Source organism: Podarcis pityusensis (assembly GCF_964106645.2).
Source record: "Podarcis pityusensis genome assembly, chromosome: Z".
Classification (NCBI taxonomy): Eukaryota; Metazoa; Chordata; class Lepidosauria; order Squamata; family Lacertidae; genus Podarcis; species Podarcis pityusensis.
In genome coordinates, this window is record NC_138044.1 from 48,320,501 (window position 1) to 48,435,441 (window position 114,941).

Here is a 114,941-nt window from a genome sequence, read left to right on the forward strand (position 1 = left end):
ATTAGCTAAAGTGGTGCTTCAGGTTAAGAACAGTTTCAGGTTAAGAATAGACCTCTAGAACGAATTAAGTTCTTAAACCAAGGTACCACTGTACTTGGATATTGGAAATTTGTACCGGAGCCACAGTACAGAGCTTGGGCTAATATTGTGCTTAACCAGCCCCTGCTTTTAGTATAATTATTTTAGGTTATAAACAAGGTGCTATAAACTCAGACTTGCAAAGCGATGCAGTTTCCCGGCCATGTTTTATTTGTTGATGCCTTTGGGGAGGAGGAAGATCTTCAGCAAATCTGCTGCTGCTTTCTCCACCTCTTCTTCCCTGCAAAGGGGCACCCAGTTCCCTACCGAGAACCTAAGAAGCCTTGAGAGTGTGTGCCATCACTTGCTGGAGCTCTCTAGTTGTTTGGGGATGCTGAAGGTTCTCACATATCACCAAATGCAGCAAAGGCAGATATTAAGACGGGACCTGGATTGGGCTAGCGAAAAACCCCAGAAATAAATGGGGAGCTCACAACCATGCTCTTGACTGATATTAGGACGGAGAGGGCAGATAAGAAGAAGCAGCTTGTCAACAGGGGGTCCCTACTCAGGACGCCTGGTGAACTTCAGCTTTCGCTGTATTGCTTTCCAGAGTAGGGAGCCTTATCCTGCTGGGAAGAAGGCAAGAGGCTAACTCCAGAGAGAGCTCCCAGCTTAGAGGGTCCCTTGAGCATATATGATGTGGCTGCCCGGAGCCCAGGGGTGCCACCTTGAATAAAATATTGCGGGGGCCTACCTAAGCCCCATCCCACATGACACAGTGCGCACACACCATTTGAATGGGAATGCCCATCAACTTTAGGGGGACCTGGCCCCTTCAAATGTTTTATTGTGGGGTCTGAAGCTGGCTAGAAGTTGGCTTCTGCCAAGAGGCTTATGCCAGCAGCGGGCAAAAGGCCAGGGCATTGGTGAGATGGATGCCAGATCTTTATCTGTCATCAACCCACTCTGCAAAATAAGCTAATCAAGAGCCTCTGGCTGCAAGCTGGGGGTGCATTTTTTTGTGAAAGGCACATTTTGGGAATATGGCTCTCTAAGCGAGGACAAAATTTGGTGCCACACCCAGGTCTTATTTTCACAATAATTCCTTTTGATGCAGTTGCTTTTTAATGGATCTTCTCCATAATAAATGTTGCTGCTGCTGCTGCTGCTGCTGCTGCTGCTGCTGCTGTGCGCACCTCTGCTTGGCACCCTGTGCAGTGGAACGCCCCACACCACTCTAAATCTGGAGCTGAACACGCTCACCCTCTTCCCCGAGCCCCAGGTTATAAACAAGGTGCTGTAAACTCCTGTTTTATTTTAGTCTCTCTTGGCCATGCTCTGCCGCTTGTGCCCCTTGCTCCTTTCTTTGAGTTCAGCTCTCCCAAATCAAAAGAGGGGGGACATATTTCTGCATTGACTGGCAGCCGTTCTGTGGGATTTTCCCAGCTCTGACTGGAGACATCATGGTCTGAAACAGGGACCTTCTCATGGGAGCAGGAAGCTGCTCCCACACTACATTATGGCCCTTCTGCAGACCAAACGGGGGGTGATTGCTGTGGAAAATAAATGTTGTCATCTAATAACCTGGAGCTGTCAGATCAGGGTCCCAGGCACCCTTTGCCCCAGAGGGTGATACCTTAAAGAAGGTTTGGGGAGCCTGGTGCTGAACTGCAACTCCCAACAGCCCCAGGAACACAGCCGACGACCAGAGGTGGGGGGTGCTACAGATCCACAACATCTGGAGGGCCAGAGGTTCCCCACACCTGCTTTAAAGTGTTGCTTTCAGCTTCACAACAGAAGTACTCTCAATATATTTAATTAACAATTTTATTTATTAATAAAGGAATATATACCATTAAATATATCAAAGCAGGTTACAAAATCAGAAAGATAAAAGTCAAAGGATGTAACCATAAACACTAAAGACAATCCAAAAGTAAAAAAGTCAAAGGTGCACCCATTCACCATTGTGGGAGGTGTGCCCGCATAGGCCTGGTGGAATGAAACAGCAGGCGTTTAAAAGCTGGCACAGAAAGCACCCTCTTAATCTCTATTGGCAAGGAGTTCCACAGGTCTGGGCTGATGACTCTAAAGGCTCGGTTTCTCGTTGCTGTCAATGGAGCCTCCACAATTCAGGGAATAGAAATGCATGCCCCAGAAATTTAAGAAATGAGCTCTCAGGTGCATGCTTGGGTGAAAAGTGGGTCCTGCGTCTCAAAAGGCTAAACTTTAAGGGACAGTGGCTACCAGATTCCAAAGAACCAGTTCTGTCCAGGGGGAAGGAGGGAAGGCAGAAACCTCAACAGGATCCTGAGAATACTTCTCTGGACAGCTATGGCAAGGACTGCAATAAAACAGTGATATATGAACAGTGCCGGATTTACATATAAGGCTAAGCAAGCTATAGCTTAGGGCCCCACTCTCTTGCGGGGGGCCCCAAAAAATAAAGGAAAAAAGAACTGGATGTGCATTTCCAAAAGATAAGATAAAAAACAAATAAAATAAAACCTACATACAGCAACAGTGTTTTGTGTTGTGTATGGATCTATTAGCATCTATTCAACAGAAGAAACAGTGATAATTTGTTGTTGAAAAAAGAAAGCTGGACATATAAAGAGCCCCGTTACGTCCAGTAGCTTAGGGTGTCATCAAACCTAAATCCGGCCCTGGATATGAAAGGCAAGAGCAACGAGTGATTTCTTAGCAGCAAGCTAAAGTCAAGTGCTGCTGATCTTCAGAAACCTTTTCACAGACTGTGCTCAGAAGACTAATCTCTATTCTATACAGTGGTACCTCAGGTTACAGACGCTTCAGGTTACAGACTCTGCTAACCCAGAAATAGTACCTCGGGTTAAGAACTTTACTTCAGGATGAGAACAGAAATCGTGCAGCGGTGGTGGGAAGCCCCATTAGCTAAAGTGGTGCTTCAGGTTAAGAACAGTTTCATGTTAAGAACGGACCTCCAGAATGAATTAAGTACGTAACCAGAGGTACCACTGTACTTTTAAAATAATTAAAGGAATATAACTGATAAGAGAAATATATATGAAAGTATATATCCCTCAGTTTTCTTTATTTTTCTTCGGTGGCTCCTCTTCCTCCTCCTCTTCCTCTTCCTCCTCCTCTTCTTCTTCCTCCTCCTCTTCCTCTTCCTGCTCCTCCTCCTCTTCTTCCTCCTTCTCTTCCTTCTCTTCTTCCTCCTCCTCTGCCTCCTCCTGCTCCTCCTCCTCTTCTTCCTCCTTCTCTTCCTCCTCTTCCTTCTCTTCTTCCTCCTCCTCTGCCTCCTCCTTCTCTTCCTCCTCTTCCTCCTCTTCTTCCTCCTCCTCTGCCTCCTCCTTCTCTTCCTCCTCTTCCTCCTCCTCCTCTGCCTCCTCCTTCTCTTCCTCCTCTTCCTTCTCTTCCTCCTCTTCCTCCTCCTCCTCTTCTTCTTCTTCCTCTTCCTCCTCCTCCTCTTCTTCCTCAAGTGAAAGAATAGCTGAGGGAAAAGCCAAAGAACCACCAGTTAAAATTGATATATGGCATGTACAACCATAAACTGTATTTTCACAGACCATCCAAGTGTCCTATTTCCCAGGGATGTCCCTGATTTAGAGAAGCCATCCCAGTTTCCAGTTAGATTCCAGAATGTCCCACTTTTCCTTAGGATGTCCCTCTTTTCATCAGAGAAATGTTGGAGGGTATGTTTCCATTATGCTGTACTTTCATTTTTTATGGCAAAAATTGACAACCAAGGAAGACAGGAAATCCTGGCCACAAGGAAGACAGCAAACCTTGGTGCCCTTCAGAGGCACATGCGCAGTCTGCTACTGGCCTCTGACCTCCTGTGCAGGGTAAACACCACTCCTGCCAAGACTTCTGCCCAGTGAAGGTGACCCGGCAAGGTTAGCATCTCCCAAAAAGCCACCCTGAGCTCTGCTCCAGACCAAGGGTGGGAGACCTGTGGCCCTCCAGGTGCATTGGACTCCAACTCCCATAAGCCCCAGCCAACATGGACAGTGGTCATTACGGATGATGGGACGTAGTTCAACATCATTTGGAGGGCCATATCACTGCCCTCAGAAAAGGCAGCAGCCCCTGAATTAGCAAGTGCAGGATTCTCAAAAATACCTCTTCCTTGCATTTCCTGGCTTTTTCTGCGTATCATTGCAACTTCTCTATACATTGACTTCACCTCCCTCTTAAGTCTTCTGACTTCCATCCTCAGTGCTTCAATTTCCTGGAGAGGATAGAGATTGGTAGATATTTACTTCAGACATTTACAGAAGATGCAGAAGCCCTGGTTAAAGAATTCAGGAATAACAACAACAAACCTAAGCCAACAGTGCTATTGCTGAGAAGGAATTCCACCCCAGGATGCTAAAGGCATTGCAGGCAGAGCCCAGAGAGCTCTTTCCCCAGCCTGCAGGTGCCAGAAGGCCAAGCGCTAGTGTTACAGCAGTGGTACTTCAGAGGAGTATGGGAAAAGGCTGCTCTGGATTATGAGTATATAAATGGCATTGCCTGATGTTTTAAACAGGCCCTTTTTCTGGCAATTTAAATGATTAAAGTTGACTTGATTAACTCCATCCTCCACCTGCCCTTATGGCTTTACCTGAACAGAAGTTCCAGCACGTCTTTGATCAACTGGGTTCTCTTCAGCTGCCATCAAGTTCTCCTTAGTTACAAATGAGGCACATTTCAATTATTATAGAAACCAGTTAACATTTAATGATGAAAATCCCACATTTCTGGCTGAAACCAGGCACACAATAAGAAGAATGAGTATGCACGATTGTATTTCATGCTTGTTCAGGATGTTTGTGAACTAGACAACTGCAGTTTTAAACTGGCCCTTTTTTGAGTGATTTAAATAATTAAAGTTCAATCAACTCCACCCTCCACCCACCCTTCTGACCTTACCTGAGAGAAGTTATGACAGATTCTGTATCACACTGCATTTCTTCAGTCCTTATCAAGCTCTCCTTAGGTGCAAAGCAGGCAATTTCCATTATTTTAGAACCAGTTTTTCATGTGTGCTTTTCATGAACTAGGTGAACTAGACAGCCACTATTTTAAACTGGCCCTTTTCCTGGCAGTTAAATGATTAAAGTTGACTTGATTAACTTCATCCGCCAACTACCCTTCTGGCCTTACCTGAGCAGCAAGTGCAGCTTGTCCTGGATGACAGCGGATCCCTTCACCCTCCATCAAGCTCCCAGATGTGGATCTGTTGTCCTGACCTGAGTACAAAAGAAGTGATTTTACATCTCCATTCCAACATGAAACAAAAGCCTAGAGCCTGGCTTCATGCTCCCCCTCATCTGGAATATGGTCACTTCCAGCACCCTCCCAGGCCAAGGATCTCCTTGTAGAGGACTGCTTGTATGACAGAGGGTGTTTCTGTGGAGTGCCGCCTTCCTCTACTGGAACAAGCCACCTCTCCAGCAGAAAAATGGTAGATTGGAAGTGGCCACCCCCGAATTCTCTAGGCAAGCATGCATGCCACACCTCAGCCAAAAGAGCTGCTATAACTCAGGAAAAGAGCATCTATGCTGTGGCTCTGGATGGCCAGCATTCTGCTTGGGGAAGCCCTACCTCTCAAATTCAACTATCCCACACAAGGCCATGCAGCCAAAGAGCTGCCTCACGAGGCAGTTACAGTTTCCTTTGGCTGGTCAACATAGTTCTTCTTCCAAACGCACACAGCTTCAGTCTAGCACCTATTTCCTATCTTTCTAGGAGAAGTGTTAAGATCCACTACCACTGCTGAGACTGCTTTCCTTGTACACTTATTTTTGTCTGACCGAGATGACCTCTGGTGGGATCCTTCACCTAATGCTTTCTTCTTATTGCCAGCTGCAAAAACCACAAACACCAATTTAGGAAAGGCATCAAGTTGAGTCCTAAGGCTGCAATGTATCTCCATTCAGACCACAGCCTGATGAAAGTGTTGTGGTCAGCACCCCCCACACAATGGAAAGTTGCTGGTTTCCACCTTCATACTAGCATGCAGTGTAACAGCTGTTGAGGAAAATGCCAAAAGCTCTCACAGCCTGCTACACAAACTGTAAGAGTCTACCCAGCCCTCTTCCTCCCCTATCCCAACATATAACCAGCTCTTGAGTTTATAAATGAGTTCCCTCTTTCCCCAACCCATTCCATATGCATCCTGACCCAACTATCAGGATTTGCGATCTGACCAGGTTTAGGCGCCTAACTCTACAGTACTGCTGATACACCAGAGAGGCAATAGCCTGCCACTCACTAACCTAACTGCAGCCTTGCAGGAAAAGAATATAAGACCAGTCAGATATTTTGTGGTCCAGAAGATGCACACCCCAACCTAATTAGCACAAGCACCCATTAGAAATTAGCAGACCAATCCCCTACAGTGTACACCCTCCCCAACTAAAACCAAGTCAGCTCACCGCCAGAAACTGGGATCCTTGTTCCTGTAGCTCCTTTGCCAAATTTCATGGCAGGTTTTCGTCCACGAGAAACCATGGCATGTTTTTTCTATGAGACACATGACCCAAATATCAGAGGAGACATTTTTTAGGTATCTGTCATTCATATACTTTAAAGTGGAAGGATTTCAGCGGCAGATGCTCTTTTTCTGCAGGGGGGTGGGGATTCCCAAAAAAGCACTATTCAGACCTGCATTAATGGCCTATGAGAAATGGGCTCATAGCCGTGTGACAACTGCACATCATGCTGTTGTGTTTAAGGGCTGATGTTGCACTTCCAGGTAGAAGAGCTCTTTGGCATTATTTAGGCTCTGTGTCAATTGACTTTGTGACATGATGCGGGGGGGGGGGGGAGTTATTGTTTTTAGGGTATTTACCTGCGACCTATTGTATGGGAATCTCAAGGCACTTTACAACAATGTCAGAAAATATGCAAACATTGAAATACAGCAAAATATACAGGCCAAAGTAAAAATATCCTTAATAGCCCGTACTGGCTGGCAGCAGCATTCCTCCAAATGCATGATGGATAAACACGCTTCCCACCTGGACCAGAATTGCACCTATGTTGGCAAAGGCCTCCTTTCTAGAAGGGGTAGCAATGGCTGCCGCCACCCACTGCTCTCTTCTCCCAGGCATCTGAACAGCTCACCTTCTCTACCTGTGTGCCACAAGCCTGAATTGCAAGACAGTTCCCACTTTGGTGCAACGGGGAACAAACATGCTGATGACGAGTTCTGAGGCTCCCCTAACAAAGCCATTTTCCTGGGCCCACATGCCACCCTCTGCAGGCTGCCAACCCACAGGGAAACTGCACTATTCTCCCCACAAACCGAATAGGATGGGGACTATAACATAGGACTTCCTAACTTGTGAGTTCTGTTGAGCCACTGCGGCTTCCTCAGTTTAAAGCATGGCAACTCAGGTGAGCCATTAAGCTAGAAGCTGCCTTCTGGAAATGTGGCATGCAGGAGAAGAAGGACGGACCCCGGGATTGGCTGCCTGCCTTCCTTTTGCCTTCCACCTCACGACATCCTTCCCCAGCCTGGTGCCCTCCAGGTGTTCCAGGGCTCCATCTCTCATCAGACCACGATGGCACAGTCAGGGGTCAGGGATGGGGGCAGTTGTCCAAACCAGCTGGAGAGGCTCAAGGTGGGCATTACTGCCTCAAAGCCCTTTCCCTACCTCTCAATCTGGACTTACCTGGCCTTGCCCCTGGCCGCCTTTAGCCACATCAGCTGTGCTCGGAGCTGGGACAGACCCCTCTGGAGACTTAAAGGTAGAGGAAACAGCCTGGGTCCCCTGGAGAGCACTCTCAAAGGAGATGCCCTCAAAGCTGGACACACTTTTCTTACTCCCAGACTTCAGGCTAGAGAATGTCGCTGCACGCTTGCGACCCATTCCCTTGGTAGAAGAAACCTCATCCAGAGATGGATTTTCTCGCCCTGGGGGGGAAGCACTTTGGCCATTGCCACGGCATGTGGAGCTCTCCCTGGGAGCTGGACTTTCATCAATCATAAAGGAAACACTTCGGCTGATGCCACGGCGGCGTGATGAGCCCAGCCTAAGAGCCGGCTTTTCTTGGCCTGGGAGGGAAACACTTCCAGTGAAGCACCTGGAAGGTCGTATGGCATGCCCTCGGACCCGTGGGTATACATGGGCCATAGGCTGGCAGAAAAGTAAGGGCTTGATCACATCTGCGGTGCTCAGCTCAGGGGCCGGCAATGGAGCTCTGCCAGAGGAGGAGGAGGCGCCCCATCCAAACAGTTGTGGATAAGGGTGCTGGGACCTCGGCTCTTCCTGGCCCAAGACAGCACTGCTTTCAACAGCAGTGCTGGAAACTGAAGCTGGGCACTCAGTGGACTCTGGATCAGGCTGGGGAAGAGAAGGCTCATCCAGCGATTCAGCTGGGGTCTCGGCAGGGGACTTGGGAGGGGACTTGGGTGAACTTTTCTTCTCCATTCTGTGGACGTCTTCTGTGGTCTTCTGACCAAAGCACCGGCTGATTTCAAAGGCTATTTTTTATTAAAGCTTGAAAGACAAGGAAAAAACAGTATACAGAAATCAATGTCAGATATCAAGCATTTTTTAAACATAAAATCTATAAGAAAGAAAAGAAGAAGACTTCTGATTCTTCATCTATCAACTTTAAAAACTTATGCAAAACTCTTTCTTCATATTAAAATCCAATTCTTCTTCTTTCCATAAACCAACCTCCCCCCCACCCAGTCTTTGAATCCAGATTATCACAAGTTCATGTTCCTTTTAGTGCAAAAAAGGGTTTCCCTTTTAATTCCCTCATTAATAAATGTCAACAGTGATTTTTCTCTAATTAAGCACATCAACTTTGCTATCTCAGCCAAATCCATTGATTTCAATAACCATTCTTCCATTGTAGGTAGTAAGAAGTCCTTCCATCTTTGTACATGGAATAATCTGGCCACTGTGATCATATACTGCTGGTGCCTTCCTTATTCTTTTTCTAGTTAGAATAATAGAATTGTAGAATTGGAAGGGACCCTGAGGGTCATCAAGACCAACCCTCTGCAATGCAGGAATCCCAACACATGGTCTCCTATCCAATATGAAACCACACCGGACCCTGCTTAGTGCCTGCAGCACTTGGAGGGACTTACAGAACTTTGTCAAACTGTGTTTAGAGGGCAAGTCAGACCCAATGCGAGAAACAGCTCCAATTTTGTGGTGGGTGGCAGGAGAGAAGATTTCCCTAAGACCATTTGGAGCAAGTAATGAAGAACCTACTCAACCTTTCTTTTTTGTCAGGTGGCTTGCTAGTTCCAATAAGTCCTTCAAGTGTGACTACAGCTTTAGTATGTCTGTTATTAAAAACGAAACACCTTTTTCAATTTGAAAACTGTTTAATGATCTTTACCTATCCTGGGAACAGTACACGGCAGTGGTGGGCAGTTCCACAGACCCTCCTCCTCTGCTCAAAATGCATACAGACCCATCAGCCTTCCCTTTCTCCATTTATCATAGCCGTACTTCTCTCTGTGCTCACCAGGATGTTACAATAAGTAAAATCAACTCCTGTCTCCGAATTATACACTAGAACACCTGAAATATTATTGTGCTCTGTGCCTGAAGGCAGAAATGGGCAGCGAAGGCAATACAGTCCCATTTACTCGGCTTTCTAGTCTCTCTTTCCATAGTCTCTCTTTCGCTTCCTGACCTAACGTTTGCCTCTCTTAACATAATTAATTAGTAAGTGAAGTTTTTACTCTTCCATTCAAGCAGTACAGGAAGTAAGAACGTGTAAAAAGGAATTCTACTTCTAGAATTCCCAACTCCTGACATAAAACAGGATAAAGTTTGCCTTTATATACTTTAAATACTACGCGTTAGAAACATAATTTTAAGGGGCAGTCTTTTCTGGCAGTGCCAAATAAAGCCACTGACCCATTTCTAAGTCCTAAAATCCACAATTTCTCTGGATACCTGAAAAACCCAGTGGTGTATGTTGCCTTTCCAAAGTTCAAACCATGTGCAAGGCAGCTTACAAAAAATAAAATATTATATATTTTGTGCAAACACAGCAAAACTAGTCATAAACAATGAACAAAATGTCAAAAGGTACACAACCAAATTGAAAAAAATCCACGTAAATCATAATATTCCATATAAATCATATGATCCAAAATAAAGATGTAAAAAATTAACATCAGCAACAGCAAACATCCCCGCCGCCGCCCCGAAAAAGAACCCAGCCCTCTTTTATAAATTGTAAAAGAGAAAACCACTGGAAATTGTAACCTTCCACTATTAATTGTTCCCTTGTTTTAATTTGACAATCTCCTCGTTTCGACTTTAAGAACTCTCGACAGGTTAACCATTTCTCTTTATCCGTCACCCCTTTTCTGTAAAAAGCGGCTTCTGGTGAAACCCAAAATGGAGTCTTTGCGCATAAACGAACTTTATATCTATTTCCAGATTCTTAACACGCCACGCACGTCTAACAGAGTGGTTCTTAAAGTGCGCAATTACTTTAATTTTATCTACCACAAATATCCAAGCCATCTAACCCTTAAATCCCAACCTTCTAATTCCCAAAGTCTCTTATTTCTCAGTATCCCCCATTCCGTTAACCGCACCAAGCAACTAGCTGTAAAGCACAAGTCTAAAACGCAAGCTTTCCTTCGCATTTCGCAGAACTTTAAATGTAATTCGTGGTTTTTTTCACCTGTCCTACAAACCTAGGTCTTTTTGCCGTTTAAATGGTAAATCAGTAGTCAACCCATACTTTTTGGTAAAAAGTTGTCTGGATCACAGAAAACCTACCGAATAAGAAGAATTGGAGTTTCTGTCGCTTTCTGCAAGCAGCGCCACCCGAATTCTCACCTGGGATGAGTTGCTGCGCGCACGGATCTGAGGCGTCGGAGAAAGACTGGAGCGGGCGGCAAGTGGGAGGGGGAAGTCGTGCGCTTGTGTCCCGCGAGAAAAGCGCTGATCCTCCCAGGAGGCAGCCTGCTTGCAGACAAGGGGGCAGAGCCGGGGGCGGGCAGAGATGCAGCCTGGCCTTGGGGTGCCCGCCTCTGCCCGTGCGCTTTGCCGCGTGGCTCTTGCTAACGGGCTGCTTTTTGTGTGAAAGGGTCCTGGATGCTCGCCATCAAGGTGGCTGCTAATTGCGCTGGTGGCGCTTGGCTCTTTCTCTCTTCCTTGGTTGAGAGGTGGAATACCAGGTGTGCTGGGCTGCCTCTAAGCCCATCAAGGCCACAGGCTGCTAGCATGACTCATCCCGGCTTTCTCATCTGAGGGGAAAGTGTGTGTGTGTGTGTGTGTGTGTGTGTGTGTGTGTGTTTCATCTTAACTGCCATCCTGCTGGCTTTGGCAGCTTCACTGGGCTATACTGGGCCAGTCCCTTACCAACCACTTAGCCTACCTCACAGGGTTGTGGTGAAGATGCAATCAGGGGAAACACCTGAGGCGTTGCTTCTGGATGTGTAGAACCCTGGCATGCTGCAGGCAGTGGAATGCCCATGGATGGGCCAGGAGGGAGAGTAACGGGTGGGGGGCATAATGCAATAGTGGAGACTGAAGGGAGGACAGTGAAAGTGAAGCAACATGGACACAGAAAGAGAGAGAGAGAGAGAGAGAGTTAGAGAGTTGAGCAAAATCCAGAGAGAGTTTTAGGATGGCAGAGAAAGGAAGAGAGACCAGGCAAGGAAGGAGCGAGAGAGCATCACAGGAGCCAGCTCTCACAGGCCCAGGTCCCCTTGGACCCCTTCCACAATAAAATAGTTGAGGGGGACGGGCCCCCAAGTTGATGTGTACTGCCATTCAAATGGTGTGCATGCACCATGTCATGTGATTGATTATGTGGGGTGGGGATATTTTATTCAAGTTGGCACCCTGGAGGGCACAAAAAGAATGAGGAGAACCAAACGGCATTTGGAAAGGGGGAGGGTGGTGGAAGTGACACCTGCAACCTGCTCCAGGGTGGGAATTGCATCCAACGGGAAGAGGGGTTACGGCAGAGGAGGAGGTTGTGAGAGGTGGGAGTTGGGGTAGGGTAGGGATTGCTAGTAGCAGCATAACGTCCTGTGCTGGCCCTGGTGACCCTAATTGAGAATCCCTGGGTTCAACTCTCCAGATTGTGGGATGTCAAATACAGAGCAGTCAAATACCACATTCCTAGAGAGGGATGTTTGTCCAGCCAGTAGATAAACTTCCTGTTTCCTTCTGACCAGAGATGGGTGTGACTAAGCTATTTTATACCTTTTATACAAGACTGTGTCATGTCTATTCCTTTTAGGAGGGAATAAAGGGGAATAAAGAGGGACGCGGGTGGCGCTGTGGGTAAAACCTCAGCGCCTAGGACTTGCTGATCGTCAGGTCGGCAATTCGAATCCCCGCGGCGGGGTGCGCTCCCGCTGCTCGGTCCCAGCGCCTGCCAACCTAGCAGTTCGAAAGCACCCCCGGGTGCAAGTAGATAAATAGGGACTGCTTACTAGCGGGAAGGTAAACGGCGTTTCCGTGTGCTGCGCTGGCTCGCCAGAGCAGCTTCGTCAAGCTGGCCACATGACCCGGAAGTGTCTTTGGACAGCGCTGGCCCCCGGCCTCTTAAGCGAGATGGGCGCGCAACCCCAGAGTCGGACACGACTGGTCCGTACGGGCAGGGGTACCTTTACCTTTACCTTTAAAGGGGAATTAACAGGAAACTTATTTTAGAGGCTTAAGCAAGCCTGGAAAACCTATCCACTGTGTAAGTTTAAAAGGGAGATGTTACTCTGCTAAATTATAGAACTTGTTAACACATGTTGGAAAGGATATAATTAAACAATATATCCTCTCCTGCCTCCCTGAACATTCCCACACAGACAGGGCCCAAACATGACCACCTGCCAAAGGCTATTTCTTACCACAGCCTTGGCGTGCAGGTCCCAGGTTCAGATCCAGATCTCCCGAGCTGAAAGGCTCTTGGGCACAAACTGCAAAGACAGCATCTGTCAGAATAGGTCATACTGAGCCAGTACAGATGGACCTGACTATTGGTTCACTTCCTGTGAACTTTTTAGGTCACATCAGAGGAGAGAGAGAGAGAGAGAGAGAGAGGTTTCTACAGAAGTCTGCACCTCTTATCTCCATGTCCCCACCTCAGTCCCTAGGGCCAGAAGCAAAAGTTCTGCTGTGCAACATAGGCTCACAAGCAGAGCATATACAGGAGCTTTGCTGAGGGAAATGAAACTCTGCAGGGCTGTTCACTAAATGGCTTGCAAAGCAGCCATACTCTATGCTCTTATTGTTGTCAGTCACAGGGCAAGCCATAGAGGAATGGATTCCTTTGGGAGGTTGTGGATTCTCCTTCCTTTGAGTTTTTAAAGCAGAGGTTGTATGGCCACCTGTTAGAGATGCTTGAGTTGAGATTCATACATTGCAGGGGGCTGGACCAGCTGGACTCCAGTGCTACAATTCTGTGATTCTCTGATTCTAACCTGCTACAGCATGTAGCATGTAGCAGTGGCCACACCCCGAAAAATGGCTTCAACTGGCTGGCTAAACCAGGTGAGAGTAGCCAATGGATCTCAAAACCCCAGTGAGTTGGGGACTTTGGCTGTATGCAAAGATAGGCTCCTGTGGATTGAGTGGATGAGACCAATAGTGGGTCCAACAGCCAAGAAGATGATTTCTGCACATGCTGTAAAGGAAAGTGAGGGGCAAATGGGCCTGGTCAACCTGGGAAGGGAGCCCATCTGGGAAAAGGAAAATTCTGACCCTAAACCTCTGCTGCCTTGCATGATACAGTGGTACCTCAGGTTAAGAACTTAATTCGTTCTGGAGGTCCGTTCTTAACCTGAAACTGTTCTTAACCTGAAGCACCACTTTAGCTAATGGGGCCTCCCGCTGCCACCGCTGTGCGATTTCTGTTCTCATCCTGAAGCAAAGCTCTTAACCCAAGGTACTATTTCTGGGTTAGAGGAGTCTGTAACCTGAAGCGTCTGTAACCTGAAGCATCTGTAACCCGAGGTACCACTGTATATTCAAGAGAGGAGAAGACTAAAGAATGAACCCTACACAAATCCAGAATGGAATCTCCAAGAGTGGTTGGATGGCACCTTGTACACCTCCTTCCAGCAACTCCTGCAGCCAAGCTGATGCCAAATGTATTATTGCTCTTTCCATTTGGACCAGATCAGTGAGCTCAAGGGGGGGGGGTCTTATCATCTGGGCAGCCTAGGACCTCTATACACCCAGTGCCAGCTTGTGCAGTGGGGTGGTCATTTCCCTGCTAATTCAACAGTTTAACTTCACCCTTGTAGGCATACTCCATTGTCTCTCAAGTCAGACAGATGCCAACAAAAGCCTGCCCAGAAACGTAATTTTGTCCACCGTCAAGCATTTAACTGCATTACCCTTTTCAACATACATGTACTCTGACTTTCTCTATGTTCTTCAAACCTTGTTTTCCACAACAGCCTCCCCCTTAGCCTTAAAAGGCATTTATGCCTTTAATAATTTCTTGCATAGTCAGAACCTTTGGAGCACCTCTGTTTTCATGAACCTTTGTCCCTCTTCCTGTTCAGACTTTAACTCTTGCAACAACCTTAATTAACATTTCAATTTTGTGTGCCCTTTTCAAGATGACACACTGAGTATCCTGTATCTCAAGCTGGGTAAGCCTACGAAGCCCTTGAACCAGATATTAGCCTGAAAACAGGATGCTTACTACAGAAGTAAATCCCACTATCAGCTTTTTTAATCAGAAGGTGCTGCTAGGCAACCAGCTTGTTAAACCATGAGAAATGTCAGCCCCTCATTAAACACATGGATTGCTTCCTTAATTCTCTGCACTTCAGCCTCTACCTGCCCCAAAGAAGTTACATAATGACAACAACTCAAATAAATAATAATACACTTTTCCCCTCTTTGCTTCTGAGTGATATTAAGGGCTCATCCATACTTCTGCTTGTGATATGGCTAGATAGCACCATCTGAGCAGTTTTCCCTTTCCAAGGGAAAACCTGCTCTGTAGTGATGGATAAGGACAAATGATGGTGGGGAAAGCCCCAGTTGACTGTTTGCTCTGATTGAATGCTAAAGAGCAGCTTTCTGGAAGTGTGGATGAGCCGCTAGTGCCATATTATTTTGAATGACTATTTGAACAAGAGAATCTATTTCCTCCTGCAAATCACCATTAGTTCTCATAGTACTGCTAAAAGCAATAGCAAGCTTCACAGATAAATTAGATATGGCACATTCCAGTTCTACAAGCCCTAAATTTGGAAACAGTTTGGACATGACTTTTTGAAACACAGTGTGTCTGTCTGTTAAGGGGCTTGCAGTTGCTTCTCCCGATTCTCTTCTATGTGCAAAGCTGCCTTAGTTCAAAGGTTCCTCACCTGTGATGTTGCGGGTGATGGTGACGTTGGAAAAATGATCCCCTTTGAGCCGCCCCCCACTGGCAGCCTCTTATAGGCCATGCTGCCACAATGAAAACACAAACCCGGGAACTCAGGTATGATAGCTACATTGCCAGCCCCCGACAAGGATTGACCTCAGGCTGCGAGAAGACTATCTAGGAGCCCCCAAGCTGGCTCTGATATACCCACACAGCATAACAGCATAACCCTGTGTCAGTGGGGATAAACACTATCCCCATAACTTAGGCTTGTCCAGTTCATGACCTCCCATGTTCTGTCAGCCAAAGAGTGGAATCAAACTGCAGGCTGTTGTAAAATTGATCTGAAATATGTTATATGCCCTATTCTACTCCCAGGGTACATAAGTAGCCTCACAATAAGATAAATTCCACTGAACGCTTTAAACATTCTTCAGAAGGCTGTGCCTAGCCATAGAACATAAGTGCAGGCTTTTTGAGGCAAAGTTCCCATAGAAGAAGGATGATTATCCGGGAGTTTTCCAAAACATTTGGAACATGTAACTTCTACATGGTCAAAAAATAGAGGAAAGGTTAGATAGGAAAGCATTGCAGCCCTTGAGGTCCTGGTTGTTTGCAGAAGGATAGCTGCTGTAGGTCTAGAGCTTTTATCTCACTCTCAAGGCACAACAAAATCATGCACAAGAACAGGAATGATGCAGTACAGGAATAACAGACGTCACAAGCAGATAGTTAGACCTTCACCACTTCACAATTAATTTCCGTTGAGTTCATTCTAATTTAATTTATCCAATAACATTTATATACCATTGGATTGTCAAAAGAAACCCCTTTATGCAGTTTGCACCCCCCCAAAAAAAGCCTCACAAAAATGTTCGAGGAAGCAGTGAACAACAGGTACATACTTTGAAACTTTATAGCACTGAGCTCCAGTGCAACTCCTTCCTGACCCAGGAAGCAGACACCAGCCATCAGCCCTGGAATTGCCCCCATCTCCCCTCCGACCTCCTGTGGGCCTGGCCCAGTTCCATGCTGTTAGGACCTCCATGTATAAATTGTTGCTCCAAGACACAGAATGCCACTGGAGACAAGCTGTTGGGGAGAAGCAGCATGTGGGGAGGTTGCTTTCCTGCCTGGCTTGTGGGCCTCCCAGAGGCATCTAGTCAGCCAGTGTGTGGAACAGGAGATTGATGTGTTTATTGCATTATCTCCAATGGCTAGACTTCACTCCAAAGGTGGCTCTCAGCCCAAAGTTGATGGGCATTGCCCTTCAATTGGTGTGTGTGATTGATTATGCAGGGAGGGGCTTACCCCCCCTCATTTTTATTCATGTTAGCAACCCTTGTGGAGGCCAAGCATTATTCTCCCACCGTTCCTCCATGCAGCTCAAGGATCTCCCCCCTCCTCATTTTATGCTCGCAACAACCCTGTGAGGTAGGTTAGGCTGAGAGGCAGGAACTGGCCCAAGCTCACCCAGACAGCTTCATGGTTGTGTGGGGATTTGAACTCTGGCCTTCTAGGTCCCAGCCCAACACTCTACCCACTACACCACACAGCCAGACCTCCCCCCCCAGTCTGGAGTCCAATTCCCAGAAACTTTAGCCAGAGCTGCCCTGTGATGCTGGAGCTGTGGAAATGCATGGCCACCCATTTGGGCTCTCTTTCTGCTTCAGCAAGACAGTCTCCTAGGTTCTCCTTGAGGGCTTTTAAGGCCAGAGAATGCACATCTTGAATAAATGAAAGTCAAATGGACAAATAACAGCACCACGTGTGTTTATGTTGAGCCCCCAAGAGCTACAAGCTGCAGCTCAAGAATGGCCAGAGCGTAGACCAGAAATAGGCATGTGGTCCTTGCCTTCCAGCCTTTGAAGGGTCAGATGATTCCATGGGCATAGTGGGGGGGGGGCAGCTGGGCAGCTCCCCCCCTCAAGTAAATAAACAGCAATACTTAGCTAAAAGCAGAAATAATTAGAATATTTGAAATTGAAATGCTCACCAAGATACTGCAATCTCCCTCCCTAACGAGCATTTCTCTAGAAAAAGTCAGTGCCTGCTTTTGCTACACTTATGCATGTAGCATATAATTTACTACTTTGTTGAAATGTGTGAGCCACTCTCTGCAGAACATCCGAATTTAGGATCCTACAACAGTGGGTCTAACTGACCACCTCTCTTGCTCAGCCAGGCACCACTTGTGCCCTGGAGCAGCCATTCAGTCCCTTGCAAAGAGCAAAGACCGGGCTAAGGTCGAGGATGACAAGGGAACATCTCAATGGGCTATGCTTACTCAGCTGCAATAGAAAAGACGAGGAATTTGAGAAGGAAGCACCGAAAAGCTTTTCAGCAAATCCAAGAAAACTTGTTTGAGCTTAGATTTAAAAAAAAATAAAATGAAAAAGGCATGTTCTTTGAAATTTTTGCAAAATATACTCGTTAACCACATGATGTTACCGTTAACTTCCTAGTTTTCAGATGACTGAAGATTTTGACAGATTTTTTGAGCACTAGAAGTCAAAAGAAAGTAAATTAAAACAACTGTTGTTGAGACATTTCATTCTGAATCTGCTAGACAAAGCCAGAGGATGATGACAGGTGGGTGTTCTGCCCCCCCCCCCCATATATCCTGGCTATGCCCATGGAGGGCTCTGGACTAGTACTATTTTTCATCCAAGCAAGCAGCAGGCATTGTCACAGGTACAGGTTTTCCCCACCTGGATTTAAATACTTATAATGAGTTCCAACATATGCAGACTAGAAAAGATATCTACTTCAAGGGCTTACTGGAAGAAGAAAGTCTTTAGCAGGTGTTGAAAAGACAACATACAAAGTGCCTGGCTATTATTTTAAGGAGAGGGAATTCCAAAGGACAGGGACCCCCCACCAAGGACTAAGTTCCTATATTGTGCGGAAGGGAGCCCCTGATCAGATGGTTTTAGTGGAATCATTATCATTATTCTTGCATTTTTTGAATATGGCTTTAAAAAAGGACTGTGCAAGCTCATGGAGGGAAGACTATCAATGGCTACTAGTCATGGAGACAGGCAATGCTTCTGAACACCTGTTGCTGGAAACTGCAGGAGGAGAGATTGCTCTTCCATCCGGGCGCTGCTTGCTGGCTTTCCACAGGCACCTGGGTGGCCACTATGAAAACAGGAAGCTGGACTAGATAATTTCCCAGACTCCCACCTTTCATGCCTCCTTCAAACTTCTCGGCAAATTTATTGCTAGCAAGCTGATCAAGACCTGGACAAGTCAAAAGGTGGATTTGGATTGCTTTTAAGTTGCATGATATGTAAAGCTAAGTTTAGTAAACAAGGCAAGTTTGCAGCTTACTTCACCATTTGAAGTGCTTCGCTTAGCCAACTCTCTCTCTCTCTCTCGCCCCCACCTGGAACAAGTCCTGCAAAAGAGTTGAAGCAACCACTCTTTGAAGTGTGTTTTAAACTTCTTCTCCTTCTCTTCCTTCGTATTTATTGTATCAGCATACTGCCCCATATTAATGTTCTCTGAGCAGCCTGCACTAAATGAAAATAATTCCAACTAAATCTTGTCAGAAGTCCCTCCCAGCATTAATGAGCAACTTTCAACCCTTTGAATAAGACTTGCCAAAAACCAACAGGCTACTGTTCTCCGTGCTTATGTATCAACACTGGATGCCGATGAAGACATTAAAGAAAAAAATTACTCTTAGCTGGCTACCATCCTATCAGAGATGCCTAAGGAGGATAAAAATTTCCTCCTGGGTGATTTTAATGCAAGAGTTGGGTGAGATTTCTGTGGCCTGGGACTATTGGGAAAGAAGGAATTGGCAACAGCAACCAGAACGGAATCTTACTTTTGACGATATGTGTAGCACACAACCTTGTTATTACCAACACACTCTTTTGACAAAAAAATAAATTTAAAACATCTTGGAGGCACCCTCAGTCAAACCGCTGGCACCTCTTAGACTATGTAATTGTCCGAGCTGAAGATAGCCGTGATGTGCTCAGAGCTATGAAGAGTGCCAATGACTGTTGGACAGATCACCGATTAATATGCTCCATGACGGCTATCAAGATTACAGTGGTACCTCTGGATGCAAACGGGATCCGTTCCGGAGCCCCGTTCGCATCCCAAATGGAACGCAAGACGTGATGGCACGTCTGCATGTGCGCGGGTCACGTTTCGGCACTTCTGCGTGTGCGCGTGACGTCATTTTGACGGTCTGCGCATGCGCATGCGACGAACCCTGGAAGTAACGCACTCCGTTACTTCCGGGTCACCGCGGAGCGCAACCCGAATTTGCCTAACCCGAAGGGTATTCATCCCACGGTTATGACTGTATACTTCAATGCAGGCTTCAAAGAAGGAAACCAAGGCGCAAAATGAACACTCAAGCACTTCAAGTTCCTATTAAGCAGGATTGCTTCCAAATGACTCTTAAGGACCATCTGCTTTTGGAATTCCCTGATAACATCAGGGAACACTGGACCAAGGGAAAAATATCCATTATTGCAGCCTGTGAACAAATTATTGGATACCAAACCAAGAAACACCAGAACTGGTTTGATGAGAATGACAGTGAGATTGAACATGTTATTGACAAGAAAAGGAAGGTCTTTCAGATCTGGCAAAGAGATAGAAACTGTGCCACTAAGAAAAAAAACCTATGCTAAGGCTGAGGTTGAAAGAAGAACCAGAAAAATAAAGAACACTTGGTGGATAAAAATGCTCAAGAAATCCAGCACGTAGCCAACATTCATGATGCACAGAGTTTCTTTAAAACCACAACGACCATCTATGGGCCAATAAATCATGGCATATGTCCCCTACATTCAGCAGACTACCACACTTCTAAAAGATAAATAAACTATTGCACTGCACTGGAAAGAACATTACCAGCATCTCCTTAACCACATCTCCCCTGTACCTGCTGAGGTCCTCTCACAAATTCTGCAAAAACAAGTTAGAGATGAGCTTGGGGTATCTCCAAATCTGGGAGAGCTGTGTACAGCTATTAACCAAATGAAAAACAACAAAGACAGCAGACCTGATGGGATACCTGCTGAAGTCTTCAAAGTGGGCGGAATTAAATTTACACAACAACTTCACAAGCTAACTGAAGAAATATGGGAAAGAGAGGAGATCCCAACAGACTTTAGGGATGTCAAATTATCAATTTCTTTTTTAAAAAAGGGTGACAGAACGGATTGTGGAAACTATTGAGGCATCTCTATTAGCTGCGGACAGCAAAATTATTGTAAGGATCTTAGCAAACCATCTCTTAACAATATCCAAGGTGACCTTTCCTGAATCCCAAAATGTTTTTAGACCTTCTAAGGGGACAGTGGACATGATTTTCACCACTCGATAGCTTCAAGAAAAATGCAGACAGCAAAACCAACCGCTGTCTATGGCGTTTATTGACCTGACAGGCCTTCAACACTGTAAATCGTAATGCCCTGTGGACTGTCCTTCTGAAAATTGGCTGCCCAGATAAATTTGTGAATATTATTCAGCTCCTCCATGATAATAAGACAGCAACAATTGCAGATAACAATGGCTCTCAAAGTGAACCATTCACATTGGGATCAGGTGTCGAACAGGGTTGTGTTATTGCCCCAACTCTATTCATTATTTTCATTGCCATGATCCTACACTTTGTCGAAGGGAAATTCCCTACCGAAGTTGAAATCATATCCAACAGATGGAAATCTCTTTAATCTGAGTAGGCTGAAAGCAAAGAGGAAGGTGACTGCAACTTCTGTCATAAAGCTTCAATATGCTGATGAAAATGTAATGTGTGCACACTCAGAGGATAACATCCAAACCATTCTCAATATCTCCGCAGAAGCTTACGAAAAGCTTGGACTATCATTCAACATACAAAAAAACAAAGTGCTGCATCAACAAACACGAAACAACCCCTGTGCAGTGCCTCAAATCCAACTCAGTCGTGTAATGTTGAAAAATGTCAATCACTTTTCCTACCTGGGCAGTTACATCTTTCCAGAAGGGCCAACATTGATGCTGAAATCCAGCATTGCCTGAGCTCTGAGAGCAGCTTTATCCCAATTGAAATGCAGAGTGTTTGAGGACCAGGACATTTGCATGGAAACAAAAATGTTTGTTTACAAAGTTATTGTACTACCAACCTTACTGTATGCTTGTGAAACATGGACCACTTATAAATGCCATCTCCAGCTCCTTGAAAGATTCATCAATGGTGTCTCTGAAAAAAATTACACATCACTTGGGAAGACAGATGAACTAATGCCAGTGTACTAGAAAAAGCAAAGATCACCAGTGTCGAAGCAATGATTCTTCAACATCAACTTTGTTGGACTGGTCACGTTGTGTGGATGCCTGATTATTGTCTTCCAGCAACTACTCTATTCCAAAGCAACTACTCTATTCCAAACTTAACAATGGAAAGTATAATGCTGGTGGTCAACAAAAGAGGTTTAAATACTCTCTCAAGGCTCATCCCCCCCCCAAGTAGTATAAACACCGACAACTGGGAAACACTGGCCTGCAAGCACTCCAATTGGAGAACAGCCTTTACCAAAGGTGTCATGGGCTTTGAAGATGCTCAAACTCAGGATGAAAGGGAGAAACATGGTAAGAGGAAGGCACGCTTGGCAAACCCTCAACATGATCAACTCCTACCCAGAAATCTATGTCCCCACTGTGGAATGTGGATCCAGAATTGGCCTCCACAGTCACTTACGGACTCACTGTTAAAACCGTGTTTATGGTAAAACCGTGTTTATGGAAGACAATTTTACTCGTCTACCAGAGATCGCCAAAGATGATGATGATGATGATGAAGAAGAAGAAGAAGAAGAAGAAGAAGATATTCCAGAATGTCCAGGTTCCCAAATCCCCTGGTTGGCTAGTAATAATAATAATAATAATAATAATAATAATAATAATAGCTCAACAACTTTTCTGTCTGGATTTTCACTACTCTAGCACTCTCCTGCCCCAGCCCTGCTCCCATAGTGGAGGGTACATTCTTTCCAAATCTGAGCAACTTTATCTGGAAAAAAAATTTGCAAAATCATTGCAAGAGTTATTGGGATGCTTGGCCTGAATGGCGAAGTGGTTCTGTTAGATCATGAACCACCTGAAAGAGTCTCCTGCTGCTGATTTTTTGTTGTTGTTTTTTTGTAGATGCAATGAAGAAGATCTTGATAAGGTATTCAAAACCACAACTTCATCATATGACCCCATAAAGCCAATCGGATACCTCATTGCAGTTTTCCCCACCCTGACTGCCTAGGTTAAGTTCCCACCAGAAATTTTGTGATGCTTCAATGTACCTAATGCCATCTGGCTACTGTAAGCCAACTCAAAGCAGCAAGACCCTAAAAACACAACATCTGCCTTACGTATTTTGAAAGTGATTAGCAGCCTGGTCTGATGTTAACTCAGAAGCAGTAGCGTAGTGGCAAATTCAGACGTGCAGAGTCATTTCATAATAGTCACAGCCAAGGCAATTTCTAAGATTACAAACCTGCTAAGATTCTAAAATAATCTCATGGTTATAGCATAATTATAACTATGGATGCATCGCAAGCATCAGTGCAGCTCTCCCTGTGTTGCCTTTCAGCAACAACCATTTCCTGGGCACATGAGTACAAGGGCAAAGGATGTGGAGGGCTCCACTGTCTCCTCCTGGAGTGACTTCACTTGTGCCTTCCTTGAAGTTCCCTTGTGTGTAACATGCACTGAAGCACCTTGTGTTTCGTCCTTTGAGATGGAAATCTTCAAACACCTTCAGTACGCAGATGCTTGAAAAGACTTTGACTACCCTAACTGAGTATTGTTGTGAGTATGTAAAGCTAGTTAGATTCTACAGCGTTTTTATTTTCTTGTTTGTAAGATTCAAAAGAAGTGCCTGTTGATTTTCAACATGTTTTGTGTTGTTCTTTTAAAATAAACTTTTAAAGACGAGCCTGTTTGGTATTGTGCCTTTTCCGAGGGAATAGCTAAATCCTAGCCTTCCGCTTAGTTACGCTCTACCGGGAGAATTTCTGTCTGCAAGCCTGTGGATTCAGCTTGTAGAGGGGGGGAATTGCCAGGTAAATGAGACACACCCTTCTCCCTGGGTTGTGACTCTGGGTTCCCCTGGAACAAAGGGAGTGGTGGCAGCCCTACCGGTGTTATTTCGGTCTGTGTTTGTGAAAAGTAAACCCTCGCCAACCTGCGCAAGAAACCTGGTCTGGCCGGAGAGCAAAGACAGGTGATGGAGGGGCAGTTGGGGGCGAGCGGCTTTACTACATGCCTGAATGCCGGCTTTGGCACATGAATGCTCAGCTTTGGCACATTCAGAAATACTCCTCCTGCGGATGAGCTCTCATAGGCACCATGATATGCAAAGGTCTTGTTCCTTTAAGACCACATAGAACCTTAATTCTCAATAATGATGGAATTCAAGGTGGAGAATACTTTTATTTTTATGCATCTTTATTATTTGTAAAGGGAACCTTTGTGTGAGTTAACACTTTATTATCCCTTTGGAGCTGCGCTGTATCTCTGTATTTTTATCCTTCCTGGTTGTGATGCTTATGGTTTATATTTTTATTATTTGTTTTCCTCCTTTTGGTTAACGCTTGCAGGTTTTGTTTTTCATGTTTGCCTTTGATTAAATCAATGCAGTTTTAAAATATAACTAAATAAGAACTAAATAACTAAATAGCTAGCTAGTTAGCACATTTAGATCACAAGGCTTCCCTGCAAAGAATCATAGATCTATAATGTTGGAAAGGACCCAAGGGTCATCTAGTCCAACCCCCTGCAATGCAGGAATCTCAGCTAAAGCATCCATGACAGGTGGCCATCCAACCTCTGCTTAAAACCTCCAAGGAAGGAGAGTCCACTACCTCTCATGGGAATATGTTCCACTGCCAAACGGCTCTTATTGTCAGAAAGTTTTTTCATATGCTTAGTCGGAATCTCCTTTCTTGTAACTTGAAGCCCTTGGTTAGAGTCCTACTCTCCAGAGCAGGAGAAAACAAGCATGTTTCCTCCTCCATATAACAGCCCTTAAGGTATTTGAAGATGGCTATCGTATCTCCTTTCAGTCCCCCCTAAAAATACCCAGCTTCTTCAAGTGTTCCTCAAAAGGCTTAGTTTCCAGACCCCTCCTCTGCACACATTCCGGCTTGTCAATATCCTTCTTAAATTGTGTTCTGACCAAGGCAGAAAAGAGTGGTACTATTACTTCCCTTGATTATGTTGATGCAGCCTAGAATAGCATTAGCTTTTTTGCTGCTGCATCACACTGTTGACTTATGTTAAGCTTGTGGTCCCCCAAGACCCCTAGATCCTTTTCATATGTACTACAGTGGTACCTCAGGTTAAGAACCTAATTTGTTCCAGAGGTCCGTTCTTAACCTGAAACAGTTCTTAACCTGAGGCATGCTTTTGCTAATGGGGCCTCCTGCTGCCGCTGCACCGCTGGCACGCAATTTCCATTCTTATCCTGGGGCAAAGTCTTAACCTGGAGCAATCACTTCCTAGTTAGTAGAGTTTGTAACCCGAAACGTCTGTAACCCGAAGCGTCTGTAACCCAAGGTATCACTGTAATGGTTCACCATCTTGTATTTGTGCATCTGGTTCTGCTTGTCTAAGTGCAGAATCTGACATTTGTCCCTATTGAAATTGATTTTGTTAGTATGGGCTCAGTTCTCAAGTGTGTTAAGGTTATATTGAATTCTGATTCTGTCTTCTGAGGCATTAGCTACCCCTCCCAGTTTGGTGTCATCTGCAAATTTGATGAGCACCCCCTCAATTCCTTCATCCAAGTCATTTATAAAGATGTTGAACAATAACAGACCCAGGACAGAACCCTGCAGCAGAAGTGTAATTTATCCCTCACAGAGTTACCAGTTGTCTTTTCAGATCCCAGGAGACCTTGGGAATTGCACTTTATACATTGATCATTTGCTCAGCTAGTGTCAGTGTCTTGTTATGACTCTTGAGCAAAGGAGATAAGTATCTATACAACCAGAAGTCATCTGAAGGCAGCCTTGTATAGGGAAGTTTTTTTAATGTTTAATGTTTGATTATGTTTTTATATGTGTTGGAAGCCACCCAGTGTGGAGTATAAATAATAAAATGATTAATATTATTTTTATGGACTAGGACGTCCCTATATTTACTGGAGAAATGTTGGAGGGCATGGATTGTTCATTGCATGGCATTACAAGTAACCCTTTCTACAATGGTCCTGCTGTTCTTCACTCTACTTAGCACTTTCACATTTTTGCAACCTGTATGAATCTACTGTTTAGTTTGCATTGTGAGGTGGGGGAGGGCAGCATAATTCTACTTGTCATAAGGATGGGAAATATTCTTGCCCTCAAGTCCACGTATGCAGCCTGCATGTCTCCATCAAACCAATCCTTGACAGGGAAAAGGAGCATAATGTGACACAGACTTGCAAAGTAATGCAGTTTCCCTTCCCTTCCTTATTTGTTGATGCCTTTGGGGAGGAGGAAGATCTTCAGCAAATCTGCTGCTGCTTTCTCCACCTCTTCTTCCCTGCAAAGGGGCACCCAGTTCCCTACCGAGAACCTAAGAAGCCTTGAGAGTGTGTGCCATCACTTGCTGGAGCTCTCTAGTTGTTTGGGGATGCTGAAGGTTCTCACATATCACCAAATGCAGCAAAGGCAGATATTAAGACGGGACCTGGATTGGGCTAGCGAAAAACCCCAGAAATAAATGGGGAGCTCACAACCATGCTCTTGACTGATATTAGGACGGAGAGGGCAGATAAGAAGAAGAAGCTCGTCAACAGGGGGTCCCTACTCAGGACGCCTGGTGAACCTCAGCTTTCGCTGTATTGCTTTCCAGAGTAGGGAGCCTTATCCTGCTGGGAAGAAAGCAAGAGGCTAACTCCAGAGAGAGCTCCCAGCTTAGAGGGTCCCTTGAGCATATATGATGTGGCTGCCCGGAGCCCAGGGGTGCCACCTTGAATAAAATATTGCGGGGGCCTACCTAAGCCCCATCCCACATGACACAGTGCGCACACACCATTTGAATGGGAATGCCCATCAACTTTAGGGGGACCTGGCCCCTTCAAATGTTTTATTGTGGGGTCTGAAGCTGGCTAGAAGTTGGCTTCTGCCAAGAGGCTTATGCCAGCAGCGGGCAAAAGGCCAGGGCATTGGTGAGATGGATGCCAGATCTTTATCTGTCATCAACCCACTCTGCAAAATAAGCTAATCAAGAGCCTCTGGCTGCAAGCTGGGGGTGCATTTTTTTGTGAAAGGCACATTTTGGGAATATGGCTCTCTAAGCGAGGACAAAATTTGGTGCCACACCCAGGTCTTATTTTCACAATAATTCCTTTTGATGCAGTTGCTTTTTAATGGATCTTCTCCATAATAAATGTTGCTGCTGCTGCTGCTGCTGCTGCTGCTGCTGCTGCTGCTGCTGTGCGCACCTCTGCTTGGCACCCTGTGCAGTGGAACGCCCCACACCACTCTAAATCTGGAGCTGAACACGCTCACCCTCTTCCCCGAGCCCCAGGTTATAAACAAGGTGCTGTAAACTCCTGTTTTATTTTAGTCTCTCTTGGCCATGCTCTGCCGCTTGTGCCCCTTGCTCCTTTCTTTGAGTTCAGCTCTCCCAAATCAAAAGAGGGGGGACATATTTCTGCATTGACTGGCAGCCGTTCTGTGGGATTTTCCCAGCTCTGACTGGAGACATCATGGTCTGAAACAGGGACCTTCTCATGGGAGCAGGAAGCTGCTCCCACACTACATTATGGCCCTTCTGCAGACCAAACGGGGGGTGATTGCTGTGGAAAATAAATGTTGTCATCTAATAACCTGGAGCTGTCAGATCAGGGTCCCAGGCACCCTTTGCCCCAGAGGGTGATACCTTAAAGAAGGTTTGGGGAGCCTGGTGCTGAACTGCAACTCCCAACAGCCCCAGGAACACAGCCGACGACCAGAGGTGGGGGGTGCTACAGATCCACAACATCTGGAGGGCCAGAGGTTCCCCACACCTGCTTTAAAGTGTTGCTTTCAGCTTCACAACAGAAGTACTCTCAATATATTTAATTAACAATTTTATTTATTAATAAAGGAATATATACCATTAAATATATCAAAGCAGGTTACAAAATCAGAAAGATAAAAGTCAAAGGATGTAACCATAAACACTAAAGACAATCCAAAAGTAAAAAAGTCAAAGGTGCACCCATTCACCATTGTGGGAGGTGTGCCCGCATAGGCCTGGTGGAATGAAACAGCAGGCGTTTAAAAGCTGGCACAGAAAGCACCCTCTTAATCTCTATTGGCAAGGAGTTCCACAGGTCTGGGCTGATGACTCTAAAGGCTCGGTTTCTCGTTGCTGTCAATGGAGCCTCCACAATTCAGGGAATAGAAATGCATGCCCCAGAAATTTAAGAAATGAGCTCTCAGGTGCATGCTTGGGTGAAAAGTGGGTCCTGCGTCTCAAAAGGCTAAACTTTAAGGGACAGTGGCTACCAGATTCCAAAGAACCAGTTCTGTCCAGGGGGAAGGAGGGAAGGCAGAAACCTCAACAGGATCCTGAGAATACTTCTCTGGACAGCTATGGCAAGGACTGCAATAAAACAGTGATATATGAACAGTGCCGGATTTACATATAAGGCTAAGCAAGCTATAGCTTAGGGCCCCACTCTCTTGCGGGGGGCCCCAAAAAATAAAGGAAAAAAGAACTGGATGTGCATTTCCAAAAGATAAGATAAAAAACAAATAAAATAAAACCTACATACAGCAACAGTGTTTTGTGTTGTGTATGGATCTATTAGCATCTATTCAACAGAAAAAACAACGATAATTTACATATCAACTAAACAAGCTATAGCTTAGGGCCCCAATATCTTGGGGGCCTCAAAAAAAATTTAAAGGAAAAAAGCACTGGATGTACATTTCCAAAATATAAGATAAAAAACAAATAAAATAAAGCCTACATACAGCAACAGTGTTTTGTGTTGTGTATGGATCTATTAGCATCTATTCAACACAAAAAAACAGTGATAATTTGTTGTTGACAAAAGACAGCTGGACATATAAAGGGCCCCATTACCTCCAGTAGCTTAGGGTCTCATCAAACCTAAATCTGGCCCTGGATATGAAAGGCAAGAGCAACGAGTGATTTCTTAGCAGCAAGCTAAAGCCAAGTGCTGCTGATCTTCAGAAACCTTTTCACAGACTGTGCTCAGAAGAATAATCTCTATTACAAATACACACCATGTATTTTTAAAAATGATTATAGGAATATAACTGATAATAGAAATAGATATGAAAAAATATATCCTCCAGTTTTCTTTATTTTTCCTTCTACTCCTTCTGCTCCTCCTCCTGCTCCTCCTCCTGTTCCTCACCTGAGGGAAAAGCCAAAGAACCACGGGTTAAAATTGGTGCCTGGTCTGTGCAACCATATGCTGTATTTTCATTAAGCTGTTTTTTATTCTTTTTGGCAAGAAAATGGGCACACAAGGAAGACAGCAAACCTTTGTGCCCTTCAGAGGCACATGCGCAGTCTGCTACTGGCCTCTGGCCTCCTGGGGGGAGGGATGCCACCCCTTCCACGCAGCGAAGGCGACCCTGGCATGGCTACCAGCTGCCCACAAAGGCGCACTGAACTGGGCTCCAGACTGTGGTGGGACTCCCCTAAGCCCCAGCCAACATGGCCAGCGCTCATCATGGATGATGGAACTTGAAACCCAATATCATTGGGAGGACCATGTCCCTGGAATTTGTGAAGACAGGATTCTCAAAAATACCTCTTGCTTGCTCCTCCTGTAATCTTGCGCCATGCTCCAAGATGTCAGCTTCAAACACCTGAATGGCTCTGTTAAGTGACTGATTATTGCTATATGTATTTTGCGCATCCCAGCTAAGTCTCTCGACCCCCATCTTCTGAGCCAGATTTTCCTGGAGAGGACAGAGATGGGTAGACATTTACTCCAGGTGTTTACAGAAGACTCAGAGACACTGGTTAAAGAATTTGTGAGTGACAGAAACAAACTAAGAACTAACAAACTAATGAAATTGAGATTTATGTGGGATGTAGTAGTTTTGTTTCTTATGTGGCAAAGTTTTAAAATATGCTCTCGGAGTATGCCTCTTCCCCTTTTCTTTCTTGCACTGAACGTGGTTCTGTGAGGCTGCATGGGGAAGGTGATTGCAGCAAACTAAATAGTCCAGGGTGGCGACATTCTGTGGTGCGGTTCTCGTAACTTGGATCTGTGTTTGTATTTATGAACTCTGAAAATGCGATTTATGCAGGGTGTAATAGTTTGTTTTCTTACGTGGAAAAGTTTTAAAATACACTGATGATGTTGACTGGCACTTGGACCTTTGGTTAAGTTTGATAATTAATTTGCTTGAAAACACAATGAATTTAAAGGAGGAATAGAGTGACTGGCCTGGCAGGGGAGAGTGGCAGGTAAGGTGGCAGCGATGGCGGCCGCATAGGTGCAGCAGCAGCAGCAGCAGCCAGGAATCCAAGTCCTGACAGGATATGGGGCAGGACGTAGCACAGCTGGGCGAAAGGCGACAGGCCGCACAGGAATACCTGGGGTGGGAGAGGAGGCGACATTGTATTAGGGTTGTGATTTTCTGAAGAAAAGGAGAAACAGAACAAGTATTCACATTGCTTTCTCAGTATAGGAACCTTTTGCAGTTTTTAATCTATTCAGGATGTCTACAACATGCATCCCAGAAGCAGAAGAGGAAATCAGTATATAGCTCAGAGTGGGTGGCAGAATATCCATGGGTGACAAACACAAACCCAACTGCACATTTGACATCAAGCTGCTTCTTCTTCTTCTTCTTCTTCTTCTTCTTCTTCTTCTTCTTCTTCTTCTTTTCTTCTTTTTTGTCTCAGCCTGTGTACCAGGCGGGCATGGTAAACAACCACCCTGGACACAGAAATAACTTGCACCTCCATGGACAGCTGTGAGTCTAAAATGACTCCCAGGCTGCGCACCTGGTCTTTCAGGGGCACCGTTACCCCCTTCAGGACCAGGGAGTCCTCCACACCAGCCCGCCCCATCCTCCAAAATCAGTACTTCTGTTTTGTCAGAATTTAACTTCAATCTGTTAGCCGCCATCCATCCTCCAACCGCCTCCAGGCACTCACACAGGACCTTCACCGCCTTCACTGGTTCCAATTTGAAAGAGAGGTAGAGCTGGGTATCATCCGCATACTGATGAACACCCAGCCCAAACCCCCTGATGATCCCTTCCAGTGGCTTTATATAGATGTTAAAAAGCATGGGGGAGAGGAGGGAACCCTGAGGCACCCCATAAGTGGGAGCCCAGGGGTCCGAACACTCATCCCCCACCACCACTTTCTGATCACAGCAGGAGGAAGGAGAAGACCTACTGCATAATGGTGCCCCCAGCTCACAATCCCCCTAAGCAGTCCAGAAGGTACCATGGTCAATGATATCAAAAGCCGCTGAGAGATCCAGCAGATCTAGGAAACAGCTTTCACTTCTGTCCCTAGCGCACCAAAGACCAGCACAACCAAGGCAATTTCTGTCCCATGATGGGACCTGAATCCTGATTGGAAGGGATCCAAATGGTCCTCCAGGCATGCCTGGAGTTGTTTTGGGAATGCTTGTAGTTATTGCTGTGAAATCCTATGCAGGTTGCCTCTAAGCAAATAGTATTACAAGAGCCAGCTCAGCTATGCATGTTGTATGCAATGTGTTTAACTTGCCCTGCTGTGCCAAATCCTAACCCCTTTATGCCTCCCCTGTCTTGTGGCAAAATCCCAAGCCCATTCCCTGCTATATTTGAAGGCAGACCACTGCTGAATGCAGCCAGGGAGTGACAGAACGTAGTCGTGGAAGGTGAAGGAGGGGGGTGGAGTGACTATTGGCTCAATACAGAGGGACTTACTGACTGGCCCTTTCCACAGAAACAAAGATGTTAATTTGCTTAATTCTTGTTTGAAGTTACAGAGAGTTTCCAATTGATTGGGGTGAACACCATGCAGCTGATATTTCATGCTGATTTGTGTCAAAACAATTAGCAGTACAAAGCCCAGCAAAGCACGTAATATGTAATATTTTTCTTACACTTCTAAACCATAATGCTTTTCTTGATGTATTTTCATTGAATAAAGCACCGCGTACCACATGTGTCTTTGTAATGGATTGCTCTGAAGTCATTTCAGCACCAGGTAAAAAAATACCCCCATCTTCTCTGCCCCCCTCCCTGCCCCACCTGTCTTGCATTTTACCCAACCAAAGGTGACAATCCAAGCCACCACCAAACACCCAACTATGGATCTCTTGGTCTGAGTTGAATACAAAACCAGATGCTTTCTTCTTATTGCCAGCTGCAAAAACCACAAACACCAATTTAGGAAAGGCATCAAGTTGAGTCCTAAGGCTGCAATGTATCTCCATTCAGACCACAGCCTGATGAAAGTGTCATGGTCAACACCCCACACACAGTGAAAAGTTCCTCATTTTCACCTTCATACTAGCATGCAGTGTAACAGCTGTTGAGGAAAATGCCAAAAGCTCTCACAGCCTGCTACACAAATCGTAAAAGTCTACCCAGCTCTCTTCCTCCCCTATCCCAACATATAACCAGCTCTTGAGTTTATAAATGAGTTCCCTCTTTCCCCAACCCATTCCATATGCATCCTGACCCAACTATCAGGATTTAGCATCTGGCCAACCTAACTGCAGCCTTGCAGGAGAAGAATACAATGCTAGTCAAATATTTGTAGTTCAGAGGATGCACACCTAAACAGCATAAACACCAATTAGAAATGAGCATAAGCAGACCAGTCACACACAGTGCACATTCTCCCATCCCAAACCAAGTCAGCTCACCGCCAAAATCTGGAGTCCATGTTCTTGTAGCTCTTTCGGCAAATCTCATTACAGGTTGGAAAGCACTCTGCCTGTTTCCCTGAGGAGCCTGTTGTCGGCCAGGAGGCACGTTCTATGAGACACATGACCCAAAGTATTTTATTCACACACTTTAAAGTGGAAGGATTTCAGGGGGAGATGCATGTGGGATGGGGGTTCCTTGTGGCTTGAAGACCAAAGGATCACTATTCAGACCTGCATTATTCATAGAAGCATAGAATTGTAGAGTTGGAAGGGAACACCAGGGTCATGTAGTTGAACCCCCAACAATGCAGGAATCCTTTTGCCCAACGTGGGCATCAAACCCACAACTCTGAGGGTCTCATGCTCTACTGACTGAGCTATCCAATGACTCCTTCAAGTAAGGGGGGGAAATGGGCTGTTGTGTTAACGGCTAATGTTGCACGTCCAGGTAGAAGAGCTCATTGGCATTATTTTAGGCTCTATGTCAATTGACTTTGTGACATGATAGGGGGGAAGTAATTTAATTTTTTAAGAGTATTTACCTGCCACCAATTATGTGGGAATCTCAAGACACTTTAAAACCATGTCAGAAAATATGCAATCATTGAAATACAGCAAAATAAACAGACCTACAGGGAAAAGATCCTTAGCATCTTATATAATATTATATAATAGCCCACACTGGCTGGCAGCAGCACCCCCCCAAATCCATGATGGGAAAACATGTTTCCCACCCAGAATTGCACTCATGTTTCTAGAAGGAGTAGTAGAGGCTGCCCCCACCCACTACTCTCTTCTCCCAGGCATCGTAAGACATGAACAGCTCACTTTCTCTACCTGTGTGCCACAAGCCTAAATTGCAAGACAGTTCCCACTTTGGTACAACGGGGAACAAACATTCAGGGGACGAGTTCTGAGGGTCCCCAACAAAGTCATTTCCCTAGGCCCACATGCCACCCTGCTGCTGGCTGCCCACCCACAGGAAAAAGGCACTATTCTCCCCACAAACCGAACATAGCAATAGCACAATAGCGTGTGGGTTCTGCCAACTTTTCCCTACCTGTTCATCCGGACGTCGCTGGGCAGGAGCCTGCCTTGGAGCCTGCCTTGGAGCCTGCGCTGGAGCCTGCCTTGGAGCCTGCGCTGGAGCCTGCCTTGGAGCCTGCGCTGGAGCCTGCCTTGGAGGCTGCCTTGGAGGCTGCGCTGGAGCCTGCCTTGGAGCCTGCGCTGGAGCCTGCCTTGGAGGCTGCGCTGGAGCCTGCGCTGGAGCCTGCCTTGGAGGCTGCGCTGGAGCCTGCCTTGGAGGCTGCCTTGGAGGCTGCGCTGGAGCCTGCGCTGGAGCCTGCCTTGGAGCCTGCCTTGGAGCCTGCGCTGGAGCCTGCCTTGGAGGCTGCGCTGGAGCCTGCGCTGGAGCCTGCCTTGGAGGCTGCGCTGGAGCCTGCCTTGGAGGCTGCCTTGGAGCCTGCGCTGGAGCCTGCCTTGGAGGCTGCGCTGGAGCCTGCGCTGGAGCCCTGGTCGACGGGTCGTGGGGCCCGCGCGATTCAAACACAGGCTCTGGACGGCGGCAGGGCACCAAGCTTTCCTGGCACAAGAGAAAAGAGGTGAGAATAGGAGATCGGATCCTGCAGTTCTCCCAAGCAATCTGGGCAGGAGAAGGTTCTTCGGGCTTCTCGGGCGGATTTTTCTTTTCCATTCCGAGGATGCTCCTGCAAGTCCTCTCTGTAGCAGCCTCCGCTTCGGGACACGCGCGCTCTCCTGGATTAGTCCGAGCCGCCAGCAGAGATTCCAACCTGGGATGTGCTGCTCTCCCCAATTAACTGAATTGTCGGGGAAAGGCTGGAACTCGCGTGCTGCGGTCGGCCAATAAGAGAAGGAAGTGGGCAGTTCTGCCCCCCTCCCCTCAAGGCGTTGAATGTGCTTGGGTCAGTTGCCCTCCTCCAATGCCAAGTATGAAAACAAAGTGCGATGGGATGCCTGAGAGCAAGTCAAGGCCACTAGCATGTCTCAATGCCCTTTCTCATCCAAAACAGAAGTTTCTCTCCCCCATACACACTCTCTGTGTGTTGTGTTGGGTGATGGCATCCAGCGACATCCAGCGGCCTTGTCAGAATTCCTCTAAAGTTACCTTTTGACTACAAGCTCCTAAGACCCAGTGACAAGACTTAATGCATGGTTTATGATACACCAGTATTTCCAAACTTCACTCGTTCAGTCTTATTATTTCAGGCAATAAAACTGCTTTCTTCACTGTCAACTCTGAAATGGTTGGCAAAGGTAAAGAGCCAGAGTCCTGCAGCTCCGCTGTGTTCGACACTTCTTTAATGCTGTCCCGCTCGCATTCTCAGCTTCACAGGGCTACCTTGGGCCAGACCTTTATCAAGATGGGCCTCCTTCACAGAGGGTGGTTGTGAAGATACACTCAGGAAAACACCCGAGCGTTTGTTTCGCGATTTGGAGAATCCTGGCATGCTGCAGGCAGTGGGATGCCCACTGACATGGGGAGGGAGACCAGGCTGGAAGGAGCGAAGAGGGGGCATGAAGTACGGGGTCTGGAAAAGGAGGTGGGGAGCGATCCCCCTCCCGCCGCTCCAGGATGGGAAGTGCGTCCCAGGGGAAGCGGGATTCAGGTGGAGGAGGACGTCAGGTTGGGTGGGGGTTGCCAGGAGCAGCACGATGTCCCTCCAACCCCCGGCTTCCACTCTCCAGGCAGGCGCCCAACGTGGCCAGCTGGCACTCCAGCCATGGGGTGCAGATCCCGGGTTCAGCCCCAGATCTCTGGAGCGGACAGGCTCTTGGGCGTGAATATGAAAGGCAGCATCTGTCAGAATAGGGCATACTGAGCCAGTACAGATGAACGTGACCATTGGTTCGCTTCCTATGCCAACTGCCTTTTAGGACACATCAGAGGTGACAGAGAGAGGCAGGAGAGAGACTGGCCTCTGCAGTATGGGCTGTGAAACATAAAGCAGTCAAATACAACATTCCTAGAGTTGACATGTTTAGACACGAAGAGGGATGTTTGTCCAGCCAGTAGATGAACTTCCTGTTTCCTCCTAGGCTGGAACAAACTTCCTCTACATGTGACCAGAGGTGGGCGTGACTTTAGCTGTGCAGGTAACAAAAGCACAGGAGTGGCCACCACATCTCTCTCTTCTTCATTTTGCTTTCATCAAAGCATCAAAGGAACTATCTCCTTATGGGGTAGATTCCAAGTGTATATGTTTTGTAACAAGTCTGCCTTCAGGGATCCTTTTGTGAACTGAATGAAACTATGAGTAAACTATTTTATACTTTTATACAAGACTGTGTTGTGTTTATCTTTTTAGGAGGGAATAAAAGGGGAATTACCAGGAAACTTATTTTAGAGGCTTAAACAATCCTGGCAAAAGTGTTATCCGCTGTGTAAGTTTAAAAAGGGGACTGTTACTCTGCTAAATTGTAGAACTTGTTAACACAAGTCGGGAAGGATATAATTAAACAATATATCCTCTCCTGCCTCCCTGAACATTCCCACATACAGAAGCCCTTACCTCCCTGTCCCCACCCCAACTCTTAGGACCAGAAGCAAGAGACAGCTTTACTGAGCATGTGCTCCTTCCCAGGGAGATGAAACTCTGCTCAACTGTTCACTGAATAGCTCCTGAAGCAGCCATACTCCAGGCTCTTATTGACACAGCCCTGCAGGATCAGACCAAGGCCCATCTAGTCCAGCTCTCAGCAGCCCAGCAGATGTCCATGAGAAGCCCCAAGCAGACTCCAAATGCAGCCCCACTCTTCCTACTTGGGATGCCCGCAACTGGTATGCAGAGGTAGACTGCCTCTGCGGCTGGAGGTGCAACATGGTCTAACCCTCCATGAATTTGACTAATCCTCTCTTAAAGCCATCCCCGTCAGTGCCTCTGGAAGGAGGAAATTTCAGTGTCACTAGGCACTGTGTGTTTGGCCTGAATCTTCCAGCATTCAGCTTTCTTAAAGAGATCCAGGTTCTGATATTACGAGGGAGAAAGTATTGCTATTCACCTTTTCCACATCATGCATATTTCTATTATGTCCCCACTTTCCCCCCTCTCGCAAAGCCCCAAAGCCTCATATGTTCTACCCCTTCCTAAAAGGGGAATCATCAAAACCACCCATGTCTTGGAGTAGATGACCCTTGGGGTCCCTTCCAACTCTACAATTCTGTGAATCTATTATTCTAAGCTGCTACAGCAGGGAGGGGAAGTCATGACTCCTCAGATGGTTGGTACATCTACATCTGGAGGGGGTCACAGTAAAGGCCCTTTCCAAAGCCCCAACTTCCCCATCCTTTTTTTGAAACACCTGGTTGCTTTTCTTGTGCAGGCATATTTTGTCTGTGATATTCTAACAGTGTTCCTTATAATTTAGTAAAACAAAGATCTAGGCATTTTGTTTTGGCCAATATAGCCAGCATTTGCAATCTTGGCACTGGACATTCTGCTCCCTGAAGCATAAACTGACACCCCCCAGCACTAAACTCCCCCCTCCATTGTTAGAGCAACAATAAGGGTCACACACTTCAACACCCATGCATTCATATATACCAGGAGTGGAAAACTCCAGATGCTGCTGAACTACAACTCTTACCAACCCCAGAAAGCATGGCCAATGGCCAGGGATGAAGGGAGTTGTAGTTCAATCTAGCCCCACCAGCCCCGCACCAGCTCACTCAGCTCTGCAGCACCCAGAGACCAGCAGCTTCCTCCACAGAGTAGCGCCAGCTTCCCTTTGCAGAGATGGGGGGGGGACCTCCCTTGGCACCAGCGAGCAAGGGGACGTGGGGCAGGGCAGAACTCCCGACAGGCTGCAACAAAGGGGCAATAGCTCGGCAAACGATCCGAGTGCCAGCCACAGCTCCCTTGAGCACTGAGCACAGAGGATTGGTAGGAAGTGGGCATCTTACTAAAGACTGTGTGGAGGGTGCCCTTGCAACCAACCATTGCCCAAATCTGCTTCTCACATGAATGTTGATAGATTTTGGGGTTGTTATATTTATTATTACTTCTTTTTTCAAAATTTTAAGCGCCTAAGAATTTTGTGCCCAGGAAAATTGCCCCGTGACCCTACCCACACAACGCCACTGTATTTTCCCCAAACCACAACCAGGACAGATTTCTGTGTGCTAAGGGGCTTGCAGTTGCTTCTCCCGATTCTCTTCTATGTGCAAAGCTGCCTTAGTTCAAAGGTTCCTCACCTGTGATGTTGCGGGTGATGGTGACGTTGGAAAAATGATCCCCTTTGAGCCGCCCCCCACTGGCAGCCTCTTATAGGCCATGCTGCCACAGTGAAAACACAACCCCGGGAACTCAGGTATGATAGCTACACTGCCAGCCCCCGACAAGGATTGACCTCAGGCTGCGAGAAGACTATCTAGGAGCCCCCAAGCTGGCTCTGATATACCCACACAGCATAACAGCATAACCCTGTGTCAGTGGGGATAAACACTATCCCCATAACTTAGGCTTGTCCAGTTCATGACCTCCCATGTTCTGTCAGCCAAAGAGTGGAATCAAACTGCAGGCTGTTGTAAAATTGATCTGAAATATGTTATATGCCCTATTCTACTCCCAGGGTACATAAGTAGCCTCACAATAAGATAAATTCCACTGAACGCTTTAAACATTCTTCAGAAGCTTTTGTCGTAGAACACAAGTGCGGGCCTTTTGAGGGAAAGTTTCCATAAAAGGAGGAGAGCTTTCTAAAACATATGGGGCATGTAACCTCTACATGGTCAAAAAACAGAGGAAAGGTTAGATAGGAAAGAGTTGCAGCCCTTGAAGTCAGTCCTGAATATTTTCAGGAGAATGGCTGCTGTAGGTCGAGAGGCTTTTATCTCAGTCTCAAGACACAACAAAATCAGGAAGAAGCACAAAAATAATCCAGTACAGGAATAACATAAGTCACAAGCAGATAGACAGACCTTCACCACTTCAGATTCAACTTCAGTTGAGTTCATTTTAATTTAATATAACTTAATTCATCCTATATCATTTATACCCCACTTGATTGTCAAAAAAAACTTAAAGCAAGTTTACAAAAACTCCTCATGGAAATGTTTAATGATCCAGTGAAATACAGGGACACATTTCAAAATATTGCCATGACAATTAAACTCAGCAGTAAGCAAAAGGCTTTCCACACCCTGCAGCCTTCCACATGTCTTCCAAAGGCCCCTAAACCAGAATGCTTTATGGAGGGGTGGGGAAGAGTACAGTGAAGGCAGCTGCCTGGGTCCCTAGGCAGGGAGTTCCAAAGTGTTAGTGCTGTTGCACTAAAATATAGATTTCTTGCAAGTGTGAAATGAGTCTTACGTGGCAGCTAGAACAGTCCCAGTTGTGCAGGTTGAGTAGGCACACAGGTTGTAAGGCAATCCCTCAAGTCTAGAAGATGCCAAGCCACTATACAAGGGGCTTGAAATACCTGCAGCGCCACAGTTGCATCTGCTCCACAGGTGTCTCTAAAGTAAGGTTACCAGATTTTTTTCAATGAATCCGGGGACACTTTTCAACTTCCTACTAAATAGATGGATTTTGTCAGGGGACTGATTTGTAAATCTGGGAACTGTCCCCGGGAAATGGGGACTCTCTAAAGCCCCCTCACCTGTGCTATCTATATATCACAAATGACTAAGCATCAACAAAGCCTGCACACTCTCTCCATCCCTAGAAGTCATATTTCACCATCTCTTTTCTTAAAAAATGGGTCTATTATTTTTTTTTTATATAAATATTTTATTGAAATTTTTAAGTTACAATATAATAATCAAACAAAATTATAACAAAACATAACATACTTTCTTATCTTCTTGTGACCTCCTCACATCTCCCGCCCCTACCTTCCATGTTAAAAAAAATTTAATCCAGCAAATTATCACCTTACTTCCATCCTCACTGTCTAATTATCAATTAAATTTATCCAACTGTTTGTCCAAAATAAAAATTGTTTTTTCTTACATTTTCTTATCTTCCTACTTCTCTTCATCTATTTTGATGGTGCCAAATTGTTTATGATCAAGCATCCTGCTTAGCATTCATACAATTTACAATGTTTTTGCAAGTAAATCTTAAATTTTTTCCAATCTTCTTCTACCGTCTCCTCTCCCAGATCTCGGATTCTGCCGGTCATTTCAGCCAATTGCATATAGTCCATCAGTTGCATCTGCCATTCTTCCAGTGTGGGTAGATCTTGAGTTTTCCAGTGCTTTGCGAGAAGTATCCTTGCTGCTGTTGTGGCATACATAAAGAATATTCGATCCTTCTTTACCACCCCTTGGCCCACCATACCCAGAAGAAAGGCCTCTGGTTTCTTAGAGAAGGTATACTTAAATACCTTTTTCAGTTCATTATATATCATTTCCCAGAAAGCCTTCACTTTAGGGCAGGTCCACCAGAGGTGAAAGAATGTTCCTTCCTTTTCTTTACATTTCCAACACTTATTATCAGACAAGTGGTATATTTTTGCAAGTTTGACTGGTGTCATATACCATCTATATATCATTTTCATTACATTTTCTTTCAAAGCATTACAAGCAGTGAAGTTTAACCCAGTAGTCCACAACCTTTCCCAGTCCTCAAACATGATATTATACCCAATGTCCTGTGCCCACTTTATCATGGCTGATTTTACCGTTTCATCTTGTGTGTTCCATTTTAACAGCAAGTTATACATTCTTGAAAGTACCTTAGTCTTAGGCTCTAACAATTCCGTTTCCAACTTCGATTTCTCCACCTGGAACCCTAACTTTTTGTCAAGTTTAAAAACTTCCTTAATCTGAGCGTAATGTAACCAATCTCGCACTTTATCTCTCTTCTTTTCTTAAAAAATGGGTCTAAATCTCAGTCTTCCTCTACTCTGGTCAAGGGTCTGAACATTTTGGACCACGTCTTTACAATGACTTGGGTGGAGGAATGGAAGGGGGTGCTCAACAAATTTGCAGTGACACCAACCTGCGGCTAATGCTGCAGAAGAAAGCATTCCATGTGGCCTTAACAGATTGGAGAACTAACAAAATGAATTTACAAAGCTTCTACACTTAGCCAGGAATAATAATGCACAAATATAGGATAGGGACACCTGGTTTGACAGCAGCACATGTGAAAAAAAATCTAGGGGTCTTAATCTTGGGCCTCAAGATTAACCTGAGTCCTGGAGGAGAGGATTGCTGAGGCTCTAGAGCAGGGGTGGCCAACTCCCAAGAGACTGCGAGCTACTCACAGAGTTAAAAACTGGCAGTTTTTTTTAGGAAGGAGGAAAGCCCCATTTTTAGGGGTTCAGGGCAATGTTGTTAAGCTTTTTTTTAGGGGAGCCAAAGTTGTTGAGCTTCTTTGGGGGGAGCCAGTGATCTACCACAGACGTCCAATGATCTACCAGTAGATCACGATCTGCCTGTTGGACATGCCTGCTCTAGATATTATAACTAGGCTCTGCCTCCATTGTTGGAGGCAGTGGTGCCTCTGCATCCCAGTTGCTGGAAACCACAGGAGGAGATAGTGGTCTTGTGTGCGAATCCTGCTTGTGGGTTGGCCACTGTGAGAACAGGATGCTGGACTGAATGCTGACTGAATGGGCTACTGGCCTGATCCAGAAGACTCTTTGGATGTTCACTGCTGAGGATCTCATGAGAGATCTTCCACAGGAACTGGGATGAAGGAGGTTGCAAGACATTGGCCAGGGCAAATGTTTAGACATAGACTGGTGTAGACAGTGCTGGCCTGGATGGGCACCTCATCTGACCTGGTAATAAAGGATCTTCTGATGTTCCTCTGGGTGGAGATGGTTGCCACCTATGGATTCCCCACTTCTGGCACCACTTGTGTTTATGTTGAGCACCCAAGAGCTACAAGCTGCAGCTCAAAAATGACCAGAGCGTGGCGCAGGAAGAAGTCCAAGGACCTGTTGCTGGAAGCCGCAGGAGTGGAGGTGCTCTTTTGCCCCAGACTTGGTTGTGAGCTTCTTTAGGCTAGGCTTAGGAAGTGCATGCAGGAACTGAGCAGGCAGAATAAAAAGTATTTTATTTATTGTGAAAGCAGTCAGAGGAAGGTGTGTGGTCCTTGCCTTCCAGCCTTTCAAGAGTCAGAGGAGTCTGCATCACTATTTTTCATCCAGGCACACTTCAAGGACACATTCCATCTAGGGAAAAACACGCAAGAAAGTTATGTAGTCTCCAGAGAGTAAGGAGGGGCTGAGAGAGGTTTGGGGGGGCTGCATTGGGGTTTCTCCACACTTGGGCATGCGGAGAAGCAGAGGGTATTGTAGGGGACTGCTCTGGTCATTGTCATAATGTGTTTGTCTACAGTTGTGCATGGCCGTTGTTGCCTGAACAAGTCCCTGATTGGTGGGCTGTGGCAATATTACCAAGATTGCTTCATCTCTAAGATGGAGAAGGCAGGCTGAAGAAGGTTCTGCAGAAACAGTAATACCAGTACTAATTTCATACCTGCCATTCCTTCCAAAGGAGCCAGGGGCAGCAATCACACAGGCAATAAAAGAATAAAAACACAGAAGAAAAAACTTGAGGCCCTCCAGATGTTACTGGACTCTAACTCCCATCAGCCCCTGCCAGCAAAGCCAATGGTCAGGGATAATGGGAGTTGTAGTTCAGCAACATCCGGAGGAGGTACAGGTTTTCCCCACCTGGATTTAAATACTTATAATCAGTTCCAACATATGCAGGCTAGAATAGATATCTACTTCAAGGGCTTACTGGAAGAAAGGGGTCTTCAGCAGGTGTTGAAAAGACGACAGACACAGTGCCTGTCTATTATTTTAAGGAGAGGGAATTCCAAAAGTCAGGGACCCCCCACTAAAGACTAAGCTCCTATATTGTGTGGAAGGGAGCCCGTGATCAGATGGTTTTAATTGAATCATTATTAACAGCATCACTATTGCATTATGTGAATATGGCTTTAAAAAAGGACTGCATAAACTCATGGAGGCTAAGACTACCAATGGCTACTAGCCAGGGTGGTTATGTATGCTCTGCTTCCATGACCAGAAGCAGCAGTGCTTCCAAACAGCAGATGATGGAAACCAGAGGAAAGGAGAGAGCTCTTGCACATGGGCGCGGCTTGCTGGCTTCTCACAGGCATCTGGGGGGCCACCGTGAGAGCAGGAAGCTGGACTGGATGGGCTACTGGCAGGTTCTTCCCATGCTCTTTTGGGCCAATTGCAGCCCAAAATGTGGCATATACCGTATTTTTTGCCCCATAGGACGCACCTTTTCCCCTGCAAAAATGAAGGGGAAACGTGTGTGCGTCCTATGGGGCGAATGCAGGCTTTCGCTGAAGCCTGGAGAGCGAGAGGCATCGGTGCGCACCGACCCCTCTCGCTCTCCAGGCTTCAGGAAGCTATCCACAAGCCTTGCAAGCCCGGCGGGAGTTCCCGCGGGCTCACAAGGCTTGCGGGCAGCAGCCTGCAGCCCGAAGCATGGGGAGCCCTCTGGAGGGCGCCCCTGCTTCGGGCGGGTGTCCGCAAGCCTTGCGAGCCCGGCGGGAGGTCCCGCCGGGCACGCGAGGCTTGGGGCGGCAGCCTGCAGCCCGAAAGCACAGGGAGCCGCCCCCCCCAAAAAACGAGGTGCGTCCTATGGGACAAAAAATACGGTAAATCAGACAAGCAATAAATAAATGACCCTGTTTAATGCAGGGAATCAAGAGCTATGGAATCTCCAATAGTTGGCTGGAAGGTGGCAAGGATTCCAGTATTAACAGGGCGCCCATTTCTTCCTGCATTGCAGGGGGTTGGACTTGATGAGCCTCAGAGTCCCTTCCAACTCTACTGTTCTGATTCTGAGAGTTCCCACACTGTGCAGAAATAGTTTACTAAGCTCCTAAATTGTCTTTGTCCCAGGCATTGCATTGTTTTGGGTTTTCAAAGAAACTAGGAATGTATAAAACCGCTTCTTATCTTCTTCGTCTTCTTTTTCTTTTACACAGGAAACAGCAAAACACTGGCACTGAATAATTTCCCAGACTCCCAGCTGCCATGCCTCCTTCAAACTACTGATAGCAAACTGATCAAGACCTGAACAAGTCAAAAGGTCTTTTTGTATTGCTTTTAAGTTGCATGATTTGGAAAGCTAAGTTTAGTAAACAAGGCCAAGTTTTCAGCCAACCTCACCATATGAAGGACTCCACTTAGCCATCTCTCCCCCCCACCACCTGGAACAGGTCACTTCTCCTGCAAAAGAGTTGAAGCAACCACTCTTTGAAGTGCATTTTGAACTTTTCCTCCCTATCTTTCTGAGTATTTATTGCATCAGCAGACTGTGCTGGCAGTCAGAGGAAGGTTTGGTCCCTCTCTCCCAACACTAGAGCTGGGAAGCTGAACGTGGGAAGATCCAGCCCTTCTTCACACAGCACAGAGTTCAACTCTGGGACTCCCCCCCCCCCCAGGAAACAGTGACGGCCACCAACTTGGATGGCTTCCAAAGAGGATTCAGTAGACAGCCATTGCAGAGAGGGCTTTCAATGGCTCCTGGCCACAATGGCTATGCTCTGCCTCCCCAGTTGGAGGCCTTCTGAATACCAGTTGCTGGAAACCACAGGGGAGGAGGGGTCTCTTGTGCTGGAATACTGCCTGGGGTCTTCTGCCCTCTGGGTGCCTGATCAGCCACTGAGAGGACAAGAGGCTGAACGCATGGGCCACTGGCATGACCCAGCTGCATGGCTCTTCCTGTGTTCTTTAAAAAAAACACACGTATTTGTAATTTTACATTACATAGGTTCACATTCAAATTAATATTACCATACAATAGTCATCAACTTCCCTCCCCCCCCCCCCATTCCATGGTTCATTTTAGTTTTCCGTTACGACTGCATATGCTAATTAAATAATAATAATTTCCCCCATTATATCTTCACTTAATTTAAACTGCTGGATTTATTCTAACCCTGCTAACATTTTCATCAGTTTCCAATGATTCTACAAACGTTTTCCAATCTTCCTTAAAGGCTCTTCCCTTGTTCTGAGGCACAGGGCTGCCCTGCCACAGCAGGAAGTTGATGCCACTGTTGCCTGCAACCCTTTGCATGTCTTGCTGGCAAATCAAGCTGAGTAAGAGCGAGGCTTCCTTCTGTGGGCATAGCAGCCGCCATCTGCCCCACAACAGGACTCTGAGCCATCTGAGCATCTCCAAACCTTCTCCCAATGCAGGTTCCAACCCTAGCCCTGGTTTCTCACAGGCACTTAGTTGGCCGCAGTGAGAACAGGATGCTGGACTCAATGGGCCACCAAACACCAACCTCCATTTCTTCTTTTCTTTACATATAAATTCCAGCTTTCAAATTTGCTATACGTACATTTCTCTTTAAACTTTGGCTTCCCGCCTTTCCCTCCCTGCTGCTCTTAATCCCGTCCCTTTTACATACTGCATTCTGATAAACGTTTCAGCTAAGTTCTATTCAAATATTCTATTTCAAATATTATCATTTTAAATCCTGCATACAGTTTCAACTGATTATGATATCATTGCCAAAAAGATCATTGCCAGAAACAAAAACCTTTGATAATTTCAAGCAGCTTGTTTGGAACAAATGTGAGCTATATTCTCTGCATGTTCTTTTAACAGAGATGTAGTTTATTTTAATCTTTTTCTACTGGCCTAATGTCTATCACTTAAAATTATGGTTGCATTTTTATGTAGAAAAGCAGTTACTAGTAAATTATCAGTGAATGTCTTGAGCATAACTACTCTGACCTTGGTGGATTTAAAGTGACTTTCTTACACTTTCATCGGTTGCATTTTTGTTCTAAAAATATGTAAAGCATATAGCAGAAAGTGGTGAAATAATGTGGTCAGTTCTGTCAAGCACTCAACATTTAATGCAAAACTAGCTGCAACTTTCAAAATAATCCAGATTTACTCTGAAAACCACCTTCAGTTTCTGTTAGGGAAAAAAGTGGGATGATGATGATAATGATAATAATGATAAGTGGACAGGCTGCTTGGACGAGTGAAACCAGCCACCTGTCTTCTGTATCCTTGTCCATCCTGGCTGATAAAAGCAAGCTGGGAAGGGCTGGGCGATGGGCTTCGTGGGATGGTGAATGCTTCCCTCTGTGAGGGAGCCTTCCCAGGCCCACTGAAAGAGGCGGTCATTAAACCGCTTCTTAAAAAAACATCTTTAGACCCGGCCAATATGGCCAACTATCACCCAGTCTCAAATCTTCCATTCTTGAACAAGGTGATTGAGCGAGTGGTTGCTGAACAAGTCCAGGCACGCCTGGAAGCAGCGGACCATTTGGATCCCTTCCAATCGGGATTCAGGCCTCACCACGGGACTGAAACTGCCTTGGTCTTGCTGGTCAATGATCTCTGGCGGGCTAGGGACAAAGGTGAGAGCTGTTTCCTAGTTCTGCTGGATCTCTCAGAGGCTTTTGACACCTTAACATCCTTGTGGACCGACTTGAGGGGCTGGGAGCTGGGGGCACTGTTATACGGTGGTTCCGTTCCTTTCTCCTGGGCCGTGTCTAGAAAGTGGTGGTGGTGGGGGGATGAGGCACCTCACCTGTGGGTGAGGTTCCGTCCTCTCCCCCATACTTTTTAACATCTACATGCAGCCGCTGGGAGAGATCATCAAGGGGTTTGGGCTGGGTGTTCATCAGTATGCGGATGATATCCAGCTCTATCTCTCATTCAAATCAGAACCAGTGAAGGCGGTGAAGGTCCTGTGTGACTGTCTGAAGGCGGTTGGAGGATGGATGGCTGCTAACGGATTAAGGTTGAATCCTGACAAGACAGAAGTACTGTTGGGGGACAGGGGGCAGGCTGGTGTGGACTCCCTGGTCCTGAATGGGGTAACTGTGCCCCTGAAGGACCAGGTGCGCAGCCTGGGAGTCATTTTGGACTCACAGCTGTCCATGGAGGCGCAGATCAAATCTGTGTCCAGGGCAGCTGTTTATCAGCTCCATCTGCTACACAGGCTGAGACCCTACCTGCCCGCAGACTGTCTTGCCAGAGTGGTGCATGCTCTAGTTATCTCCCGCTTGGACTACTGCAATGTGCTCTACATGGGGCTACCTTTGAAGGTGACTCGGAAACTGCAATTAATCCAGAATGCGGCAGCTAGATTGGTAACTGGGAGTGGCTGCCGAGACTATATAACATCGGTCCTGAAAGATATTCATTGGCTCCCAGTACATTTCCAAGCACAATTCAAAGTGTTGTTGCTGACCTTTAAAGCCCTAAACGGCCTCAATCCTGTATCATCGCTGTCAACTTTTCCCTTTTCTTGTGCGGAATGCTATTTGGAATAAGGGAATTTCCCTTAAAAAAAGAAAAATGTTGACAGCTATGTCCTGTATACCTGAAGGAGCGTCTCCACCCCCATCACCCAGCCCGGACACTGAGGTCCAGTGCTGAGGGCCTTCTGGCGGTTCCCTCGCTGTGAGAAGTGAGGTTACAGGGAAGCAGGCAAAGGGCCTTCTCAGTAGTGGCACCTGCCCTGTGGAATGCCCTCCCACCAGATGTCAAGGCAATAAACAACTATTTTACTTTTAAAAGACAACTGAAGGCGGCCCTGTTTAGGGAAGTTTTTAATGTCTGACACTATATTGTTTTTAATATTCAGTTGGAAGCCACCTAGAGTGGCTGGGGAAACCCAGCCAGATGGGCGGGGTATAATTTTTTTTTTTATTTTTTTTTTATTATTATTATTATTATTATTATTATTATTATTATTATTATTATTTTATTATTAATGTATTCCAGAAAGGGCTTGCATTCTTCCACAAATAGTCTGCCATGTTGATTTCTTATTTTTGCAGTTAGGTTTCACCAGTTCCGCATAGTCCATTAGCTTTAAAATCCATTCTTCTTTCGTCTGCGTTTTCTCTTATTTCCAGTTCTGAGTGTACAAAATTCTAGCTGCTGTTGTTGCAAAGGTAAGTTAATCATTTTTGGGGACCCTATTATCCCTAAAAGAAAGGCCTCAGGGCTCTGGGTAATTACCACTTGGCACCACCCTCAATTTTCATCCACCCCCTACCATTTTTGCCAAGATACAGCATCCCTATCTTTGTCACCTGCACTGTCCTGATCTTAAAGCCCAGTGGCAATCTGGACTCAGGGGCTGTAGTCTCCAGCCAAGGATCCAGACCAGGTTCGGAGCCCTCAGAAGAAGCTCCTGTATCACCTGATCCCGTAGGTCAGAGGCAGGACCCTGGCAAGTAGCTTCCCCTGAGCCTGTGGAACCACCAGTCCAGGCAGGAGAAGGAGTGCCTACAACAGGCTAGAGGGCTGCTAGCTCTTTAAGGTTCCAAGTTATCCCCAAGGAGGCAGAGCCTGGGAGAGGAGAGAGCGCAGGCGGAAGATGGCGCTGCCTCTCCTTCACCTTCACTGCTTATATGCTCCAAAAGTCAAAAGTCTTTTGTGTCTCCCTTAAGTCTTGGAATACATCAGCTGGGTCACAAAGAGGAGGTACCATAGAAATTTCCGGAGCTTGTTTGCTAAATCAAAGGAAATAAGAGAATTCACACAGCAGATGCTTGGAACGTGGAAGGAAGTGTACTCCTTTTTTCACATCAAAGAACCCGCAGAAGAGAGAAATTCTCATCAGAGAATATCCCAATACCTGTAGCTCGTGAGTTGGGGTTCTGCCTTATGCTTCTGAGTACAGTACTTTCAAGGTACATTCCCCCCCTCCTCAAGTTCTGGGCACTGTGGTTTGTTAAGGGCTGCTGGGAATCCTAGTGAACTACAATTCCCAGAATTCTCGGGGGCAAGGAATGTACTTTGAATGTGCTTTGCAGTTATAGTGTGAACAAAGCCTCGTGGAACAATTTTAACAAAGTACAGTTTCTCATTTAAATGTCAAATAAATGTTCTCACTCACCGCAGTTAACAGCCATTCTTGGTTTATATGTCAGTGTATTCCTATTGCAGATTCCAACAGCGGCTTTTGTGACACGGAGCGCTGGACAGCATAGAAGTGACAGGTATCATGGTAGAAGGAAGTATAATCATTTCATTTATTAGTTGCCTGTCACCCGAAGCTCTGCATGGGACTTACAGCAAATATAGAAAAGCAATGTGGTTGTGGGTGTGTTCCAAATGCTTCTGTGTCTACTTTCATCCAGTTCAATGTAAATTGGTCCTAGAAGCTGTCAGCACGTGAAAGAGGCCACACGCCAGGAACAGCTTCGACTGGCTGGCTAAACCAGGGGAGGGTAGCCAATGGGTCTCAAACCCTCGGTGAGTTAGGGACTTCACCTGCATGCAAAGACAGGCTCCGGAGGATGGAGCAGATGGGACCAATAGTGGGTCCAACGGTTAAGGAGGCGGTTCCTGCATGTGCTGGAGTGGGAATTGAGGGGCAGGTGGGGTTTGTCCACCTGGGAAGGGAGCCCATCTGGGAAAAGGAAAACTCTGATCCTAAACCTCCTCTGTCTTGTAGGATATCTTCAGAAGAAGGAAAGGCCAAGGAGTAAACCCTACACAATGCGGAGTGGAGTCCATAAGGCAGTTGGCTGTCACCTTGTTGCCTCCTTCCTACAACTCCTGCAGCCACGCTGGTGCCTAATGCATTGCTCTGCTTTCCTCTGGACCCCATCAGCGAGGCGGAGAGGGGGGTCCTGTCGTCTGGACAGCCCAAGACCACCAGACACACTGCCCAGGCTTATGCCCTGGGGACGTCACTTCACTGCTGCTAGCCCAGCGGTTTGGCTTCAGCCCCCAAGGGACACGCCATGGTCTCTTGAGACAGAGGGATGACCACAAAGCCATTTCTCCTTTTTAAATTCACATTTTAGCTGGTTGGCTTAAAGCATCACAATATTTTTCACTTTTTTGACTGCCCTTTTGGGAAAATCCAGTACATCGCAAACCATGCATTTCCAAAATTAATTTCCTAACGAGTTACATGTGTGCAGAGAAACAAATCCCCACAATGAACCAAGGTTTCCTGGCTTAGATCCTGTGGACTTCACAGCAAACCCAACCTTAAGGATTTGTATGCCTACTTCCCCTCTTGCCCATGTGCCCAGTGGAAAAATGGGGACTCTTTGGCACAAGAAGTGGCAGAGCACCAAAGAGACATATTGGGGTCTGGGCAGGCTCTCCACCAGTGGCAAGGAATGGCTTGTGCATCACCATGGAAAGTCCAAGCCTTATAGTGATTGATGCATCTACGGGGGTGGCTGGGGTTGAGGGACACCAGTGGGCAGCTTCTGACAAGGCAGCAAAGATAGCAGCATGAGCATGAACAACAGCAGATCCCCTGGCTACAAGGGAGTAAACACACACAAGTTCAGCAAGGCAGGGGGAGCGATGTCATGGGAGTAGGAGGGCTGTTTGCTCCCTGAACTTCACTCTTATCGGAGCTATGAAAGATCCAATCTACAATTTAATCAGAACAGTTCATGTCCATATCATTGCCTTTCACTAGAGCAGGTCTCACACTTGGGTCTCCAGCTCTTTCTGAACTACAACTCTCATCACCCCCAGCTAGCAGCAGTAAGGGATGATGGGAATTGTAGTCCAAAAACAGCTAGAAACCCAATTGTATTCCTAACAAGGCACTTTTAACATTTCTGGCTGCTCTTCTGTGCAAATATATCTAAAAAAACTGCATTTAAAACAGAATTCATTTTTAGTATTGCCTGATGGATTTTCTTTTGGGGTCTGGGGTACAGCAGCTCTCCACCCAGGAATGCCCAGGAAGGGCTAGTGCCTTGTCATGGGAAGCGCAGGCATTTTAATGAATGACAGACATATGGGGGACCAGAGGATAGTTTCTAACAAGGCAGCGATGAAAGGGGCATGAGCAACAGGCATCCATTGGAGAAGATGTGCTAAGTTTGCTGGACTATTTACCTGCACTATCAGTTATTTGATCAGCAGAGTTCAGGTCCGCAATATCACCTTTCACCAGTGTATGCAACAGGAAAATTGTCTCGCTAACACCACCATGGCAAACTGCAGCAGTGTAGGCGCTCCCTCAGCCACCTCACCCGATGCCTCACTCTGAAGAAGGATCCCTTGGCCCATGGTGCCTGGCAAGGCTGGAAGACCAACAGCAGGTGGTGCCAGAGCCATGGACAGACTGAGTGTCTCATTCTAGTTTTGTCCCCATCATTCTCCCTGCTCAGTTCTACAAGGGCAGAATTGGGACTAAGTAGGAGAAGGCAGCTGACATCCAGAGTTGTTGCTTGTCCCAGCTTCAGGCAGGAAAGCAAGCAGGCAGGGGTTGGCACTGGACAGAGAGAGTATGCAGAGCAGGGCTTCATACACTTCCACTGCCCTTGGTCCTTCCTCAGGGAGGAGAGGGTGGCAGGGAGTCTCACTCAGTCGGTGAGCTGACGGGGACAGCAGTAGGGTGGGCAGTCAATAAGGCAAGTGGTACTGTACCCCAATACACCTTTCATGTATTATCTTGAGAAGAGTTGGGGGATGTGGGTCCTGTGGTACATACTTCCACTTATGGTGGGAGCGTCCACTAGTAAAAGTTCCTGGTCTCGAGCTTTTGAATGTCTATAAAATTATTAAAGAACCTGTTCTAAATAAAGGTAAAGGGACCCCTGACCATTAGGTCCAGTCGTGACCGACTCTGGGGTTGCGGCGCTCATCTCTCTCGAGGGAGCCGGTGTACAGCTTCCAGGTTATGTGGCCAGTATGACTAAGCCGCTTCTGGCGAACCAGAGCGGTGCACGGAAACGCCGTTTACTTTCCCGCCGGAGCAGTACCTACTTGCACTTTGACGTGCTTTCGAACTGCTAGGTTGGCAGGAGCAGGGACCGAGCAACGGGAGCTCACCCCGTCGCGGGGATTCGAACCGCCGACCTTCTAATCAGCAAGTCCTAGGCTCTGTGGTTTAACCCACAGCGCCACCCGCGTCCCTCAAAAAAAACCTGTTCAGTTCACCTCCAGACTGGTACTGCTTCTCCCTGCCCCCCCCCAAAAAAAACCAATTGGAGACACTTTTATTTATTGGGTATTTGCTGCCACTCTTGACAAACACAAGGGCTGTACAATATGCTTATAACATCCACCCATTTTGATATATTGTTATAGCTTGTATTTTACTTCTAATGACAATTAGAGGATAGATGGCAGCTAACAGATTGAGGTTGAATCCTGACAAGACAGAAATACTGTTTTGGGGGGACAGGAGGCGGGTGGGTGTGGAGGACTCCCTGGTTGTGAATGGGGTAACTGTGCCCCTGAAGAACCAGGAGTCCTGGGAGTCATTTTGGACTCACAGCTGCCCATGGAGGTGTAGGTCAATTCTACGTCCAGGGCAGCTGTTTACCAGCTTCATCTGGTATGCAGAATGAGACCCTACCTGCCCGCAGACTGTCTTGCATGAGTTGTGCATGCTCTGGTTATCTCCCACTTGGACTACTGCCATGTGCTTTACGTGGGGCTACCTTTGAAGGTGACTCACAAACTATCACTGGTCCAGAATGCGTCAGCTAGACTGGTGACAAGGAGCAACCACCAGGACAATATAACATTGGTACCAGAAGAACTGCATTGTTAGTACTATACAGTAGTACCTTGGGATGTGAACAGGATCCATTCTGGAGCCCCGTTCGCATCCTGAACACAACGTAAGATGCAATGGTGCGTCTGCGCATGCGTGTGTCACGTTTTGGCTCTTTCGCGCATGCACATGACATCATTTCGAGCGTTTGCGCATGTGTGAGTGGCAAAACCCGGAAGTAACGCGCTCCGTTACTTCTGGATTCCCGCGGAGCGCAACTTGAACACGCTCAACCCGAAGCACTTTCAACCCAAGGCATAACTGTATAGGGAAGCTTGTAATGTTTGATGTCTCGCTGTGCTTTTATAATTTGTTGGAAGCTGCCCAGAGTGGCTGGGGCAACCCAGTCAGCTGGGTTGGGTACAAATAATAAAATTATTTGGGTGAACTTGAAAGCTTTCACCCTATTTTGTGCCATTTTTGTTGGCCTATGGCAGGTAAAGGAGGAACCTCTTAAATTATGTCATGTGAGCGTTGCACCCTTGAACGTCCCTTGCGTTCCCAGGCATCCCTATCTGATGGAACATCTTAAACAGTAAATAATAAGAACCGACAAGTTCCATTTTTCATCAAATCACTGGTGCCATCTGCAGGGGGGCCTGGGCACCCACAAAATTTTCACTGTGGGTGCCCGGCCTCCTCCCGCTGCCACACCTCCAGCTCTCCGGCCCTGCAGTGGCAACTGGATTGGGCCTCTGTCTTCACCACGGGGCCTTTGTTGGGGCCTGCTGCAGCTGCGGATGTGCACCCCAACTTCACCGCCCCACCCCTGCCATAACCCAATCATCAAGCATCATCTGAGGCCTAAGTCAGCGCGTCTAGGTCAAATCAGGCTACAACTTTATCGACTACAGCTGTAAGAGGTTTGGCATAGGCATTGGGTAGACCACACTTCTTCCAGCCCACCTGCTGCAAGTACTTAATATGGGGTCACCAGGAGGGAGTTCTTGACCTACATCAGGAAGTAGCTGCCCCTCTGGATTGCACTTAGGAAATGCTGTGGACCTAGCCCATGCCTGGGCATCCAGACAGAAGCATCACTGCTGGATCCTTTTAATGGGATACCTCATTTTCTGGAGGGGCAAGCAGAGGCTACAACTTCCGCTTGGTCCAAGACTACGCCTACCCAATGCCTAAACTGCCAAAGTAGTGACAATGCCTACAAGGATGGAGAAAACCAGATGGCAGCAGCCAATTAGCCAAATGGGAAAATTCCAACCTGCTGCCAAATATGGTGATGGCCAATATCCCTGGCAAGGCCATTCAGTGCAACACACAACAGAAAAATAGGGAGGGTGATCCAGCAAAGGAGTGGCTGCCAAGGCCAGCCAAAGGCCCCATATAAATCCCCTAGGAGGGGACTTGAGAAAAGCCAACAGGCCTTGTTGGGTCCACCCCCCAGGAGTGGACCACCCCAAGCCTGATCTCGATTGGCCAATTGTGTGAGCAGGATGAATCCAGTTCCCAGGTAGCAAGCTGAGTCCAGGGATGTCCTTTCCTGCCTGGGAAGTGTCCCAGGAAGCAGGGCCTCTGCTGCCAGAATCATGACAGCCCGCAACAGCCCCCACCTAAGAAGGTGAGTGGACTTGGAGAAATATCTCCAGAGGTGGATTTTGGGGAGCCAATCAGTTTGGTTGCACTGTGCACAGAGCTGCAGGGTCTCCACAACTATTATTTGGAATTGAGCGCAGGAATCAGGATGCGAAGTTTGGCACTGCACAGGGTGTCACTGAAATTTGAGACCCCATGATCTGCCACTGCTCGCTCACACACATACATACCGAGTGCAGAAATCTCCTGAGGTTCTGTCACTTAAGAGCACACTGATGGGGAACTTCACGTTTGAAGGCTTCCTTGTGTCAAAATCTCCTGTGTGCAAAAAATATAAATAGCATCTCAGGCAAATAGGAAGCTATGCTAGATAAATCTGTCTATGAATATTGAGCTTCCTCCATGTGGTATCCTTTGATCAGCCAAGGTGCAGCTTATTCATCACCAGCCCTGGCAGTGCCCTAACCTTTAATCCAATCCACATTCTTTAGAGTTTCTGGGCTTACAACATGGTTCACAAAAACTTTCCAATAATGCAAATCTTTGTGCACATTGCACAAGTTGTTTGAGAATGGGAGTTTCACTGCTTGGAATTCTGCCTGCTTCCTAGAATGCCCTCATAGGAAACATGAGGCTTATTCCCTATTCCAACATTGTCCTCACCTCTGTGCATAGATTCTAACTTTATGACTGACCTGAGAATTATCGTACAGTGGTATCTCAGGTTACAGACACTTCAGATTACAGACTCTGCTAACCAAGAAATAGTACCTCGGGTTAAGAACTTTGCTTCAGGATGAGAACAGAAATCTCACAGCAGTGGCACGGTGGCAGCAGGAGGCCCCATTAGCTAAAGTGGTGCTTCAGGTTAAGAACAGTTTCAGGTTAAGAACAGACCTCCAGAACGAATTAAGTTCTTAACCCGAGGTACCACTGTATTGTTCTTCTAAGGGAAGAACATCTGTGGGATAATATTGCCCCTTTTAACTTTTTTTAGCCACGCTGGGTGGTACCTAAACTCAAGAAACATGGGAAATAAATCTTTGTATGAATAATAGACCATACAATTCTATAGCAAGCTGTTCCCACAGCGGTCAACCAGATGCCTCTGGGAAGTCCACAAGCAGGACTTCCCCTGTTTTTAGTACTGTACCTAGCAACTGGCATTCAGAGGCAGACCTCCCTGAACACAGAGGCTTTATGCAGCACCTTGGCTAATAGCTAATAACCTATCTTCCTCCACAATTGTGTCCAGTCCCCTTCTAAATGTGGGAATGTTCTGGGGTGCAGGAGAGGATATATTGTGAGATTATATCCTAATCCAACTTGTGCTAACAAGTTCCCAAAATGTTTATAGACATTCCCCTTTAAGTTCGCAACAGTAACGCTTGCACAGGTTCACTAGAACCTCTATAATAATTACTCTGGTAATTTCCCCTTTTGTTCCCTCTTAAAATACAAGACACAACACAGTCTTTATAAAAGTATAAAAGAGTTTACTCACGTTCTGTTCACAATATGATCCCAGAAGGCAGACAGCTTAAAAAGGTTACATACATTCAGAATCTATCTTGTAGCAAGATAGACCTTATTTCCTCTCTTGGCTGGGAGCCAAGAGAGCATCCTTAGATGTTTCCTCATCGAAGGAAAATGGCAGAAAGAGAGAGATGGCTGCCTGCTCTGTGCTTTTGTCATTACCTGCACAGGTGAGGCCACACCCACCTATGGTTACATGCGGAGGAAGTCCGTCCCCAGGAAGTTTACCTGCTTGCTAGACAGACATCCCTCCCCATGTTCTAACATGTACACTCTAGGAATGTTATCATTGACTGCTCCTGTGTTTACATCCCACATACCCCTTCTCAGGCAATACAACATACACAAAACATAAACAACTTTATTCAACCACCCAGAGTCCCAGCTTGACACGTAGATTCTGGAAACTCTCTCTTGGTAGGGGTTTCGTCAGGGTGTCAGCAGTCATCTCTTGGGTGCTGCAGTAGGATAGCTCCACAAGTCCATCCTGGATCATCTGGCGTATGTAGTGGTATTTAACCCCAATGTGTTTTGTTCTGGCCAGGAACTTCTCACTCTGGGTCAGCTTCAGGCAACTTTGATTGTCCTCCAGCAAGCTGACAGGCCCTTTTCTCACCAACCCAAAGTCCTTTATGAGTTGATCAAGCCAGGCGATCTCTCTGCAGGCTTCTGTTGCTGCAACGTATTCTGATTCTGTGGAAGATAATGCTACACAGCTCTGTTTATAACTGCCCCATGCAACAGGTCCATCACCAAACATAAAAACATTCCCACACTAAAGACATCTAAACCAGTGGCCACCACTGACTCCTGGGGCAGCAAATTCCAAGCATTAATTATGTGTCATGTGCAGAAGTACTTCACTGTGCCTGCCTTGAATCTACTCTCAGTCAGTTTCATTGTGTGACCTTGAGGTCTACTGCCATGAGAGAGGGAGAAGTTTTACAACTGTCACAGAAAACACAGGCAACTGCTAAAAATACCAGCATTCATCAACCAACCAGTTGTATGACATTGTGAATATGAAAAGCTCCTTCTTTTAATCTCTTGATTATTTTTTTCAAATGAACGTCCATCATGACATGACACTTCCCAGCTAAACTAACTACTCTCTCTGTTTTAATTCTATATCTATCTATCTATCTATCTATATCTATATCTATATCTATATATATATACACACATATATACATTTTTATTAATTTTTTAATATATCAATTCCAACATTCATACAACATAACTTCTCATCTTATAAAATGTTCTAGACTTCCATCAATACCTCTGATGATTTCCCATTCTCTATCACTTATTCTGCATTTCTTAATTTCTATATTACATTTAATTATCTTTAACTAATAATTCTCCTCATAGTCTTTCTTGCAATATTTCAAATAGTTCACCTAACAAAACTTCTTGCAATCCTACTAGCGTAATCTGTTCATCACAATTGCTTTTCAGATACTTCGTAAATTTATTCCAGTCTTCTGAGAATCTCTGGTCCTGCAGGTTTTGAATCCTTCCTGTTATTTTATCAAACTCTGCATAGTCCATCAATTTCATCCTCCATTCTTCTTTCATCGGTAATTCTCTCTCTGTTTTAATTCTGGCCATTTATGGGTTCCAGTGTTTTAACACTGAGAGGTGTATGCCCACGGTTCAGAGCTTTTGGCCTGAAAGACGAACAGCCCATCTACCTCTCACTGTTCATCTGCTTAGTATCCATTGCGGAACAAAAAGTCTTCCACGTGCCAGGCAAACAGTGATGCTTTGCTGGAGGCCTGAACTGTTCTCAGCCTGCAGATGACTGCTAAGAGGATCATAGAATCCATTGATTTGGAAACATGGCATCACAGGAGTGCTTGAAAGTTTTCGTGCATGTTTTAGTACTCTGGTCCCTTTCCTATATACTTTCTTTTTTCAAAATAAAAATAACCCAGAGGTCTTTGATTCAAAATTCCCACCCACTGTTTTGTGGTGCTTCAGTGCACCTAATGCCATCTGGCTACTGTAAGCCAACTCAAAGCAGCAAGACCCTAAAAACACAACATCTGCCTTACGTATTTTGAAAGTGATTAGCAGCCTGGTCTGATGTTAACTCAGAAGCAGTAGCGTAGTGGCAAATTCAGACGTGCAGAGTCATTTCATAATAGTCACAGCCAAGGCAATTTCTAAGATTACAAACCTGCTAAGATTCTAAAATAATCTCATGGTTATAGCATAATTATAACTATGGATGCATCGCAAGCATCAGTGCAGCTCTCCCTGTGTTGCCTTTCAGCAACAACCATTTCCTGGGCACATGAGTACAAGGGCAAAGGATGTGGAGGGCTCCACTGTCTCCTCCTGGAGTGACTTCACTTGTGCCTTCCTTGAAGTTCCCTTGTGTGTAACATGCACTGAAGCACCTTGTGTTTTCCATGGTCCTGAATGCTCAGCTTTGGCACATTCAGAAATACTCCTCCTGCGGATGAGCTCTCATAGGCACCATGATATGCAAAGGTCTTGTTCCTTTAAGACCACATAGAACCTTAATTCTCAATAATGATGGAATTCAAGGTGGAGAATACTTTTATTTTTATGCATCTTTATGATTTGTAAAGGGAACCTTTGTATGAGTTAACACTTTATTATCCCTTTGGAGCTGCACTGCATCTCTGTACTTTTATCCTTCCAGGTTGTGATACTTATGGTTTACATCTTATACTCTATACAAATCTATAGAGTTTCTTTTTTTAATGACCATATGATTTAAATCACATGGTTTCCCTGCCAAGAAGCTTGGGAAGCATAGTTTACCTCCACAGAGCTACAATTCCCAGGATCCTTTACAAGCTACAGCTCCCAGGATTCTTTGGGAGAAAATAGTGGGCTAAATAAGCTTTAAACATAGGTGTCCTGCACAGTCAGTGCCAGGTTATAGAAAGCCCTTGGACAAGACATCCTCTCTCTGACTGAGCCCCCTCCTCTCTGCAACAAGTCAGAATCCTAGTGGCAGTACCTAGGGAAATGCTGGTTTCTTGAGGCTGTGCTTGAGCCCAAAGAATCCCTTACTCTAAACATGATTAAGGTTGATTCATAGTCGGTGGCCACCAACAGAAAGAATGACATCACATTTACACTAATTTGGGGTTTCTCATTTACATGTTTGCCCAAAGTGAGCCTCCATAGGGCACAGAAGATAAGCATCAGTGGTTTGGTCCAGGCCTCAGTGATTCATTTGTTTTCAAGCTGTCACTTGAAGTACACAAAATACAGTTTCTGAAAGGAAAACAATAATAAGAGCATTGAGAATTCTGGAGGTGATCCAGCTCCATTTGTGAGATGGAACAGTTTCATTAGATTAGGCTTCTCTGGGAAGCTCAAATCATTTTAGGAAGCATACTGATCTACTCTTAAAGGTTTCGAAGAACAGATGGATCCATCTTCAGCTGTGTCAGACCATTGGTCCATAATGGAGCAACAGTAGTTCCCTGGTAGAAGACCTGGCAAATGATCTGAGGTTCAATCCCCAGTATCTCCAGGTAGGGCTGAGAGAGACCCCTGCCTGGAATCCTGGAGAGCCACTGCTGCTGGTCAGTGTAGACAATACGGATCTAGATTCACCAATCATCTGACTTGGTATAGGGCAGCTTCCCGTGTTTCTGGGTGCAGTTGGCTCAGGGTTTCTATCTAGCAGAAGCTCTCCACAGTTCCAGACAAGGGACATTCCCAGCCTTGCCTGGAGATGCTAAGGATTGTACTTCTTCATGGAATTGAAGAACAACATGGAATTGGCTGCCCCAAGGGACAGTGATGGCCACCAGCTTCAAAGGCTTTCACAGAGGACCAGGCTATCTCAACAGCTGCTAGCCAGTATAGCCATGTTCTCCCTCCAGGGTCAGAGGCCATCTGCCTTTGAATATCAGTTGCTGGGACTCCCAAGTGGGGAGACTTGCTGTTGCCCTCAAGTCCTGTGGGTGCCCTTCCCATTAGGGCATCTGGTTGGCCACTGGAAGAACAAGATGCTGGACTAGATGGGCCCCCTTTGGCTGAGGGCCTCAGGAGGCATGTTAACCACCTGGGACCTAAATTATGGAGAGTCCTCAAGAACACTTTCAGCAATCCTGTGTTTGTAAGATTTTCTAGTTCCCAGTGGATAGCTCCACTATCCACTCTTAAGGTACAATCACTGGGCTTAAGACCATTGATCCAATGTGGCTTAATTCTGTGGTAGGATTTAGGTTTGCCTTCTTTAGGTGGGTTAAAGTGCTGTTACCCTGGTGCAAAAATGCACTTTCAAAAAGAAGCCGGCTGCTGCATTTAGGCAAGTAACAGAGAATTGAATGGGCAAATGTTTGACCAATGAAACACCCTACCAGCAAACGCTCAGTTAAACATCATCTAGAGGAGTCCAGGATAAACCGCGGATCCTTTTTTTATCTACTGTATTTATATCCCGGTTTTCTCTCCAAGGAACTCAAGGTGGTTCTACTGCTCCTCCTTTAATCCCCACAACATCCCTGTGTGGTAGGTTAGGCTTGTAAGCTTCATGGCTGAGTGGAGATTTCAACCCTGGTTTTCCAGGTCCCAGTCCAACACTCTAACCACTACACTTTCTCTTTTTTAATGTGGCTCCAAACCCCCCTCCCCCCACGAACCACTTGAAAAGTGCTGCTGGTCTTAGCAGACCACCTAGTAATTTTTCTGCCTGTTTTATCATTTGGAATGTGCTGTGTTAGGCACTGTATTTTTTTAACTGAGTTTTTATTTCTAATATTGTATTTTGCTGTATCACAGTCTGAATTCTATGGTATTCTTTTTGCTGCCTCAAAGTTTTGACTTGTGAGGCCTGAAATGTTTGTTCTGTTTGGACTGCTTGTGCCCATCAAGGGAAACGAGGAAGTCAGGTGTGGTAATCTTAGAACTTGGCACTGCTGTGCTGTACATTTCCTGCAGGTAAGATTACATGGATTTGGTGTGTGGGTGTGTTTGTGCAGAGGAATTAAGATGACCAATTTGTCTTCATGACAAGTCCACGTTACACTGCAGAAGGTAAATTCACTTTGTCACTCAAACAAGTGCCAAAGAATGTTAGTCCTGTACATTTTGCCTCTACAGCTGGTGGCAGATATGAAAGGGTGGAGTGAGTTCTGAATGGCTTCATTTGATGCATTCCTGAACTAAGTGCTCTTTGTGCAATGCAGGACATGAAGAATTTGGGGCATCCCCATTTTGAGTGGGGCTTGTGCAATAGAGGGTAGGAATAGCATACCTTGAAAGAGAGTGAAGTGGACTTGTGTTGGACTGGTGATTATGACAAGCACTATAACTTTCTACAGGGAAACACCTTTCCCCCAAGCACACTCAGAACCTTTGGAAAGCCATGAATCTGACCGCAAAATTTCAAAATGCTGTTATGTTGCTGAATAAAATGGAAAGTTTGGAGGAAACATGGAAAGCTCAGAAACCCAGCAACCAAAATAAGTTTGCTGTGGAAAGTCTGTACTGAGAATAATGTTGATCTTAGCAAGTCAAGCACTAGAGGAAGAAGGAACAGCAATTCCCTCAGTGTCATTAAATAACAATCTTACTTCCTCATGAAAGGGGCATAAGGACAACAGGTTAGGAAGGGACACCCAATCATTACTCAGAGGCATCCCTCTAATTTCATTGTTTGCTCATTTTGAAGTAGCTAATGAGGTAAACCTGGTGTCATAAAGGTAGATGCAGCTGAAGCTTTTCAAAGAAGCCAGCCAGTGGGAGCCATGAGTGCCATTTAGCCAGAACCTGAGTCAGGTGGCAGCGAGAGGATCCTAGTGGTGTGGGCATTTCCTGTTCCATTTCCTTGGGAGATGGGACATCTTCTGGGGGTTTTCCACATGAAGCCCCGCCTGCCAAAGACAACCCTCGAACATGATCCAAGGTCATAGAAGCCCATGCTTAGAACTGGCCAGCAATCCTTTAGTCAAGCCACTTACTGGGTGGGGATTTAGAATGTTGAATGGCACCCGCTGTGCATCAGCTGGGTGCTTAAGCAGGCATTGCTCTCAACTCTCAGCACCCAGGGGTCACCCAGTGCATGGTGGGCCTCCCTCTCTCCCTCTTAGCCTCCAGCAGTCCAGAACTTGGCAGCATGAAGGCTCTGCCCCCCAAAATGTGGGACCAGGGCTTGCTGTGGTTGTGGACCCTCAGCCAGAAAGGACAGAATAATGCTTCAGGAACCGGGACTGGCGAGCCAGGTCCAGAGGCTCAGGCCTGGAACAAAGTAGGTGCTTGATTTACATCCCTATATATGGTTACTGGGTTGGCATGCTTCAGACAGGAGCAAAAAACTGGTGCGTAATTCAGAGGGTAGGGCTGAGGTGAGAGGAAAGTTTTTTCACCTGGGGCCCACATGATGTTCCACCTGGCAACACTGTCTGCTTCATGCTCAAGTGAGCAGGGACCTTAGATGTTCATGCCCAGATACTAAACCACAAAATGAAGAGCCGTCATCATGTTCTTGAATGACTCTCCTCTGCCTTTTTCCTGCAGAGCATCAAAGTCAACACAGAGTAATTCTTTTTCTGGCTAGCACCTTTAGAATTTGGTGAGTACTGCTGTGTGGTTTGTCCCACATCAGTTCCTAGACTTCCACTTGGAACAGCACAGCTCCCAAGAGTGATAAGGATCTTTGGGGCAGGCTCCTTTTCTGGAAGACAAAATTTGACTTCTTTCTTTCTTTACTAAATTTCTGTCCCATCCTTCCTCCCCAAGGAGCTGGGGACAGCAAACTACAAAGTAAGAAAACAAGGCAATTAAAAGCAAAACAAAACAAATAAAAAAAATCAAATGCACCACAGGACATTTTAAAAATTACAGTATCTAAGAAGAATGACAAACAGTTGCACACCCTCACACTTAATAATTTCAAGTTTCTTCGAGCCATCAAATGATTGGGTGGAGAGAAATGTTCTTAAATTCCTTATGAATGTTAACAGAAGGGAGGAAAAGAAGAGAAACATCCCTTACCAGGGTGGGCATTTCACCAATGGGGGGCCACCACTGAGAAGGACCTGCTGTGGTCAACAGGCAGCAGGCAGCACTGAACCCACCACCACTGGGGTTTCACCTTCTGATCCTAGGACCCAAGATGGGAGGTATTAGGAGAGGCACTCCTTTAGCCACTTGGGTACCTAAAATTTATATTATCAGAGAGAGAGCTAGACTTGAATCCTTCTCTCTAGGCATCATTGCAAGATACACAGCAGGTATATGGAGCCTGATTTCAATATAAGAGATGCCCCTCTCTACCCTTGCCTTTGACAGAAAAGGTGTCTTGTTTTGTGAAACCCTCTTTCATCTATAACTGTTCTGTTCCACTTGGAATGGTCTTTACTTGTTGTATCATTATAATAGTTCTACCTGTTTTCCTAACTGTGCAATATGTTGGTATAATCCACATTGGGACATTATGATGAAGGGTGGGCAAGAAATAATGTATCTATATTTATAAATTTATTTTTAAATTTTGGACATTGTAGATTTGTCCTGGTCTGGTGCACATGCAATGTATATATTTGTTTCTTGGGGAGGAGGAGTAGACAGAGCTTTATATTTTATATAAGTTTATTTAAGTGTTTTATATAAGATTCCCCTGCGATCTTCAGACTGTATATAATTTTTATAGTGATTTTATTTATTATTATATTATTATTTTTTATTACTTTTATCAGTTGCTTTTTTGCAATCAAATGTCTCAAAATAACTTGACAGAAATCAAACACAGCACAGCTGAAAACAGTTTAAAGCCATGCTAAGTTTAAAACATTGATGGTAGGTAAAATGTTCATCTAGCAACCTACTAATACAGACCATGTCCTGCCCACCAACTGAAACACAAGCAACACCACAGGAGGTAACCCTTACTTAACTGAAAGCCTTGGCCAGCAGAATCATGTAAAAGCTGTACAAAGATGGCACCCGGCAATTCTCCCTGGGAAGAGCACTCCACAGGTAGGGGGCCACGCCTCAAGAGGCCTGGTCTCGTATTGGGGCACTTCCACAGAGACATTGTTGGATAAATTTAAAAAGTGGTTCCTAGACTGGAGGTATCCCTCCTAGAAACCTAAAAGAAAAGGATGCAAGCTCCAAGTGAGAAGATAGGCCTTTATTAAAATACAGTGGTACCTCGAGATGCGAACAGGATCCGTTCCGGAGCCCCGTTCGCATCCTGAAGCGAAAGCAATTCGTGTCCGTGCGTCTGTGCGTGCACAGGTTGCATTTTGCCGCTTCTGTGCATGATGTCATTTTGACCGTCTGCACATGTGCGCACGGCGAAACCTGGAAATAACGTGCTCCGTTACTTCCAGGTCGCTGCGGAGCGCAACCCGAAAATACTTAACTTGAAGCACATTTATCCTGAGGTATGACTGTACAAATGCAAACAGGGCCAGCCCCAAAAGTAAGGAGGAGGCTGCAAAGAACCACATCCAAAGCCATGGGTTTTTCTTGTTTTTACACTTCCAGATTGCACACATCATTTCTATTCAATACTAAAGGATCACAGCAATCTTAGCTGTTGCAACCCAGTGTCACCATCCTGGACCAGTCAAAGTCATTTGACTCTTCAGATCAGCCCTCACCATAATATCATGTGATTACATCTAACCATTCTTCAGCGTCTTTCTCTGTTAAGACTTTAACTAATTTTCCTGTTGGTTAAAAGTCTTCCAATGTCACCTTTCATCCGTCTGCAAAACAATTCAAGATTAATCACAAGATTAATTCTTTTTTTGTGCACCTTAGATTCTAACAGCTTATTCTTTTCAGTGTTCTGTAACGGACATTAGCTACTTACAGTACCTAAAATCAGCTAGTTCTGTACTGTAAGAGGCAGGTACAGGCTCTTTCAGTTTAGCTAGGCCATAGACTCAAAAGAAAACATAATAACTAAAATACAGTTTTATGAAAATATTATTTTTTCCAACAACATCCCAAACTCACTCTTGGTGGAGAGGGGTCTGTTAATGTCTCATCATCTTTGTCATCAGATAATGCATCTTTTTGTACGCCCTTACCCTTATTCACCATTTCTTTATCATCTGGGGCAGCAAGTCTGTACATTCTCTTGCACACCTACCCTAAACTAATCTCCATTTCCTCGTTGTTCCTTTCCCTTATCAATGATTCAAAGATCAGATTCTGTAGTTTAATAGCATCTATTGACATATCCATGGAGTCTGCAGGACACAGAGTTGCAAACCACACTTTGCCAACCTAGCGCCCTCCAGGGGTTGATGTGCATGGTGGTCCATAACCTCTGGAGGGCACCAAGTTGCTGGAGGCTGCCATACATGGCACACTTTTTCCCTAGTCCAGGCTCCACCAACCAGATGTTTTTGACAACTCACATCAGCCCCAAGCAAAATATCTGGGGGTGCCATGCCAGGTTGTTGAAAGCTATGCAGATCTGCCCATCCTCGTCTCTTTTAGGGAAAGGCCATCCTATTTACTCTGGCTTTTATAGTATTCAGAATCCCTTGAATAGTATAGCTGCAGGCCACCATAATCTCTTGAGTGGTGCAAGATTCCAGGGGTTCCAGGTGCTTACCCAGGGTTCATATTTCCTTCAAAAATGAGGCTCAGTGGCAACTGTGGTGTCTTCAGGGCTGGATTTAGGTTTGATGAGGCCCAAAGTTACTGGAGGTAATGGAGCCCTTTATATGTCCAGCTGTCCTTTGTCAACAACAACTTGTTCCTGGTTTTTGTGTTGAATATATGCTATATGGTAATTGATGGACCTAATAGGTATCTCAAGCCATTTGCACATAACAAAATATGTAGGTTTTATTTATTTTTTTCTTATATTTTGGAAATGTACATCCAGGTTTTTTTCCTTTATTTTTTTGGGGGGGCCCCCAAGAGCGTGGGGCCCTAAGCTATAGTTTGCTTAGCTTACACGTGAATTTGGCACTGGGTGTCTTCATGATATATGGGTTATTTGAACATATATACCACTGGAGCCTATGATGGAGGGGCTCACAACATTAACACCCCAGAAGGACTTGTTTCTCCCCTAGCCACAGAAATCAGGCATGGCTCTGCCTCCCAGCTGCCCAGGCTGCAGCCTGCTTGCTTCCAGCTTCTAGCTTGTACACACAACCCCCAACTCTGGTCTTTGTCTTTCTAACTACCAGCAAGTTGAGACCACAATGTCCATATAAAACATACCCTAATAATAATAAAAGCAACACTCAGGCTCTCTACTTAATAAACAAAACCTCAACCTCTCCCTAGTCCAAAAATCATTCACATCAGACCAGCATTTCTTCCCCTTTAATCCCCTACCCCACCCAGAACTCTGGACAGCTGTTGGTGTCATTGGTGGATGGGTACAGTGTCCTCCAGGGATGGCTCCTTGCTCCTGACACAATGGAGTGTCTGCAGTGCCATACAGAATCCTAGGGTGGGACTGTGGCTAGCTGGAAAGCAAAATGGCAGCATAGCTCTTTGTCTCCAATCTATGCAGACTGGATCCCAGCAGTGTTGCGTCTTTTTTGACACCTGGGATACATGCATGTGTGTGCGTGTGTGCTGGGCAGTGCCACAGAAGCCACTGCGCCAGGCCAGCCATCACCACCAACACTGCTGAGCACACGTCCACCAGGTGCAGAGGGTTCATGGAGCCCGTGCACCAGCTCAGCCCTGGCCACCTGAGCCAAGCAGGGCTGTGCCCCTGCTCACACATGTGGAGCCCGGTGGACCAATGCAGCTCTTGGTGGGCAAATCCCCCCTGATGCTGGCCAGGCAGCCATTCAGTGAGGGGACTGGGGACGCAGCACCAGGCAGGGTGGGATGGGACACTGTGCAGGGGCGCCTGGCTCACACCCCCATTCTACGCCCGTGATGGATCCTATTGACATCTAATTGACAGCCTCAGCAAGGTTAGATCTTCAGGAAGAAGGTAGAGGGAGCTCTGCCTGAGTCTTCAGAGGAGGCCTCAGATGCTGACATGGCCAAAGGCAATATGAAGGACCAAGAAGGCAGGGAAGTTCTGCTACAATGGAGGAGGACAGAGACTCAGATGTGTACAATAATAAAAAAGGCAGGCACTGGCCTTGGACGGGAGAGCAGCCCCAGCTCTGCTTGAGCAGAAATTTGATATGCTATCTCACTAAATGTCAGATATTATTAAAGCAGCAAATAATGCACACAATCTTGATCTAACCAATCTGTCGGTAAACAGCCTTGAAACTGTTGTTTAGCTTGTTTTCTGCTCTGCTCCTGTAACCCTGGGAGTGATGGGGGGGGGGCAGCCTGAAACGCACCCGGAAGCCTAGGCAACGTTGCTTCTCAAGGGTGCTGCTGATGAAATCTGCTTCCCCTGTTCCTCCTTCCAAGGAGATTTCAGGTTCAGGGTTTGAAACCTGAGTTAGCCCATCCTTGATAAAAGTCATGAAGGAAGGGCAGCCCACCTAGGGACCCTATCTGAATCATTTGGAGCTCATTCTGGAGGAAACACAATGTATGCATTTCACACTTCAATAGAAATGTACATGTAACCTTGTGACATCCTTCCTGAATCAAAAACAAACAAACAACAGAAAAAACCAGACAGCTTCCAAAATGAATCATATCCCCTTCCTGGGCTCAGAAGACAAGGCCTGAGAGTTTGTCCCCTTCTGAAGAAGTAAATTATGAGCTGACTCCAAACTGAAAATTCCATGCAAAATTTGATGAAATCTGTGCAACAGTGATGAAATAGATGCCTCCTCTTGCTCTTGTGCAACCATCTTGCACTCATTGTCAACTGATCTGACAGGTTTCATTGGCCATGGCAGGCACCATTCATCTTCTAGGTTGGTCTGTTTTGGAAATGCACCATTCATTTATTTTTATTTTTCCCCTGAAGCAACACTGATCTGTCTGCTTGGTCTACTTCCATGCTCCCTTGACTGTTGAAACCCAGTGCCAAATTCTCCATACTAATGTGATACCTGCTTGGGAGACCAGCCAGTGCCCAGCTGAAGACTTTTCAGCATTTTAGTTCCTGACTCCTCTTTCTGCATGCCATCCCTTTTTATGTTAAGGGCAGCATAGGAGCCAACTCCTAGGTGCTGGGGGATCTTTGCCCCCCCCTAAAATATTTGAGGAGGCCCCCAGGTTGATGGGCATTGCCATTCAAATGGTGTGCATGCGCTGTGTCATGTGATTGATTATGCAGGGTGGGGCTTACCTCCCCCCCCCCCAATATATTATTCAAGTTGGCACTCCTGAAAGGCAGAGCAAATTGAAACCTGAACCCCATAGAGCTGACGTGGTACCGTTCCACAAGATGTGGGGGTGAGGATTTCATTGCCCTGCTCTGGAACTCTGTCAAGTGAAAATGCCTTGACGCTGATGCTGGACTACAACTCCCATCTTCCTTGATGGCTGCTCATGCTGGCTGAGGCTGATGGAGTTTGTAGTCCAACAACATTTGGAACACACCATGTTGGCTACCCATACAGTCTGATGAAGAGTGCTGGTGAACTCCAAAGCTTGCTCCCTATTAATTTTGAATGCAAATGTTGTATTGGCAAGCTGAGATATTTCTATACATACTTTGCATATCTGCGTTCACTGGGTTTGGCGGGGGGAGGGTGGGGAGCGAGAAACCAGCATGTTTTCGCAAACACTTGATGACTATTGCAAAGGAGTCCATAATTTTCTTAGATGGGGGAACTCTTCTTCAACATGTATTGCATAAAAACAAATAAGGAAGGTGGCCAAAGGAGCACAAAAGGAAGCAGTCACATTGGCAAATAATCTGGCAGGATAAAGCATCTATTGACTTATAGCCTCAGTTTCTACCACATGCAGGTTGCTGTTGCTGAACAGGTTTGCGTGCTGTGTATTGCAATTCTAGTTAGGCAAGTTTAGATTGATACTTTTTAAAAAATAAAAATAAAAATGGTTGCATCACCAGAAAAACAACTCTGTTAACCACGCAAGTCAGAGGATGCACTGAGGACCATAAGAAGGAAATTGGAAGCATTTCATGAAAAAGTGCACTTCTCCAGTTAAGCCACCATCTAAGGATGGCTGCCTGTGATGCTGGAGAGCTGCTGCCATTCAGTGTTGGTGATACTGGCCTGGATGTGCCAAGGATCTGACTCAAAAGGGTAAGATGACTTCATTTGCTCATGTTGAACGCCTTGAGATTTCACACATCCACCCACATAGGTAAATGGAGCAAATTCCAGCTGGATATGGAAGTCTTTTATGTTCTATAGAAAAGCCTTTTCAGTGGCAGCCCCATACCTGGTGAGACACTAGCTTCTGTCTTCCCACAATAAAATTCATATCTCAGCACCTTTCCCAGCCTGGTGCCCCCCAGATGTTTTGGACTACAACTCAGGTTAGCCAAGGCCAAGCTACTTTACGGAACATCTTGCCTCATGAAATATACCTTGCTCCTGCATCAATACCCAAAGACCGTTGGATTCTGGCAGACTTTTTACGTTTTAGCCTTTTTTCAAACACCAACCTTGTCACCTTGCACAATTATTTTATATTGCTTCAAATGTCATTGCAATGTTAAAAGCCATAAGCCACCCGGTGTGCTAGTTTTTTGCACCAGAAGAGCAGGAAACAAAGGTTTCAAAAAAGAAACAGATTGTGCTGATGTGCCACCGCAATATTTTACCAGAATTTATGAGCAAGTCAAAGAAAGCATATGTGCGCCGATTTAACCTCCTTTGAAAATGACATACATTTTGAGTATTTCCTCGTGAATTGTGACATTTATTGTTTCTTTGAAAGCAAAGATTTGGAGCCGCTCGCCAGGAGAAGGTAGGCTGGCTCCCCACCTTCAGTGAAACCTAGAAGACCTCATCAGCATGTATAAGGCTCAAGAAATGTTTAGGAAGCCCCATTCTGCGGCCAAAGGCCTTAGAAGTATTTTTTGGCACATTCCCAACCCCAACCCCCCAATTAGATGGGAATGTGTTGGAAACTAGATGGTTGGACTGAGACACCCTAGAGAAACTTCCCCCATCAACTACTGAACGGCTGTTTATGTAACAGCACAGGAACAAGAGGAAGGTTCAACATTCCCAGGAATGTGAGTCAATCAAAAACTGAAACTGCCTGGGGAAATTAAAAGAATGATTCATGGAAGAATCCTTGCACTGCCCAGATCCAGGAATTTTGGAAGAAGGAGGTGGACGACAGTGGCCTTGAGTATCTCACAAGTAACAGCAAGTCCTGTTGCCTCTCATCTGAAGAGCAGAGCAGTTGCGGTTTTCCTCCCCATCTCGGCACTGGGCTGAGCAAAGAGATTTCAAGCACTCTGCCCATCCCAGCGCTGTGATGGGGAGGAAATTGTCCCCTCAGCCCCTTGTCCTTTGCTGAGGATTTGACAGGAGAGGGGTTGCCAGCTGCTCACTGTGGTGCTCTGATGTGTGCATGTGAGGTGGGAGTTGGCAGTGGCCACAGCCATCACTGACACACTAGTCCCAGATGGGAGGCAGGGGGGCCCTTTGGCTGCGGGAAAAAGGGTTGGTCACTGCTGCCATCTCTAATCCCAGTGAACCCAGACACGTTCTGGACCGTAATGCAAAGCGGTCTGTGCATCCTCCTCTGCTGCGCCATCTCCATTGTGGGTTTCTATCACAGCGTCAGAAACCCAAGGCAGGGGCAGCCTGTTCCTCTGTATCATTGCCAAGTCCAACAATGCTCAACTCGGCTGATGTCAAGGATGATAAGGATGGGGAGAAATCAGTCTCACTTGCATTCCAAGGCGAATCTGCCTGATTTGCACATGATCCAAAACACAGCTTTCCATCCAGATTCTCCAAATTCTGCAGTGCACTTCTCTAGCCAAGTAATGTGTATAAAAACATATTCACTTGGGTAAAGTGTGCCTAAAATGTCCTATTGGTTAAAATAACGTGGAAAGGTGCTAAAGACACATCTGTAGGCCCCTTCGTGGTCTATTTCAGGACTCGCCTTATTTCTGTGGCTGTAAGTTGTTTTAAACTGTCCTTAGCCATTGTGTTGTAATGGTTGTAACTGCCACAAGAACATAAGAATAGTCTGCTGGGTCAAGCAAGTGGCCCAACATCCTGTTCCATACCCTCCAACACTTCTCCAATGAAAATAGGGATGTCCCATTCCACAATCAAATCAGAAACTGGGACGGCTTCTCTAAATCAGGGACATCCCTGGAAAATAGGGACACTTGGAGAGTCTGCTGTTCTCACAGTGGCCAACCAGATGCCCCAGTGGAAAACCCAGAGGCAGGATTCGAGAACAGGAGCACTTTCCCCTCCCTAGGAGGGCAACCAGAAGCACTTTTGCCTCTGACTGTGGCGGTAGAGCATAGCCCTCCTGGCGAGTAGCCATGGGTAGCCTTCTTCTCCTTGAGTTTGCCCAATCCTCTTTTAAAGCCACCCTAGTTGATTGCCTTCTGGTGGAGCAAGTTCCACACTTAGACTATTTGCTGCTTGGAAAAAATACTGTCTTTTATCTTTCCTAAATCTTCCAGGATACAGCTTCATTCGATGTCCACGAGTTCCAGTGTTATGAGAGACGGAGAAAAACTTTTCTCTACCCATTTTCTCCATGCATTTGACTGCATGCCAAGCATAATTTCACAAACTTCAGTCATGCTGCTCCTTACTCACCTTTTCTCTAAACTAAGAAGTCTCAAATGCTACAACATTTCTTCAGAGGGGAGTCACCCCCACCCCCTTGATTATTTTTCAGTTGCCCTTATCTGAACCTTTTCCAACTCCAGAATACAGTGGTGCCCCGCAAGACGAATGCCTCGCAAGACGGAAAACCCGCAAGACGAAAGGGTTTTCTGTTTTGGAGGCGCTTCGCAAGACGAATTTCCCTATGGGCTTGCATCGCAAGACGAAAGCCCATAGGGAAATGCTGGCGGTCGGGAGCAAAGGCTTTCGCCCACAGCCGGCCTTCAGAAGAGGACCTCTTCTGAAGGCCGGCGGGGGGCAAAAGTCTTTGCTCCCCCCCCTGCCTTCCCCCCCCGCCTGCCCCGGGCGATCTTAAAATGCTGGCGGGCGGGAGCGAAGCGTTCGCTCCCGACCCCCAGCATTTTAAAATCTCCCCGGGACAGCAGAGACTTCTCTGCTGTCCCGGGGAGATTTTTAAATGCTGGGGGTCGGCAGCGAACGCTTCGCTCCCGACCCCCAGCATTTTAAAACGCTGTTCCGAAGCGGGGCGGGGGGGCCAGAACACCTTCTGAAGGCGGGCGGGGGCGAAAGTCTTTGTCCCCCCTGCCTGCCTTCCCAGGGGCTTTTAAATCGCCCCGGACAGCGGAGAAGTCCTCCGCTGTCCGGGGCGATTTTAAAATGCCGCCCGCCAGCATTTTAAGATCGCCCGGACAGCGGAGAAGTCCTCCGCTGTCCTGGGGTTTTTTAAAATGCTGGGGGTGGGAAGAAAAGCCCTTGTCCCCCCCCCCCCAGCCTTCAGAAGAGGTCCGGGGACAGACTGTCCCCGGACCTGGTCTGAAGGCGGTTTCCCTAGGAACGCATTGATTGATTTTCAATGCATTCCTATGGGAAACCGTGCATCGCAAGACGAAAAACTCGCAAGACGAAGAGACTTGCGGAACGAATTAATTTCGTCTTGCGAGGCACCACTGTAGCCTTTTTGAGGTGAGTCGGCCAGAACTGTCCATATGACTCCAAATGTGGTTGCACCATAGAGTTCTATAATGGCATTCATGATATCTGCCGTTTTATTTTCAATTCTTTTCCTAATGATCCCTAGCATGGAATTTGCCTTTTCTACAGCCACTGCATACTGGCTCAACATCTTCATCAAGCTATCTCATATGAAGGCCTGTCATTTCCAGTTCAGATCCCATTAGCACATATGTGTTCACACTTCACACTTGTTTCCACTGAATTGCATTTGCTATTTTACTGCCCATTCCACCCGTTTGGAGAAGTCGTTTTGGAGCTCTTTGCAATCTCTTTTTGTTTTAACGACCCTGAACAATTTAGTGTCATCGGCAAATTTGGCCACCGTACTGTTTGTTCCTAACTCTAGATCATTTATGAACAAGTTAAAAAGCACAGGCTCCCATACCAATCCTTATGGGACTCCACTTTCTACTTCTTCCAGTCAGAGAACTGCCCCTGATACCTTGTGGTAAAGGGAGGGCTAATAATAATAATAAGCACTGCTCTGCAAAGATGTCCATATTAGGCAAGATTGTATGCAAACATTTGTATATTGGGAGAAATTCACACTAAAATTAGATGAATTTCCACGAGGACTTCAAAAAATCCACAAACTAAATTTAAGGTTGGAAAAATGAGTACAGGCAGCTTCCAATTTTCACAGGGGTTACGTTCCAAGGTACTGTGCATTTAAGCGAAATCACATATATTTGAAATACCACTGGAAAAGTCCACCCTCACTCTGCCCCTTTCTGTGAAGTTTACAGCAGGTCACTTCCAGGTTACGCACTATGCACATGTGCGCAGTTGCACACATACTGAATGTGTGTGAATGGGGTGTGTGTGCCTGTAACTGATATAGCACAATTTTAGCATTTTTGCCAACCCAATGGTGCACATTGCACCATTAGCGTTAGAGTTAGAACAGGGATGGTTAGCTCTCTCTGTGTTGTTGGATCACAACTCCCATCAGCCCAGCCAGCAGGACCAATGTCCAGAGCGGCTGGGAGTTGTAGCCCAGCAACATTTGGAGAGCTACAAATCCCCCATTCCTGAAGGGTTTAAAAAACAAAACAACAACAACAACAAAAAAACCCCTGCTTGATCTTGTTGTGCTGCATCACGGTCCTGGTAGTTGCTCAACCACCAAGTCCTTCCCACCCACACATATTCATAGATTTCATTAAATCTGAGAAGCCAAATACCGTATTTTTTGCACCATAACACTCACTTTTTTCCTCCTAGAAAGTAAGGGGAAATGTCTGTGCGTGTTATGGAGGGAATGCCTACGGGTGGCATGCCTACGGATTTTCCTCCTCTAAAAACTACGTGCGTGTTATGGTCGGGTGCATGTTATAGAGCGAAAAATACGGTAAATTACACAGAAATATGCAATATGAGTACAGTGGTACCTTGGGTTAATAACTTAATTTGTTCTGGAGGTCCGTTCTTAACCTGAAACTGTTCTTAACCTGAGGTACCACTTTAGCTAATGGGGCCTCCTGCTGCCGCCGCCACGCGATTTCTGTTCTCATCCTGAAGCAGAGTTCTTAACCTGAGGTACTATTTCTGGGTTAGCGGAGTCTGTAACCTGAAGCGCCTGTAACCTTAAGCGTCTGTAACCCGAGGTACCACTGTAATAAAAAAAAATCCCAGGTTGACAAAATTGATGGTGATACAGAACTGGGGTTATCTTTGGTCAGAGTCCGAATACACATGTGCCTTTGTTCTGCTTAAGGTAACTCCTGAAACTATGTCTGGACGACAATTGGAATGCCAGGCACACCCATTTGGCCTGGAAGCAACTTGGAGCTCTCTGTGTTGAACTAACCTTGCTTTGACAGTCACTTAGCTCTGCAATTCCATCACCTGGGCAGCACCTCTTGACACATACTGTTTGACCTGGGTGTTCTCCTTCTGCCAACCTGCTTGTGTAAGGGCTGCCTCTCACATATGTCAGACGGGGTGCCCAGCCTGGTCTTGTAAGACGGTCACTCATCTCCACCACAATGGCATCTAAGTCCCTGGCATGCACTCATTGCTTCTGCCAGCACTTTTCAGGGAAGACTTCCTGTTAAGGGACACCTCGCTTCCATGAGTGGCATGTGGGCAGACTTGCCCTACAAGTTGATTTACTCTGTGGATCTTGCATTTTCCACCTGTAAGTTGAGGGATGAGAACCTGTCTGAAAGTGTTTGGGTGAAAACAGAAACAAGTTGGCTGGCATACCTGTCTCTTGTCCTAGGCAAGAGGGCAGAAGGTTCCAGTCCAGTGAAGAAAAGAAAGTGCTATTTTGAAACCCCTGATACAAAGGTCTCCTAAGCATAAGAACACAAAGATGGCCTGCTGGATTAGGCCAACGGGCGCCAATCTAGTCCACCTTTCAGTTCCCACAGTGGCCAACCAGGGAAGCCTGGAGACAGGAACAGAGAACCAGACCACTCTCCCCACTTGTGGTTTCCAGAAACTGGTAGCCAGAGGCTGACTGTGGAAGTGCAGCCCGGCCATCACTGCTAGAAGCTACTGGCAGCCCCCAATAGCCTTCTCCTCCATGAATTTGTCCAGCCCCCTTTTAAAACCATCCAAGTTGGTGGCCATAACTAACTCTTCCTGTGGGTGTGAGTTCCACAGTTTAACTAATATATTGGGGAAAGTGTTACAGAGTGAGGAAAGATAACTTACAGATCAATAAACAGCAGCTGCCACTTATTCTTAGAAGAATCAATTGTGAATTTTCCTTTTCTCATTCATGTTTGGTTATTAGAAAGGTGGGGACTCCCCCCTCCTAAATGTCACAACTCCATGGCACAGACACAACAAGCTTTCCCCTTCGCTTTCAGCATCACTTGCAGCTTGGAACTGGCCTCCCCCAGTTAATCGACTAAACATTTTGTTACTTAATTGGCTGGTTAATCTGCCAGTCACATGGATTTAAGGCTGTAATCCCAACACAACTATTCCTGGGGATAACATCCGCTGAGCACCTTGGGGCTTGCTTCTGAATAAACACGTATTTATTTGTTATCTCTTTGCTTACATTTATATCCCACCTTTTTCTCCAAGGAGCTAAAGCAACTGGCCCAAGGTCACATCCAGTGAGTGGGGATTTGAATCCTGGTCTCCCAGGTCTCAACCCAGTACTCTAACCGCCAGAGTTTCCAAAAACAACTGAGGACATTTGCTGCTGTTGTTCTAACAGTCTTTCCCAGCTGGATAAATGGGTCTTCACTGTGAGTTGTATACTTTGTATGGTTTTCTTTATGTTTTAAATCTGCTGTTTTTTATATTTCTAACTAGGTTGTTTTTTGCAGGTTCTAGTGTACATTGCCTGAGACAACTGTGTAGAAAGTGAATAATAATAGCAGCTTGATTCCTCCTCACCCCCATAACTCCAAATCCTGCTTGAACTGACTTTCGGACTCCTTCTTGTAAGGCCAAGCCCACCCCTCTCCACCCAGAGAAAATGCCAGAAGTCTGTTTCACAGCAGTCACCATAGCCTTGCAGTTGCCAGCCTAGTTACACACACTGGTTATATTTTTTTAAAGAAGGAAATAATGTACGGTAAATATCTCCCGGACACCCAGGTTTCACCCACCCCCTATGCAGTGTTGACACTTTGCTTTCTGGGCACCTTGTGCTTGCACCTTTAAAAAGAAAGAAACAAAACACCACAGTAGCATGACATCATTAACATTGCAAAATATACTTTCATCCTGCTAAGCAGGGATGAACGTGACTGCACAGTGCGGTTGGCATCAGGGTGTGTTGCCAAGTAAATACAGATTATCTCAGAGGAGCCTTCCATAATCATTAAGGCAAGATGCCAATAGAGTGTTTGTTGTTTTTTTAAGAAAATAATCATAACAAAAACCTTCCACCAAGCCTGGGGTTGTTATAAGCCTAAGGGCTGTTTGTTATACACCTGAGGAGTAGAGTTTCAATATCATTGTTCTGTGGCAGCTCCTTAGCAGTAGAAATTCCTCCCCATGCCTCTGTGGAGGAAGTCAAACTGCTGTGTTAGCAGCACTGAGGTGACCCCTCAGGGGCACAAGCTTGGGCAGTGTGTCTGGAGGTCCTGGGCTGCCCAGACGGCAAGACCCCTCCCTCTCGGCCTCACTGATATGGTCCAAAGGAAAGCAGAGCAAGACGTTTGGCACCAGCTTGGCTGCAGGAGTTGCCGGAAGGTGACGTACAAGGCGCCACCCAACCCTTCTTAGGGTCTCCAAATTTCTGTAGGTTTACTCCTTAGCCTTTTCTTCTCCTGAAGATATCTTGCAAGGCAGTAGAGGTTTAAGATCAGGGTTTCCCTTCTCCTAGATGGGCTCCCTTCCCAGGCAGATGAGCCCCATCTGCTGTGTGTGGGAGGGGGGTGGCGAACCAAGACATCTGGGACCTGAGGCAAAGTACAAAATGGTGGGCCCCCTCCAGGGAAGAAGGGGGGTGAGTGAAGGTCTACATTGGGAATAAGGGCAGTGGAATCAAATCAGGCTTACCTGACAGTTGAAGTGAGAATCAAAGGCTCTTGTGGGGTGGCGGCCTGCTTTAAATCACACCTAGTAGGTGCAGACCCCTGGAAACCCCAGAGGGAAGCTCCCATCATTTCCTCCCTAGGGTGGGAGGAAACCAGTAGTGTCTCCTATTTGTCAAGAGGTCACTGTAGAGAAGTGGGGGTGGGGGGACTTCCAAACAGGATGCTGAGTCACCACAGCCATCACTTCCACATTATGGAAGTGGCAGCAGCAGTGGGTGATGCATTTCTTGGAAGCCAGATTTGCTGCCCCTGTGGATCCTGCCACCCAAGGCAATTGCCTCATCTTGCCAGTGTGGTGTAGTTGTAAGGAGCGGTAGACTCGTAATCTGGTGAACTGGGTTCGCTTCCCCGCTCCTCCACCTGCAGCTGCTGGGTGACCTTGGGCTACTCTAAAGTCTCTCAGCCCCACTCACCTCACAGAGTATTTGTTGTGGGGGAGGAAGGGAAAGGAGAATGTTAGCCACTTGGAGACTCCTTAAGGGGAGTGAAAGGCGGGATATCAAGTCCAAACTCCTCCTCCTCCTCCTCCTCCTCCTCCTCCTCCTCCTCCTCCTCCTCCTCTTCATAGGAGGGCCAGCCCTATTATCTTGTTTGAAAATAGTTTTAACTGGTTCATCCTGAGACCCTACATTGAGGGGCCAATAATAAATTGAAATAAAGTACTACCTCAGGTTAAGAACTTAATTCATTCTGGAGGTCCATTCTTAACCTGAAACTGTTCTTAACCTGAGGAACCACTTTAGCTAATGGGGCCTCCTGCTGCCGCCGCGCTGCTGCTGCACGATTTCTGTTCTCATCCTGAAGCAAAGTTCTTAACCCGAGGTACTATTTCTGGGTTAGCGGAGTCTGTAACCTGAAGCGTATGTAACCTGAAGCATATGTAACCCAAGGTACCACTGTAATAATGATAGCTTGGAGCAAATTGGTTTCTTTTTAGGGCTAGTCTTCAGAAAACACTTTTGTTATTATTGGCAAATGATAGCCTTGTGCACTTCTGGGCAGGAGGGCATGAATCTCAAACACCTGTGGGAAGCTGAGTGGGTGACTCAAGAAGCAGGTCTTTTATTGTTATTACAACCCTATCTCCCAAGTGATGCCTGCCTTGGCTACTTTGCTGTGTAGCTTTTGGTGCCTAGTTAAAACTCAGCCTTAATTGCATCCTCCCCCCGGACATTTGCTGCTTTCTGTGCTGCTTATGATGTCGTTGTTGTTGTTTGTTTGACAGTGAAAAACCATTGCTACGTTTAATTTTGGATAGATGAATGAGCAGCTAGGAGTTATGATGGAACCTCTGTTTTCAGAAGCAGTCTACATCTGCTTACCAAATGGTGTGGACATATGACAGTGAGGGCTCATTGTCCTCTTAAGTCCCTCTTGTGGGCATCCCATTGGAACAAAGGAAATTGCATGTGCTGAGTCAACCAATGATCCATCGCACTCAGTACTTGTCTACATTGACTGGAAGCAGCTTTCAGGCAGGGGACATTCCCAGCCCAACCTAGATGCCAGGGGTCACACCTGGGGCCTTAACATGCAAGACAGATGCTCTGCTACTGATCTATGGTCTCTTCCAGATGCATCAACTTGCAAGAAACTGGATTCTGACCTAGTTTGGGCTTTGGTCTGGCCCAGCAGGGTTCCCTTATGTAAATATAAATATATTTTGTTATACAGTTGGATACCAATTTAATCTGTTTCTTAAAATTTATTCTGGCAGATTTATGCTGCAAAGGTTATTAGTTTTAGCCCTTGATGGTCACGAGGCTTGCTACTTTAATTTCCATTATTTCTCATTTTACAATAAATGGACTTGAAAACTGTATTGTAGCAGCCCTTGCAAGCCTAGTGCCCTTCATATATTTTGGACTACAGCTCCCATGAGCCCCAACCAAGGCTGCATCATTCCAAAAATGTGGTGGAGATCACCTAAAAAGGGGGGGGGGTTATATACATATACGGCTAATACAGCATCTAGATTAGCCCCAAACCAGGTGTGGCATGCAGCCTTGAGTGCCCCCCCAAAAGCATTCAAAGCCCGAAATTGTCAGGAATCAAGGTGCTTTCTGCAGAAGGTTTTCCTTTTCTTGTGCTTTTGAAAGGAGGGAATTTAGTAAGAAAATTTGAAGAGTCCTGCGGGATCAGACCTAAGGTTGTAACAACCACAACAGAATAACGATCCCCTCCTTCAAGCCCTCTTTAAACCACTTTTGTGTATCTACAAATTCCACTAGCTAATTGTGCCCCCTTTCGCTTTGCTCTCTGCCTCTTGCAGGCTGGTTTCATTGGGTGGCCCCTGAGTTCTAGTGGCATAAGAGGCAGGTGGTGAAAAATGATCCCTGCCTGCTTTCTCTGCACCACGCATGGTTTTTATAACCCACCCACCCTTCTCCAAAGCTCCAAATGCCTTTGCTTTTCCCTTGGGGAGATATTCAAGCCAATAACAGGGAGTAGCAAATGGAATACATTGGTTCCTTCTGAATAGCCAAAGGAATGCCAGGCCCCAACTGCTACATGCTTCCCACCATCAGGGTGGTGATTGGCCCAGTGTCCTTGGTGATTCTTAGGGACCGTCTTCAAATGGCCAGAACAAAAAGAATCTCAACCCTTTCTAATGTATTTCCATGGCCCTTCCAAATGGCCATGGAAATACATTAGAAAGGGTTGAGATTTTGGATCGCCAGATGAGCATAGATAAATGTTCCTGAATGGTGAGTGGAATGCATTGAATGAGGGTGTGTTGAGTGGCCTCTAGCAGCCATTCAGGGGACAGATGGTGGGGTAATTAATATCATTAGCATTTATTCATTAATCTTCTATGCAATTGTCTCAAGGCAATGTACAATAAAAACTATTACAAACACAGCAAATCCCCAACCGAATACATGTAGAACAGAACTAAAACCATACAAAATACTAAAAGCCATTTATCCATCTGAGAAAGCCCATTGGAACAAACAAAAAAAAAAGTATTCCAATTGTACCTGGGAAGTGCAGGTAGCAGGTACCTGTTAAATCTCAACAGGAATGCTGTTCCACACTCAACATCCTGTTCTGAGTTTGTTTTGAAGGAAGGACCCTTTCTCCTGGTCACTCAGCAGAGCAAGCATTTTGCAGACATTTATTCTATGTTCTGCAGTGCACTGCGCAGTAGGCCATCCTATCCCAGGCACTCTCATCGTCCCCTTTGGAAACAGGCATGCCCATCTGGCTTTGCGGCATATAGAAACCTTGTAGGACATGGGCGCAGAATCCCAAACCGTGCCAATGTATTCAAAACTGGCCATTTGAAGGGGGGAAACTGCTTGGCCATTTGGGGATATTCCCTAGAGAAAACTAATAAGCAACACTTCACCCTGGTTAATGCATTCATAAATGGAAGAGATTCCAAAGGCCATTGAGAAGGAAACAACCTTTTCAATGGCCCTGGTGTTTTTTGCTATTTTCTGCCCCCTCTCCCAGCCCCACATTATCATTTTTCGAGGTATACTGGCCAGAGTTAGGCACAGATGTAGCTGAACCAGAAAGCATAAAAACACAAGAAGGGCCTGACAGTTGGATCTGGCCAGTAACCCATCAAGTCTAGCATCCCCTTCTCATAGTGGCCAACCAGATACTCCAATGGGAAGCCTGGAAGCAAGATATGAGCACATCAGCACCCGTACACCTGCAATTTCCAGCTAGTGAGAGGAGGTTCTGTCTGCTTTGGTTCTCTCTGTTTTCTCATTTTTCTAATCTTAAATTCAGTTTTCCATGTTGCTGTAGCAATTTGTGATTTTTCCTTTTTTCCTTCAAAAAAACCCTCATGAAAATTCTTCAGCATTTTAGTGCAAATTTCTCCTAAGAAACACATCTTTGTATGCAGTTTTGACTCATTCACACATGCATGCAGGCAATTTCTCTTTAATATATTACATTTTTTTGTATGCTATTTTCACTAATATATTTGTTTTTATGCGCAACTTCCCCAAATATTTCGATTCTTGTAGTCATTTGGTAGGTAGGAAAACCACAGTGCAAAATTTGGAGAGCTGCAAATTCTGAAGGATGTCTTAAAATCTGAACTGGATTGAATTTATCCTCACCTCACATCTTTGACCTCAGCTACTGATATTTGGAGGCGTGCTTCCTTCTACAGTGGAAGAACATAGGTATCAGGGGCACCAACTATAGGGAGCCCTGGGGGCCTCACAAAGCATCTTGCAAGACCTTGGAGATGCTATCAAAGGCCTTGCGAGACCTTGGAACCTGACTTTCGGTGGCATTGGAAGTCAGGTTCTGAGGTCACGGGGTGTGTGACATCATGACATCACATCACGATGTCACATCATGATGTCATGTCACATATGCTGGGCACCTATAAGCCGAGACCCAAGTTTGCGTCCCTGATAGCTATTGAGGCAATCAAAAGATTTCTTCTTGACTTCTAAATGGGGACATTTGTGTACAGTGTGTTGAAACTGTCAGTACTGCAATGTCTATCTATGGTGCTGCCACATTTGGAATAGAGTACATATTTCTGGTCACCACAGTCTGAAAAAGATACTGTAAGTGCAGGAAAGAAGTATTTTGGTCTGATCTGTATAGGGAATCTCTTAATGTATGATGTTTTAATATCTGTTAGAAGCCTCCCAGAGTGGCTGGGGCAACCAAGTGAGATGAGTGGGATATAAATAATAAAATGATGACTGTGATGATGATGATGAACACCAACTTGCTTAACGTTTGCTGATCTAGCAATGCTCTTATTAAGTCCTTAAATCTGGAGACATAGGCCATTTCCAGATCTCAACAATACTAATAATATCCGGACCTATCCTTTGTGACATTTTGGTGGCCTAATAAAGATAGTGCCCCAAAATGGATTCTAGATTCTAACTTTTTATGCGACTTTAGAATTTATTTATTTTTAAATAAGCAATTCGGATGCAAAATTCTAAACTGGAAAAAGGATTTTATACCATTGGGCAGGGGGGTGGTTCCCAAACGAGGTTACATACAAAACAAGACAGTCCCTTCACAGGCTAATAATCTAAGCAAACACAACACAACACAAGGGAAAGTGGACCAGGAGGTAAGAGGAATAAAGCAATCTCAGGCACCTAAAATTAGCCTGTACCTGCTTGACATAACTACTGCCTTGTTCCTCTTCACTCCTGTTTCCCACCTGTTCCAAGACACCTGTGTTGTTCCTAAGAGTGGCAATGGATCAAGGTAATTTTCTTCTTTTGAATTCCCACAGATGGGGAGTCGGTCACTGTACGTTAGGAACACAGGAAGCTGTCCATCAGTAGTATCGTACACTGACTGGCAGCAGCTCTCCAGGGTTTCAGGCAGGGATCTCTCCCAGCCCTACGGGGAGATGCCATTGGAGACTGAACCTGGCATATTCTTCTGCATGCAAAGCAGGTGCTCTGCTGCTGACCTATGACCCCTCCCTTTTTCCTTCTTATTTCTCAGCAGCCCTTTGTGCACCCTGAAACCTCACCACACGCAGGTGCACCTCATTCTAATGTCTGCTATCTCCTCCCACATTCCATCGTAAGTCTCTTCCCTGTTGCAAACTCACAGCTTCATCTCCGCCCCTCACTCCCGCCCACAAAAGATCCCGGTTGCTTTGTTTACCCACTTTTCCTGGTAACTCAAAAGCTTGCACACTCTTTTGTGCCATTCTGGTTGCTCTAATGGTCTTCAGTTTTTGGTTTCTACCTTCTTATGAGTCAACCTACCTTCCTTGGTTTTATTGCTCCAGCTGCTGTTGTGATGGTGACTTTGGTTTTTCCAGATACATTGCAAGACACCTTGGAGAGTTGTTAGTTCAGAGTGAATGAAATTCTGCATTGCACAGCAACTCTGTGGGTGCAGGAAAAGTGATGGGGCAATTCTGGATTTTCCTCTTTGAAGTCACCCTTTCTCTCAGCTGACTGTGAAGCAAAGTTCTGGATCTGCAAAGAATGAAAGAAGAAGCATGAAGAAATGTTGAACTGGCAGCTATCCTTCACTTGCCTTACCCTTTCTACTTAAACCCCTCCCCCCCCACCGGATTTATGTGTTCTTCAAACCATGGCAAAACCTATCACATTCCCAATATTTATTTTATTTTATTTATCCCGTTTCTATATTGCCTTTCCTCCAAGGAGCTCAAGGTGGAATGCATGGTTCTCCCTCTCCGCATTTTATCCTCACAACAACCCTGTGAGGAAGACTAGGATGAGAGGCACCTTTGAACCCTGGTCTCCCAGGTCCTACTCTTAACAACCTTCATTTCATTTCACTTATAATTTGCATACCGCTTTTCTGTATTGCTACACAACAAGGCAGTTTACAGACAGAAGAAACAAGGAAATATACAACAAATATCACACATCTTACAACCATCTAATCCAATACAAGTCATACCAAAAATATGACTTAAAATAAACAACATATCAAATAATGTAGTATTCAATAATCCATTAGAATGTAGTGGCTGGGACAACCCAGTCAGAGAGGTGGGGTACAAATAATTATGATTATTATTATAGTACACAACAAAATCAACACTCAAGTATCAACAAATAACAATTAAATGGAAATTTGCTCTCAACAATTACAATAAACCATTACTTAAATTATAATCAATAAAAATAGCAGCAGAATTGCAATACATAAAATACCGAAATACATAAAAAGCCATGCAAAAAGAAGCAATAAAATTAAAAGAATCCCTGCCGCCAAACTCCTCCCCTTCCAACTGTTTCTGGTCTTCTTAAAGCCCTTCCGTAGGAGAGGCTCTGTTCAGCTGGATTTGGCTGTGGGTGGGGGAGCTAAAACTCTTTTGTCCTCCTGTCCACTACTTGCTCCCTAGACTGCAAACATCTTATCCAAGCAATGCAATCTCATTTTTTTCCTAGCTTAGCTTTGCTTGTCCCTCAGATGCAAATGCTGTCCTGCTTTGCACTGTTCAAGAGTGCAAAGCTATACTGTGGGAGTCGACTCGAAAAGCAAGGAAACACAGACCTTGTGTGCTTCCCTTCAGGAGTGCCAACTTGAATAAAATATTATGGGGGCGCAGGTGGGCTCCGCCCCACATAATCGATCACATGACACAGCACACACAAGACCATTTGAATGGCAATGCCCATCAACTTTGCAGGGGCTTGGCCCCCTCAAATATTTTATCTTGGGGGCCAAAGCCCCCAGGGCCCCTAGGAGTTGGCGCCTATGGTTCCCTTTAAAAAAAAAGATGGAGCTGAAAAGCGTACTTTGCAAAATGTATGAATGTTATTGCTCCAAATAAAATGAAATGTGTGGATAGAGGTTGAGAGGGGAGAAAGTGAGAGAGACTGTGATTCTGAAAAGTTAGCAGAGACATTTCTCTCCCTCCCCCTCCCCCTCCCCCCCCCCATTCTCATACACACACAGCAGTCCGTGATAAAGAGCCAGGCAAAAATGAATGGAATGGTGGATAATTGAACTGAAAGGGAGGAGTAGATGGAGGAATAGATGCCAAAACAGTCCTAAAGAGGCAGTTGATGATGGATTGAAAAGAAAGCTCAGTGGACAGATGGTTCTTTAGCATCTTGCTGCCTACTTTTCCTTCCTGGAATCAGGCACACATTTTATCTTTCTGGCCTTCTAAATGGAGAAGCTCTACGCCCCCTGCTCTTGCCTTCGGCAGGGCTCTGACTCAGTGGCAGAGCACCCACTTTGCAGGTGGAGCCCAGGTTCCATCTGATGGCCTCTGCAGGTTGGGATGAGAATGTCGCCCGCCTGAAACCATGGAGAGCCACTACCAGTCAGTGCAGGCAATACTGAGCTGGTTGTACCCAAAACGATCTCATTCTGTACCAGGCAGTTTTCTATGTTCTTATCAAATCCACCCTTAATACAAAACTATGAGGACTAGTACCTTGTTTTGTTCTTAGAAGAAGAGCTGTAGCTCCATGGCAGAGCATCTGCCTTGAATGCAGAAGGTCTCAGGTTCAACCCCCAAAGGCATATCCAGGCAGAGAGAGAGAGAGAGAGAGAGAGAAAGCCTCTGCCAGTAAGGATACTGGGGTCGATGGACCAACCATCAGATCCAGATGAGTGCACAATCTGTGTACACAAACCGACTGAGCTGCACACGCCTATGGTTCTTAATGTGCGCTATTCAGCAAGGGTACCATCTATGTACATTAGTGCGCACACTTATCTTATACAGGAGTAGATTATTAGCTGATTGTATGGTGTTACAAGGCAGCACACTGGGGGGGGGGGAATCAAATTTTGGCAGCCTTCACCCCCACCCCCGCGCAACAGGGCAGTGTCCAACCTACGGGTTCTGTGTCAAAGTACTTTTTCGACCCACTTGGTTTGAAAAGTTGGGCTGTTCTGGGTTAGAGTCTCTGGGACTAGGACACGCGAAAGACCAGGTTTGAAGCCTGCTCAGCAGTGAAGCTCCAGATGGGTGACCCTGGGGGCCAGTCCCTGCCTCTCAGTCTAACCTACCTCACTGGGTTGTTGCTGGGCTTAAGTGAGAAAGGGGAGAAGCATGCAGGCCACCTTGATCTCCTTGGGGACCAATATGTGGGACATAAATGTAAGAAGTAAATAAATAACCGAGGCAGCTTGGACTCCTGTTCAACGTCCCGTGTGGACCAGGCTAGTGTAAGGAAGCTCCCGCCGCCGTTGTGAAAAATCCATGTTAAAATTTTGAAGCGGGTAAGGGAAGCCTTGCTAGAGAGGGGGCAAGCGGGAAGGGCGGCTGGTCCGCAGATGAGCAAAGGGGGGAAGGGGGGGAAGGAAAGAAGTATGGGACGCCTGAGCGGCAGAGAGGATGGGAAGTGAACTTAGACGTGAATCCATTGAAGAAAAGGGAAGCGACAGAGGAACGTTTGAACGGCTACCTGTCCTCCTGAGACCGGGGTAGGCTCCGATTTGGGGCGGGGGGACAAATTGCCTGAATGGAGAAGTGGAGGCGGGTGACGGGTACGCTGCTCCGCGGCCTCCTCCCCACGTGCTGTGCCCAAACGGGACGGGACATGACCGGGTGGGGGAGGGGAGGGGCCTGCCCTTCTCCCGGTTCCACCTGTAAGGTCCCTCCCGGAGAGGTGGAGGAGGAGAGCAGCTAGGGCGGGCCCGGCCCGCCTCGCCCCATAAAAGCTACCTGGACGGGAGGGCAGGAGGTAGCAGTCTGCGAAAGACTCCGGGCTTCGAGCACAGACAGCAATGGGGTGGCTCAGCTTGCCGTCTTTCCTGCGGTGCGGTAACAAGGAGGTGAGTCCGCACAGTGATGGGCAAGATGCAGCCGAACAGGCGTCACCGGCGTCCGGCCGGACGCGCAAGGAGGGACGGGAGGAGGCTGCTCGGAATAACCAGGATGCCCCGCAAACAAACTGTGGTGCCTCGACTGAAAAGTCCGCCTCCCCACTAAATAACATGGGGCAGCAAGCCGGGGTGGGTGGAAGCTCCTAGGGGCTCCTCCATCATATGTGGTAGAGGTTTAGATTGTAAGCTCCTTGCGGCAGGTAACTTCTGCCCATTCTCCTCCTCCTCTTTGCCTGTAGCCTTTTTCAGAGCGCAAGAGGGAAGTTTTGTGTGCCCCGTTGCCCATGCATCTTTGCACCCCCTGTGCATCAAAGCCCCCTCAGTTCAATGGGTCGCTCATTCAAGTTGCAAGGAGGGGTCCGCTTCCTGTAGTATGAAGGATTCTACATTTAGAGCGAGTTAGTGATGGGTAGTTTCATTGGAGCCAACTCCGAGGGGCCAAGGTACCTTTGATTCCGTCCCCCCCCCATAAAATATTTGAGAGGACTGCCTCCCCCATTGATGGGCATTGCCATTCAAATGGTGTGTGTGCCCCGTGTAATGTGATCGATTATGCAGGGCGGGGCTCCCGCTCCATATTTTATTCAAGTTGGCACCCCTGGTTAGTTTAACTATGGTAGTTTTTTTATCTGCTCCTGATTTGCTTTTGGATATATAGATACTTTGGGATATATAGACACAGATATATGACGAACAATAGCTTGCAAATCAGAAATGCTCAATTCTTACAGCAAAGGGTTTGGGCTTGTGCCTTCATCACTTGCTCTGCTTTTTGCTACAATAATTTAAAAGTCCTGCTTGGTAAGTCACTGGCATAAATAGATGGTTTTAGTCAGTGCCTTAGCTGGGGGGCGGGGCTAGCCAGGTTTTTTGCCTTGTGACTCCTCCAGAGGGGCGCCATTGAGGCGCCCTGCCTGTGTGGGGTTTTTTTTGGGGGGGGGGGTTGCACGTGGGCTTGGGGTGCCAAACTGGGTCTTTGACCCCGGTGAAATAAAGCCTGGTTTCGCCCCTGGTTTTAGTGATTAACTGCGTCTTATCAAGATCCAGAACAAGGGAACAAGTGTCTGAACTGCTGTAGTTCGAGGCTCTCATTACAGTCTTATCGCTAAGTATATCTATACAGATACAGACGAACGAACGAATAGCATTCTACCCCAGGGTGAGACCAGGGGTAGGGGAAACGGAGTCAGAAGCGAAAGGGGGAGCAAAGGCTTGCATGACTGAAGATTAGCAATTACAGCAGGGTTCTGGCAGCCCAAAGGCTTCCACAAGGTTGAACAGAAGAGCTCACCTTTGTTGCTCCCCCCTTGGGAACCTCTGATGGAGCAGAAATGGCCAAGAGGTAAAAGTGTTAACGTGTGCATAGTGAGGGATTTTGATGGGCGGTGACTGCTCAGTTAGTTAAGTATTTCTGCTGTTTTACTTGATCTGGGGGGCAACTACCCCCCTGCCCCCCCCCGGCCATGCCCATGAGGATTGATCCTGGGTGTGTGTGTGTGTTTAAAAAAGTATCAGAACTAAAGTGGCAGGTGCATGTGAGGGAAGCATTGGTATTTTTATGCCGCGAACTGCCATGAGACCTAAAGGTGGCTGGCAAATTTATTTTGACTTTGCCATATAATTAAAGCATACTTGAAACACACAACTCTCCCCCCCTCCCCCCAAAAAAGGATTCTGGGAAGTGTAGTTAAGGGTGGTGGGGATTGTTGCTCTGCTGCGGGCAAATTACAGCTCCTAAGATGCCTTGGGGCATAGGTGCCTGGGCCCTGGGTGCCTGAGCACTGCCTACAAAATTCCCATGAATGGGCTGGGCACCCACAAATTTCATCGCCAGGACCAGGCAAGCTGCGTGGCACCCACCACAGCCCCGGGCACCCGCAGTCGCAGGGCCAAGATGGCACTCCTGCCTTGGAGGGATCCATGCTCTGCGTGTAGAACTAAAGATTCTCTGCCTTTTTCTCAGCTGATTTTAAAGCAACAGCAGTCATTTCAGTTGCAGCCCAGGACATGCTCTGACCTGGATATCCACAGAAAAATTGAGTTATGTGAAATGCTTTTCTGCTTCACTGTTGTTGCTGCTGATGATTCTGCCCTGGTGGTGGAGAAATACAGGAAGGACCTGGCTGCTAGATCAGGTCTAAGGCCCCCTGGCCCAGCTCCCCTTTCTGCCTCTGGGAAGCAAAAGCAGCACATGAGTGCAAGAGCAACTCCCCCCCCCCCACCTGCAGCCCCCTGGCATTCAGGCTCATCTCTTCCATCTCTGGCCTTTGACTGGTAAACCATGGGGGGGGGGCGTTATTAACCTTGTCCTTGGCTCAGGTGCCTTTCCTGAGTCTCCTGCCTTTAATTGCTGCATTGTTATAAGTGGCTTTCTTTTATTGTGTATTTCAATCATGGGTGTTTATAGTTTAATGTTGGTGTAACTTGGCTTCTTTATTTTGTAAACTGCCAAGAACATAGGCACATAAGGAGAGCCTGCTGCTGGATCAGGCCAATGGCCCTTCTAGTCCAGCATCCTGTTCTCACAGTGGCCGACCAGATGCCCCCAAGGGTAGCCCCCAAGAAGGATATGAGCACAACAACAAACCCTCCAATGAAAATAGGGGTGTCCTATTTAATAACAACAATAATAATAATTTTGCTATTTGCTGCCCACTCTGGGCAGCTTCCAACATATTTAAAAGATAACCAAACATTAAACATTAAAAAAACTTTCCTATACAGGGCTGCCTTTAGAGGTCTTCTAAAGGTTGTACAGTGGTACCTCGGGTTAAGTACTTAATTCGTTCCGGAGGTCCGTTCTTAACCTGAAACTGTTCTTAACCTGAAGCACCACTTTAGCTAATGGGGTCTCCTGCTGCCGCTGCACGATTTCTGTTCTCATCCTGAAGCAAAGTTCCTAACCCAAGGTAGTATTTCTGGGTTAGAAGAGTCTGTAACCTGAAGCGTCTGTAACCTGAAGCGTATGTAACCCGAGGTACCACTGTATACTTATTTCCTCAGCTCAGGGGGTCACATAACTCCATACTTTCCAGCATTTCTCTGGTGAAAACAGGGATGTCTTAAGACATTCTGGGATCAAATAAGAAATTGGGATGGCTTCTGTCAATCTGGGACCATCCCTGGAAAAGAGGGGCACTTGGAGGGTCTGCAAGAGCACTCTCTCCCCTGAGAGTCCTAGAAACTGGTGTTCAGAAGCATTATGCCTCTTGTAATGGAAGCAGAACATGGCAGCCGCCATGGCTGGTGAGCATTATAACTGTTGTTATATAACAAAATGGGTCTACTTGGGCCTTGTCGTGTATGTAAATTAATGTAAACTAATTAATATAAATTAATAAATATTAAGTATTGGGCTGCATCCAACTAAGTTTTACTCAGAGTAGACTTATTGAAATGGATGGACCTAAGATGGGCATGTTCGTAAATTTCAGTGGGTCTACTCTGAGTATATAATAATATAATAAATTAATATAATAATTGGCATGCATTCTTTTGTATCATATCTCTCTCTCTCTCTCTCTCTCTCTCTCTCTCTCTCTCGCCAATGTTCATTCATGGACAGAATGGTGGGATGCAAAGGTTTTGATATAAATGCGTGAATGACTTTCTCTCTTCCTTCTTAAAGGATTTCACTTTGTCTACTGAGAAAATTACTGAAAAAGATGAAGAGAGTGAACGAGGAAACTGGTCGCGCAAATCAGACTACCTCCTCTCTATGGTTGGCTATGCTGTTGGCTTGGGGAATGTCTGGCGCTTTCCATACCTCACCTATAAGGATGGAGGAGGTAGGCTTTCTGTTTGTGCTTCCTGTGTCAGTGGCAAGGCCATCCTAGAAGGAGAAAATGGAGAAGCACCTTAGTGGAGGATTTGTTGAAGTTGCCTGTCTTATAATGCATGCTGGCAAAGAGCTGCTTACCTACTCACCTAGAGTGTGTTGAAAGTGCCTTTAGGCGACCAGCCAAGGAAATTTCCATGAAAGGCATTTCTTCCCACTCCTCATCCAGCCCTTGAGACACAAACAGCATGAATGCTGCAGGCTAGAAATAACTTACATTGTGCCAAGTGTGGTTGGCATAAAAGGTGCAGTGCTTCGAGCAATGCCCGCCAGTCCCAGTCAGCAAGGGTGTTGGGAGTGGGAGCCCCAAACACCAGATTTCTAGAAGCCCGGTTTAGATTTACACAGAAGTTGGGGGTAATACTTTAACAACAGAATTCATCCAAATGCCAAATGCCTGTTTAAGGGTGCTTTTTTCCGGGGTGGGGGTAGAGCGATTATGATTCTCTGTGCCCACACCATCAGCAGGCTGCTAATCTGCCTATTTCCCAGTGTGTTTGTGGTGCGTAACATTTTGTTGCCTTTGTATATGCACACGTCTTGGAAGGTTGGTTGGTCCAACGCTCACATTCTTTCCTTTTGTTGTCTTCTTGGCAGGGGCCTTCTTGATACCTTATACCGTCATGCTGGCTCTGGCAGGGCTGCCTTTGTTCTTCCTGGAATGCTCGCTTGGGCAGTTTGCCAGCTTGGGACCCATTTCTGTTTGGAGGATTCTACCCCTTTTACAAGGTTGGCATTGTTACCCTTCCCACATTGGTTTCCACTGGGCTGCCATGAAACATCCACACACTCACACGCATACACAACACTTCCTGGGAAGGTTTCTGTTTGCAGCTCTCTAATGCAAAATCGAGGGCGGTTTGTGCTCATTATTTTATTTTGGAATGTATTTTAATCTACCACCCTCTCATAATATATCAGGGTGGTGCAGAGCAATATACAAACTTTTTTTTAAGCAGCACAGAACAGACAATTTGTGTGAGTTTTAAGCAACTGCATAGGCCTGCCAGCTTGATAACACCTCCATGAGATGCCTGAGAAGTGAGGGTGCTTGCTGGATCACTGCTGGAAGAGTGCCCCACAGAATGGGGCTGGTGACACTAAACGCCTGACTTACGGATGAAGCCATTTGGGCCATTGCAACGTGAGGGGCAACAAACAGCACTCCTCCGGGTGATCTCAGGGATTGGACCACAGGCAGTCCTTAAGGTGCCCTAGACCCAAGTTGTTCAGGGATTTATATATCAACACAACAGCCTTGAACATATGAATATAAGAAGAGCCATGCTGGATCAGGCCAAAGGCCCATCTAACCCAACAAACATCCTGTTCTCACAGTGGCCAGCCAGGTGCCCCAATGTGGGTGCAGCAGCATTCTCCCCAATGGTGATTCTCAGCAACTGGTATTCAGAGGCACACAGCCTCAAACAGTGGAGGGAGACCCATAGACACTGTATGTTAAAAATGCACAGTCTGTCTCAAATTGAATTGTACATTCCTGGTAAGTTCCCTTGAATCCCTCTTAAAAGAATAAAGAAGTCAATAAAAGAAGTTTACTTACATCAGTTCAGGGTTGAATCCCTGAAGGCAGACTTAGTTACAAATATGTACATGTGGATCTACCCCATATGGGGGAGTAATCCCAGTGTTCTGCTATCTGAGAGCTAGCAGAGCAGTCCTAACTAGAATCTGGTCAAATGAAGAAAGAAGTGAAAAAGAGAGAGGTGTGCTGCGTGACTCATCCTTTTGATACCTGGACAGGTTACATCATGCCCACCTTCTATCACATGCAAAAAGAAGGATGCTCTAGCCAGGAGGAACGGGAAGTTTTGACTGGCTGAACCAAACACTCCCTCACACATCTTCTCTAGCTTTTCAAGGAATGTTGTACTTGACTGCCTCTCATGGATTACATCCCACAATATTTACCCCCAAAAGAATTTGATCTAGAACTTGAGTCAATCAGTTTCCATCCACTCCGTCTTTTGCATCTTCCTTGTCTTGCTTGTGGCTTATTGGGAAAGCAGCAGAGGAAGCAAAAATGCATGCTTGGTGGTCAAAACTGTGCTACAATAATAGCATACCACCCCTTGGATGAAAAATGTTAAGAGGTAGGAGGCGTGATCCCTGGGGACCATTCATAAACTCAACAACACATCTGATTTGTATCCTCCTTGACTGCTTTTGCCTGGTTGGAAATGTGCCCTTAAACTCTTATCATGCCTCTTGCATAGGTGTAGAAGCCAGGGTACTGTACAGAGGTAAAATTAACATTTGTTGCTCTGTCCACTTTTGCATCTAGTATGTGGCCCCTGGAAAGGGATGCTTCCCTTAGGCTCAGTGTTGCCCATCTCTGCTCTAGAAAGTGCTTTGACCCATGTGGAATGCCGTTTTCAACTAGAAAGTTTGGAGGACGGTTTGGGCAGGAGGGATGAGATAGGGACGGCTCCCCACAAGCCTTATTCTCCAATCCAGTGAGTCTGTTAAATAATTTTGAGGGAATGAACATCATGGCCATTAGAAATGCTCTTCCTGCTCTTATCACGATGTCTCCTCTCTATCCCTTTAGGAGTCGGAGTCACAATGGTGATCATTTCAACGTTTGTGACCATCTATTACAATGTCATCATTGGCTACAGCCTCTACTACTTGTTTGCCTCCTTCCAAAGTGTCCTCCCTTGGGCAGATTGCAATCCTGAGTGGGCCAATGCAAATTGCAGCAAGACGAGGCTAGGTAAGACTTCCATAGCAGCAGACTGTTCTTTCAAGCTCATTCAATAATCCTTGATCGTGTTGCAACTTATTTACAGTAAACTGATGCCGTGGTCTCTTGCTGTTGCTGAATGATGGCTTATTTGGCGTCTGGATTAGTGCATCATTTTTCTTTACCCCTCCCAAATGGTGCCTCAGTATATAAGTGCAATGTTGCAACAGTCCATCACACATCAGTGTGTGACCAAGAAACAGGGATGGACTCTGCAAATGAAGCGTGTGGACATGCATAGGTGGCACTATACAGTTAGAAGCGAGTTTGGTTATCTGTGGCCAAGTCACCATGGGCAGAAAGCAAGCTGGGACCCTACTGCTAACGGTGTCCTCTAAGTCTGTAGTGGTTGGCAGGGTGGGAAAGTGGCTCTTACCTGGTTTCCTGCCCACTGTGTCACTGCGGAAAGGGATGAGGCTGGCACAGTTCAAACACACTGGCAGAACCAATCTGGCACTCCAACCAATGCATTTGTACTATGCTGACCTCACCACTCCTTCTTTTGGGTAAGCTGCAGCAAAACTGGAGACGGGAGGTCCGCTAAGCACCGGTGCCCCCCCCCCGACTGTTACTACACTAACTGCAACCTTCCCCCCTCCCCCCACCTGCATCTACTTGTCTGGGGAAATACAGAGTTTGCCTCCACGCTCAACAACTTCTGTTCATTTGAACCTCCATGTTACCAGTATGGAATGTGGACTGATAAAACACTGCAAAAGAGCAATCTTGATGTGGTCATATGTATGATTGCAATGCAAGGAAGCTCTGTAGTACAATGGTAGAGTAGCCCAGGATCTCCAGGCTGGGCCAGGATAGACTTCCTGTACAAAGCCCTGGATAGTCAGTGTAGACAATACTGAGTTAGATGGGCCTATGGTCTGACTCAGTCTAAGGAGGCTTCCTATGTTCAGTTCATTTTTCGGGGTGATCTACTGATAGGTATAGGCATCCATAAGGTAAAGGTAAAGGTACCCCTGCCCGTACGGGCCAGTCGTGTCCGACTCTAGGGTTGTGCGCCCATCTCACTTAAGAGGCCGGGGGCCAGCGCTGTCCGGAGACACTTCCGGGTCACATGGCCAGCGTGACGAAGCTGCTCTGGCAAACCAGCACCAGCGCAGCACTCGGAAACGCCGTTTACCTTCCCGCTATAAAGTGGTACCTATTTATCTACTTGCACTTAAGAGTGCTTTCGAACTGCTAGGTGGGCAGGAGCTGGGACCGAAAGACGGGAGCTCACCCCGCCGCGGGGATTCGAACCGCCGACCATGCGATCGGCAAGCCCTAGGCACTGAGGTTTTACCCACAGCGCCACCCGTGTCCCATACATAGTGGCATCCATACATAGTGGTAAAACACCACACCAAGACTCTTAATACACCTGGATGTGCAGTCACATTGAGATGGCCTGTTTTCTACAGTGTTTTAACCTATGTGTGCAAGTGCTGATACAAACTGACAAAGCACCACATAAAAAGAGCCAATGCAATTGGGGTGTTAATTGGTGGCTATCAGGTCCCCCATCATTTTCTGTAGTCCAGTCTTCCCTGGCCTGGTTCCTCCAGGTGTTCCTGGCCTCCAGCTCTCAGTATTAGCAGCCAGCATGGCCAGTGGTCAGGGATGACGGGGATTAATAATACAGCAGAGTATAGGTTCCTACACAGCTCAGCACCAAATTACCTGGAAGACCTGCTTTATCTCTTATACATTCACTGTGCTCTGCAGAAGAGTTTCTCCTGCAAGTTCCAAAGATCTCAGAAAGCCTGCTTTGCAGTAACCTGGAGCAAGGCTTTTAGTGTGTTGCCCCTGTCTGTGGAATAGCATTCTTGTTGATATACAACAGACGACCATCACCTGCACCTTGTAGAAACCATTGGAGACAGTTTTGCTCCAACAGGCTTTCCCAGTTAGATAAAATGGCTCTTTACCATAAGTGTTCACTGGTTACGGTTTTAGTTTTGCTCTAAAGGTATTTGCTGTTTTTCTGTTTCTAACTGTTTTTGTCATATGTATAAATCACTCTGAGAGAGGTTTGGGAAGTGATTAATAAATGTGACAATGACAACAACCACAACAACATCCATCAACATCAAGGTCCCCATCCTTGCTTGTTCCGTACAGACACACACCCTTTGTGTCATTGCAATGGGCATTCTGCTCATAAGAAATGGTCAGAGGTCAAAATCACACTGGGGGTTAAAAATGTTTTTGCTGCTGTTGCTTCACATACCCCTTCCTTCTGCAGAACTGCTGAGCAACACTTTTTTGTCTTTCAGTGTTAAACTGCAACATTACATTAGAGGATGAGACTACTATCAACGCGAATTACTCTTGGGTTGAGAAAAACAACCACACCTGCATCAATGGCACCAAGGTGTTTGCGAACACCCAGGCTCCCAGCGAACAATACTGGAAGTGAGTCCTGGGCCTGTTGCTCTTCCAGTTGAAATGTGGTCTGCAGGTGTCATTGGGTGCCCTCAGTGGGTGGAGGGGCTGTGGCTCAACAGCTACACACAGAAGGAACTCAGGTTTGATCCTTGGCATCCCCAGGTGGAAAAATGCCTAGTCAGTGTAGACCAGCATTCGCCCAACCTTGTACTGTCTGGATGTTTTAGACCACGACTCTCGTCGATGGCCAGGGATGATGGGCAGCAAGTGGAGAAAGAAGGTACAGACAGCATTGAGCTAAATAGGCCAGTGGTCTCACTTAGCCAAACTCTAGTACACACCAGATTTTTAAAGCACATTCAGAGCACACCACCCCAAAAAGAATCCTGGGTTCTGTAGTTTGTTATCGGTGCTGGGAACCTTAGTTTGGTGAGGGGTAATCTACCATTCCCAGGTTTCTTTGTGGGGAAGAATGTGCTTTAAAGGTCTGGTTTGCATACAGTCGTAGGCAACTACCTATGACCTTTAAAACAATGGCATTGTGAGGTAAGACTCTGCTGACCCCCATTTTACAGATGGGGAACTGAGAAACTTGCCCAAGGCCACAAACATGAGCAACAGGGTTCTTCCATATCCAAGCTGACCTTTGTCCATCCACCTCTATCAACAACCTTTTTGCAGCACCCCCCCCCAAAAAAAAACCCCAATTACTACCTATCCTGAAGCAGTTTAACAACACAGGAGGGCAGATCCTGAAATGTTAGGCAGTTTTGTCTCCCACCCAAAACTCATTGATCATTAAGCATCTACCTAGGTGACCCCTTTGTTCAGGTGTATACAACCTGAAAGGGGCAGGCAATGGAGAGTGGCAATGACACCTGAACACAACTAATTTGCAGGTGTGTCACCTGCCCTGCTTCTTTTGTGCACTAATCATTATGGGTTGCGGCACATTTGCCCAATGAGTAATATGAGTAATAAAAGCTACGTTGTTAGTGAAACAACATGGTACAGCCTCCAGAAGAGAGACATGGATCCTGGTTTGCTTTGAGAAATGTGACATTGCCAATATTGCTTGGGAAACCTTGCAAGCTGGTGGTGGGACTTCACAAGATCAGTTCTCCAAGCTCAAAACCCAGAGGCAAAAGAATCAGTGCCCAGGGCCAGGATGAAACCTTGGCAAGCTAGATCTGGTTCAGACACGCAGACGTAGTGTATGACCAAGTCAAGATTAAGCTTTGTTTGTTGTCAGAGGAAATCTTGGTGAATCAAAACCAAATAGCTTCTAAACCCCTTTGTCTGGCCTGTAACATATTCTTAGGCCATTCTCCCATCCCTGGGTGAAATAAAAGTTCCTAAGCCAAACTGGGGTCTGCAGGATGTAGGAGCCCCTTTTGGAGGTTACACAGATGCCTTCTTTAGAACACCTCATTTTGCACAGCTGGCTACAGCACTCCGTTCTAAGTGATGTCTTTGCTGATGCTTCCCTTGTCTCCCCCCAGCAACAAGGTCCTTCAGCGTTCAAGTGGCTTAGACGAGACCGGGGAGGTTGTGTGGTACCTCGCTCTCTGCCTTCTCCTTTCCTGGCTGATTGTGGCAGTGGCCTTGTTTAAAGGAATCAAGTCTTCGGGAAAGGTAGGCTTAACCCAGACACGTTGGGCTACCAGCTGCAGTGCCAGCCTCCTTTGCGTGAGAAAAGGACATAATCAGTCCACCAGATCTGCTCTCCCTCTCTTTGATCAAGCCTGTGCTCCAATGGGATGCAAACACATTGAAAGGAAAACACTCAGATGAACTCCCTGCTCAAACCCTGGAGAGCAACTGCTTCTCAAGTGCATACTGTACTGAAGTTGATGGACAAAGCAGTTTCCCAGGTCCAGCCCTTTATTTAGAGTGAGGCACTGTTTTCAAGGGGAGGGTCATAGGTCCATGGTAGAGGGTCTGCCTTGCATGCAGAAGGTTCCAGGTTCAATCCCCAATGTCAGGTAGGGCTGAGAGCTGTGACCATCAAAGAACCATAGAGATGTTGAATTGTAGAGTTGGAAGGGACCCTAAGGGCCATCTAGTCGAAACCCCTGCAATGCAGGAATATGCAGCTGTCCCATACGGGGATCGGACCTGCAGTCTTGGCATCATCGACATCGTGCTCTAACCATCTGAGCTATCTAGATGTAGACTTTACTGAGTTAGGCAGACGAGTTGTCTGACTTGGTTTACAGCAGCTTCCTATGCAGCAGTGGTCAGGCCCACTCTAGAAAATCCAGAATAACTTTGGATAGTTCAAGCACCTTTGGGCACCAAAGCAAGAGTACCAGCAGCCACTGCCTAGACTTGTGTTCACAGATACATGAGCTTATGAGAGCCTGCATTTCTTTCCAGTCAGCCGCAATGGCATAATTGTCCCCTTGTTTCAATGTGGGATGTTCAGGCTTGTTTCATACCTATCTACAGAATAAAAATCTCCCTTGAGAAGAGGTTGTGCAACATAGCTCAGAACTCCCTTGAGTTGGAAGAGAGTTCGCATTCACACCATGCATTTAAAGCTCTTTAAACCTCCCTGGCTTCTTTCCTCAAAGAATCCTGGGAGCTGTAGTTTAAGGGTGCAGCGGCAATTTTCAGAGTGGTTTAACAGTCAATCCCTCTTCACAGGGAACTCTGGGAACTGTAGCTCTGTGGGGGCAATAAGGGGGTCTTCCAACAGTTCTCAGCACCCTTAACAGACTACAACTCCCAGAATTCTTTAGGGGAAACCACGACTGTTTAAGGCAGTATCATGTTTTAAATTCAGGGTGGCGAGAGAGAGAAATTTAGAGGGTTATCCATCTGCATAGGGTTTCTGGCAAGTGGTGGTGGTGAAGCAATGAGAGGGCTTCTGTTTGTGAGAGCAGAACCAGCCTGGCTGGCTCAGTGATGACATCCTGAGAGTGCAATGATTATTCTAAGCACTGCTAAGCTCAGGGGCCGACTCCCTTTCCTTCTCCAGTCACTGAGAAGCATCGGCAGGGTGATTCCACTAAAATTAGCAGTTAAGAACGTGGCAGAGGAGTCTAGTTTGGCACGGCATTTGGGTTCTCCTAAGCAATTCTGCAGGGCCAGCATAGAAGGACAAGTTTGGCAGGAAGCTGTGGGTTGCTCTTATCTATGTTGCTCATCTGGAGGTGATCCCAAGGACAAGAGCTGAGGCTCCTGTGGGGTATCACCAATGGGAGTGTCCTCACTCGTGCACACAGTCACTCACACACTCATGCATTCCAGAGAACCTGCACGACTGCTCACAATTGCAGCAGAGGAGTGGGAGGCTGTTCCCCAGAAGGAAGTTTTGCAGTACCGGCAGGATTGAGGGAGGGGCCATCACAAATGCAGATCAGCTGCTTTGCATGTAGATAGAAGGAACAGCTTTTACAATTATAATTATTTTCAAGAAATATTTTATATAGGCAATCATTGCACATATTATTTAACAACTGTATGTATGTAATGCACAGTGCTTTATTTCTAGGGAAAATGGTGCCAGTATGCACCATGCCCCCCCATCTCTCCCACCCTGCTGCTTTTTGCCTGTTTGCACACACACCCCGCCACCATGCTGGCCCCCACTTGCCCACCCATGCGCCCACTCCCTCCCCCCTCACACCTTTGCCTGCTACATCCTAGAAGTGCTTTGGCGCAATCCTTTTACAATCAGCAAAGTGCCTTCCAGGAACTTGCCTGACAATCACAAAAGGATTGTGCCAAAGCGCCTCTGCCCTGGCACCACCTTTTTACAATAATCAGGCACCGACCTGAAAGGCTTTGGCGAAGATAAAAGGGTCACATGAATTTGTAGCATGGGGGCGGGGGGAGAGGTGGCAATACAGCCTACTGGTGCATACCACCTTTAAAAAAAATGCACTGGTTTTATATTAAATAGCTCTGGGACACCATTTATTTATTTATTTATTTATTTATTTACTTACTTACTTACTTTATTTATTTAATAGATTCATAGTATTGTAGAGTTGGAAGGAACCCCAAGGGTCATCTAGTCCAACCCCCTGCAGTGCAGGCATCTCAGCTCAAGCATCCATGACAGGTGGCCATCCAACCTGTCTTTAAAAACCCCCAAGGAAGGAGAGTCCACCACCTCTCAGGGGAGTGTGTTCCACTGCCAAACAGCTCTTACTGTCAGAAAGTTTTTCCATATGTTTAGTCAGAGTCTCTTTTCTTGTGACTTGAAGCCATTGGTTCGAGTCCTTCCCTCCAGAACAGGAGAAAACAGGCATATTTCTTCCTCCATATGACAGCCCTTAAGGTATTTGAAGATGGCTATCATATCTCCTCTCAGTCTTCTCTTTTCCAACATATTATAATATCCAACATAATGATATTATCATTATCATTATTGTATCATTGGGTGATTGATGGGTGGGCATCTCTGCCCATCTGTCAGAATGACCTGTGGGTGCTGAGGGACACAAGGCATCCATCTCATTGGCTGCAAGTGGCTCCCTGCTCCAGATCTAGTGAAATCCTCCATTTAAGACTCACTCCCACCCTGACTCCACCTTCTACATCCTCCTCCCAAATCCAAAATTTTGATCATTCCTTCATTTCTTTTCTCATCACCACAGATTGTTTACTTCACAGCAATCTTCCCCTACGTTGTCCTTGTGATATTGCTGGTCCGAGGTGCCACTCTAGACGGTGCTCTGGAGGGCATTGAGTTCTACATTGGAAAGCAGTCTAATTTCACCAAGCTCACAGAGGCAGAGGTGAGTGTGTCCTGGCAGGTGGTGGAGTTGGGCTGAGCACGGCTTCTGCCAGATATCAGCACAGCACACCACAGAACAGCACAGAAGGGCCACAGAAGGGTCAGTGTTAGAGCACTGTCTGGGAATGTCCCCTGCCTGAAAACTTGGAACGCTGCTGCCCGTCAGTGTAAAGTGACAATACTGAGCTAGATATGCCCAGGGATCTGACTCTAGGGCTGGATCTACACTGATCAGGAGAACGCTATAAAAATGCTATAAAAATATTGCTCTCAGGGCAATTTCCCACTGGTGACAGATTGCTGCTCTACAGTCCCCTCACACTTTTATAACACATTTTTAACAGTATAACTCACCCGTGTAGATTAGTCCTAGGTAAGGCAGCTTCTTATGTACCATTAAATCAGCTCTTTATCTTCAACGATGAAAAGCCTTACCTTTTAAGAGAAAGGTCATTGGTGCATGGTAGAACAACTGCTTTGCGTTTGGAAGGCCCCAGGTTCAATCCCCAACGGACTTTCCAGGGCTGGGGTGTCCTCTCCTTGAAACCTTGGGGAGTCATGACCTCTTAACATCTCCATAACTGGGCTATGGACCAATGGTCTGACATTATATAAAGGAGCTTCCTATGATGTTCCTAAGAGGGATTAAGTCCCTGTTATCCTCTTTCCACACTACTGATAACAGGCAAAGTGGGAATTCCTACATACCTCCCCTCTGCACCCCCCCCCCCCAAATGTATGAGTTCCAGTGTGGCATTAAAAATGCATCATTTCCCAGTCTGAACATGGCAGGCATCGTTGCAAAAACTTCCTGTTGTCTAACATTGCTGGATGAAGAGAGCAGGGACGTTATATTTTAAAAAAATAAATATGAGCAGAATCAGGCCACACACCTAAACTTCCCCTTGTTCCTCAGAGATGTTTCCTCCACTGTCAGAAGAGGATGTTGGACTAGATGGGCCCCCTTGGGCCTGACCCAGCAAGCTCTTGTGTTCTTATGTTGGCTACCCCAGCCTATACCTGTGTACAGCAGCCTTTGCAACACACATGCCTATTACATTGCAGGGATTGTGATGCAATAATATCTATATTGTCCACCCCCACCTCCATCTGTCTTTCTCAAGGTCTGGAAAGATGCTGCCACGCAGATTTTTTTCTCTCTGTCTGTTGCGTGGGGAGGGTTGGTCGCCCTCTCCTCATACAACAAATTCAACAACAACTGCTATTCGGACGCCATTTTTGTCTGCGTGATAAACTGCCTCACAAGCGTCTTTGCTGGTTTTGCGATTTTCTCCATCTTGGGACACATGGCACACGAGGCAGGCAAGAAAGTCTCAGAAGTCGTCGATTCAGGTAGACTGGAGAAATACTGTTTAGATCCATCTATGGCTGTCTACTTTTAAGGGACATTTAAAGCATGCGACACTTCCCCCCGCCCGCCCCCCGAATCCTGGAAACTGCAGTTTGTTAAGGGTGCCGGGAATTGCAGCTCTGTAAGGGGTAAACTACAGTTCTCAAGATTCTCTGTGCTTTAAATGTATGATGTGTTCATAGTTCATGCCTGGCTGAAGACGCACCAAATGTATTTGTCCTGCAGTGGCTGCTTGACAAGGAGGACTATAAGTACCGTATTTTTCGTTCTATAGGACGCACATTTCCCCCTCCAAAAACTAAGGGGAAATGTGTGTGCGTCCTATAGAGCGAATGCAGGCTGCGCCGCTAAGCCCAAAGCCAGAACAGGAAGACGGAGCACTGCGGAGCGCTCCGTCTCGCTGTTCTGGCTTGGGAACAGCCTTGCTAGCTTCTGCAGGACAGCGGGGTGAAGGCACCCCGCTGCCCTGCAGAGGTTTGCGCGCAGCCCTCCCCAAGCTAGAGCAGACGGCTGCGCGCAAACCTCTGCAGGGCAGTGGGGTGCCTTCACCCCGCTGTCCTGCAGAAGCTAGCAAGGCTGTTCCCAAGCCAGAACAGTGAGACGGAGGGCTCCGTCTCGCTGCTCTAGCTTGGGGACGGCTGCGCGCAAACCTCTGCAGGGCAGCGGGCCGCTGCGCTCCAAAGGCTTCAGGGATCTTTGAGGCTGGCGGTGGGGGAAAGCAGCGCTTCCCCCCACCGTCAGCCCCACAAGCTCTGGAGAATGTACCTTGAACGCACCTTGTTTTGGAGGGGGAGAACAAGAAAAAAAATCTTTTTCCCTGTTCTCCCCCTCCTATGATCCGGTGCGTCCTATGGTCCGGTGCGTCCAATGGAGCGAAAAATACGGTAATCTTGAGAAATACGGATTATGGGATTCTCTGCATGTTTGCTCAGAGTAGACGTGAGGGTGGGAGGCTCAAGACAGCTGTAGCTCAGAATCTTCTTTTTAAATCCAAATTACAGCAATAATTTTATTTGCTCAACCAAAGTGCTGGTCTAATTGCTGTTGGCTGCCAATTAATTAGCAGTTAACAGCCAAGTTACAGGTGCTGGCTTAAGTGTATAAAGCCCTATGTGGCTTGTGACCAGGAAACCTGAAAGATTATCTCACCCCAATCAATTACTATGCTCTGCACATGAAGGCCTCCTTATCTGGAGATTTCTTCCACACAAGAAAGAAATCAGGTATTTTGTGTTGTGGTACCTATCCTATGTAACTCCCTCCCATTAAATATTAGACAGACACTTCCTCTGATGTTTTTTCCAGTGCCAAGTGAACACCTTCCTCTTTTAAATGGAGATCTTTCCCAGTCTGTGTTTGTACTGGAATTATTAAGTTAGTGGTTTGCTGCCCTCCGTTATTTGGGGAAGGGATGAATCGGGCCTAATTTTAAGAAGCAAATGATTTAATGATAAATAAAATATCACAATGATAGTGTGCCAGCTTTTCATCACGCTAGATACTAAGCAGTAAAGGTTGGGTGGAGGAAAGGCTGGCTGGTGTTGAAGCCATGACCCTGTGTGTATCTGCCTGCAGTCCTGACCTGGAATGTGGGGAGAGAAAACGGACATTCAAATGTGGCGCTCTTGGGTGTTATAGAGCAGCAGTGGGCTATGGTAAGCATCCCCTACTTGTGTGTAGGGGTGGGGGGGAAATTCTATGCAGTTTGCATTTAAAGTTGGATCTATCAAATTTGCACTTTTGAGAAGTATATGAGAAGCAGAGCACAGCCAGCCAGCCATCAAAATTTGCACTTCTCCAAATTTGGCAATGCAGCACTCCTACCAACCAATGTTTACAAAAATGCTTATTTCAGAGAAAAGCATGCCTAAAAAATGAAAGCATTCGTGGAAATGACATACAAAAATGCATTCCATTAGGTATTTGTTTGTTTGTTTCCTGCCCTCCCCGGAACTTGGAAGTGACTTGCAGAAATGTTTGCAGTCAAAATAACATACAAAAAATGTGTTGATTAGGAACACACACACCAAAAAAATGATGAAACACTGGCGTATTTTCATGCCTCTGTACACTAAGAAAGTACACCAATTGCTTCAAGAATGTAGAGAATCTAAGACCGAAAAAGCAAACAAGCTGGGAGAAGCAAAATAAAAAAGATCCTTCCATTAATTCTCCTGAGCTTTCTTAGAACTGTGACAAATTGGATCCTAGCCTTACCATGAGGCAGAGAGAGAGCTGAGGGTACAGAAGGATGGGGAGCGAGCACAGGTTTGTGTGCCCTGCCCCATACCCTATATGGTCGCCCAGTGGTTTTCAACCTGTGTGTCGTGGCCCCCGGGGTGCCTTGAATGATGGTCAGGGTGCCACGGGCAACCCTGGCCTCTGTCCCTCTTTCGTTCCCTCCCTCCTCGGATGCCCTCTCTCAAGCCTGCCAAAGGCTTGCCCAGCTGTTTGCTGCAGCAGCCCTGGCTATAAGCTCCGCAGGCAAATGGTGCCTCTGGGACTGGCCAGGGGGTGCTGGTTGCCAGGAGCTGAGGGGCCTCAGAGTAAGCAAGCAAGTGGGTGAGGGAGCCCAGACAGCGAGTCCACCAGCCCTTGCTGTTGGGAAATGGACAGACGAGAGGGAGGCTGGGCAGGCAGCCAGCCATTACACTGGCCTTTCTTCTACTTGCTGTGTGCAAGGCCTGCCTGGGAGGTGAGTGCCCTGTGCTAAAGGGGAGCCCTTCCGCCATGCAAGCCTGGCAGCATCTGCTGCTGCCACTGCTGCCTCCCAAGGTGAGTAAAGTGCTGGCGTCACATTCACCTTTGGCCAGTGTCCATCAGGCTGCTAAGGCTGGGGGCATCCTCTTCCCAGCCCCCCCCCCGGGGGGGTGAGGAGGCACCTCTCTTTGTGGGGGGGGGGTGGAAGCAGCTGCCCAGAGGACTCCCAAGGGGAGGGGAGGGGAGGCTGAGGGAACACTCCACAAGGGAGGGTGTTTGAAAAAGTGTGAGAGGCTGCCAGCTCTGCAGGCAAGGGGGGGGGGGGACACAACTGATCTCCTGAGCCCCACAGGGGTGCCACAGAAAGAATGTAGTTGGTCAAGGGAGCAGTGGACCCAAAAAGGTTGAAAACAGCAGGTGCTACAGAGGATGCTGCCCCCTGACATGTGGGGAGACGCCACCTTCTCCTTCACCTACTTTTGCTGTAACAGGCTGTGGGCGTCCGGGGGTTGTGCTGCTCTTGGGATATGTGTTGGTAGGGAAGTTGGAGCATTTCATTGAAACCGGAAACAGAAAAAATCCCATCAATTCATATATTCCAAGGCCAGAAACAGAAATCCCACAAGCAAATATGAGCGGCATTCGCTATCATTGTGAGGGGTTTTTAGTCCACAAGCATTGAATAAATATGCTGTTTTCCTCCATTGAAATCAAATGCATGATTATGTAATTAATTGCATTAGTTTTGGCCATGGCAAATAGCAAGATGAACAAGGTAGATTTTAGCAGATGCCGAATTGCAGCAGAATGAATGGAATGAGAGCTGATTTTGATGAAACTAGGCTGGAGATTGCAGCCTCCCTGCTGCTCTTCCTTGATCCACAGCATCAGAGGCCTCCATTGAGACACTGCAAGAAACCACTTCCTGTTGCCTTCTCATCCCACAATTGTTTCTCTTCTGTTACAGGCTTTGATCTGGCGTTTGTTGCCTATCCGGAGGCCCTTTCGAAGCTCCCCGTCGCCCCCCTCTGGTCCTTCTTGTTCTTCTTCATGCTCCTGCTCCTGGGGCTCGATTCCCAGTTTGCTACTGTAGGTGAGTCATGCTACAAAACAAGCTGTTCCTATCTCAGCCACTCTTCCCTGTGACCTTCATGCTAATCTCCAGCCTTGATTCGCGCAGCTGGTTTCCTGATGCAAAGATGAAAGCTAAGCTGGCTGGGGGCCTCTGCCAAGGACTGGCTCCTTTTTTGTTTAAGTTTATAATTTTATTCTAGCAAGATTCCAGCCCCAGGTCTCAGACAAACTCTGCACAAGCCTGTTCATAGGTGTTCATTTATGTAGTGCTTTTAAACTTAGTATGATGGGGAAATAGCAATAAAATCAATAGACTTTATAAACAAATAGACATGATAAGATTAGCAAGCAATATATACAACAAAATTCCATGTCTGGGTAGCCTGGCCTGAACAGAAAAGTCGTATGCTTAGGACTGCACTCTTTAGTTAATAATTTATTAACATTTCAAACCTCCTCAAATGAACCCTTGATTAATCAGTCAGTAGAGATTATATTAAATTTTATTTCATCAGGTTGCCACTCTGAACTGTCTTCCTAGGATTACAGTTCCTTAAACTCTGCAAACCCTTCTGCGGAAATGAATTATTTGCAATGCATGTTAGATTGGTGAACTTCCGCACATTTAAAGCACACGGCTTCCCCCAAAGAACCCTGGGAATTGTAGTTCTAGGGATTCAGTTCCTCATACCCTTGAGAAACAACAGTTTCCATTATTCTTGGGACAACAGCTTCCATTATTCTTTGGTGGGGAAGTTGCACACTTTAAATGTATAGTGTGTATAGTGCAGCTTGAAATGATAAAATAAATCAATAGTACTAATGCTCACCATGGCCACTTTATCCTGCAGAGACCCTTACAACCACCATCCAAGATGTTTACCCCAAACTTATGAAGAAAATGAGGATCCCAGTGACCTTGGGCCTGTGCACCGTGCTATTCCTGCTTGGGCTTGTCTGTGTTACGCAGGTAGGAAGGAGCAAAGCCTCCATGGGCCCACCTTCTCCCTTGAGGCACGGGACCCCAGGAGGATAGAATTTGTGAATCTCTCATCTCAGGGACAAAGGGGGGTGGGAATCACTATAGCCTTTTCCAGATGACTGTCCTATTGAGCATGCATCCTGGGTTATGTGCACGAAGCTTACACACTGGTCAGACTGTGGCTCCATCTCCACTATGCATTTAAAGAACTGTGGCAGTGCTTTAAACAGTGATGGTGCTGAGAGTTGTTAAGAGAACCCCTATACCCTCCTCAAAACTATAACTCCCCGAGTGGTTTAGCACACTCGTTCCCTCTACCCAGGGAGCTTTGGGAGATGTCGCTCTGTGAGGAGAATAAGGATCTCCTTAACAACACTCAGCACCCATGGCAAACTACGCTTCCAAGGATTCTTTAGAGAAAGTCATGATTGTTTGAAGTGGTGTGATACTGCTTTGAATCATGGCCCAGTTGATGCCCTATTCGCATCATTATGGAGTGATCATCCTGGTTGGCTGTGCATGTTCCTGCTAATGATTTGTGCATCCTGCACTTCTCAGTGCATTTCCTGTCACTTCCCTAGCTGCAAAAAGTCTTTTTTAAAGGGAGAATAAGGATAAGAGGATTTGTTGTGCAAGGGCAAGAGAGTGCCCTTTTAACCACGTGAGCCTATATTTCTGAGATGTGATTCAGTCCCTCCTGGAAGTAGTGACACTTAGAGGAAGGAATGGGGGAGAAATTAATTTGAAGTTTGGGTTTAAAGATAAACCTACTGGATTTCCAAAACAGTATACAAACTGAAACACACCCATGCTCCCAAATTCATCTTCCTCCAAAATTTGCAATGCAGTTCTCCAGCCAAGTACTGTGTACAAAAATTGCATCCAATTTAAATGCATATGCTGTTGAAAATAACACAAAAATGCATTACAGTGGAAGAAACGGCTTTGCAAAAATGTGCATATAGGCAAAACTGCATACAATAAATGTGTATATTAGGAAAAAATCACACTAAAATGCTGATAAATTTTCATGAAGATTTAAATGAGAAATTGCTGCATTTTGTTAATGCTGCAAAAATGTGAACTGAACTTAGGAACTTGAGAAACAGAGGAAACAAAAATTGACAGACTTGTCCATCCCTAATCTAGAGACACGTGAGAGAGATCTGTGTGGAATGGAACTAACTTTTCTGCTGCCTTTCATCCTGTTTCTGCAGGCAGGGATCTACTGGGTCAACCTGGTGGACCATTTCTGTGCTGGCTGGGGGATCCTTTTTGCAGCTGTCCTGGAGCTGGTGGGGATCTGCTGGATTTATGGTAAATGATGAATGCCGTGTCACCCAGCCCCTAATAAAACACTAACCTCACCAAACACCCCCCAGTTCCAAAGCAGCAACAGCAACTTCATGATTAGGAAGGCTTCATCAACCTTAGTGGTGGAGCTTCTTGTTCTGGCACCGGGGGGGGGGGGCAGAGAGCAGGTGGGGGCAGACTGGCGTGTGTCCTGGGGGTGGTGCGCTGCCTGCAGGGGCGTGATGTGCATCCTGGGGGCATGGCGCACCGCCTGTAGGGGCGTGGCACCCAGCACGGGGGGGGCAGCTGCAATGGCACCCCACCGGGATCGTGGTGCTGGGGACAGTGCGCTCCCCCCGCCCCCCTCTTCCTCCGCCAGTGATCAACATTTAACATCTAACTTAAATTTTGATAATTCAGTCTCCCAAATGCATTGCTTTATATACTACCTCGACTTGGTCAAATGGCTAGACCCAGTGACACCCATAATTGTAACATTGAATTAGCAGCTTTCTTTGTTTGTTTGTTGCTTTTATATCCCTTTTTTCCTTCTAAGGAGCTCAAGGTGGTGTACATGGTTCCGTCATGAAATTCTACTCAATATTGATCCAGAGCAGAACTCCAAAGTATAGTTAGCAGAATAAAAACTTCAACATATTGCAGGATTCCCCCCAAAATAAACCAGAGGCAATTATATTTCATCCAGAAGAGTTTTACTGCTACTGAAGGCAAATGAGCATAACGGTTACAAATCCAATATATTCAGGATTGTCACTGTCCATAAGAAATCCAGTTGCAGCAGACTTAATTTAAACTTACAATAACTTATAATAAGACTAAACCTTAATACTAAGCACACTATGTACAAAACACCACACCAGAAGGAAAAGAGATAAAAAGAGACAGTTAAACCCAGGCTCCTTCTGGCCGATTATCATAGTCAGCACAACCTTGACAGAAAGAGATAAGAGAACCGGTTTAAGCCAGCTGTACTCAGCACTCTGAAGGCATAACCCAAACATCAGGAACCTTCAGCTTGTTTATTTCACACAGAAAGAACCCCTTGTCATCTAATCCCTACAACAACTCTATGAGGTAGACTAGGCTGAGAGGCAGCAACTGGCCCCCAAGGTCACCCAGGGGTTTCATGAGACCCTGGTATCCCAGGTGCAAATCCAGCACTCTAACCACTATGCCTGTGAGAAGGGGCTCTGTGGCCAAGCACTTGCTTTGCATGCAGAAGGTCCCAGGTTTAATTCTTGGCATCATCATCCTCGTCATTACATTTGCATCCCATCTTCCCTCCACAGAACTGAAGGTGCATACATGCTCCTTCCCTTCCCCATTTTATCCTCACAACGACCCTGTGAGGTAGGCAGGGAAGGAGTGGGGAGGAATCGCAGGACTCTAGCATGGAGTCACAGGATCTGATCCAAGCCGGTCACATCTTGGATTAGATTCTGGAGTCCACTCAATCACTTTACCAGTCAGAGAACTCCAGTCCTGTGCCTTCTCTGTCTGTTAACATCTCTCCCCATCTTAAAACACTTTAGCAGCAGTTTTTCAGCCACTCCAAGGCAGAAACCTCAGTGCCACACACCTGCAATTGAGGACAGTCTGCAGACCATCCCATCACTCTCAAGGGGAGTAAAAGAAAGCTGACTCTTCACAAACACAGAACTAACCCAGCGGTTTGTGTCCCCTTTGCACAGGTGGAAACCGATTTATCGAAGACACTGAGATGATGATTGGGAAGAAAAGCTGGTTGTTCTGGCTGTGGTGGAGAGCCTGCTGGTTTTTCATCACACCTTTACTCCTCCTCGTAAGTAGCCAACTTTTAGCAAGAGATTTCAGTAGCTCTGAGGCTGGGGGGAGGTAGAGCTGGGCTTACAGGGAACCTCGTGGGTCATTTTTTTTCCAGCCAAGCTTCCCCATATTTTCCCAAATCCAAGTCCCTCATCTCCACAGCTGGCATCATACATGGTGTCAGGTATTGGGCAGGTGGCAACATGGCTGGATCAGCACCTCGCATGGTTGATTCCTGCAGAAAGCAGGATTAAACTCACATGCACATCTCGGAATGCTTTGGATGTGTGAGGTGTCCGCCCCGCCCCCTGCAGGAAACTGCCTTGCACACCCAAATCCTGCAGAATCTGGCTCACCAGCAGAAGCACAGGGAGGAGCTTAATACTACTTGCTCCCACTCCTTGTAATGCCATGACGTATAATATTAGAGGCCTTTGTGGTCTTTTTGCAGGCTGCCCAGAAATATCCTGGCTGACTGGATAAGCTCCTGGGCTAGAGGGAGCAAAATATTTCCCTCACCCCAGCCTCTCTTGGGGGGGCCATGCGTTATCTTGGAATGGTTCTTAGGTGCACAGAAGATAACAAGCCACATTGATTTTAGGCTTGGCTGCACCACTGAAGACAATGACATTGACTCTCCTTGGCACTCTGCAAACATTAAGCATGAATAGGTGAAGGATGGGGCCATGCTCAGCCATGTTCAAATGCAGTGTGAAAACAGGCCAAGGTGAACTTCTCTCCCTGGTGCAGTTGCCAGACATCTAGGTCTGCTCTGAAGTCTCCAGGTTTGCCTGGTGCCTCTTCAGGTGTCAGGTGGAGAGTTTGAATCTCCAGGTGAGCAAGAGTGCCTTTAATAAAAATATATATAGTAAGAAGACAGTGCAAGCTTCAGTCTGGCAGGAATTGGCAGCAAATGATAGCACAAACACTCGGGGGGGGGGTGCCCTCCTCTGCTCCCCTCTTCCAATTAGCGTCCATCTCCAGGCCCACCTCATGACATTACCAGGGGCCACCATCTCTACAGCTGTGGTTCAGTCTCAGATCCTGGCTTTCCCTTTTGGCCAGATTTTGAAATTAGGAAACCAAGTCTTGAAAGCTGGGCCTAAAACATGTCTGTTCAGATCTTGTTCAATGCTGCACATGCAGCTTAGTCTTGGCTGGTCTAAGTTTGACTCTCCTGTTTCTCTAACTTTTTTTCAAACAGGCAATTTTGATTTGGTCTTTGGTCACATTTGAGCGCCCAACATTTGGCTCTGTGGAATACCCAGTTTGGGGAGCTGCTGTTGGTTGGTGCATGATCATGTTCTGCCTGATTTGGATTCCCATCATTGCCATATACAAGATATCAAAAGCAAAAGGGAGCTTGTGGCAGGTGAGTGCTTTGAGGTATCATGAACTCTGCTCTGATGGGATAGTCGCCCTTCTCTGGGTCCCTTCAGATGTCCTTTAATTGTGCATTCGTGATGATTTGTGATCACAATGCTATTGAAGTGGTTAGACGCAATCCTGATACTGTTTGTGCCTGTAAAGATTTTGGGGCAGCTTCATTTCCCATCAGTGCATACCCTGTAACTTCCGGTTGAAATTCCTTAAGTTTTCATACCACAAATGTTCTGGCAGGCGGGTGCCCTGCTTTTGTTCTGCTGTAGCCCCTCCAGACATCAATAGCATTGGAGAAACTTCACAGACCAAACTAAAGCAGATAAAACCAGCTATTACTGCACTTTTGTTATGTTAAGAAAATGTTGCAGAATACACCCACAGTAAAACATCAGCCTGGAGGCGCCCAGAGGCACTGAGTTCAGCCAGAGCTGAAACAATAGCAAATAATAATGCATATGAAATTCCCATGAATGCTAGGACAATTTTGCTAAGCAATCTAAAGCATTGGTTTATAAGCTTTCTACTTTCCGCAAAGACTTGCTGGCCAAGAAACCTTGCATAGGCAACAGCTCCAGGTGGCCCAAGGCTCTTTGCCCCCCCCAATCTTTTTCTTTTTCTTTTTTGAGGGAGCTGGCCCCTCCCCCAATTGTTGAAGCCTAACATGAAGCCAGACGTGGAGCGACATCAGATTTTGTGTCAGCTCCTCAATGTTCTTGGGAATATGGTGCCTCTGAACCCTTGCATGGCGGCTGCTCAGATTCCTGTCCCTTGGGGTCCTGAGTTTTCGTGTCACATACTGACACAGGCCATGTACCTTCCAGTCATTCTTCATAACGTTAAGGACTAGAAACTTATGGACACTTCTCATAAGGGCATGGAGCAGGAGTGGTGAGGGATGTGGTCTGAGAAGAAGGGGCATGGTCTGGGGAGAATCCCAGGGGCTAGATCGAAAGGCCTGGGGAGAGGAGCCACATTCATTCCCCCACAAACCTGAGGTTCCATACTACTGACCTAATCTGTTTGGAAGAGCTATCTAAACCAGAGGCTTTCACCTACACACCTTGCAGCAGAGAATTGCGCCAGGCCTCTTGTGTCTGCTACTAGGATGACACCTCTAGACTGAGCCTTCATTCCCCCTTTCTGGTTCTCCCCCTTCTAGCGCATTACTTTCTGCTGCAAGCCCCAGCCCAACTGGGGTCCCGCCCTAGAGCGCAATCGTGGAGAAAGATACCGCAACATGGTTGACACAGAGAAGGAGAAAGACATTGAAATCCCGACTGTGGATGCCTACGTACACAAGCCAGAGTGAAGTGGCCCGTTGGGAGGCAATTGGCACTCATGTGCAGCAGAGAGAGTGGGTTTTTTGGGTTTGTGTGAACGGGGTTTTTTTTTTAATATAATGGAAGCCATATTATTTATTCTGAGAACTGTATATTGTGATAGATCAATGGACAGCAAGTCAATGGAGCGTGGAGGCAGGTTCTTCGTCGCTAACATGTACTGCCCTATTGACCTGCCCAGTTGCTAGATATAGTGAGGAAGACAGCATGTCTCCTGACCCCTTAGCTGGTGCTAAAACTGGTCCATGCTATGCATGGGGAGAGCTGGAAGAAGTTCCAGAGTTTAGTCCCTTTTCCCAGGGGAGGCTGTAACATAGATCTTGCTAGGAGTGGGCTCCATTCCCTAACCCATCATGATCCATTCCTGTAATGACCCTGCAGAAATCCTCCCCGGAGTCTTAATCCTCCACTGAAAACGTAAGGGCAGCAGTCTTGCCCATCCTAACAGGCTTTGTGATAGGAATACACTTCCATAATGCTCGAAGGTGATTCAGTATCACACAAGTGCCTTACCTAGAAGAAAGCATTGTTGAAGTCAGTGGGATGTAATCCCAAATAGATTAGTTTTTTGACAATTAGCTATTGTTTCTGTATTCCTGTTCCTGGAACTATGTGTATGATACATCAGATCTATATCTGTATTTCTGCATCCAGGCATTCCAAATTTGGCACCACAGAAACCTGAGTGATGTGCGCTTTTTATTTTATTTTGCACAATTTATTGTTTTTATCCTCTTGCAAAATAATGATGATGATGATCAGTTTTTCTTGATGGATAAGCCAGGTGCTCTCCACCCCTCATGCAGTTGCTAAAGATCCAGCCAACTCTTTGGCTTTGGGGGATTTCAGCTGGTGTTTCTGCCACACCTTTAAGCATATTGTTACAGTCCCAGCAATATAGGCTAGCAGCTTGGTGTTTGGAGTTTGTTTTTCAAATGCAACACTTCAGAAGCTGGGTCCTGTGCCTAGTGCCATATTCTGTGCTTTGTGGCCTTAGTTAGTCTCAGAAAGCCCAGAGTGGCTGGCTGGCCAGCCCACGGACCTGACTTTCACGATGCTTCTGTTCTGCCTGATCTTGTATTGAGCTGGTAATGGCTGCAATCTTCTCAAGAGGCTCTTCCTTTCATCCATCTTTATCCCCATTCTCTCCTGAATCTCTAATTTGTGAGTGTCTCTGGAGAGGGTCATTTTTCTTAAGGATGTTGCACAAGTGAGTCAGCAGTTGTTTTCTAGTTTTCTTCAAAAATGCCATTCTTTAAACCCTCAGGCAACCTGAGTTACAAAGGAACTTTCCCTGAAGCTCCTGCTATAAGTTTTATGGCATCGAATTTGTTTACTTCCAAAAGAGAAAAGTGGCTTTAAATATATATATATTATTTCAGAATGTTGTTGTTGTTAGAAGATAACTCAACTGGTAGAGCCTGAGGCTCTTAATCTCATGGGTCCAAACCTTTGGTTGGGCAAAAGATTCCTGCATTGCAGGGGGTTGGACTAGATGATCCTTGTTGTCCCTTCCAACTCTACAGTTCTGTGGTTCTATAATGGGATACAGCAAGATGTCCATAGCCTTGTCCCACTGAACACCTGGGAGTGGGAATGTCCAGCTCTCCAGATGTTGCTAGACAGCAATTCCCATCATCCCCAGCCACTGCCCATGCCAGAGAGCTACAGGTTCCCCATAATATCTAGAGGACACCAATTATTCAGCCCTGGCCTATGCTCTGAAAGATAACAGCCTCTTTGGGCCCAGGGTGGGGGAGCAAGAACACTCTTCCTTTGCCCTAAGTCATCTCAGTTGAAGAATGGAAGTGGAGTTGTTTCATCCTTCTAATGCAGAGTTTCCCAAACTTGGCTCTCCAGCAGTTTTTGCATTACAACTCCTACCATCCTTAGCTAGCATGGGATGGTGGGAATTTTAGTCCAAAAGCAGCTGGAGACCCAAGTTCGGGAAACACTGTTCTAATGGAAAGGTAGGCAACACAATGCACTCCAGATGTTGATAGACTCTTAATTCCCACCAGCCGCAAACAGCTTAGCCAGTGATGGAACTTGTAGTTCAACAACGTCAGGACAGGCAGCATTGGCTACTCTGGTTCTGATGGCAGCCACAAGGAGGGATCCCAGAAACAGGTCACATTCACAACATAAATTTAAAGCAGGTGCTGAGAATTGTTAGAAAACCTCTATTCAACTCACAGAGCAATAATTTCTAGAGTTCCCTGTGAAGAGGGATGGTTAAGCCTCTCTAGGAAGTGCAGCTCTGCGAGAGGAACAGGGGTCTCCTAATAACTCTGTGCCATTAAAAAACTACAGCTCCCAGAATTCTTTTTTCTTTTTTGGGTGGGGGGGGGAGAGCCATAACCGTTTGAAGTGGTGTCATGGTGCTTTCAACTCATAGTGTGGATGTGGCCACCATTTGTCCCCAGATGTTTGATTCTGGGTGGGTGGGTGGTAGAAAAATGTCATTGCAATGTGGCAGGATGTTCCAGCTGCCGTACCAAGCGGTCGCATGACCACTAGACCCACCTTCATTCCACGTTTCCTGTCAATTGTAGGCCAATGTCCTGGAAGTCTACTTTCACTGAAAAGAGTCCTTTAGCTGCCTTCACAGTCCATGACATAAAATAGGGCCAGGGGACTTTCTTTGGCAGGGACACTGAGAAGCTCTGGGTTTCCCCCAGGTGTGTTTTTGTACTGCAAAAAAACATATTGTCTGTTTTGGGGAATGAACATGTTGCCGTCTCAAAACCAATAAAATTTCTGTTTGTTTGTTTTTGACCTGCTTGACCCCTTTCTCCTTCACAGAGCTACAATTCTCAGAGTGGTTTAACAATCAGAATTGTACCTCTGGTAAACCCTACTACTCAAAAGTAAGCACTGTTAATGCAAAGAAACTACCTCCCAGGTAAATCCGCCCAGAAAGGAGAGAAAGTTGCAACTGGAAATGAATAGCAGTGACAACGACAACAAAAGAAAGGAGGAAAGGAAGGTTGAGGTTTAGAGGGTTGGGAGACAGGGGAAAGTGGGCTAACCACAAAACCAAGATTTGGCAAATACATGCTGGCAGGCAAGTTGCCATGTAATCAGATCTGTGTTATTGCCTGCTAGTAGGAAGCTGGATTTTTGCCTTCCCAAAAACCAGCATATCAGCCAGTTTATAGAAATGTGATGTGGTTCATCCACACACAAAATATATGAAAAACAAGGCAGCTTTTAAGTTGGTATGGATAAGACCTCGGTTTGGAAATAGGTCCCCAGGCACAGAAAGTTTTGACAAGCAAGTTGCAAGAGACATCGCTGTGCTGTGCATTCAAGACTTTTCGCCCTTAGAGGGCAGCCTCAGCTTATGCCATTGTTGGGTTTTTAGTTTGCAGCATTCCTAACAAGCAGTTCAAAAGAACTCACCCACTTCCTGCTGCCTGATTTCTGTCTGTTTGATTCAGCTGCAGGCCTGGCATAGCCCAACCATGAGGTGGGGTGAAGGAGCCACCTTGGGTGGCAGAAGCTCCCAAGGTGTTGCACCTCACCTGCCCCCACTGACCTTCTGCCACCAGCATCTGTGCTGATTTCCGGAAAGATATCACCAAGGTCTCCCAAGATGAGATTTCACTGAAACCTCAGCTGGATTTGCATGCGGTAGCAACAAGGTCAAATTGCAAATGCTTGGTGATTCAGAAGTGTCGTGAGGTACTTTAAAAAGGCCCATAACACAAACTGGCATGAAATTTGAATGCATTAATTTATATGTATACATGCCTCTGGACACACCCTGTAACCAAAGTGAAACAAATACAATTACAGTGGTACCTTGGGTTACAGACGTTTCAGGTTATCGACACTTCAGGTCACAGACTCCGCTAACCCAGAAATAGTACCTGGGTTAAGAACTCTGCTTCAGGATGAGAACAGAAATTGTGTGGCGGCAGCAGCAGGAGGCCCCATTAGCTAAAGTGGTACCTCAGGTTAAGAACAGTTTCAGGTTAAGAACAGAGCTCCAGAAAAAAAATAAGTTCTTAACCCGAGGTA

At 46.3% G+C, this 114,941-nt stretch overlaps 2 protein-coding genes and 3 long non-coding RNA genes across 7 annotated transcripts; 1 reads left to right on the plus strand and 4 right to left on the minus strand.

Annotated features, from left to right (window-relative positions):
• Window positions 1-2,264: 2,264 nt before the first annotated feature.
• Window positions 2,265-8,563, minus strand: LOC308467850 (uncharacterized protein; the record flags this gene model as incomplete). Its single annotated transcript, XM_080989500.1, has 7 exons — window positions 7,671-8,563; window positions 6,429-6,516; window positions 5,155-5,240; window positions 4,613-4,675; window positions 4,129-4,237; window positions 3,303-3,496; window positions 2,265-2,288 (listed from the first exon to the last, which is right to left on the minus strand). Exons 1-7 carry the CDS (start codon window positions 8,427-8,429, stop codon window positions 2,265-2,267), a joined length of 1,323 nt encoding a protein of 440 aa, XP_080845626.1. The 5' UTR covers window positions 8,430-8,563.
• An 18,815-nt stretch (window positions 8,564-27,378) lies between these two features.
• Window positions 27,379-29,319, minus strand: LOC308468324. The gene is made up of 2 exons (XR_013981569.1): window positions 29,096-29,319; window positions 27,379-28,693 (listed from the first exon to the last, which is right to left on the minus strand). It is a non-coding gene; the product is annotated as an uncharacterized lncRNA (long non-coding RNA).
• Window positions 29,320-29,745: 426 nt separating this feature from the next.
• LOC308468325 lies at window positions 29,746-33,365 on the minus strand. Its single transcript, XR_013981570.1, has 3 exons — window positions 33,234-33,365; window positions 32,171-32,282; window positions 29,746-29,889 (listed from the first exon to the last, which is right to left on the minus strand). It is a non-coding gene; the product is annotated as an uncharacterized lncRNA (long non-coding RNA).
• Window positions 33,366-41,183: 7,818 nt separating this feature from the next.
• Window positions 41,184-62,301, minus strand: LOC308468319. Of its 2 annotated transcripts, none has more exons than XR_013981563.1 (3): window positions 61,313-62,301; window positions 53,451-53,538; window positions 41,184-41,320 (listed from the first exon to the last, which is right to left on the minus strand). It is a non-coding gene; the product is annotated as an uncharacterized lncRNA (long non-coding RNA). The 2 variants fall into 2 exon arrangements; XR_013981564.1 differs by lacking the exon at window positions 61,313-62,301 and adding an exon at window positions 61,119-61,263.
• SLC6A14 (solute carrier family 6 member 14) lies at window positions 60,436-113,693 on the plus strand. Of its 2 annotated transcripts, none has more exons than XM_080990358.1 (14): window positions 60,436-61,000; window positions 88,857-89,016; window positions 89,664-89,795; window positions 91,636-91,800; window positions 94,104-94,242; window positions 95,718-95,850; window positions 98,826-98,966; window positions 100,090-100,318; window positions 104,005-104,130; window positions 104,963-105,081; window positions 106,311-106,410; window positions 108,099-108,208; window positions 109,397-109,564; window positions 110,735-113,693. In XM_080990358.1, exons 1-14 carry the CDS (start codon window positions 60,815-60,817, stop codon window positions 110,882-110,884), a joined length of 2,058 nt encoding a protein of 685 aa, XP_080846484.1. In that variant the 5' UTR covers window positions 60,436-60,814; the 3' UTR covers window positions 110,885-113,693. The 2 variants fall into 2 exon arrangements, with proteins under 2 accessions (XP_080846484.1, XP_080846485.1); XM_080990359.1 differs by lacking the exon at window positions 60,436-61,000 and adding an exon at window positions 85,074-85,177.
• Window positions 113,694-114,941: the final 1,248 nt, after the last annotated feature.

Excerpts from the sequence above, each read along its gene's own strand:
- SLC6A14 (XM_080990358.1), top strand. The coding sequence starts at position 60,815 with ATGGTGGGCCTCCCTCTCTCCCTCTTAGCCTCCAGCAGTCCAGAACTT. Across the intron at positions 104,131-104,962 it reads TTCCCAGTTTGCTACTGTAG|AGACCCTTACAACCACCATC; the intron begins GTGAGTCATGCT and ends TTTATCCTGCAG. Across the intron at positions 108,209-109,396 it reads TCACACCTTTACTCCTCCTC|GCAATTTTGATTTGGTCTTT; the intron begins GTAAGTAGCCAA and ends TTTTTCAAACAG.